At 28.9% G+C, this 141,226-nt stretch overlaps 13 protein-coding genes and 1 pseudogene across 14 annotated transcripts; 7 read left to right on the plus strand and 7 right to left on the minus strand.

Moving 5' to 3' along the window:
* Positions 1-4,749: 4,749 nt before the first annotated feature.
* LOC111026697 (F-actin-capping protein subunit beta) lies at positions 4,750-6,380 on the plus strand. Its single transcript, XM_022304825.1, has 4 exons — positions 4,750-4,925; positions 5,068-5,279; positions 5,354-5,526; positions 5,867-6,380. The coding sequence occupies exons 1-4, from the start codon at positions 4,923-4,925 to the stop codon at positions 6,334-6,336; spliced, it is 858 nt and encodes a 285-aa protein (XP_022160517.1). The 5' UTR covers positions 4,750-4,922; the 3' UTR covers positions 6,337-6,380.
* Positions 6,381-8,448: 2,068 nt separating this feature from the next.
* Positions 8,449-11,553, plus strand: LOC111026682 (probable ATP-dependent RNA helicase DDX23). Its single transcript, XM_022304807.1, is given in 10 exon segments — positions 8,449-8,767; positions 8,846-9,009; positions 9,074-9,630; positions 9,716-9,849; positions 9,908-10,027; positions 10,108-10,266; positions 10,336-10,575; positions 10,641-10,901; positions 10,987-11,161; positions 11,258-11,553. Coding segments are annotated over 10 exon segments (2,160 nt in total). The 5' UTR covers positions 8,449-8,644; the 3' UTR covers positions 11,485-11,553.
* On the minus strand, positions 11,535-13,986 carry LOC111026683 (proteasome subunit beta type-3-like). The gene is made up of 5 exons (XM_022304808.1): positions 13,859-13,986; positions 13,104-13,220; positions 12,854-13,029; positions 11,807-12,079; positions 11,535-11,713 (listed from the first exon to the last, which is right to left on the minus strand). Exons 1-5 carry the CDS (start codon positions 13,859-13,861, stop codon positions 11,665-11,667), a joined length of 618 nt encoding a protein of 205 aa, XP_022160500.1. The 5' UTR covers positions 13,862-13,986; the 3' UTR covers positions 11,535-11,664.
* A 2,445-nt stretch (positions 13,987-16,431) lies between these two features.
* LOC111026681 lies at positions 16,432-17,175 on the minus strand (annotated as a pseudogene).
* A 3,956-nt stretch (positions 17,176-21,131) lies between these two features.
* On the minus strand, positions 21,132-27,176 carry LOC111026702. The gene is made up of 6 exons (XM_022304831.1): positions 26,450-27,176; positions 25,842-25,893; positions 22,837-22,936; positions 21,502-21,621; positions 21,280-21,438; positions 21,132-21,194 (listed from the first exon to the last, which is right to left on the minus strand). The coding sequence occupies exons 1-6, from the start codon at positions 27,174-27,176 to the stop codon at positions 21,132-21,134; spliced, it is 1,221 nt and encodes a 406-aa protein (XP_022160523.1).
* Positions 27,177-30,408: 3,232 nt separating this feature from the next.
* On the plus strand, positions 30,409-39,972 carry LOC111026689 (androgen-dependent TFPI-regulating protein-like). The gene is made up of 6 exons (XM_022304820.1): positions 30,409-30,553; positions 34,053-34,225; positions 34,804-34,947; positions 35,459-35,676; positions 35,757-35,908; positions 39,477-39,972. The coding sequence occupies exons 2-6, from the start codon at positions 34,061-34,063 to the stop codon at positions 39,524-39,526; spliced, it is 729 nt and encodes a 242-aa protein (XP_022160512.1). The 5' UTR covers positions 30,409-30,553; positions 34,053-34,060; the 3' UTR covers positions 39,527-39,972.
* Positions 39,973-48,513: 8,541 nt separating this feature from the next.
* LOC111026686 (androgen-dependent TFPI-regulating protein-like) lies at positions 48,514-60,783 on the plus strand. The gene is made up of 5 exons (XM_022304817.1): positions 48,514-48,746; positions 54,219-54,365; positions 57,405-57,622; positions 59,564-59,724; positions 60,266-60,783. Exons 1-5 carry the CDS (start codon positions 48,546-48,548, stop codon positions 60,328-60,330), a joined length of 792 nt encoding a protein of 263 aa, XP_022160509.1. The 5' UTR covers positions 48,514-48,545; the 3' UTR covers positions 60,331-60,783.
* An 8,034-nt stretch (positions 60,784-68,817) lies between these two features.
* On the plus strand, positions 68,818-84,868 carry LOC111026692 (lactoperoxidase-like). Its single transcript, XM_022304822.1, has 13 exons — positions 68,818-68,881; positions 69,013-69,123; positions 71,634-71,804; positions 72,900-73,129; positions 73,334-73,507; positions 73,618-73,782; positions 79,846-80,070; positions 80,231-80,358; positions 81,349-81,723; positions 83,382-83,754; positions 84,294-84,402; positions 84,486-84,585; positions 84,664-84,868. The coding sequence occupies exons 1-13, from the start codon at positions 68,877-68,879 to the stop codon at positions 84,805-84,807; spliced, it is 2,310 nt and encodes a 769-aa protein (XP_022160514.1). The 5' UTR covers positions 68,818-68,876; the 3' UTR covers positions 84,808-84,868.
* A 6,747-nt stretch (positions 84,869-91,615) lies between these two features.
* Positions 91,616-104,903, minus strand: LOC111026691 (androgen-induced gene 1 protein-like). The gene is made up of 5 exons (XM_022304821.1): positions 104,360-104,903; positions 96,655-96,804; positions 95,050-95,267; positions 92,261-92,421; positions 91,616-92,151 (listed from the first exon to the last, which is right to left on the minus strand). Exons 1-5 carry the CDS (start codon positions 104,639-104,641, stop codon positions 92,117-92,119), a joined length of 846 nt encoding a protein of 281 aa, XP_022160513.1. The 5' UTR covers positions 104,642-104,903; the 3' UTR covers positions 91,616-92,116.
* Positions 104,904-114,957: 10,054 nt separating this feature from the next.
* LOC111026707 (zinc finger protein 300-like) lies at positions 114,958-119,935 on the plus strand. Its single transcript, XM_022304837.1, has 6 exons — positions 114,958-115,545; positions 115,867-116,069; positions 116,172-116,456; positions 117,580-117,755; positions 117,838-118,110; positions 118,602-119,935. The coding sequence occupies exons 2-6, from the start codon at positions 115,926-115,928 to the stop codon at positions 118,747-118,749; spliced, it is 1,026 nt and encodes a 341-aa protein (XP_022160529.1). The 5' UTR covers positions 114,958-115,545; positions 115,867-115,925; the 3' UTR covers positions 118,750-119,935.
* Positions 119,936-120,500: 565 nt separating this feature from the next.
* On the minus strand, positions 120,501-124,412 carry LOC111026706 (translation initiation factor eIF-2B subunit delta). Its single transcript, XM_022304836.1, has 8 exons — positions 124,209-124,412; positions 122,889-122,993; positions 122,683-122,819; positions 122,507-122,621; positions 122,273-122,452; positions 122,071-122,198; positions 121,556-121,914; positions 120,501-121,482 (listed from the first exon to the last, which is right to left on the minus strand). The coding sequence occupies exons 1-8, from the start codon at positions 124,410-124,412 to the stop codon at positions 121,310-121,312; spliced, it is 1,401 nt and encodes a 466-aa protein (XP_022160528.1). The 3' UTR covers positions 120,501-121,309.
* A 1,762-nt stretch (positions 124,413-126,174) lies between these two features.
* On the minus strand, positions 126,175-130,079 carry LOC111026708 (uncharacterized protein C1orf43 homolog). Of its 2 annotated transcripts, none has more exons than XM_022304838.1 (6): positions 129,776-130,079; positions 129,335-129,563; positions 128,970-129,246; positions 127,726-127,912; positions 126,495-126,714; positions 126,175-126,329 (listed from the first exon to the last, which is right to left on the minus strand). In XM_022304838.1, the coding sequence occupies exons 3-6, from the start codon at positions 129,126-129,128 to the stop codon at positions 126,185-126,187; spliced, it is 711 nt and encodes a 236-aa protein (XP_022160530.1). In that variant the 5' UTR covers positions 129,129-129,246; positions 129,335-129,563; positions 129,776-130,079; the 3' UTR covers positions 126,175-126,184. The 2 variants fall into 2 exon arrangements, with proteins under 2 accessions (XP_022160530.1, XP_022160531.1); XM_022304839.1 differs by having other exon boundaries at positions 129,339-129,563; positions 129,776-130,077.
* A 1,089-nt stretch (positions 130,080-131,168) lies between these two features.
* Positions 131,169-133,546, plus strand: LOC111026693 (proteasome subunit beta type-3-like). Its single transcript, XM_022304823.1, has 5 exons — positions 131,169-131,300; positions 131,978-132,094; positions 132,173-132,348; positions 133,082-133,354; positions 133,445-133,546. Exons 1-5 carry the CDS (start codon positions 131,298-131,300, stop codon positions 133,491-133,493), a joined length of 618 nt encoding a protein of 205 aa, XP_022160515.1. The 5' UTR covers positions 131,169-131,297; the 3' UTR covers positions 133,494-133,546.
* A 6,636-nt stretch (positions 133,547-140,182) lies between these two features.
* On the minus strand, positions 140,183-141,190 carry LOC111026703. Its single transcript, XM_022304832.1, has 2 exons — positions 140,654-141,190; positions 140,183-140,582 (listed from the first exon to the last, which is right to left on the minus strand). The coding sequence occupies exons 1-2, from the start codon at positions 140,750-140,752 to the stop codon at positions 140,214-140,216; spliced, it is 468 nt and encodes a 155-aa protein (XP_022160524.1). The 5' UTR covers positions 140,753-141,190; the 3' UTR covers positions 140,183-140,213.
* Between the last annotated feature and the right edge of the window lie 36 nt (positions 141,191-141,226).

Here is a 141,226-nt window from a genome sequence, read left to right on the forward strand (position 1 = left end):
GGGGAGGGGGGGATGGTCGCGTACGATTAGGTTAGGTTTGGATAGTTACATCAAAAACCAAAATCGATTTTGCCGAAAACCGGGTTTCCGTAAAAATTCGCTTTTTTTCCTTAATTTTTTTTGTTTGTTTTTCCTGCCGCTTTTGAAAACTATTGAGAATTTTTTACTTTTGACCCCTCGAAGTACCAATACTATTCACAATTCTAACAAAAAAAATGCTTGTTGAAGAAAATCTAAGCACTTTTACTCTCCCAAATTAACGTGATGACAGAAACAAAAAAAATAAAAAAATAAATTGTAAAATCAATACATTCATCGCTCCGCTCGGAATCTAAAAGAAGTTAAAAAGTTAAAATTTACATAACTTTAATTTTTTAACTCGTATACACCCAGGTTTGAATAACTACAAAATTTTAGAATATTTGAACGCCTGTGTCTATTTGTTTCATTACTATTTATTATATTATATAAAGATACCTATACTAGTATAAAAGTATATTTTTCATAATCACTCGTACAGAGTGATTACTTTTTAGGATAGTGAGTTTACCACTCTGTGAACATTTTTGTTTTTTGGATACAACTATAATATAGTATAATATTAATATATTATAATAGAATAATGAAATATATATAACACTAAATTAATAGTGTCCTGTAACTGCTAACTTTGGATTTAAAAAAAATTAATAGTTATAAATTAAAATTGTGACTTATGAGTAATCACTTATAACGGGTATTTCTAAATTAAACCGTATAATGAATGTCTATTTCAAGTACTTAAAAATAGGTTATAGTTATAAAATTACCCTACGATTAGGGAGCAGAAAAACGACGACGACGAGCGGCGTTTGTATATATTATTTGATCTCTCGTATTTTATGCATTTGCTCTGAGAAATAAAATATGTGTGTAGGTACATAGGGGTAGCATATTTTTCATGAAATTAAATTTTTATTTAAAAAATAAATTTAAGCACCAAAAAAGTATGAAACCAAAATTAATTACTTTACGACGCTTTCGGGCTTCGGCGGAATTCCTGATATTGTGTGTACACTGCGGAATAAATCAGATATACGACTGAACTCAAGTCTGAAAATATTGAGATTTATTATGAAAAAAAAACCGTACGGATCACTTCGTGTTTCTTGTTTATGTCTGCAGCTTTGCTAACTGAAATTTTAGATCGATTGCGTCTTTGCAGCTACTTCACAATCGCCAAGGATTGCATTATAATTTATACTACGTCAATATAATAAAACTATAGATATATAGTATATTACAAAATTGTACATCAAGGATCAAGGAGGTCCGTGTTTGAGATTTGATGATTAAGATAATGAAATGAGGTATAACAATAACCAAAATAGTTTATAATTTTAAAATTTAAATTAAAACAATATATAAAGTACCTATTATTTTAATTTTTAATTTAATAATTAATTAAGGTGGTGTTTAAATATTCGAAGCACAAGCATATTTTTTTATGAGTTATTAAATAAAAATCTTATTGTAAATAAATGTGATTGCTACTTTTTAGATTTAACATAAAGGTATTCAGTGCCCAATGCATCACATTTACCGTATACCGACTATACCAACTATAGTTTGTAAAATTCCAAGTTCTTTTCTCTGAATACTGTCGAGCACGGAATTAATAATTAATATTTTATGTATTCATATTTCATTTTGAGTGCATTGGTTAGGTATATTTTAAGCTATTCGAGAATATTTAAAATGTAAAATTTCCTTGTTTAATTTCCGATAGATATTCAATAATCAGCAGAGCGACTTTCCCAGCTTTATAAAATAATTTGATATTTTGATGTACGACGGCGTCACTTTAATTCGCGGTTCGACCACAAGCAGACGGCATACTGATATTCGTATATTACTCAACATTTATATAAACTAAAAATAAAAATTGTTGAATTTTGCGGGACATAAGAACTCCCGTGTACTGTACTGCTGTAGTATGACTAGTATGTACAACACTCTTTACCTCTATTTAATTGTATAAATATGTTATTATTCTGTGACCTGGATATGCCATCGTCGTTTGTGCTAGAGTATTTTTTTGTGTTGAGAGATCGGGAATAAAAAATATGCCCCTACTTCACCCGAGTAGCAAATTGTCTGTGGCAATAAATTTTAATTTAGAGACTTAAAAGTAAAATATGTAAGCCCCAAAAGAATAGGTAATCAAACCTACGTATACTTCGACTTTTCAGGTAATATATAGCTGCAAGGCCATATTTTGAGTGTAGACGCCATATCGAGGAACTCTTCTTTCTTCAACTAAATCTGAACTGAAAAATCGAGATTTTTATAACAATTACTTGAGTAGAATGAAATATGTGAGTAAATGTTCATTGTTGCCTTACACATTTCTCTTTTGTTCAATGAAATTATTAGAATTGTGAATCGTCTCCGACGAGTGACGACGATCGGCTTTTGCCATAGATGATAGATATTATAATATAATATGTTGTTATCAGTTTTCGAGTTTTTGAATTCTTTGGATGACACGATACTTTTTTTTATTTCAAATTCCGAAACATAATATTATTTGGAGTGTTTAAATCTGTACAATTCAGAACACGGAACTCTGCGTATAAGCCATTTAGATACACTACTGTCGCGAGTCCATTTTTTTGTCCGGCATCTCACAATATTGTTTTTAGTCTTAACGGTTAAACTTTAACTTAATATAAAACTCTAGANTGTCGAGACATGAAAAAAATTCAAAATTAGGCTTTGAAATTTACAGAAGTGATAAAAAAATGGATACTTTAATCGTGAATATAAAATATTCTCTCTAGGCTAGGCATTAAAATGTTATCAAACAATATTATTCTATAATAGTGTGCAGTATTTGCTAAAACATTGTGTGATATACTTAATACTTATACTACTACACTATAGTGTAATAAATAATGTAATGTATACACAGCCGTGTAGGTACCTAACTAAAGCTCTCACATAAAGGTAAGTGATGGGGGAAAGAACCTTATGACCAAGGTTCGGGACTTATATTATGATTAGTATGATTTTGAACTCGAAATTATAAATAAGTTAGATGCTATTTGCAAAATGTTAGCAGCATATTTCAATTCGTAGTTAAACAGGGGATGTAGCATGAAGTTGCCCCCCATCTTATATTTTTCATACCTTGTAGGTAATTTATTTGCAAATTTTGGTAGTATCTTGAAACCGCTAGCTACATATTGGGGGGCTGCGTGAAGTTGCCCCCCCCCCCCCGTCTTATTTTTTTTATTCCCTGTGGGAAATTTATTTGCAAATATTTGCAAAATGATAACATAACTTTCAAAAAAATTGCTCATGGTGGTTCGGCCAACTTCACGCACATGGGAGGCCATACTATAGCATAGGTCTTCCGTGGTTGAGACGACAACAATTATCCGCCGCCCTGATTTGTTCTTACCTAACTTACGTTTTTTGTCTAACGCCTAAACGTACGGGACGTCGGGACACCTACTCAGAAGATTCCTTGTGCATCAATTTGAGCATTTATGCCATTTGTATTCAGCAGTGAATACTGCATTAAACATTGTTTAACCGATGAATTCCGTAGGATCTGGTCGTTATTATTATTGCAATATTGCATATATGAAACAAAATAGATGTAAATATCATGCTATCGAATGCAAATACGTAGCAATTTCTGTTCTTGTAAAAAACTAAAATATTTGTACTGCATAGGTACACTATGGATTATGCATAATAATATTATATGGTCCTGCATCAAATAAATAGTTCATTTATTTAATATATATTTATGTGTAACCATACAATTAAGATATAGGTACTTACATGAACATAATATTAGCAATATACAATTTAACGTTACTCATTCAATTTAGAGTGTATTAATTATGAAAAACAATATCATATCATAACATTGAGCATTACTGGGCAGGTTAAAATATTGTCTTTTATTTACTATTATGTATTTTTGAGTAAATGTATTTAAATCTAACTGCAGATTTGTGTTTAACTTGTTATATGTATATTATAATGGACAGTTGATGTGAAAACAAATAGCAGGGTACATCATTGACATTTTATTTGATCTATTTAATAATCTATTCATATGGCCGTCGATGAACTTTTCTGTAACTATTTCACATTACATAGTTGCAGAATTATTTATACTGCATGAAACCCAGACAAATTATGGTGATTTAAACTAACTTAACCAACCAACCACAGCAAAGGATTTAAGCGTTCTTGTATATTAATATAATCTGTAGTATAACCGGCCCTTGGGTCTTCGACGAAGTGACGCAGTGGAAGTTCTAGATTCGCGCTTGCATCCACTTCCCCTAGGTCCACGCCTTGAGGGACCCGGTGATTAGGCTTTCGTATCCAGTCCATTTTATTTTAGTTCGTGGACGGAAACCGAATGTGGATTATGATCTGTAGCCTTGTGGCCTGAGGGTACAACCATTGATTTTATAATATATATTATAGTATATTATAAAATCAATGGCACAACTCATGGATTTTACTCGGTCTTCACAAACTCCGCAGAATTCGTTTTAGTGGTATCGTACTATCGTACTATCGTAGTATCGATATTGTTCTGTGGTAGTATCACGGCTTTAGATTATGGTTACCATCATGAACCATGGTTGTGATAATTCCTCTGTAAAAACCACAGACATTTATATATATTATTATATTATGTCTATGACTAAAACTCAGTTGTGATAAGCGAAGAATTTGTGTTATTAAAAATGTATACTTTATTGGTACCTATCAATTATTATAAATTATAAATATTCATTATTATTCATAACTTACAACTTTTAAGTATAAACTTCGTTGACTTTCGGCGATCGGTTTTGGTCGTTTGTGTTATCAAATTATCTGTTTGTCGTGTGTATCGCTTCTCAAAAATGGTAAGCATGAATGTCTCATCTATTTACTTTAACGAACACATTTTGGTACACATATAATATAATATTATACGTGTTAAACAATAATTCCCATGCTATTATAACGATTATTTTATGTTGAAACTCGATTATTTTTCCATATTAGTCTGATATCCAAATGGACTGTGCTCTTGATCTTATGCGGCGTTTACCGCCTCAAAAAATTGAAAAGCACTTGAGTGATCTCATCGACCTAGTTCCGAGTTTGTGCGAAGATCTATTGTCTTCTGTCGATCAGCCGTTAAAAATCATACGAGACAAACAAGTTGGCAAAGATTTTTTACTCTGTGATTATAATAGAGATGGGGATTCATACAGGTAAGTCGTTTGATAATGTAAATGATATATTTTTAATGACATAAATAATCAGTCTGTTACAATCACCTTTTTAGATCACCCTGGAGTAATACATATTTTCCACCGCTGGACGATGGTGCTGTCCCAACTGAAAAGTTGCGCAAGCTCGAAATAGACGCTAATATGGCTTTTGATCAATATAGAGAAATGTATTTTGAAGGTGGTGTATCTTCTGTTTACCTATGGGATTTAGACCAAGGTTTTGCTGGTAATAAAAATTTATTATTAACTTGACAATACTATAGATTTTATAGTTTGTATAGTGACTTTTGAGTACCGCCTACATAATACGTTGATAATGATAAAAGAATAACCTCATCATATATTGGGTAATTCTTTTGTAATTATACACTTTAAATTCAAACAATTTTAATGTTTTTGAAAATATTTTTTTACATCTTACAAGCTTTTACAAAATAAATTTTTGTATAAAATTCTATTTTAAAATCTAAAAAAAATTAGCCAGATAGTAAAAATTGTTATTGTTATAAATTTTGTATAAAAATATTAATATTTAAAAATACATTTTTTAAATTATTTTTTATTAGGTGTTATATTGATCAAAAAGGTAGGAGATGGATCGAAGAAGGTTCGTGGTACTTGGGATTCTATACATGTAGTGGAAGTCCAAGAAAAAAATACTGGTCGTAACGCACATTATAAACTCACATCAACAGTTATGCTGTGGCTGCAAACTAATAAAGCTGTGTCGGGTAGTATGAGCCTGGCAGGCAGTTTGACCAGGCAAACAGAAATGGACAGTCCGGTGTCAGATTCATCACCACATATAGCTAATATTGGGCGTATGGTTGAGGATATGGAAAATAAAATGCGTAATACTCTGAACGAAGTATATTTTGGAAAAACTTGTGACATTATGAATGGCTTACGAAGTGTAGTGCCATTGAATGCCGACGATGAAAATAAAGAAGCATTGAGACAAGACTTAACTGCTGCCTTACAGAAACGACATACCAAGTCTGATGCAAAAGATCCCACTAATCCAACTAGTAATTAGTAATAATTGTATTAAAATAGATCTTCCAATATTTTTTATGAACATACTGGACTTACTTTTATTTCACTAAAAAAGTATTGGGTTTAAATTAATTCAAATGTGGCCTAATCATTTAACATTTTGTTACTTTTGATTCACCTATTTAATATGTTATGATGTTATCAAATCGTTTATCAATGATTTAAATTATGGTTCCCTAAAGTAATTTCTTATTATTTTTTTTTCTTTAAATAATAGAATGTTTGGTTTCTACCAATTTTTTTGAAAGTACTCAGCCCTATTAAATTTGAATTGCTTATTATTATGCTTGAGACATAATTTTTGTATAATTATTGAGTTGAACACAATTTTATGTTACTACTAAATGTACTATGTTCAAGTTATTAAAAATAATTATAAAGTTTTACGAATTATACTGTTTCTGAAATATTGTTTAGTGTTTACATATTATCAAGTATCGACTTCTAAAGTTAACATAATCTTATACAAATATTATATTCTGTTGATTGAATTTATGTTGTAGGTCTGCATTCTACATACATCATTCAAAATATATTATTTAAGTCACACTTAATAAATTATAGAACTTAATTATTTCATAGGATTAAAAAAATAATAACATTTGTATGATTTAATATATATTTATCAAAGTTAATTAATAATGAATTCAATATATAGGTAATATTTTTTAAACATTTTTGTGTATAATATTTATTTATTTTTATTTTTTTCATTACATTTTTATTTAAGTATATAATAGTCCTACCGCCTATTAATATATTATATATTTTTAGTTACTCATCATCATTTATTTAATAATTATACTACTATTCAAATTAAATAACATTGTATTTATTGATATGATTAAAAATGTTTAACAAATGTTAATTTATTTAATTTTTATTAAACTCCTTATAATATTACCATGATCATCATGTATCAATATGTGTAGACTCAAGATGGCTACAACATTTATCTCGGCCACTAATGAATATTTCTTATTTTTTTCGTCTGTTTAAGTGTATAACAAACATTTTACCCTAACATTTAGCCTAAAAATATAGACATATCTACAATCTAAATACTGTTTATTGGTCACCGGTTACCAAATTAAATGGTAAATAGAAGATATCTGTCCATTCAATAAATACTGAAGTTTTGTAATAACCATTTTATTTAAGCCATTGTAATCACTAATTACTAAAATAGAACATTTTATACAGCATGGGAAGCTGAGTTTTATCCAAGAGATTCCAAAATAAACTTCTGTAAAAAGTATTAATTCATTTTTTTTACTGATTTCTAATGCATTTAATTATTGTTTGCTTGATTCCTAAAGTGCTCTGCAGTCTGCGATATTACTATTTTCCCAGTGAATAATATATTATCAAGTCTATTAACAAGTATATGTCTTAAAATGATAATGTGACTAAAAAAAAATGTATTTCCATTCGCAAAAAGATAATGTATGAATACAATTGTAATTTTAAAGTTTTAACGACAACAATCTATATGGCTACTTCATACAATTTTTCAAAGCTTGCAGATAGATAATTAAATGGTAGATTTTCCAAAATCTTCTATGTTTATTCTTCAATACGGTAAAATATGTGGTAATTAGTTATTCAATTCCCATTAATTTAAGGCAATGTACAATTGTGAACATTTAATAAATAGATAAAATGTTACTGTAATGTTTCAAAACGAGAATCCAAGTAATTAGATTTCTGCATAATAATTTGTAAGATAATTATATTAATTTCTTTGAATTATTTTACATTTTACCTACATTTTTATTAAAGGTTCACTTGGATTGTTAATTTTTGACTTTTTGCACAGAACAATTAATTGGTTTCTGCTTTAAATAATAGCATATTGTTATGTGGTAATAGATATTATATTAATAAATAATTGTTAATCATAGACTATAATATACTACAACTGATTTTTCCTGTAGTTGCAAAATTGTAATAGTTAACACTACGAAACTCTAATAAAAAATTTTTAAAAAAATTCTTAGTTCTGGATATCACGGTTATGGTTATCTACACGTCGTGCATCTTTTTCGGCGGCGGCCCAAGACTGATAATAGATAAGAAATATAAACATTCAATAATGTTTACTGTGCATATTTTGTATTATGTGTACCGTTTGAACGCCAAACGATAGCGTGTATTACGTTTATTTTCTTAAGTCTCCAGTTTCAACTCACATAAAATTCAATATAAAATAAAAAATAAAATTCCTTGGTGGGCTGTGGTGCAGTTGAAAGTGTTGGTTTTTGCGATTTGTCCGGGTTCTGTAAAAAATGGATAAGAGCAAAAATCCTTCGGCTAGTCCGACGCCGGTGTCAAAGTCGGAGAAAAAGGAACCTCTCTCGCTTGAGGAACTTTTGGCCAAGAAAAAAGCCGAAGAGTTGGCCAGAAGCAAGGTAAGTGCACTTTTGATTTGGTCTTTTGGCTTTGATTGCGGGGTGGCTCATGCAAGTTTTTTTCGACGTCTTTTTCAGCCGGTGTTTTTGACAAAAGAACAACGAGCCGCTGAAGCACTGCGGAAGAGACAAGAGGAAGGCGAACTGGTGAAGAAGAAGCAGGAAGAGGAACGCAAGAAGCGCTTAGAGTTCTTGCACCAAGCAGACGGCGGGCATGGTAGTAACAATCACAGGGACGATCGGTATTAACTGATTTGCTGTCATTTAATAGGACATAGTTGGATTACATACACATTTTTTTTTCAGAGATCGTGACAGAGATCACCATCGAGACCGAGATCGAGATCGTGAACGTGAAAGGGATAAAGAACATGACCGCCGAGAACGAGAACGTAAGAGGGATAAAAAAGAAGAGCCCGAAGACAAGGAACAGTTCAAAGACAAGGAGAAGGAACAGGAAGCTATACGAGAGCGTTATTTAGGTTTGACAAAGAAAAAAAGACGTGTTCGTCGGTTAAACGATAGAAAATTTGTTTTTGACTGGGACGCGTCTGAAGATACGTCAATTGATTATAATGCTCTGTACAAGGAGCGTCATCAAGTACAGTTTTTTGGTCGTGGTAATGTAGCAGGTATTGACATTAAAGCACAAAAAAAAGATCAATCCAAATTTTATGGTGAGCTTATGGAAAAACGTAGGACTGAAGCCGAAAAAGAGCAAGAAAAGGTGAGGCTAAAAAAAGTAAAACGAAAAGAAGATAAACAGAAATGGGATGACCGACACTGGTCAGAGAAAGAATTGGACGAAATGACCGAGAGGGATTGGAGAATATTTAGAGAGGACTAAAATATAACTATTAAAGGTAATTTTGGAAACGAATCCAGATTTCAATTTCATTCTAAAGTAATGAAAGTAATGATTAGTATATATATAAATTTATATTCAAGGTGGTAGAATACCAGAACCTATTCGTAAATGGAAGGAATCTACGATTAAAAGTGAGATCATGGATATTATTGAAAAAGTCGGTTACAAGGAGCCTACACCTATTCAACGACAAGCTATTCCCATTGGTTTCCAAGTAAATAGTTTTATTTTAAAGTTTGTCTTGTGCTTATTACATTCCCTATTATTTATAGAATCGTGACATTATTGGTGTCGCTGAAACTGGTTCAGGTAAAACCTTGGCGTATCTCATACCACTTATTGAATGGATTCAGTCTTTACCTAAAATGGAAAGAATGGAAGATGTTGATCAAGTAATGATTTTTATTACTTTAATTTACTAAAATATATCCCAAGAATATTGAGAAAATTGTATTTTAAATTATTGTTTTAGGGTCCTTATTCAATTATATTAGCACCAACCCGCGAGTTGGCTCAACAGATAGAAGAAGAAACTTTGAAATTTGGACAGCCATTGGGTATTAGAACTGTAGTAGTTGTTGGAGGTTTGTCTAGAGAAGAACAAGGATTTAGATTACGATTAGGATGTGAAGTAATTAACATATTACAATACAATTTAATATTTTACTACTTTTTATCTTATTTATATGTTGATCTGTAGATTGTTATTGCAACACCTGGTCGTTTGATTGATGTTCTGGAAAACAGATATTTAGTTTTGAACCAATGTACATATATAGTGTTGGATGAAGCAGACAGGATGATAGATATGGGTTTTGAACCAGATGTGCAAAAGATTTTGGAGTACATGCCCGTGACGAATTTGAAGCCAGATAACGAGGATGCTGAAGACGAATCCAAATTATTAGCAAATTATTATTCAAAAAAAAAATATAGACAAGTAAAATGAAGTTTAATTGATGAAAAACATTGATGACTTATAATAAATTGTTTTGATTTTGTTAGACTGTGATGTTTACCGCTACTATGCCTCCAGCTGTAGAACGTTTGGCCAGAACATATTTACGTCGTCCTGCTGTCGTTTACATTGGATCCATTGGTAAACCTGTAGAACGTACAGAACAAATAGTCCACATGATGAGTGAAAATGATAAGCGTAAAAGACTTGTTGAAATTCTCAGTCGTAAAGTTGATCCACCAATTATTATATTTGTCAACCAAAAAAAAGGTGCCGATGTGTTGGCTAAGGGTCTGGAGAAACTCGGGGTAAATATAATGTTTAGTTATAAATGTTATGTTTGAGTACTATGGTTCAGAAATGAATTAATATAATATATTAATTATGTTTAAGTATAACGCATGTACACTTCATGGTGGTAAAGGACAAGAACAGAGAGAGTTTGCTCTGGCAAGTCTCAAAGGTGGCCAAAAAGATATTTTGGTTGCAACTGACGTGGTTGGTCGTGGTATTGATATCAAAGATGTGTCTATGGTCATCAATTATGACATGGCTAAATCCATTGAAGGTAATTTAATTGGTCTTCTAATACACTTTTTGAAAAGGCCAATCAAAAATACAACTATTATTCTAATTATTGGATTTTACATTGTTTATCCTCTAGATTATACTCATCGTATTGGACGTACGGGTCGTGCTGGAAAGACTGGAGTAGCAATTTCGTTTTTGACAAAAGATGATTCACCATTGTTTTATGATCTCAAACTAGTCATACAAGCTAGTCCAGTATCAACTTGTCCTCCAGAGTTGGCAAATCATCCAGAAGCACAACATAAGCCCGGCACTGTAATGATGCCCAAAAAGAGACGAGAAGAGAAAATATTTGCTTGATTTTAATATAATTTTAAAAATATTTTAATACTTAAATATAGTAACTCAAATAATAAACAAATTATTTTATTTTATGAAAAATTTATTTTTCATCCCATTTATGACTTTTTGTAAGAATAAAATTTTTTGGATTAGTTACAAACAAGAATGTACACAAATTGAAATTACAATGTCCAACATCTAATCCATTCGAGTTTTGATATCACGCACGATTATTTTGTCTTTTTTACTGAAATCCAGAAAATGATTTATTATATTAACTGTCGAGATATTTAAATGAAGAAAATCATTATACTTTTTTAAGCAAAATAGTTTTACTCACATAATGTAAACCTTTGCGCCCCAACCGGAAATAGCGTCACGATTGCAAGCACTAACCAAAGCTTGAGATATAGTTTCAAATAGTTGATCCTCTTCCATATCAGGCTCCCAAAGAGCTTCACAAAGACCGTACAATTGACTTGAACTAGTACCTCCCACCACAAAGTTATCAGACTTATTTACACAGCCTATTAAATCCATGTCGCACATATATGGTTCCAATGTCACTTCATCCAAAGCAACAATCATTGGTTCGACAAAGAATGGTGAAAATCTGTTACAAAACAAAATGAAAACTAGAAAATGTAAACAGCATTAATTAAGTAAGAGTTACTTTACATTATAAATAAAAATTTAAGAAGATTTAATATTATACAAAAATCAAATAATCACATAAATATTATATGTTGAAAGAGCTGAATAGAAACAATTATAATAGGTTTATCAAGTCTATGAGATTTAAAAAAAAGGTTATTATATATTATTATGCATTTATGTAATAGCAACAAATTGAAAGCTTTTATAAGTCAGTGTATATACAAATAAATAATAAAAAATACTTAAATATAAAGCATAAGACCCTGACTAGATATAATTTCACATTATGATGTGTTGTTGACAGATAAAAGTTGGGCATAATTTTTTGATGGGAATCAATGCAAATACTTTTATAAACATAATTGAAAATAATGATTATCAACCATTTTAAAGTAACACCCAACCACTACAAATAAAATTAAAATTTTTATTCGTTTAAAAATGCATAGGTTTTGTCATGTTTGGATGATCTGCAAGGGGTTCAAGAAGAACCAGTGGCGTGCCCAATGGGGGTGGGGGTTAGGGGTTATATCAGCCTCCATTGACTTTTTTTTGATGACTTCAACTTATTAGATATTAGATATTACTTTTGATGAAGTCATTAATGAGATGAGTAAAAAATCTAGGCGATTAAACTTCTGTTTTGAATAGTTAATTTATTTTTAACAATATTTCTTTTGTATATTTTTCTAAGCTTGCTATTAATTTGTGTAATTTAAAAATAATTTACCTGTTTTCATACAACAAATTGGAGACTAGGGATGCTAATGCTTTAGGAGATATTTTCCGATTCTCTTTTAACTCGTATAACCTTTTCCTGAACATGATTTTCTCGTACACGGTAAATATATCTGTAGCTAAACCAGGAAATCCCATATATGTGTGAGGATTTATTTGAAAGACTTTCTATAATTCAAAACTAAAACAATTAAATATAGGTGATATAAACAATAATAATAAAGAAATAAAATAAAACATACCGTGAAATCAAGAGACACTGTTTGAGCTTGTATGCCAAATCGCTTATCAGTTGCAATGGCAACACAGTCTTTGCCTTTCATACCAATTAACGCACCACCATTATAGTCCATGATACTCTATAAGTATAATATGCAAAACAGTTATACAATTTATAATATGCTTATAAAAACCATATATAATGAATAAAATAGTATAAAAGAGTTGTATTTTCACAAGATCCTGAGCTTCTTTAAAACAAAACAAATGTCATAAAGACTAAACTAACTTTTATTAAAAGAAGAGTAAAATAAATTCAATTAAGATTTAAATACTTAATTAATTATATACTGATCTTTGCACACGCCCACTTACCTCTGTATGATTTTTTTAAGAATTTATAGCCTATGATAAAGGTCATATTATTATATCGATATACTTAATATATATAGGTAGACAAAATATTTTAAATAGTATTAGGTAACATTTTAGAATACAATTTAGGTAATTTATGTTACCTATTTTCAAACATCACTATTTTAATAACTAGGTATCTATTTAAACATACCTAACAACTTAAGAAGTATTTAGGGAGTTATTATTAATGTTTGTAACTTTATCATTGCAACAATGAGAGTAATAAATTATAATGTATTAAAACATTGAATATTAAAATGCTTAACCAATTTAAACAGATTTCCTATTGTATCGAAACACGCAATGTGAATATATCCATTAGTTTATGTTTATCAAAATACATTATCAATCAATACTTTACCATTTTGAAAGAAGTAGCTTATGAAACTCTGCAATTGAAAAGTTTAGAAAACGAGAGTCCAAACAACAGTTAAGACTTTTTTAAAAACACTAAAAAGTGTCAATTCATTATCAATTATTATTTATCACTAGTGTATACATTAGTAGATAAACTCGAACATAACTCATACACAAACCTCCAGGGAATCGTTTATAACATCAACGCCAAACCTCTACAGAACTATGGAACATTTATTATTATATTATAGAAATTAGAAGCAATAGAAGCGAATAAGCGATCAAAAATCAAAATAGTTGAAAATTCAAAACAGGTACCATTGTTCACTGAAAAATATTTCAGTTGACTCCCATTGTGCGTAACCAATTTTTTTATCTTTCTCATGCACTCAAAGAAACCGGTACGTATACCCTGTGAGAGACAAAAATAAAAAAGTTTGTACATTTGGATATACTTTTTAATCTACTAGGTACTAATTTTATTTCTTCTAAATCAAAATTCAATTTTGTCCGTGTAAGACAGTTTTTTGCAACCAATATAGATCCCGATCAGATACTTTCTGTACAAGAAACCCATTTTGTTGAATTAGTTTTAGCAAGCCATTCCAATTTAAATACTAATAGTTACTAATATTAATATCAACAATTGAATAATGATTATATATTCTATAAATTGATACAAATTATGACTTTTTACTTATTAGACATCATTGTACACCATAGATATATCATATATACAATAAACATTATTCTATATTTATATACCTGTGTTGTACGCTGACTATCAAGTTGGCTAGATTTTTTTTTAAATTTGAACATTTTTTAATTAGGCATTGATTATGGATTTAAGAGTGAATATATTAAAAAAATTAGGGGGACTTAAATGTCTTAAATAAAACTAGAGGGGGTTTCGCAGTAACCACGAGTATTTTGCAAGCCCGCACAAACGACCGGCATCCTCCGCCACATTGGATTCGGTCAGGATTTTCGACTCTGCAGTTGGCAATAATTGTGGACGACGGCGCTTGGATTTCCTTTTCATGTATCATCATTCATCACCCACCTAATATTTGGCATGAAAAAGTAGCTTTTCGTCATTCGACTTGTAGCATAATAGCTATTAGCTAACACGTCTCTTGCAAATACGGAAGATTTGATAATAAATGACAATAATTATAATTGGTTTGATATAATATACGTAATACATGATAGGTATAGAGTATAGACAATAAATCGTTCTACAATTTTCTTATAGGTCCCTTTAAATATAGATCAAAAAGAGTCAAAATTGTACTAGAAAATACAATAGAAAATACATTTTAAACATTCGATGAAAAATGCACGTAGGTATACAATATACATACAGTATAAGGTCATTTTTTTTAATTACACCAAAACACAAAATTGATTTTTTCAAAAACTTGTTTTGGGTACAAATCTCAGTTTTTTTACATGCTTTGTTCGTTTTACCTGACGTATCAATCTAGATTCATTTTCCTATCAGAAAAAATGCCGTCGAAGAAAATCGAAGCAATTTTATTATATTCTAAATATACGTCAGTAATTTATAGAAAATACATACCAAATTAGGTACGTACATAATATAATAATATTTATTTTCAAAATTTATTTTTATTTTTAAGCCATATAGTTAGGTTAGGTTAGTTATATTAGTATACTACAGAATAATTATTCTGTATTTCCATAGCATAATATTATTATACAATAATATAGAAACGATTAAGCGTCAAGCGACACCATAATCTGCATTCTAAATTTCTGCAACACAATGCAGGCATACACTGGGCGTATTTAGGGGGAGAGGGGGGAGGGGGGCAATCGCCCCGGGTGCCAAATTATAAGCCCCTTCAAGGGGCGCCGAGCTAGAGGTTACATTATTAAACACATATGGCCATATTATGACTACGTAAATACAAAAAAAAAAAATAATATCTATAAAGCTTATGGTATAATTTATTTTATGTTTATTAATTAGGTACTATATTTTATACTATATCAATAAGAGAAAATATATGTATTTTTGTTTATCGTTTTTAATGACAAGTAAAAAAAAATTAATTAAGGAGAGCTTAAACAATTTTTTAGGGGGGGGGGTAAGGGCGACAATACATTTTTGCACCTAGGGCTCCGAAATCGTAAATACGTCTCTGGGCATACAGATATAGATAATAAAATGGATTTTGGATACTGCTTTCTATTGAATGTTACATTCGTATTAGTGATAAATAATATTATATTAGCGTATGAACAAATAATTTCAGTCTCCCAAATTCAAACGTCTTTTTACTTCTATGATATTATATATAATTACTTACTTACCTATAAATTATTAAAACTCATGATTTATAAACTATCACGTTTTATATAATCATCGCGTGAAGCCGGCTTGAAAACTATAATTAGTTAGGTACTTAGGTTGTAATTGTGACATAGGTTGTAATGCAGTAGTTAGAACTATTGACTATTTATTCTATACTCTATACGATTATACAATTTATACCTAGTCTATAATACTATTATACTATATAGACTAAATTACTATATAGATTCTATAATTTAAATAAGTATACTTATAAGTTGTACTGTATTAAACCCAATGTTTTTGAACGCCCGAATGAGGACTTCCTGTTGAGCCATTATAACCCAACAGAAAGACATTAAAAGTATGTCTGGCATGATCATTACGTACATAGTAAATACTGCTACCGCTACTTCAATCAAATAAAATATGTAATAATATTGATTGAAAGTGTGAGTTGATACAGGATAACGTAAGTTCAAGATGTTTTGGAATCGGGTATTTTCGTCTTCGGGCTTTGTGAATGCGATGACCACGAGAGGAAAAATAATCCATTGCGACATCACTGTCGTCGAGAGTAAGAAAAAGTAATTGGAGATTTTAATCGATTTGTCGCGATTGTCGTAAAGTACGTTTACATTTTTACAACAATGTTTACTGTTCAAAAAATCAATTCGCGAAATGCTGAACAAGTCATGAATGGGGTCTGCATTGTACAAAAAAACGCAAATCCTCCAATAGCAAAAAATTAAACGATCATAACAAATATGACTACAAAGAAATCTGTGTAACTCAGCGTATCGTCCATTTCGACAAAAAAACCCAACGTGCTGTAAACGATAATCATAATTGATCATAATTGATCCGCAAAGAAACAGTAATAATCGGTAAGCGTTAAAGTTGAAAATCGTTGTAACGTTTGGATTAAATATGTGATAGAACCGGGAACGTTTCATTAGTTCTAAGTTAATGGAAAATTCTTCGACTCTCAACTTGTCCATTACACGGGATTTAATTCGTATGCAATCTGTAAACAATAATGATTATAGTGTGAAAAATAATTATGTATACATTGTTGGTACAATATAAACGATTATTGTGAAAGGTTTATGACAATAATTCGGGGACGTCAAATTTAGTTGTAGATTTTGGATATACCTCGTATCATTGATTAGGCCATTGTAGTATATATAGTGTTTTATTTGAATTCAATAATACCTAAATCATTACATATGCGTACAAAAAACGTTTGTGATCGGAAACTTTTTCTTATTCATTATGTCTAAGGATATTTTATCATAAACTGCGTGGTATATACATAGTATGTTGGTTGTAGTTGAACTAATTTTTAAAAAAACATAACATATATACTATATTATATGTCATTTTATTTTTATTAAATTAACGCCTGATATGCTCAATTACAGTATATATATTATATACTTGATAAATTATCATAACGGTATAATATATTATATACACTGATCTATCAAAGTTTTACCTTTACCAAAAAGTCGATTCAGAGAACTGATATGACCATAATTAGAGCTTGGATTTACATTAAGTACAAACGAAATATGTTCATAAAACTTAATGTTTTTTCTTAAGTTACAAAATAGTGCAATATGCAAAAAATTACCTTATAATTGTAAAATAATATGCATTAAAACTGTAAGATGTTGAAATATGCACAAAATAATAAATATAAGTATGCTTTATATAGATATTTAACTGCATGTTTATGAATTATGAAACATAATCTTTAATTCTGTGCATCATAAGCGTACAGTTTAGATTCATAGATGAATATTATTGAAAAGAGATATACTAACATGCATATAATAGATATTATATTATGATTCACCTCTACTTAAATTATTATTTTTTAGTAAAATACTTATATACCTATATGGATTTTTTTTATATAAAAAATATGGTAGGTAATATAAAAAAATAATTTATAATCTGTTCGTGATTATCATTTATCAGTAATATTTTCTGATTAATCGTAAACATATTAATATTTCTCAACTTCCGTATTATTATGCAATAACAAAAAAATGGATACAACATTGATAGGTACGCTTCAGATATATAATATAATATGCATGCTTACTTTTATTTTATAGATAGGTCTTATATAAGTCTCTAATGTAAGACAATTATTACAGACTATTTCTGTGGAATAGTATCTTTGCATAACAATAACTTAAATGACTTTTTGTATAAATGAGCTTGGTTTTTAACATATAAAACTATAAAAGCCATGAAACTATCACTGCTGTGTAGTAGGTTTCGAGCTGTGTATTATATTATTTCAGGAAGTCAACATGTGTTAATCCTGTCACAAAATTTTATGAAATTAGGATTTAATTTTAATTTTAAAAATGCTTATAACTAAATTCAAAATTGAAGTATTAAAAAATGTCTACGTAGTACTAGGTATTAAATTTTTAAGATAATATTATACTCATAACTCACTTTCAAATTTTATAATTTACGAATTCATTAAAAATAAAATAGAACTAAATGGATTTCTTGAACTTAAAGTGAGGTACGCTATGTAATTTAACAAACGGACAACACATGCTAGTACCTAATATTATATCCTTAGGAGAGCTCACCAAGGATGGTTTAATTGTTTTTTTTCGTATTTTATTATACAGTATAGTTTGATCTAAAATAAACACAGGTCGTGTCATCGTTCCTCCTAGAATCTAAAATTAATGGACATATACCACTAACACAAAACACATAAGGACAACTTTATAATATATTAAAATAATAATTGTAAATTGAGAATAAATCTTCTGGAAAACACACAAAACGCATAGAATATAAAATTAGTATTTCATATTTGTAATATGTACCTTATCTACGTTGTAAAGAATGTACGTTGGAAGTTGGAACGCTTAATTATACTTTAAAAATTGAACATAACACTCACCACTAGTCACTACACATGAATTGAAGAATATATCATCGAAATGTATCGATGTGGAGTAAAAACGTCACATATTATATACAATAATATCGTACAAATAGAACTGTTTGTTTAATATTCATGATTATTAGGTTCTTTTCAGTATAATTAAATAACATTACATCCTATATAATTTAGCCGAATACGTAATATTATAGGTATTAAATTCGGTCACATCCTTTTAGCACATTTAAGGTGTTTATACTTCATTTAATTTTCACGTGTCTTAGAATAACCCAGTTATACATTTTATATACAACCCTTGAACCCTATATAGAATATTATTATATGACAAGCTAATAAATTATTATCAATATTATTTATTAGTGACATTTTTAGTTTAATAATTATGAATGTCGTAATGTTGACCGTTTACTTGAGTTGCCAAATATATTTTATTATAATAATGTGAAACTTACAAATAAAACCAAATATATTCAGCATCTCATTTAATATATTAACCAATTTTTAGTTTACAAATACATAGCTTCGGTTAATATTTATAAAAACAATGATGTTATTTCGGTACTACTTTAAATACGAGTAGTTAAAATTTTAAAGGCGAAGCTAAAATGTATAAAAATATGTGTATTTTAATAGTTATCATCGTATTGTAGTATGATTATATTTTATAAATAAGTACATACAATATACATAGTAATATCGGTAAGGTCTAATAATTTAAGCATATTAAAAAGCAAATTGTTATGGATTAAAAATTATTGATACTTAAAATAAAATTTTTAATAATTTTTTTCTATTTCAAAAATAATACCATGTGGGGAAAATCCAAATTTAAATATTTAGTAAAAATTTCAAGTGTCGATCAGTGATTAGGGATGAGTTACACTAAAAATATAAAATTGATTTTTTTTTGTTTTTCACAGCGCTTTCTTAGTTTACTGGAAAATATTAAATTGAATGTAGCAATTAGATTTACTCATCCAACAAGAAAGATGCTTATGTCGAAAATCAGGACATTTTCTACCCCAAACACAATGCAGGCATACAGATATAGATAATAAATTAGATTTCTGATATTGCTTTCTATTGAATGGTATTAGTGATAATAATATTATATTAGAGTATGAACAAATAATTTTAGATGATACTTACCAAGTCTTCCAAATTCAAAGGTCTTTTTACTTCTATGATAATATATATAATTACTGAATTACCTATAAATTATTAAAAATCATGATTTATAAACTATCATGTTTTATATAATTATCGCGTGAACCCGGCTTGAAAACTAATTGTGAGATAGGTTGTACTGCAGTAGTTAGAACTATTGACTATTTTCTATACTCTATACGATTATATACCTAGTCTATTATACGAGTTGCGTATAATACACTTAACTATAATACTATATAGATTCTATAATTTAAATGAGTAAGTTGTACTGTATTAAATTCGTATATTACCGTAATAATTTGTATGTTATATTTAAAATGAAATTACTGCATTTTCTTTTTGAATATGAATAACAGTATTATATTTTTAAGCTAAACACATAATTTTATAAAATTTCTCTTTGAAAAAATGGGACATGTGGTAAATGATGTGACCATCACATAGTAATGAAAGAAATAAGTGACGAGTGTAATGAAAAAGCATCTTACAACTTACGAGTTACGACGTATTAGTGACCAAAAGACATATTTATGCAAAAAAAATTGTTATTGAATTATTACACTATTACAGTACAATCCTTAAATGTTGTAAAAATTTAAATTTTAAATTTTAAATAATAATTTAAACATACAAATATAATGATAATGCTTTGTAATATTATTATTTATGTATAAAAAAAAATAATGATTCTAATTGTTATTTGTTGATAGTAAGTAAAACAAATGTCATTTGAGTATAATTTCTTAAATATAATCTATATACGTCATACGATAAACTATTATGCGCTGAATAGTTAAGATATTATAGATATCGTACATTAAAGTACTTTGACTTTTTTTAACTCGTGGTTTCCACTGCTTTCAGCATGACGGAAACAATATTATAAGACATTGTTATGATCTGAAACAGAATTTAATTTAGTCTTTGTGTTCAAGTTCAAGAAACATATTTTATAATCGGCTATATAAAAAAACTAATTTAGTACGTTGGCGAATAACTGTAAGTCGACGATTTTTGTCGGCGAAGCTTTTATCACTAAATTATTAGCATTATTCATCTGCATCGTTAATAATAATAACTTTTTAAATGATACATCCATTTTTGTCCAATCACAAGAGTATATGCCAGAGTTAATGGATTGCCTCTGCAAACATTTTTTTAATTATTATCAAATCAAGTCTGGACCTAATGAGTATTAATGATTTACTTTAATATTCATACTGTCGAATAAATAACAATATAAAAATAAGAGTAAGCACATGTAGATTGCTGATGATCCGAGCTTGATAATGTTAAGAACAGGATGTGATTCCTTTGACAAGCAAACCTTTTACAAAGTTCAATCATGTTAAAATTAATGATTAAATGTATATACTGTACAACTGTACAAGGAGAGTCTTTTAAATTAGGACCTATACTCGTTATTTATAAATGTACTAACTTAACAATTAAACATTTTTTATTTCCTTATATTATTAACTCTTAGGTATAGCTGATTTGTTGTTGTTGTTGTTGTTTTTTTAAGATTTTAACTTAAAGTTATTATATTTTGACACTTATCATATATTTGTTATTTAACCACTATTAACTTATACATTTTTATGTATGTGATTAATATATTAAAAACTTAAAAATTCGAAGCACAATTTTTTCATGAATATTTCTACTTAGAAATATTTATAAAATAGTGACTTGTAGTAATCATTTGCATTTAGATAGTAACGCAGGAGTGAAAATAACTTCAAGACTTGTCACATTATTTCACATAATTTAAGTTGAATATTTAATCTTTAATAATGCCTAATAAATAATAATAAAACTATAAAACAAACTATTAATTTAATATCCAACTTAATTTATACATCGATATATCAAAAAAATTATTTAGCTGAAGTTTATGAAAATGGAAATTCAGAATTTAGATTAAATGAACATCTATTGTTAATTAAAAATAAAATGTTGATAAATACTAGTTTGACTAATATGGATAAAGATAAATATTAGAATTTGATATCTTACATTTTCGTATCATTATCAGATTAATATTTTTTTAGAAATAACAAGTGATGTCACTTTTACTACTTAAGAGAGTGCAAACAGAATTTAATTTTTGAAATTAAAACTCTCATTTTCTAATGTAAATATTATAAAGCGGATATTTTTTCTTTAACTAATTTATATTAATCTATTAACATCTATAATTTGCAAACATGCTTAAAGTGTATTAAATACTAAATGTAAAATTACATCTGCGCTTCATTTTCTTAAAACCATTTTTAATGATCCTCAATAACTGAGAAACTGGTTGTTTGAGTTTTTAATTAGGTATATCAAAATGCTCAAAAAATTATTCATTAAACATTTACAGTAGAAAATGGAAGAAGGGTTTTCATTTGAAAAACGAAAGTTTGTATATTGTATTGTCACAAGACATTACATTCTTTTAAGTAGTACAAATAAAAATTCTTAATAATTTGTAAATTTAGTCTTAGACTACGGTAACATATTATAGTAAAAGTTAAAGTACAATATATATACCTACCAGAATTAACACATATGTCACCATTATGAAAGTTGTTGATATAATAGCAACGTATGTTAATATAATAGACCGCACAACTGAATAAAATAATTTTATTTTCCTGAAAAAATTATATTTTAAATGTTAATAGGTATTTTCGATTAATTCGATATAATTTTCCGATGTCCAATTACTAGGTATTGTTTTAGTCAACATAAAAATTATATTTCGTGTTTCATAGATTAATCATGTTCGGTTAGGTTAGATGCTATTATTTCAAATTCTTAAAAACTATTTAATATTTATAAGTGTCAACTATGAAATATGTATTATTCGAATCGCGTGTCAATAGAAAACCGAAATCATTTAAGGGGTGATAAATTTATATTGACGTATTATTATTGTGTCTTAACTATATAGAAAAAAAATACATTTATTTAGTTATTATTATAAGCTTTAAAAGCAATTATTACAGCTCAAAAATGTATGTTGTTTTCGTCGATTAATCAGAAAACAATATATAAAACTACAGAAGTATTTAAGATCAACTATGAACTAAGAATAAAGGTGTTTTTTTTTGGCATTATTGACAACTGAATCAGAAATAACAAGTAAGTAAAGCAGATTTTGAAGAAATGTTGAGATCGTTATAAATATATCTAGATCAGCGGTTCTCAAACTAGTCAAACTGTGGTACGCAGAGGACTACATGTTGGTACACGGAAAGCCTTAAGTAACACTGAACCAGATATTTCATCGCTGATATCAAATCTTCAAATCCACGTTTCTCATGGAAAATTTGTTATTTAATTCATACCTTAATTTTTAAGCACTAATAAATTTATATTAATAAATAAATTATAATTATATTGTAGTATTTTACTGAATTTTTATTTAAAACCAATGTATTTAACTATGTAAAGTTTGTATTTTTCTATTTTTAATCATCAGTGGTATGCGACTGATTGATAATATACTAATAATAATACTATTCGTTTTTAGAATTAATAAAGGAAAATACCAACACTAAAACTAAAACTAAAAAAAAAAAAATAAATAAATAAAAATAAAATAAAAATAAAATCTAGAAAAACAATGAGAATACAAATTTTAAGTGAATGAATTAAAAATTAATAAGATGTATAATATAAATACATAATTTCCAAATCAAAAAAAAAAATCAAAACACAATACAACATATGTGAACTTAGAAATAATAAAATAAAATAAACTTAAATTCAAGCATATATAAGTAAAATATATACAAAACCAAATATTAAAATAAAATCAACTAACATTAGTTAGGTTCATGTAAAAAAAAAAACAAATGTCAAAGCTAATAAATTCAAAAAGATGTAAAAAACAACCTAGATGTTAAGTTAGATAAATAAGAAAATAAATGTCAATCAATAAAAAAAAAAAGAATTTAAAATGACTAACATAATTTAAGTTTATACAAGTAAAAAAATAAATGTTAAAGCAAATAAATACAAAAGAAAATGTAAGATAATTAACATAGTATTAAGTCAGTATAAGTAAGAATAAATGTTAAAATAAGCACAAAAGATGTGAAAAAAAAAACCTAAAATAATATTTTCTTATTATACTTCCTATTTTAAAAATAAAAAATTAAATTAAATGAACGACCTTTGGAAAGCATTCATTGCAAAAAACAATACGAACGAATTCTTTTTTTTTTTTTTTTTTTTTTTTTTTTTTTTTTTTTTGAAAATTTACAATCTGTATTAACAAAAACACAATAAGTAAATGAGATAATATGTACAACAAAACAATATATATAATGACAGAATGACATGATAAGGGAGACCATCCAATGATAGAACCCTTACTAATTCTTTTTTTAAGGACTGAACTTGAACGAATTCATTTTTTTAGTGAACGTTCCGAACACTAAAAGAAACTAAGAATAAGTTGACGATATCATGTCATTATGTTTACCTAAATCATTCTAAATATAATTTTATTTTTCTATAATATTTTTACATTTTTTTTCCTCCATAAATTTCATAATTTGGACTTATCTACTTTGTTAGTTATATCACAGAAGATTGTATTAAATATAATATATATATTATATCATATTATATTTAAAGCACAGAATAGATATTTAAACATACCTAATATTATGTTTATGTATAGGGTTTTAAAATGTCATGAAATATTTCATTTCAATGAAAAATAAAAATATTGATTGAAATAATTGAAAATAATGGGGTTTAGATTTTGATATTTATTTTTAGGCCTATTTTTAAATACACCAGGAGAATTTGACAAAATAAGAAACAAGTAACAGCCCGTCCATATAAGAAATTAATGTTGAGAAATGAAAGTCTAAATTTATTTAATAATCATATATTCGTACATTGTACCACCTAAACGAGATACTCTCCCCAGTCCCTAACGGCGATCATATGGTTATAATTTATAATATTATATAAACAGAGAATTTATAATATTTGGTATATTTACATGTTTTTCATAAAATATTGTCAGGAATATTTTTCAGCACTATAAATAAAATATACAAGCATGAAATAATTAATCAATAATATTTATATTTTACTAAGTTTATTCTTTAACTCTTTTGAAAATGTAAACATTTACCTCTTAGATAAGAGAATTTCGGCCATTTTGTGGGCTTCAAAATCATTTCTAAGTCTATCTAGATAGGTTTTTATATATCTGTGTAGTTCGCTTACCATGGTTGATATAAATTATAAGTGATAAATTATTCATTATCAATATTTTCTGTGTATAATCAATATATCATTTTATTTATAATCATCTATAATCGAACACGTTTTAAAGAAGAAAAAATATTTTTCAATATTTTATTGAAATATTTCAAGGAGAGTGAAATTTTCAATTTTGAAATATTTCAAATTCAGAACCCTATTTATATATCTGCAGTCACAAGATGTACAATTTTAATTAAAATATTAAATACCTAATTATTGTCAATAATCGATAACAGCCAATATTTATAACGTTATACTAATACTTACAGATTAAGTTGCAATTGATCACCTAGAATTGATTTAAAATCTTCATAATACACTGCAATAATAATTAATAATTATACGTATTACAAAATATAGTTTTTTTTTATAAGCATCAATTTCTAATTATTATATAGTATAATGCTATAATTTAATAGTTTACAATATTGGTCAGTGTTTATCGTTTATCTAATATAGTAAATATAGTAATATAGAATAGTTGACATAGGTATATATATTTTTTTTACTGAATCAGGTTAATACAAATCAGTAATAAATTCATTATTTTGTTTAGTGATAATCGAGCTGAAGACAAAAAGCCTATCCGCCAATAGCATAAATCAAATATGAAAAAGAAATCAGTGTAATTCAAGGTAATTTTCAAAACAAACTGGCAGCTTTATCATAAAATGATAAATTTTAAAGTAAAAAAAATTTTAAGAAAACAAATTTGTGATATTTTATATTACATAACGATTATGATAATTGGCCCAAAAAAAGCCAAGAGAGGGGCAAGCTTTCCCTACTTGCTCCCATGAGGATGCCCTTGAATATTTCGTTATACTCTTCTTTTCAATAAACATATTACTATGTTCCAAAAAAAAAAATTTTACCTATTTGGGAGTTTTCTTCGTATCCAATGTTTTTGAAAGCCCGAATGAGGACTTCCTGTTGAGCCATTATAACCCAACAGAAAGACATTAAAAGTATGTCTGGCATGATCATTACGTACATAGTAAATACTGCTACCGCTACTTCAATCAAATAAAATATGTAATAATATTGATTGAAAGTGTGAGTTGATACAGGATAACGTAAGTTCAAGATGTTTTGGAATCGGGTATTTTCGTCTTCGGGCTTTGTGAATGCGATGACCACGAGAGGAAAAATAATCCATTGCGACATCACTGTCGTCGAGAGTAAGAAAAAGTAATTGGAGATTTTAATCGATTTGTCGCGATTGTCGTAAAGTACGTTTACATTTTTACAACAATGTTTACTGTTCAAAAAATCAATCCGCGAAATGCTGAACAAGTCATGAATGGCGTCTGCGTTGTACAAAAAAATGCAAATCCTCCAATAGCATAAAAATAAAACGATCATAACAAATATGACTACAAAGAAATCTATATAACTCAGTGTATCGTCCATTTCGACAAAAAAACCCAACGTGCTGTAAACGATAATCATAATCATAATTGATCCGCAAAGAAACAGTAATAATCGGTAAGCGTTAAAGTTGAAAATCGTTGTAACGTTTGGATTAAATATGTGATAGAACCGGAAACGTTTCATTAGTTCTAAGTTAATGGAAAATTCTTCGACTCTCAACTTGTCCATTACACGGGATTTAATTCGTATGCAATCTGTAAACAATAATGATTATAGTGTGAAAAATAATTATGTATACATTGTTGGTACAATATAAACGATTATTGTGAAAGGTTTATGACAATAATTCGGGGACGTCAAATTTAGTTGTAGATTTTGGATATACCTCGTATCATTGATTAGGCCATTGTAGTATATATAGTGTTTTATTTGAATTCAATAATACCTAAATCATTACATATGCGTACAAAAAACGTTTGTGATCGGAAACTTTTTCTTATTCATTATGTCTAAGGATATTTTATCATAAACTGCGTGGTATATACATAGTATGTTGGTTGTAGTTGAACTAATTTTTAAAAAAACATAACATATATACTATATTATATGTCATTTTATTTTTATTAAATTAACGCCTGATATGCTCAAGTACAGTATTTATATTATATACACTGATCTATCAAAGTTTTACCTTTACCAAAAAGTCGATTCAGAGAACCGATATGACCATAATTAGAGTTTGGATTTACATTATGTACAAACGAAATATGATCGTAAAACGCAATGTTTTCACTTAATATACCAAATAGTGCGATATGCAAAAAATCACTTTAAAATTGGAAAATAATATGCATTAAAACTTAAAAATGTTGAAATATGAACAAAATAATAAATATAGGTATTCTTGAAAAAGATATTTAACTGCATGTTTATGAAACATAATCTTTAATTCTGTGCATCATAAGCGTACAGCTTAGATTTATAGATGAATTATTGAAAATGTGTTAGTAATATGACGGAGAGACAACTCATGCTGGTAATATTATATCCTTAGGAGAGCCCTCTAAGGATGGTTTAATTGATTTTTTCGTGTTTTATTATAAAGTATAGTTTGATCTAAAATAAACACAGGTCGTAGCATCGTTCCTCTTAGAATCTAAAATTAATGGACATATACCAATAACACAAAACACATAAGGAAAACTTTATAACATATTAATATAATAACTGTAAATTGAGAATAAATCTTCTGGAAAACACACAAAATGTATAGAATATAAAATTATAATTTCATATTTGTAATATGTACCTTATCTACGTTGTAAACTGTAAAGTATGTACGTTGGAATTTGGAACGCTTAATTATACTTAAAAAATTGAACACACCACTCACCACTAGTCACTACACATGAATTGAAGAATATCATCGAAATGTATCGATGTGGAGTAAAAACGTCCCATATTATATATAATAATATCGTACAAATAGAACTGTTTGTTTAATATTCATGATTATTAGGTTCTTTTCAGTATAATTAAATAACATTACATACTATATAATTTAGTCGAATACGTAATATTATAGGTATTAAATTCGGTCACATCCTTTTAGCACATTTAAGGTGTTTATATTCCATATAATTTTCATGTGTTTTAGAATAACCTAGTTAAACATTTTATATACAACCCTATATTGTATATTATTATATGACAAGCTAATAAATTATTATCAATATTATTAATTAGTGACATTTTTAATTTAAAAATGACGAATATCGTGATGTTCACCATTTACTTGAGTTGCCAAATATATTTTATTATAATAATGAGAAACTTACAAATAAAACCAAATATATTCAGCATCTCATTTAATATATTAACCAATTTTTAGTTTACAAATATATAGCTTCGTTTTCTATTTATATAAACAATGATGTTATTTAGGTACTAATTTAAATACGAATAGGTAAAATTCTAATGGCGAAGCTAAAATGTATTAAAATATGTGTATTTTAATAGATATCATTGTATTGTAGTACGATTATATTTTATAGATAAGTATGTAAATAGTAATATCGGTAAGGCCTAATAATTTTAGCATATTAAAAGGCAAACTGTTATGGATTAAAAATTATTAGTACTTAAAATACAATTTTTTTATAATTTTTTATTTCAAAAATAATGCTATGTGTAGAAAATCCAAATTTAAATATTTGGTAAAAATTTCAAGTGTCGATCAGTGATTAGTTACACCAAAAATATAAAATTGATTTTTTCACTTTTTTTTTGTTTTTCCCTATCGCTTTCTTAGTTGACTGGAAAATATTAATTTTGAATGTACCAATTAGATTGATAGACAATTAGATGTTGATGACAGACAGAAAAAAACACAACATTGTAAATGCAATAGGTACATTCATTCTCTACACTCAGAATCTAAAATCTAAAATATTTATATTTATGGTCAAGTTTTATTCATTTTGATACATTTTTATGAACATAATTAATAATAAATTTGACAAAAACACACACACACATTTTGATATTTTTATAATAAACAATATTAAAATAGTGGGAATAGCATGGATACTTATTGGTTCAATCATTGATTTTAAATTAATACATCCATTACAACGTCATACTCGAAAACTACACTACTTCAGAGTGGTACCCACTTGCTCACATTTTTAAATTACAATTTCTAATTCTTTGAATATATAATGCTATATGGACAGCTAGTCCATGGGCTGGACAACTGGTTGGTGTATGTAATTCAAAAAGCTTAATACTATGGTATGTCAATAGTTTATTGGTTACTTCTGTTTGGGGTCCTAGGATTTCGTAAGTTACTCTGGTAAATGATTTTCTTGTGTTTCGTTTTAATATCGTATTATTGTGTTTGATATTTTCCCGTCATTATAATAAACATTTTATGGTCTGACTACCTAGTACCGACATTTTACTATATTAATTTTCTAACATTAAACTTACCCACAACACATAATATATATAATAAATCATCATAACTATATAAGACTATTACACACTATTATGCATTTATGTAGCATAATATTAAATAAACATATTAAAAATATTTAACTACCCGGATATATTATTATCATGTGCCTACATCCCGATTAGGTTTTTAATTTTTTTAAATATTTTGTTTTTCTTAAAATATTATATTTACACAACCTTCAAATATTGTTTCGTTATAATATCATGTACAAACGAGCAACAAGTAGCCGGCGGTAGGAACATCAAGTGTGCGATTCTACGAGCTAACGCATATGCGTTTAAATCGGAATAAAACATCAACGGACGTGGATTAAAAGAAAAACACAAACACACACACACACACACACACACACACACACACACAACACAACAAACAGGTCTGTCCCCACTGCTCATATTTCTACGGACCGCGAGAAAAGCGGCTGTAAATCGTGATCTGCTTCTGAGTACGTTTGCACTGCGGCGGCAGTGACGTACGATCACTCGCACAACCGCGAACACGGTTCACCGACACCTGCCTACAATAATAATATTGTGTGGTATAAATTTACTCGGCATCGACAACGACGACGACGAGACACTTGCAGGTATTTAATATTTTATTATTATTAATATTGATGTTGTTATTGTTATTTCGTTATTGATAGTGTGTACGAGACGTATTATTACAATATATAAGTAGGTACCTATAACATACGCGCGAAAGTGATAATGATAATAAATAAAAAATATTTCGATGATTAGAATATTAGATATATTATATTATTAAATTGTACACCGAACGAAATATTATGTATGGTAAAAGTATATTATAAAATCTTCAAGGTTTAGATTTCTAATTATTATTCATTCAATAGATATCCGTCAGCGCTGACTGTTGAAGACGATACCTAAAACGAATATAACCGCATTTAAGTTAACCTATTTACTTTTCACCGGTTCATACAAATAAAAATACTTTAAGTTAATATAGTTATACTAGTGGATAATACTTATGGGTCATTTTATTTTCAACTAATAATTCATTAAATAAATACAATGTATGTATGAGTAAATATAACAAATATTGAGCGTACTATGTTAAACCACCAAACTTTACAGCAGCGATTAATTTGTTCGTCATAAATTAATAACCATCATGTAAGTTTTTCTAAGAAAATAAAATACTTAAATTAATTGTGCATACTAACTTCAATATATATTATAATCCAGAGTATTGATTAAGTTCATTGAACCCTCAAATATATTAACTGAACACGTTGCCATCGTTCGAGTACCTAGTCTTGACTCTTGTTTTTGTAGGATAATTGTCCACGGTAAATGTATGGACTGAGCTGCTCTCAGTATATATTTTATTCTATTTTCCATTGCGCGACATAGTTGTGTACATTTGGTAGAAGATTTAAATATTGATAAAATAAAAATTGACCTTTAGTTGGTACTTGGTAGGTAAATAAACCTAAACATACGCATTTGAAATATTGATTACTTTTTAATAAAATGTATTAAGGAACCCGGTGCTAATGCCATTTTGTCCACAAAAATACACTCAACGAGAATAATGATCATGCCCAAACTTTAGTCTCAAACTACATCCCAAACTTAAAAAATAAAACAATTTTAGGCTTTTTTACAAATTATTTTGTAACATTATTTGAAATAAAATAAAAAATTTGTGTTGAATGTGGCTTGTAAAAAGTCTTCTTCTTAAAGATAGCTTTGTGATGAATGTTAACCCAAATCATAGAATTTGAATAAATAACCAAATTGCAGACAATGACTGTTAAGTGTAGACACTTAAATACTTAATATATATATATACGTATAATTATGTAGACTTTATATACAAAATACATTACTACATATTTGTTATATAATCAATGTCATATTGTCATAACATAATAATAATTACCAGTTACTATAATATACTACAATAACGATGTACGCAATATTTAAAATTAAATAATTATTCGCAAAAGATATATTATTGGCACTGATTTTTTATGGTACATTTTATGAATCAAGTATTGAATTGAAATGGTCACTTATATAATTTTAAGTAATAATATTCTCTTGTATGATAGTTAATTTATAATAACACGCCTAATCAAAATTGTTGTTCGTATCATTGCACTACCCGCGTTTGTTACTAAAATTAACACTTTAAATTAACTATTTATCGTTGAAATAAATTAAAATATTTATACACCTATTGGCAATTTTATGTAAATGAATAATAAATTCATTAGGAATACGCGTAGGTTCTTAATTAATATACCCGCAATCTATATAGTGTATTTAAACTGACTTGCCACCTAATATTTACATAAAAACATGTTAGGGTTTAATAGGAAACTCATTTTAGTTTTAAGTTATTCTCGTGTTGACACAATGCTATTAGGTATAGTGTATAGATATATTAAAATACGATTGCTTACATTAATTATTGTAATGTACTATTGATAGTTAAATAAACTCATTCATTCGTTATTGTATTGTATTCCTGTGTTGACTATAGTTATTGACCTGAAGAATTGAATTCCCCCTTCACGTGCCATTAAAATTGAAAGTATATTTATATTAATTCTTCATGAATTTAAACATAATTTAAATGTTACGTGTTATAATAATGCTTTACTGCAATTTTCCGTCTCGTTGGCAGGTTTAACGTGACCTTGTGAGAAAAATGTTTACTAGTATATGAGTCTTCTCAAAATTAATACGTGATGATTTGAACCACAAACTTCTACTAGAAGATTTAAAATTAGGTATAACAGTTACCTAAATAAAGTAATTAAAAATATCAAAATATATGAAATAAATGTTAAATCACGATCACACGTATAAACATTATGAACTATGATATTATCAGTATAATTACAATTATGCGTTTAAATTAATCATGTTCATTGTTTTGAAAACATTTTATATATTAAATACACTATTCTATCATAGTATCATTTCACACATAAATGTGTCAAAATATAAATGAAACATTGAATAATATGCATTATTATTTATTATTGTTTATTAGAATAATTTTAGTATCCAACAAATTGAATAAATACCTGCTACCAATATAAGATAGTTACAAATCCAATTGTCCATATTATATTTATTATCTAGTAATTAAGAAAACTATAGATTCGCAATTAATTATAAAATGAAATAAAAAGGTAGGTAGGTGTCTTACTGCCTTATTATCAAGCGAAGAAATTAAATGAATTCAGTTAATTATTTCAATATCAAAGGTCAAACGAATATCTACTCGATGTACATATAATTATACCCAGTAAACAAGTTTATAGGTACGCATGATGAAACCAAAATATTGTTAGAGATCAATGCCTTTTCCGCATGGCCTCAATTTGTTATAAATTTATAATATTTACATATTTCGTACACAAATCGATATATTGTATGTATGTATACCTCCATATTGTATGGTAAATCGGCACATACATATTATAATATTTTAATTATAATAATGTTATAGAGGGTAATATTCTTTTATCTCTAACAGAATAAATTGCCATTAATTGTCTCAACAAATTTATATGTTTTTAAAAATGTGTTTATCTTTTTTAATTACTTACATAATTTTTCTACACAAACTATTAGAAATGCATTAAGATATAAAATTGGCTATGAAAAATATGTAAACTCATTGGTGTTTTATCTATATAAATGAAAATGTATTATCCGACAGTTATTAAATATAGGTAAATACATTAATTATAGGTGTTTAAGAAATCGTTGAAGTTCATTTAAAATATCTATAGAGAATATAATAGTAACTTTATTTTTAAAAAGTCATAAACAATCGATGTTATATTTTTAATTATTTTTACAACGTTGTACATATTAAGTCAAAATCAAGTGTAGAGATGACGAATCAATATTTTTTAAAACATTTTATACTTTTTAATAATTTATGATGAAGGACGTAAAAAAAATAATAAATAAATAGAAAAAGGTTGTACGTACGTCTAATTTTGTTACAATTTGATTGATTGTTGGAGAAATAATATACATTTGTGTCGCTTAAACTACTACATTACTAATTGTGTTGATATCTATATTTAGGTGTTGAAATGTCCGTTTATCCAATACTGTTGCATGCAGGAGCGTGTTTGTGGTATGTTTTCTTTTGGAACAACTTTTTAGCTAATGGCAGTGGTCAAAAAGAGAGCGACTGGGATCCTAGGTACCGAGACATTCATGAAATGGGATCTAGGTTTCTCACCAATTGGAATCTAGTAAATACATTTATAGTTTTGACTTATGTGTATTAAATATTTGGTATTGTTGTCAAAATTTTTATAATAATTTATAATATAATTTAGTATTACTCATTTATATTGACGCTATAACTATAGTCCATAGTTAGAGTTGGCAACCTTTTCGTAGGAAAGATAACCTTTTCGCATTTTTCTAAAAATTTACAAAACCGTGATGTTCAATGAGTCTCATTGGCTTTTTTTCTAATCGTCATTTTTCTCTATACTTATCATTATTGGTGTTATAACCTATATTATATAAAGGACAATTCAAGTCTTATATTAAAGAAGTATTATTATTATTATTATTTATTTGATGTTTATAATATTCCTAATGTATAATTCGCATTATAAAGAACGTATGTATTCTGATTTCTGAATATAATTTGAAGAAAAGTGATAATTTTGTTATTAAAATTGTATATAAATAAAAAAAATCTCGATGATCCTAAAGAGCTACAGGTTACCAACCCCTAGTCTATATAAGATATACTCTCAGTATAATATAGGTGTATGCGTCTATAAATATGAGTTGTAATAATGTTTAAAACTTTCAGTTTATTCAGACGTTGTTCTTTGGCGGCTGTCTGTTTCATGATGTAATGAAAATATTGAACGGTCCCAACTGGTTGAAATTAGGTTCGAAATTTCAAACTATACTCTCGTTGAGTTTTTCATCGATATTACTGCCAACTGGAATTGTAAGTTTTATTTTTTAGATTTATTTAGTTTATTCAATTTAAAATATCTATGTCTTATAAACATAAACAAAATATAATGTAAAACTAGTACCTACCTATTTGTAGGTAACCCTAATGTAGTAATTAATTATTTGATTGGGTAATTTCAACATGGTGTCATTACGACATTGATGACCGTATTGTGCATCATTTTATGATAAAATCATTATGTTGAATTATGATTATCATATTTTATTAGCCACATTTTACTTTTTACATTCTATTTATAAATTTTAGTACAAACTACAAAACATATAAATGTGTACTTACATCTCTGATCTATATAATATATTCTCAGTCATATAGTTATAATAAATAATTATTTAAATTAATGAAAGAGAGCGTTTGCAGGCGTCCTCTTAATTGTCATACAATGAGAAACATCAAATACAATTATTTAAAAAAATTGAAGTAAATTAGCTTATAGAATATATTGTTATTATAATGTATAATAAATATGTTTATGTTTTAGTTCGTGTGTGTCACATTTTGGGTAATGTATGCTTACGATCGTGAAGTTATCTACCCAAAAATAGTTGATAGTTACATACCGTATTGGCAAAATCATGGAATGCACACAACTATTTTACCACTCTTGTTGGCTGAATTATGTACTACCAGACATAAGTTCCCTTCGGTGACAGCTTCAATGACAATATTTTTGGGATTCGGAATTTGCTACGGACTCGTGTAAGTATATTAAAGCTATCACGGCGGAGGAGTTAAAAAAGTTAAAAAATATAAATTTGTGCATTTAATTTGATTTTTAGTTTTTTGGGAACGTACGTGGAAAAAGGACGTTGGGTATACCCCTTGTTCGGCCTGTTTAGCTTTCCGATTTCATTGGGTATTATGATTGTTTTATTTTTAAAACTAATGTCGTTTTTATTCGTCGGTATATTCATCCAAAACATGTACTGGGGTAAGTACAAATACAAAATGTAAACCTTTAACAAATCTAACCGTTAATTCATTGAATTCGTAATTCGATTTTTACTATAAAAATAACACAAAAATTGTTTCCCTATGTATATAAGAGGTGTGAATCAGTGCATCATTTTTCTGATCGCCAATAATTACAAATTTTAAATGCTTATGCCAGGTTGCATGAAAAATGTTTTAATTTAATGGTTTAATAACAATTAAATGGATCAATAATGAGCCACTAAATCATGTTTAATGTGGTACATTAGCTCACTATCGATTCATTAAATGTTCAGTGATTGTTCATGCGACCCGGCTTAATACATATTTTTTTTTAAAGAAAGCTTTTAACCAAATATTTGTAAACATATTTTTCTTCAGAAATCAGAAATATACCTACATTGTAATTAAAACAAGTAAAATACTTAATATCATCATGATGGATACAATACCTACCTTCTTGAAGTTGTGTAAAAACTTTTTTTTCGAAAACAAAAATTGACCAGGATGATTATATAATAATATCATACAATGTATTATAGTAATCTGTATGTTTTATTAATATTATGTAATTTACCATAACTACTGTCAGTGATTACTCAATGCAATAAGATATATTATAATTTATTATGTATTAATATATGCTGAGTATAAATATTTTGTACTGAACATTCCTGTATAAGATATTTCTTGAAATAATTAATAATTATAATGAACTGAAGTATTTTGCGTGATAACTAGTATGGTAACCTATATATTTATGATAACATTTTAATCTTATCAAAAATTACAATTACACTATACATATTTTAAATAACATATGTGTATGATATTTAATTAATTACCTATCAGTTATTTGATTTTGCAATAACTATGAATAAATTATTTTGTATGTAATAATCATAGTTTTTGCCTCTTGGTAATCAATACCTGATCCAATACAATGAACTAGGACATATTTACACTTTTTTAGACTTCAAAAGTATACCGAATGGTACAGTTGTGTAAAATAATATAAGAACTTTCGGTGGCATACACAGATATTTTTAATGGAGGGGAATATACATTAAAAAATGATAATTAAATATATTATACTAAATCAAAATATTTTTTATTGAATTCATTTTTATAAGTATAGCATAAAAAATACCAATAACACCGAAAACTTCCTTCCCCCTGTGTGTACCTACCCCAGTGAGAATTTGCAATTGCCAAAAATATCACCACCGGTAGCAATAGAGGACGTTTACAATTTATATTAAATCTTTAAATATAATATTTTGCACAAAAATGTTTGAATAAACTCAAATATTTTTAGCCTTAAACCTAGTTTTAGAGATTTTTATTATATTACTTTCTATAATATCCACTCGTCGATTTAATTGACTTGATCATTTATGAAATTTTAAATACCTACCTAAAAAATTGAACAATTTCCGGATATGAAGATTAAATCAATCAATTTAGGTCTTAGAGTAAAATTATATAGTAAAATCAAAATCATGGCCCTCAATATTATTTGATATCGAAAAACAATGTAATTACTGACACCCTCGGATCTACCAATTACGGCCAACAAACCGCTGACTTCGGTATTTTTTTTTTTTTGATCGAAAAGAAATTTTTATAGATAACATTTTCGATTATCTATCTCCTTTAAGCAAAGCTTGAGTTGGAGATAGAGAGTTATTAAATTATGTAATATAATTATTAATAAAGGAAATTATACTAAATTAAAATTTTAAATACATATAAAACTAAAAAAACAAATATCAATATAATATATTTTTTTTTAGAAATTATACATGATAAAAACAAAACTATAAAATAACATTATATTCAAACATACACGAATAAAACAAATATAGATTAAAATTATTTACATAGCTTAAAATATAAAAAGAACTTGATTTAAGGTAAATTGCACCATAACCATTCATTAATTAATTTTTTTTTTTGATTTTTGTTTGTATAGTATTATAATTTCTGTTTTATATCATAATCCAATGAATTGAAAGTAGTAGGCCCAAAGTAGTATATGAATTTTTGACCACACGTTGTTTTTACATAATTTACTAATGCATCTAATGCCCTGCGTTGTCTTTTATTTTTGTATAACTCTGTATTGAACCATGTTTTTCTGTTAGTATCTAACTAAAATATCACAGTTTTTTGTAAACCGATCTAATAGGCAAAACCTTAAACTCTTTATAATTTTGATTCGTTGAGCCTACCATAGTTTTTTGTATCTAAACAGATTCTTATCATTTTGTTTTGTTGAAGTTGTAATGGCTTTAAATAAATTTCAGACAGTCCACCTCACACTAAACATCCATATTGGAACACTGATTGATATAGAGCTAAATATATATTGCGTAATATATTTACAGGCAAGATATTTTTTAGTTTATAAAATTTGTGGAGTGAAGAACGTAGCCTCATTACTATATTATTTATATGTAAATTCCACTTAAAGTTACTGTCAAATGTTATACCTAGATTGGTAGACTGGACCCTTGAAATTTTTTTACACGTATCAGCATTACATTCAGCGACGTTTTTACAACAATGTACTGTTAGTTCCTGAAAAGGAATAACCGAATTGTAAATACTGAAAGACATAAAATAGGTTTTTTTTATATTCAAAGATAATTTCTTTGAGTTAAAAAGATTTACTAATTTTTTGAGCCTTAAGTTGCACGAAGGTCACGAGCTATCTGTGAAGAGTAGACAAGTGTCATCTGCATGTGTTACAACTTTACCATCTAAATTTATATTACATATACAGTTAATATATAAAATGAAAAAAAAGGACCAAGAACACTACTTTGTGGAACTCCGCAAATGATTTTCCTTTTTTGACCTAATGTTTTGTTTATTTTAACTATTTGTTGCCTATCTTTTAGATAATTTCCAAACAAATTTAAACTAGTTGTTTTTATGCCAAAACTAGGTAGAGTCTTTATTAGTTCTTCGTGATTAACCATGTCAAATGCCTTAGGTCTAAGAAAACTGCCAAGGTTTTTTTTACCATGATCAACGGCATTATATACGTGTCTCGTGGCGCTATAAAGTGCATTTGCTGTCCCTAAGCCAGGTCTAAAACCATATTGATTTTTAGACAGTAGTTTATATTTTTCTAAGTAATTAATGAGTCTACTTTTGATTATTTTTCAAACCTATCTATAGGTATATATTTATATTTTATATATATGGATAAGTATGTTAAATAGTACCCAATTAGTAGGTAAGAATTTCGGTTTAGCTTTATAGGTACTTTATATGTTTAGGAAAAATTGAACGAAGTTTAAACTGTTTTAGGCATGTAGATAAATTTTTTTGAGAAACAGAGATTTAAATTAACAATATTGTAAAATCACGATAATTTCCAACCCATGTTTTTTTTTAAATTTAAATAAACAGATAAAAACGTTGTAAATTATGCATTTGTTCCCATGGATTAAAAGCAAGGTTCAAAAATTGTGTAATTTAAATAATAGTTGAATTGTTAAAGTAAACAATTTGTAATATATAATTAATTTTAATTAAAAATTTAACATTTTCAGGAAAAGAAGAAAAGAAACGACACCGAAAACCTGTTAAGAAATCATCCTAATACAAATATATAGTACAAAATATGATGTCTTGAATTTTTTCAAAAAAAAATATTATAATTTAATAAAATGTTTATAACTATGCATATATAGTTTACACATTATGATTCAATGTCATGTTATGATAAATATTAATGGTGTTAATAATTTATTTTTTATTTTGTTAATATACCTACATAATATATTACATACCTACTATTTTAAATGTATATAATGTTATTTTTATACTTATTTGACTTATTTGTTATTCGTGTATCTAAATGTTTTCATTATTTTGTTACAGTTATTCCAGAATTTAAATACAGTATGAAATAATTGTATTTTTAGTTGTGTTTATAGTAACATACTGAATATTAAACTTTTAACAGTATTAGAATAGTTGTACATAATTGAAACACCCTAAATGTTTAGTTTTTATAATAATTATAGAAAAATATTATGTTTTAAATTTTTAAGATATAACTTTATACCTAACGAAATTAACATAATTAGTATTATATACCCATATAGTTAATTGTTTAGCCAATTACAACTACTTGGTCAACTATTAATAATAAATCATTAAAAATATGTATTTGATAATTTAAGTATTAATAAGTTTTTTACTAATTCAGGATTCATACTATTTATTTTTTTTAGATGAAAAGAAAGGCAAGATACTTTAAACCTGATTAATTTTTAATGGTGTTACATACCTACTATTAAACCTAAATATTGCTGTCTAAGTATCCTACCTATAAAGTAAGCTGGAAAGTACTAAAGTACTTAACCGTTCTCCGTAGTATAGAAGAGTCTTGTTGCGCGATTTGTCATTGAGTAGGTATGGATGATAAAATTGAATTAAACGATAAATCGCTTATAGATGGATTTCCGGAGATTTTATTTGAGTGTAGAACTCTAATATGTTTTAAAATTGCAAACATATTTGATACGTTTCTGAGTTGATGAAACATAAATATATTAATTATGTATCAAAAAAATAATCCATACTTACATTTTTACTCAACTATAGTTTTGAATTAATAAATATATTTTGAAGAATAACTACATATAATACAGATATAAAGTATAATTAATACATTAATATGTCACCGCAATGACCTGCAGTGTTGAACCAAGTTTGGTTTTTATTCTAAATATTCGGCGACTTTAAGCCACCCATTAAACATTTTTTTTATCAAATATTTGTTTTCATTTGATGGAAAAGGGTCACTTTGATCCTCCTTTATAAAGATGTTGAAAATATTCCATTATTATCAATCGGTAACCTCCTCCGGGTAAAGTTGAATGGTTTTCTCAAAACTTATATTACTCATAAATTATAATTAATTATTGTCTCTACTGGACGTAATTTACCACATGGAAATGTATACCAGAAATTTGTTGGGGGCAATACATAAAAATGTATATTTTCCTAAAATGTTTTAGGTGCTACAAATTTATGCATGCCCAAACTTTGTAGAAGAACACTCATCGTTTGTAAAGATTAATGGATTAATGCAGTATAAACTATTCAAGTTCATTAAAATATGTTTCAATAAATAATTAAAACATCACACACAATAAACGCGACGAATTGTGTCCGAAATGAATCATAAAATAATAAATAGAAATAATAATTTATCTGGCCAGAATACAGCTTAAACATTCTCAAAATAATAAAAATATATAATATGATAATAATTAACTATGAGTACAAATGTACAATAATACCATATAATAGTATTTTGGCCTGATTGTAAGAAAAGTAATTGTGGAGAAAACATGTTCATTTATTTATTATGATTACATACAAAAAATCGTGCTTTTAAAAGGGTATGAAAAAAAGGCTTATCGAGGTCAAATATTAAGTTTGTAATAGAAAAATAAAAAATAAAATTTTCTAATGAAATTAACTATAATTATTCATAGATAAAACAAGTTGATTATTATTTATTAGTTTATTACCATAGAAACCTTAGAGTTCAAACAGACGACCGGATTTGGGCATTTTGCAGTTCAGCGTCTGCCGTCTGTTTTTTTTATGTATAGAGATATGTTTGGTAAACAGACAGTGACGTTTTTTCTCCAGCCCGTCAGTTCGCCTAGTTCACCCAGTTCTCCGGGAATATTTACTGCGCCTGGAGGAACACGGTAACCGGCTGAAAAAATTCGATTGTCTGAGATTGGACCCTTATTGACGCTTTTTAGTCGCAATGACGAAGCTAATTTAAGGAGTTTCCCTTGTTTGATAGTATTTATTTTATGATTGTATGTAATGAACTTTAAATTAATATTTTCACCAAATGGTGAATGGTAAATGGTTATACGACGTATGAGAGGGTATACGTACGGGGGTGTATACCCTCGAAAACACCACTGTCTCAGTTCAAAATAATAATTAAGAACATGCAATGTCTTGTTTAGTTTGTTTACTTAAAAGTCTAAATATAAATAAAATAACCGATTGCCGCATGTATGAACGATCATCACACAACAAATTGTGTTTCTTTTGCTGTGATAGAAATTACTGTCAGAACAAGATTTGTATGAAAGAACATTTTTGGAAAATTCACCGGAAAAGTTGGAAATTTGGTTGGTAGTTTTTAAATAAAAAAATATGACGTCCAGTTTGACAGTTCTGTTTTCATAACAACAACTAATTCCACTAATATTTCTATTCCGATAATCCCGCAAAACAAGTTACTCACAATTTTCTATTTAAAATATATTAAAAACATTATTTAGGTTACTACGCGTAAACCAATACGAACGGGCAACGATAGTCGGAATTATATAATAGTGTCGTTAGTCATCCATCTATGATTTGTCGTTATCGTTACATATTAATTGTTACTATAATGAGGAATGAGCCTATATAGGCTCTGGATTAAAGTGTCCTAAAAACGATCAAAAAAAAATTCTCTTATAAATGCCTCCTCAACACAATAATAATGCCATCAAAAAATAAAAAAGGACCCATTTTTTTTGTTATGTATGCAAGCGAGACGAAACTGACGGTTTAGTTTTTGGAATTTTGAACACTTTTTATCTTATAACTAAACTCAAGAGACAATACAAAAACAAAGTACCAAACTTTTAGGCACTTGATACAATAATATAGTCATCAGTTGTCCGCATAAATTGATGTTCTTTTCCTTCAGATTTATTGATTACGCTAAAACGACAATAGTGATTGGGCTGAAAATGAATTGTTAAAATCAAGTTTAGTATATTTTTAACTTAAATTTACACCTAATATAAGTCGTCCTACGATAAAATAAATATACATGAAATTCACAGTTTTTAGTAGTGATTTTAATTTCTTCTTTTTTTCAAGAATATTTATTTTACCCATTTAAAGTCTTAAACACAAAATTCATTTTCAAATTGTTTATAATATCTGAGTTTTATCAGAGCTGCTAGGAAAATACTCGAAAGTTGAGAAGAGCTGTTCTCTGCAAGTGGTAAACTGTAATATTTGTGGGAGAAATTTATTTGGGACATTGAGTAAAACTCTAAAGAGCTTTTTATTCCTACATCATTCAAAAACAAAAAAATAAGAAGAAAAAATATTTTTATAGGATACTGAGATATTTTTTGTTTCCCAAAGTTTCCTTGAATAAGGTGAGATGTATATTAGAACTATCGTTTCTTGGAAAACGATACCACTAGTATCGTTACATACGTAAATAATTACTAATTAGCAATTACATAATTATGGAACATTAAAATGGAAAAGTTTAAGACCTGCAGTAATTACGTATATACCTGCTACTGTGTAAACAACAAGTCATATAACACTATCGATAAAAAAATTTAATTTATCTTTGTATATTGTTTACGGATTTCAATTTTTTAATTTATAACTCATGGTCAAATACCTCTATGCGCACTTAAAATTAATTATATGATGTCAATAATTCGCGTTTTAAAAAAAGAACAAACGTACCTACCTAGGAATTTGTTTTGTTTTTTAAAAAAATGTTGAATTCAAATAGGTGATGTAAACAAATGCAAATGTTTTTGTTTATGATGGTAACCTATTACAAACAGACAACAATATAACTGTATAAATATAGGGCGAGTTTGTAATTTGCAACACAACAGTTAGCCAATTACACAGATAGCCTTATAATTTACACCAAAATAAGTTTATAATAAGTACCTTCTCAATTATTCATCGGTATTTTTGTCGACATCGAGACTCGACGGACTCGATTTATAATAACAATTTTATAGGGATTTCTAATCTATGCCGCCTCATCTGGTAATCATTTACAATCGGTCTTCTTTTAACCGAGAAACATAAAAATTACACTTCAACCAATGTAATATAAATTTGTTTTTTTTAATTGTATACGTAAAATTGTTTTTATTTATATTCTTATAACTGACTAACTTTGTTTTTGATAATAAGACTTTATTTATAGCACAAAAATGAATTGGTACTTATATCTATTGATTACAGGTATTATAATATATAGTTACAATAATCTCTGTAAGCTCAGCTTGTGTGAAGAGAGTTAAGTTCAACAGAATCGTGATTTGCGATAAAATCATAAAAATATTGTACATCCAAATCTAAATTAAAAATACAAATAATTTAAAATCATTAAACGTTTCAAAATGATATTTTTGTTTAAAATAATGAAATTATTATGATATTATATAATATGTATTTCATACATTAATATATTATTATTATAAGGTAGATTTTTAAGTCAACATTGACGTACCGTAGATCGATGTTAGTAGTTAAATGAAATAATCGTTCAGAATCTAAAACGGAATATTCTGTGTCTTTAGCTTTTCATATTATACCTATCAATGTATAAAATATGAACTATACTTTATTATCCAAACTAGTAAGTAAGTACTATCGAAAGAATAATCGACTTTAACTATGGTGTAAACACTTACTACCTGAGATGACAAAAATTACGCAATATCTATACTTGAAAATGCATTTCAAAAAAGGTCGGTGAAGGTTATACAATATGTTATATATATTTTGGGTCGATTTTGGGGCAAATTAACTACGCTCAATATAGGCACTATCAGTGTAATTCATATTATCATATTATTATATTCAATTACGATTTAAAGTTAATATTTATATAATAGTATATATTATATTGACGATACTAAATATAATATTATAAATTATAATATTTATATTTGAACTTTGTAGTGGACACACTTTGTATTACCCTACAATATTATAACACCTATTACCTATAGCAGTACAGCCCATATAGGTACCGATAAGTGAAAGAGGAGAGAACATTATGCTTGTGAATGTTCATAATATATTATTGATACACACATAACGCGCGATAAAAAAAAATAAATACAATTTGCACATTTTTTATATAGAAATTAATCTATTGGTAGTTCGTTTAACTGAAGACTGTAATTATTTAACTGCGCAATTAAATAAGTAAATATTGAACTATTATACAGGTATAGTAGGTAGTATCTAGTATATACCTATGTACATTTTTTACGTTCTACTCAATGCCACACGATTTGTTGCAGTCAATAAAATATCATAATAATTAAAAATACGTTTGTTAATTTATTGTTATTATTCACAATTAAATTGAAAACTATTGGGCGGTGTGGCGTGCTGTCTAGTTTTAGTCACAAATTTGTTCTGATTGCCAGCACCGTCTGGCGTCGCTAGTTTCCGGATGGGTGACCACCAAGGTTCTTAGTGGCAAATCTTTGCCACACATGCACATGTTCCAAACCGACAATACTCGCTCCCACAGTTAAAAAAGCTTACTAAAAATTACTCAATGGCTTATGTTGTCGCGGGTTATTTAATCAACAAAATTTAAAACTCACACATATAACAAATAACAAATATTTGTTAATATTAACAAATGCCTTTATTTTATAAACAAATATATTTTACTTTACTAATTTTGATATAATAAACAACATGATATATTTTATGGGGCTATTAGTAGATAATAAACTATGTTCCCGTAATAGATATACTTATAACATTTTACTGATTTGTAATGACTACCTATATAATGTATTAATGTCTAATATACGAAAATATCAAACAGAGACAAATTGCCACAACATAACCAAATAACTTTGAATTTGTATTGAAAAAATTACCATAAAACACACAAGTGGTCGTCGGCTGTAATTGTCACTTTCTGCTATTTATTGTATTACATAATTTTTAGAGCTTTTAGGTAACTACTACAATGTACACACTTCAAAATAAAGTTAACATTTTGTATAAATGTAGATTTAATACAACTAATACCAGTATTCAGTATATTATCAGATACAATATCATGCATGATGCAAGGTATTTGTTTAAAGTCAACCCAATGATAGCAAAATGTATATTATTCGCAAATTCAAATAAGCAGATAGTGTGCGTAAACAGTACCTATACATACATAATGTACAATAATAATAATAATAATATTATAGTGTAGAACGTATACAGTAAAAGGACATGACCTATTCAGATTAAGTGCTTCTTAATTATTATTTTGAACTAAGATAACTATTGCAGACCTCGCCGGTTGTGTGTTATTTAAATTTATTATTGAGGTATACCGAATTCATCGAGTTCAACATATATATATATATATAGATTCACAGGCTTATAATATACACGTGTGTATAAGTAAATCACACCCACACACACACACGCACACAAATATCGGGCCAGATTGTTCGTTAATTTCGACAGCGCATTTATAATAATATGATCTATAGCGGGTGAGCTATGAAGAAATTTGTTAATTACCTCGAAGCACGGCGTGCACGCTTTTTACTTGCAGATTATCGCTGTAGCTAAATAAATGTACAATTAATAATTTTATTTATTAAATAAGCAAACGCGTATGGGCAAATAAATTTCTGAGTCGATTATCGTAGTATAAATAATAAATAATGTATAGTGTAGATAAGTTCTCAATAAAAATATTAAAAAACTACAAGACACGTGTGGGTACAGAAGTCGGCTCGTCAAACTTTGAGGGGGGGGGGGATTTTGAGATATTAAAACTGTCGAGATATCAAAAAACCAATATCAAGTGCAGTTATGGTGTTCGAATGAGAATTTTTTACATTTGTGATAGCTCGTATGTACGAAGTACCTGTAATATTATAATATATTAATATAAATATAGCACAGTCGCATAGACCATATGCAGAGTATAATTCCGCTGTTATTAGGTATCCTAGAGTTATAGTCGGCTTTTGACAAGATAAGCTATGTAATATAAATTATAATTAATATTACCTAAACCTTTTAATCATCACACCGGTGATAATATACATAACACTGCAGGATGGCTTGTTATTGAAACGATTGTATACCCCTCCTTCACACATATCGATTGGTTGAAAACACAGGAGTGTAGAACTGGAGTGATGACTGGAATTGGGGGGGGGGGTGTATTAGTCTTCCCCGTTATTTAAGAATGTGTAAGTAGTTAGTGAATAAGAACCTGCAGATAATTTTAGAAGGACCAATTCGTTCCAACCTATACCGTTAGAGAAATGGCTTTTGAGCTTTGATATAAAAAATAAGACATTATGTAGAATAATATATACTGTAAGGTACATATAGGGAGCTCTGGAAAACTAGAAAATCTGGAATGACTATCAAAGAAGAAAAAATAATTCAGTATAAAAAATGTATTGACTATTTTTGAAGAGTAGAATAATTATAGCTAAGACTGACACTTTCAAGCTCATAAAAACAAAACATACATTTGTTAGTACTGCTTTTTCATAAGCATCATTCCCTTAAATTTAGTATAAGTACCTACCATAGTGCTATATTATGTATCATATAGTATATGAGTATATTTAAATGTCTTTCCATCCTTAGTAACGAATTTTATGGTATTTCGGAGCAAATTTAAATCACTTTAAGCACCTATGCAGAGTGATGATGGAGTGCACCATGCACAACGTCAGGACCCAATAATGACATTCATTAACTTTTTAATTGCAAATAAATTACATGTAGATGAACTGTCGGGCTTCGATTACAGATAGCATCTATATATTGTATACATATGAATAAACACCATAATATTATCTTATGGACATTAATTTCAAGACCTACGATTTTTGACCTTTGAACTGTTCAATGGCATAATATGATGTAGATTCTGTTTTCAATTAATACAATTAGTTTTGATTTTGTAAATCCATTTGTATACACTATTTAGAGTTTTATATTTATTATTATTTAGATTTTATGCATATATTCCCGTTTTCCCGGAACATCCTGTATATTATGCTGCAGTATATATGCACATCATAGACTCACATTGTCGGGAAAATTTAAATTTTAAATTAATTTTAACAATATTGTATTTATTTTATAGGCCGCTTGGGCCTGGGTGGACTTCTTATCTAATTTTAGATTACTTTTTTTCTACACGTTCTAACAATCTACACCTTTAATAATTAAAATGAATAATCTTTTAGTTCGATTGCAATATATAATATTCCCGTGTACGTCATCATACTCAGACGAGTTTACCGAAAAATCCTGTACACAATTTATAATATTCATTACGTATTCAATATCTAAAAGTAGTTTGTTTTTTTGAAAATCGCGTTATACTATTGTGACGAACGCACCGCGTGCTGCAATGGAAAAATTCAAATAACAATTCAAATACAACAAAACACGCACACAAACACACACACACACACACACACACACACACACACACACACACACACACACACACACACACACACACACACAGAGTAAACATAAAATGGCAATAATTTATTTGATAGTGTGATGTGAGTAAGTTCTTAATCGTACAAATAAATAAATAAATAAATAAATAATACAGTGGATTGATGTATCGCGACTTGTACAAACAGCAGGTAGGTAGGCACTAAACACATGTGTTACAATGATATGCCCGTCACGTGATTGGTCGTTTGCTTCGGATCCAAAGACCGCGGCACAACAATATTATTACGATCTGCGCGTCGATCTCGGCGAGCCGATCATTTCGTTCCGACATGTGCACGATGGCGTTGGTCAACAGCGGCGCCCGGCAACCGCCAGCGGCCATCGTCCGGTTCGTGGTGCACGGAACTCTGGCGTGGCTGTACTTCCACGTCATGTGGATGGCCGGTTCCGTGGACTGGGACTCGATCGTGTTCCCGACCATCAGCGAAGTGGGAAAGTTCATGTCGTTCATGCTCACCATGTGGACGCTGGTGAGTACCCACATACCCTGTATAGTCGTGGCCGGCGGCCGCTGTATATACTATACAGGTATAATATTATTAAGAATTATATACAGGGTGATCCGCTTGACCCTTAAATATACTTAACTACCTCCAATAACCTTTCAATAACCTATTGATGATGGTTTTGAAATTATTTCTCACTACGCATAATTTTGGGCCGTTGAAAAATAATTATATTTTATACTATTTTTTATCATTTTTATTTTTTTGATGACATTTTTTTTTTTTGATTCCTTAAACACATAAATATTACAAGTTTTTGCACGGTGGGCTTGTTCCAAATCTGATTATTGTTTGGAGTACTTCAATACATAAAAATCAAATTTCGGACAAATAGTTTATGAGTTATAAATACTATAAGTTTAGATTAGCTAAAGGGTATGCCACAATGTTGGTCCATTACTCCATTCATATATACTTTAAATACTAACAACTAATAATTAATAAACTACTTATTGATTTGATTTTTATAGATAAAAATACTTAGAATGATATTCTAATTTTGATTTCACTTGATTTGATTTTTGTTTTGACTCAGTAGGAAAATTGAAATATTGTTTATTTACTAATTTTTTATGGTAAAATTATTTTTATTTTTGTTATTATTACTGTTATTTAATTGTAATTTATGTATTATTGTATCAACTGACATTTTAGTATTTAGTTACCTAGTTTAGTTTTAGTATTTTGTATTATAAAAGCATTAATTATCTGTACTCTTACCTTTCATCGGGTGTTACATTATATTCTAATTTAATAAACTTAATTAATCAATCAAACTTTCAGTTTTATGAGAATAATTCTTAATGGCACCCATAAAATCCTTATATTGTGACTTTGTAAGTTCAATTTTGGAGTGTGGAGCAGTTGGTGGGATCTAGTAACTACATACTATTCTTGCGGTATACTATTCAAGTATAGACGTCTTTAACGCAAGTTTCTTAACTTTGCAGGGTTGATATTAAAAATTGATCACCAAAGGCCAGGTCAAATCCATGACTATTAATGGTTATGAACCGGCTTGGTTAAGCCTATACTTAAGCTCACAGATGGCTAAAAGCTAATTTAATTTTTCTTGGGCGTCTTGTTAATATTAATTAATATAATAGACTCCCTTATTGAACTATAATACAGGTTGACTACAAAGTCTCATCCCTTCATGTCCACCTCATGTATTTATTTTCCATATACCATTACAATTTACAGTATACACGCAACATTGATCATGCCAAAAATTAGCCAATAAACGGAATGACGAGTATAGCCAATAATCGAAACGGATCCGTCGTCTCCGTCTTACTTACCTAAATAAAAATTCACTTTCAGAAATTCCAATTTTCTATCTTCTGAGTAAATATATAAGAGTGAATATTGACCGATAATCAAATTCAAAGGTAAGGACGTTACTTTGTTCTCTCGTTGGATTTTCACAATATTTTAATTTGTTAACAAGTTATTTGGAATATGAAAGGTATTATTTAAAAATGCTCACTACTCACTTATCACCTAAAAATTTAAAATATCGTTAAAAACGAAGGAAAGAACATAGTTTATGTACTTACCTTTAAGTGTAATCATTATAGAGCTGCTGCAATTCCCTGTAATATAAAAGATAACTACACGAATTCAAAGCTGCTGAACGTATACATTTTGGTACGTTTTGCGTTAATAAGACGGACACAAGTTCTAAAATAATGTTAAAATAATATAACTGAATAATGTGACATTCTATCGAAACTAGCGATTGGGCCGACCATCTCTCCGACTCTCACCGACTCTCTTAAAATATTATCCACTACACGTATATATTTCATTTAATATTGTATTATTGTTTTTCCATTCAAACAATTAATTTCAGAGCTATAGTACAGACGGAATGAGTCCAATGTCCATGTTTATAACAAACAAATAGGGTTTAAGTGAGACGATTGGTCAGAATAGTTTTTATTATAGTTATGCGATATTACTTAATTATAAATATTTGTAGCGATTTTTTAACGTGACAGATTATTTAATGAAGAATGTGATTATATACATGACGTCATGTATACAACAAAGTCCCAAATATTTTTAAAACTGCATCTTGTTTAGAAAATGATAATTTATTAATACTTGATACAAAATATTTTTTGCGTATACATATAAACGTATGAAATATTTTGGATCCAACTTCCTTTAAGAAACCTGAAAATCAAATCATTAACTTCTCTGACAAGCAAAAAATAAGCGATATGTAATAAAGGAAAGAAACACACACATTTTGTAAGACGAATTATACTTTTATCATTTGGTGCTCAGACTTGAGTGGATATAAAACTGACCTCATTAAAAAGTTAACTTCCATCGGTTTTCCTCAAAAACTTTCGATTTTTTTGAAATGATTTGTAGTAAAAAAATCTATTTTTTGTTTAGGAATCACAGTTATCATCCTAAATTTTGATAGATGAATCTATACCTTTAAAACCCTTGCATACCCTGTATACATACCTATTCATTGTGCATACTATTTTAAATTTTGATATTCAATTAAATATAAAACTTCTTTAAAAAGAAATTACAAATAATAGATAAATAGAACACCAATATAATATAACGGAGTTCAATTAATGTTCTTAACCGATAATTGTAGTATTGAACGTAGGCAATATATCATATTGTGCACAATTTCATGGATACGAGAAATTTGTTCATTGTCGGTTCCCTTGATATTTTCTTGGCCATAAAAGCACTAAATTTGACAGCAGTTAAAACTACAAAATAGGTACCTACTTAGCTACTTAGGTAATGTGTAATAAAGATCATTAGCTCAAAAATATATTCATGAATTGTAGAGCCTATTGTTAACAGCCATAATGTTTATAGATTTTATGATAATTTGATAGGGTTTAATCGATAGACACTTTTATTACGCATCATTAAATATTGACAGTAAATTAATAAAAAATAATTTATTGATAAAAATACTATTTATGATTCACTAAGTTTATTATTAAATGAATAAATCTTTTTAAAAATAGTTTCGACATATAATAGGTATTCATACACAGTTTTCAATTGACAACATTTTCGGCGATTAATTATAAATTTATACCTGTTTGCGTAGGCGAAGAATAGATAGCTCTTATTTGCTCTATAGACATAAACCTAGTTAATAATAAATTGTTATATTTTCCAACTATGACCCATCATTAAATATTAGTATTTATAAATTGTGTTTTGCTTTATCGATATAATAAATTATTTGTTTAGAATAGGTATAGATACTCGAAATAATTATTGTGTACTATAAGCCATTAACCGGGTGGGTGTATAATCATAATTTTGGTTCAATTAAGGGATGGCGTTAAAAATATTTAAAATATAGAATATGCTTCAAAGCCTCCACAATTTCACACCACCACTGTTGTGGTATGTTATAATATTATGTTTCTTATCTACATTAAGTGTATCATACATACACAACCTAACTATATAGGTTTCATTACAAAATAATTTATAACTAAATTTTTGATACCGTTTCAAAATTGTTGGTTAATTGATGATCATTAATGTTTTTAATATTTCAATGTTTAATCTCATATTCATATAACAAAAAATATAATAAATCACTTGTATAGGTGCGTCAAACATTAAGGAAAAATAATTTTAACAAATCAAAAGATTACATGCAATGTAAGACATATAACACCATATAAGACCTATGCATTTTCTAATTTAATTTCATAATAAAATATTTATCAAATTATTAATTAACGATATTTAGTTATAATTTCGCAAGGACAAAGTGAGATAAATAATGAATTTGTTTTATCAAAAAAAAAAAAAAAATACCGTATACATGTATTGTAATGTGTATAGGTTTAATATGGTTTTAAATTTCAATATTTTAAAATAACTAATTTATCAAATGTATTTATTTTGTACATAATTAATAAAAGTGCAACAAATAGCAGTATACAATACTATATATATTACATGTATAACAATATCTAATGAATTATAGTGATTTTACAAACATTTTTATATAATTTGAATCGGTAATTTATATGTTATACTCAATTTTGAATTGGAAAGAATAATATGACAAATTTTTGCACTAGAGAAACAATTTTAAGTTAAATGATATATTATAGCTTACGTATGCCATCACTGGTATTATTTAGAGGTCGCAATGGCGGTAAAATGATCTTGTCGTGGGGAGAGATGAGAATGTTTTATAAAACATGAACTTTGATCAATAAAATTTTAATTATTTTGAATCGATGTATTAATTAAAGACAACATAAACTATAATTTTAATTAATAGAAATTAAAATTTAGCCGTTATATCTAAATCAGTTTTTTTTGACATTTCATCGGATATTTCATTTAGAGCCTTAAGATACGAATCTAAACCAAGCCATTGAGACGGCTGTAGATTTACATAACAGTTATATATAATATGTTTAAATATAAAAATAAAAATTATCACTTTGAGCATAATTTTAATTGAACTATAAAATAAACGAGAAAAAACTCTGAAAAGTTATACTTTTTACTTAATCATATATATGTTTTATGTTTGAATTATTCATGAAATAGTTATTTTAATCATACAAACATTTTCTTTTAGCGCACATTTTATAAGTATCATATTTATCTCCACCTGCGCTTATTGTTTTTAAAATCAGAAAAAATTTAATTTGATGTCGAAAACTGTGAGTAGATAATAATCATATTTTATCAGATTATAAAAAATATATACTATTATTATTCACATTATATTTTTTTATAAACATATCAATAATAATATCGTTATGAAAATTGAAAAAAAAGGTAATGTGGTGGTGTTATACTTCTCATCTCTCCCCCTTTAGGTTAGATGTTTATAACTTGGTTTAAAATTAAAATATCAAAACAACCAAAGCATATTGCTCTTGATAATATTCAGATAGCACTACCTATTGAATTTTAAGTGATCGTAATAAATGTATGAATAATGTTTAACATTAAATTTGATTGAATATAGCACAAGGATAAAAAAAAATGACGATTGAACATAAATTTTGGCGTTTTACACTTTAATATCGTGATATTATTTGTCTTAACTTAAAAAATACCAGACGAAATATATTTTTTAGAAGTTGGCTGTTTTTAATATTATTTTGTTCAGATACTTTAATAGTTTTCGTGTATAAAAATTATAAGACTATCTCGGAGGTCGTGTACTTGATCTTTACTTTTTTTTCTACAAAAATATTTTTTTGAATTTAATCACCTACATTTAAGTTTTGTTATGTTATTTGTACGATAAACTGTAACAGTAAGACACAAGGCGTGCATAGGAGTAATTGCGATTAATATTGCATTAGAATCCATAGATATTACATTAAGTATATCAAATATACATGTTGCACTCCAGTGAAAATTACATAACCTAACGCTTATATTATGTTTCAGATCATGCATTTAGGATTTTTCGGGATAGCTACAGTATTGGATTTCTTTGAATTGATACCAAAGTCTATCATTATCGGTAAATTGGTCAACAAAATTCGAGAGTTGAATGACTTCTTCTTCATGACTGTGATGCTGCCAATATCTATGGTAAATACGTACTGTTTTTTTTTTCTAGCGATAAGCAATATTAAAATATAACATAAGTATTATAAATAAATAGGTAATAATTATTAATACGCATTAAATAACAATATTATATCTAATCAAAATAAACGGTGCATACGCATTTAGTCCTTTGAATGGGAAAAAATGATTTACTAATATTGAACCCCGGATATAAACGAAAAATATACTAATGAGTCCTAAGAATATTTTGAATAAAATATAAAATTAAGATATCATTATTCATTATTCGAGGCCATAAACGCGAAGATTTGGTGGGTGGGTTCACTTCATCTGCTCGAGTAGTTAATATCAACCTTAAATAGTTTTTTTATCATAATCAGTAAGTAACTATGGTGGCTACCTATATAAAATAAACTTATATAAACGTATAAAAATGTTTGATTTGTATCATGCATCTCAAATTCCTTGTGTGTACCACAATCACTCTTTAAAATCGTTTCTTAGTACCCCTCTTTATAGTGGTACAAACTTACTGTCGAAATGTTGAGTCTCTAGCTATCATAGTGTAGGCTCAGTCAGTTAGGACACTTTGTGATCATATATATTTATTTAAGCTATATTATAGATATTAAATATAATACACATAATAATCAAATTTTTCAAAATTAACATTTAAATAAAACATTTTTAACCACCTCTAACCCTTGTAGACATTTTTGTTGCAGACAGTCCTAAGTCTATAAAAATGGGGAGGGACATGTTTTTTTTTTTAAGTTTGACAAAACTCAGTTAGTCTTTGAACATGGGCCCAATTAGCATTATATTTAAGATTTCGCGCGGACTCAATAATTAGTGTACAACAACCAGGGATTCAATTAGTCATAAAAGATGTTATTCAGCTTATGTCAGTTCGTATGCAACAAAAATAAAATACTACAATGATTATTCTGTACATATAGTTTTTAAATTTAAATTGTTGTCACAATTATTTAAGAGGACGCCACACCACTCATAAAATAAAATTTGCAAGAAAATTTGTTTTGCGTGGGATAAACTTACGGAGACAGTTTCAGAGTCAGCCTTCCAACAGTTTTAGCATATACTCAGACGAAATTGATGTATGTCATAGCGTTTTATTTTTTCGATAACTTAAAGACAGTCAAAATTTTCTATTTTTTATTTATTTATGTGAAACATCTAATGTGGGGGGAGAGACAGACTGCAGTTGGCACGGCCAAGCGTCTTTAAAATAAAGAATAATCTTTCTTAAAAAGTTCAGAATATTTTGTTTTTGATTGTGCTAAGTTTTTTATTTTTATTAAACCATGCTTTTAATTATAGAAAATAATGTTGATGTTTCACAATTGCCACTGAACGACTCACTTTTTTTAAATTTGTTAAGGCCAAACAGTAGTTTTATCTATATATATAATATCCAAATACCACTTAGTCACTGATCGCTGTAACTCAGAAACTATGCAACGTACGATATTGAAATTTGGAATGTTCTTCTCATATTTTCACCGTGAATTAGGAAAGGATTTTCAAAGATGTTACGTATTAGTGGAGTAATTGGACGGCTGCTCGCGGTCTTTTAGCTACCTGCAACTCATTATTTTTGTCCTTCATGTAGATAAGAATTGTTCCGAGAAGTTATAGGGATATATTGTAAATATGAAAAAAACAAAAATACACACAGGCAAAGCCGGGTAATTCAGCTAGTAAAGAAATAAAATACCATTACTTAATACAATACAGAATCTAGATTTATAAATAATACAATTTATCGATAAAGTATCTTAAGCTCATATGTGTTCGAGATTTTTTTTTGGGGGGTGGGGCTGAAGCCCTTTTCTAATGATATATTGAATAAGCTTAAAAACATTTGGAAAAAGTTTGGGAAGGGCTTAATCCCTATTTGCGCTTATGCTTAAACTATTAATTATGAATAATAAAATAGCAGTCTTAGATAGTATTTCGAGTACAGTATTCGGAATACTTTTAAAATACTTTTCACAAAATTCTAAATAACTATTTAGAATTATAATTGTTTTCCTTGTTATGTTATATTCAAATTATTAAATTATTTATGTTGGTGTTAATTTCAAATTTTTTCGAAGAAAAGTACATATCATTGGTTTAATATTTAAAATGAACAATTAAAAAGTATTTTAAAAATATTTGAATATTTATTCCAAATACTTTATAAAAGTATTTTACCCAAGTCTGGATAAAATTTCCAAGTCAATTTAATTAAAATCTTAAGCAACTTAATTATTCACTCTTACAGTGTTTTCATTTGTTTATTATAAATTGAAACAGTATTGATAACAAAAATATAAAAATCTTGTGAAGTTGTGACACAGATAAATTTCTCTTCTATATAGTATTATAGTGTGAAAAATTACTAAATCTATTGTGTAAGCAATTTAGGTTGTCTGATACTCGTAAGTTTGTCCCGTGAGAAAGAGTTTTCCTATACAATCTCTTTATTACTCAACAACCTTATTATTGGTATTGACATGTGATCAAAATGTTATTAAAATTGACTATATTAAACCCCTTAAATATCTTGTGTGTGTCGACCTCTTAACCAAGTTTACTATTATTAATGGTTCACTACATATATTATTTGTTTATATTATATATAGGTATAAATTATTAGGTACCACATATGGGCATGGGGTCTAAAACCCTCATATAGCGATTTTATGTGGCCCTCGAGTAAAATTCATAATTTAATTTACATAAAAATAGATAATAATAATATTGCATGAAAAATCACACACGAAAGTAGTATGGACTGGAAACAGTGAATTAAAACGTTGTCGGTTCGTAGATAACTCGTTAAATTCATATACACCTAACAATAATTATGAGCTCAAATAAATTAAATTTGAAATTACTAAACATTTTTGTTTGAAATAAAATAGGTGGGTATATTCAAATATTGTGGCCCATAAAAGATGTATATTTATTTTTAGTGCATCAAAAATGTCGCCAACCCCTTTAGTGTTACACTAATCGTTTACACGTTATTTGTAAAATATTATGTTACAGTGCGTGTGTAGCGGATTTTGGTCTGCATGGGTATTATTCAATGACATTATTTATCCATCAGCTGTAAACAATGTCGTACCAGTATTTATCAATCACGTGTCACATACAACTCCTATTTTCGTTGTGTTTATTGAATTGTGTCTCTGTTACCATGCATCGCCAAGAGTGAAACCAGCCATTGCCAGTCTCGTCACCGTTGAAACTATTTACCTTTTCACGTAAGCAAAACCGTCTGTAATTTATTATATTATTACAGTCGAGTCTGGATAGCTCAAATAATAAATAAAAACAAAAATAAATTCTAAAACGTAACTTAGGAATAAAAATCGAGTTATCGAGGTTCGACTGTATATATTGTAAGTTGTAATGCTATGTACGTTTAGGTAATAAATAATAAATAGTAAGTATATATTTAACTATGTGTACATAGACCAATATAATAGAGGATGAAGTGATTTAACTTTTAATTAAATTAGACATTTTTAATAATCTCTGAGTGGTGCCGACAAGCGAAAAATTGTTTGAAAAAATATTTGATGTTCTATAAATCAGAGGTTCTCAAACTTTTACTATCGCACTCATGTGTATTACCATATACAATGTACATGCATAAAATGTACCGCTTATGGCTTATTGACTAAAAATAGAACTATTTGAAATTTCTATACATTTATCACAATATTATAATATGTGAAAAAATATTGACTTAGGTATATTTAACAGTATTTAGTAGTAGGTTTAAGGTTATCTATTTACACAAAATATAAAAAATAATATTAGATCCATTACAATTAAACGTCAGTAAAATAAATATTTATTTATTAATTTTCTGGCGTACTACCTCCGCACGGCCTTCCACGTATATACCACTATGTTGCGCCTTCTATGTACCACCAGTGGTACGCGTACCATAATTTGAGAACCACTGCTATATACCAAAACTACCTGTAACTCGCACCGGATATATCTAGTATTAATTGTTGCAATAAACGTTTTCAATTGCAGGTTGTCAATAAATATGTTGTATTATCTTTTGTCGTGGCTTAACTTCGGTACTATAATTTTGTACTGCAACGAGTTATAAAATATATTACGAAAACGCAGAACCTTACCATACCCCCCTTAAAAATGTAAAAATATTCCTTTCCCAAACCGAAAAAAGTTTTGATTAAAATACTGTCCTAGATGTTGAAATAGGTTTAAAAATATTGTTCATATTTGGAACGGATGCGACTATTTAGTATTTAATGACTAATAAGGGGCTACATTTCACAATATAACATACACGATACACACATTATCTCAAGAACATAAAAACCATTTGACGAATAGATGATACACTTAGGTGATGCCGTTTAATAGAATTCAGTTTCTAAGTAATTAATATGACTCGTTTGAATGATTTTTTTTAAAGTCAAGATGACAAAATTCTAAACGGTGAATTTACCTTGAAAAAATTAAGTCCTATTTCAACTATTTTTTTTATTAAAATTCCCAGTTGATTTCTCACAATTTTCCAAATATTTCAACTTTCTTTACTTTAATACATTACAAATCTCCAAATCTAGAATAGTTCTTTTCCTTTAATAGATTGTACTCTTTCTAATGAATTGATTGATTGATTTAAATTGGATAGTATGACAACTTCAGTTAGTTATAGTTTTAGTATTTTTTTTCCAGAAAATAACTCGGCCTTTGATAAAAATTACGTTTTTTAGAAATGTTTTTATTATATTTTATTCTTGATCAATGTCAATGTCATTGGCAAGGATGATTGACGTCAACAATAGTTATATTGATGTATTTTTTGTGAAGTACGTCATAACTCATAAGCACTCAGGCTCGCGACCTAATGATTATTCGATGTGCGTACTATACGCGTCTGATGTTGGTGTTACACTTGAATCGTGGGGAAACAGTTTCTGTATAAATCTGTTAAAAAAATATAAATATTAAAATTGAAAACTCCAACTAAAACAATAGCGGACACGGACGGATCCAGAGAAAGAACTAGAGTACATAAACCCATGTACAAACTAGTTCATAGATCCATGGGCTGGAGCCACCACCACCATTATTGACATAATAATTTTTTTCCTCTAATTCATCGGGTCCTGATAATACAATAATGATAATACGTATGTTTTTTATGTCATCAGGATGATCACGTTGCGAATTCAACACGGCAGATGGGTATACTTAGTGATCGACATTTACGTAAACACAATTCCAAAATTTATCTTCGTGTTTTCGTTCCTTAGTTACATCATACCTATTATCTTCCTACTCAGTTGTCTCCGAATGAATAACTACATCTGGGGTGAGTTTATTACAATCTACTTTGTTACGTACAACTTTTTTGTGGTATAGTTGCCGAATCTCGATAGCTCGAATCTCATGAAGAATAAAAATAAATTTTACATAGGTATTTTTCGAATTGTTTACCTCAAACACGACTCAAAAACCCTTCAATGGGCGAGAAAAAAGATTTGAGGTATCGAGACTCGACTGTGTGGTATAATACACAGATATAAGTGGTATATAGTGTGTATACAACGGATATAACGATAAAGAAATAGGTACCACATAATATTTCAAACACATGACCACTGTACATTTCATTTAAGTTTTTTACGGCATTTAAATTTTTCAAAAATGAGTGTAATATTATTATGCCCTTTGTGCACGTTTAAAAAACCAAAACGAAATTCGTGGCTATGCGTTCATAACAATATTCTGTGTTACCTTTAACGTTGAACACACATACGCATACATTTAGAGAGAGATAGACACACCAAGCACACACTTACATGAATTAACAATGAGAACATTGCACTCAAACGTTTTGTTTTTCATTTTAGGTTTGAAAACTAACGGACGCGTTTCCAAAGACGTTTCTTTCCAACGTAATAAAAAAATCACGTGAAGAGCTACCTGTGGTCTTGCCAAAATTTTCTCTGTTACCATTTTTATATTGTGTACCTACACAGATATCTATATATCTGATATATCTATATACCTGTTCTATCTATATACATAGATATTTGTGGTTTTGAATAGTAATATAATAATGTACATTATATTATTGTAATTGTTTTATTTTGACATAGGTAATTAGCAAATGGCCGTCTGGACTATATTATAACACTGTTATATTATTATCAGTAATCTTAAACGAGAAATTTAAGTGTACAATACATAACACATTTTATTATGTTACATACGTATTCCTTCCATTTTTTTTTTTTGAAAATGAAACAAGCATGTTTAATTTAGTACCTATTTAGATATACTATATAATTTACATTTGTATAGATAATGTATCTGATGGTCTCAAATGTGATTTTTTTTCTTTAAATATATCTAATACAACTATATATTTATGTATGACTCCGTTGATTGTCCATCGATTTCTACTATTATTGAAAACAAAAACAATGCACATCAGTACATCACGATTGTTAATATAAAGTTGTAAAAGTTATCCACGTGGAATCAATGTTTTTATCGAATAAGAAATGTACCTACCTTTTATTTCTTATTTATTTATTTGTTATTATTTATTAAGGGGATAAAGCCATTAAGTGGTGAAGGTATTCTGTACATTTTGTAAATATACTATACACATACAATAATTAATACAACAAAAATTCGAAATAACATCGGAGTACAATATTATTCATGAATATTGGATAATAATTGACTAATTGATTACATGACTTAGGTACCCGGTATATTATCTGACTGTTATTTACATAATTCTCTTTAAATGGGGCATGAAAAGTAGATTTTTTTCTAGAATTAAAAACAGGGACACTAAAACTAATCTGTTATACAAATCCAGGACAATAATCATAGCGTTTATTAACGTCTTGTACGCGAACACTGCATTAGAATACTTCCGACGGGCGTAGCTTTAATGATATACTAAGCCCACGATTCTCAAACTTTTTAATCCGCTTAGCCCTTATATTAATACAAAAATACTACTGAGCCCTAAAAATTAGGAATACACATAAAATATACATAACTCATGAAAAAAAGACATATATGAATTGCATATTAATTTGTTTCTTTATTATATAATCATAATAAAAGGACATACCTAAGAAACAAAAGCAATAATATAACCATCAACCAGCTCGCATCTAATACAACTTCGATCACAATATAAAATATGCGGGTTATTAACAATAAAATAGACATGATAAATCAAATACTATTTTATTTTGTTTTAAATTCAGATATGTCCCCGGAGCCCCTAGATTACTTTCACGGAGCCCCAGCACAGTTTGAGAACCACTGTACTAGACCAATTGCCGTTTTTAGGCTCAGATTCATCCATAAGCTTTCTATCCTTTGATTATACCCACGCGAATTAAATAACATAAATGTAATCGTGTGGCAGAGCGCATCATGCGACAAGCGCCCTGTAATCGCTAGTAGATCGCATTTTGTGGTAAAGGGCATGCGAAAAGATAGCCATAAAATAAACTCACGATGTTTACTATATGATTAAATAGAAAAAGGTCGCTCCGCTTAGAATCTAAAAAATATCATAAAGAATAATAGACATAGACTGATAGACCACATCCACTCAGAATCGTTTTGAGTACACAATGAATAATGATTGGGTTCAAATTTAACACACCCATTACAGTGAGCCACTCGACACCCACTGTTCAGTAGAGCTGTACCCACTATACCACCTTTTTAAAAATATATAATTATAAGTTATAGCACAACATTATATTATTACGTATACTTACATAAATTTATCTATTTATGTGGTTATTTTAGTGAATTTTATGAACCACTAAAATTCTACATGGCAACTCGTATATAATACAATCTCTAAATACCAAGTGATTGTCGGATAGGCGTTTTCATTTACGACGATAAGGATGAGAGGAGGCTGTTCGTTTATTTCTGGAGGCATAGTACTGATAAATTTCCATACAACATTTTTTTTTTTCGGTCGAAATCGAAATATACAATAACATTTGGCGGAAAACGGACATTATGTTCATGATAATTATTTATGTACACGTATAACAGTTGAGGGTCACTTTTATTGGAACGGAAAACGGGAAAACCCCCACGACACACAGGGCCCCGTCGCGGGAGGGTCACGTGCCTACCTCCACCTTGATATCTGCGGTGCGGCCCTCGGAATGTCTGTACCTATATAATATATACATCATGAACGCGCTCGGCAGTCACAGACGACGCGCCGTCAGTGTTTTTTTAACGGTAAAAAAAACAACGGCGGGACGACTTGCAATACGTCAATACTGCGTACAACCGCCGATTCGGTAGGCACCGAACGTCCGAACATCGATTTCAAACGACGCTGCGCCGTCGCCAAAACTGGCCGTCAGAGTGTCGTTCGTTCCATTGGCGTGATTCCATTGGATTTCAACTGCAAGTGCGCGAAATACCTTTCATCGGCCAGATGATCACGATTGCAGAGCCGAAATAATATCAAGTCGTAATATTAAAGCCGACCGCGACCAGCTTGGGTTGTGCACGCTATATTTTTGTATATTTTGATTACCAGCCACAACTGCGGAGACGTCGAAAACTGAATAATATAATTGTAACACTGTGTTCTTATGCCTGTTCCAGGGGCGGTGTCCCTGAGACGTCGTCTCCCCAATATTAAACGAAACACGCAAAAAAAAAATTGTATATATTTTATGTATTGGTTTTTATAGTAAATAGTACGTACGTCTGAAAAATATATAAATTAAAAATATACATACAATTGTCAAAATTGCTATCAATAATCTCATTTATAATAGTAAAATGTTAGATATCTATTATGATTAAATTTATAATTATTGTATTTTTTCTAACCCTCCCCCCCCCACCCTCTTCCATTTCAGATTTCCAGATCAGTGACTGCAGGATATCGATGAGGTTGCGCGAATGGGCCATACTGAATTTTAAAAAGACGGGTTTAATAGTTTAAAAAAACAGAAATTGTACTAAAAATCTCGAGAATTTGAAAATATGTCCCTAAGTAGTCTCTTGTCAAGCCACTGGCATTCGTTACAGCATTTTACGTCACCTCATTATAATGTAATATATTTATTTCAATTTTTTACGGACCCTTCAGCAGTGGTGCATCGTTTGGAATCGATTTCACAATTTATTATGTCATGAGCTCGCAAGTCATTCCATCTCGCCGGCCGCGCACGGTGGTCGGGTGGTTTGAAATATAACCTCGTATAGTCAGAGTTGAATAATGATAAGAAATCATTATTGTCAACAATTCATTCAATACAATTATACCAACTATGAATTAATGGGAACAATAGTAATTAAAACGATTATCAATGTGACAATAAAGTGCAATAATTATATAATAATTAGATACGTCACACTTACACTTCCTGTCAATTAGATCTTAGCTTTATACAGGGAGATTCATGTTACGTTAGATACTCACTCAATAACGTTTTTAAAAATATTTTTTTTACATAATATTAAAAGTTTAAAAAAAATATTTTTCATATCCCTTTATGTTTCATAACAATATGTATTTTTAATTCCTATAATTCCAAAGCAGAATATTTTAATACATTAATCAAGTTAGCAGGAATATAAATCGGGGTGGGGGGGGGAGGGAAGTAAAAAATCACTCATAATTTACTACATATTATTTTTTTTTTACAAGTGATGAAACAATTAATATTAACTAAAATTGCAGGAGGAGCATTGCCCCTTTATGTGCGCCCTTGAAAAAAAATCAAATTTTTGACAAGCACCTCATAAATATTTATAGTTTAGATGAGCGGAGTGGAGTAGTACTACAGGTGTACACCAAAAAATGATTGTCCAAAATTTGATTCTTATAGATCGAAGTACTCTGAACAATATCTAGCCTTGGAATAGGTATGTGAAATGAATAATGTACTTATGTTGTCATTCAAAAGAGTAAAAAATTCAAAAATTATAACGATAGAAGGGGAAAAAAATATTTTTTTTCCAAAAATGTTTACTTAATAAACTTTCTATCTTTTTTACTCATAAAAAACTGTCTATCTACTTCTAACAGCTTTAAACAATTTATTTAAATTACTGTTATTAATACCAAAGAATAAATAGAATTTGATTCACTACATTTCATTTGTTCAGTGGTAACAATGCACTTCTTTTTTCGTAAAATATCGCTTAACTCTCTCTGTTATGTAAAAAAGTTTGTACACATAAAGTTGTGTCGTGTTCATTACCATGGCCAATTTTCGAGTTCTTTTGTAAATTTTAAGACATATAGAAAGAGGTTTCAGATATCAGATGAAGAGCTCGCGATACTAAAAAACGAACAATATCAAAGAATATAAAGGCAAAATCAGAGAAAAGTATAAACGAAAACGCTCCAAGACTTAAAAGTATCACGACAAAAAATCAAAGAAACAAAAATTAGAGAAAAACAAATAGATGAGTCTAAATATTAAGATATCGGTAAATACGTTATGTGACGGAAAAATGTTATAATTGCTTCGTTTTTTAAAAATGAAAAGAGGGGATTTTCAAACGCTTGCCGTTGCCACAGAAAATGTGATGGCAGACACAAAAAACAAAAAACAAATAATGATTAAAAACAAACAACACACAACCAATGTGCAAAGTATACATTGATAAACACGAAATTAAATATAATAATATATCGTTGTACACTTATACGGATGGCTTAAATTAAAACAAATCACAATCCTCATATTATTATTGGAGGATATATTTATCAACGTTTGTCAATTTATTCGGTTATTTCATTAACTTTTTTTTTTACCATTTTGATACAACAGTCAAATAATGCGATGATTATATACTGTATTTTTTGAATGAAAATATTATATGTATTATTATAATGTAGAGATCCTTATGTACAAACCGATAATTGAAACTGTTTTAATATTATGGGTAAGTGGGTATAGACAATCTCGGAAACAGGTCTACAACTATAAACGATTATAAATTGGAAAGGTTTAGTGAAAAACAATGTGCCTGCAGTTGGCCGAAGTCAGATTACTATTATTAAAATATAAATTCGTAGTTCATGTGTATTAGATTGCCCTTAAAAATTTCACGATCAAATCATCCGAATAGCCTAAAGTGTCAGCGAAAGTAACTATATATACTTTTCATTTTATTTCTCGCTTTTAATTCCCGTGCATTTTTTCTAATAATATATTCTGCAGTCTACAGCTATTAATTTATTAGAAAATAATTTAACTGTATATAATGCACTGCACTGGACACACAAAATTGCCGATCGGTTATTATATTTGTAACGACTAGAAAAAAAAATATAGACGTGTATTATTATAATACTATTATTATATATAGAACATATTATATAGGTACGCGCACAACTTATAATTACAGTGCGATAGGTACGTACTACTTAGGTGGGTATACGGTATACGGTTACTGGTTAGGTTAGGTGCACAAGACTTAACGTTAGAGTCTATTAACGGTTATACATACCATCTTTCAGACGTGATTCGACATTCGTCTCGATAGCCTACGCACTATTAACAAGTACCTATACCTAACAATAAAAACGAAATTAAAATTTACAGATACCCATTTTCGTGAAACTTTGACTTGTGACGTTATACCGTTATTGAATTGCGTATTAAACAGGTGACTGAGTAATAGAAATGTATACGTTGTGCTTGACTAATCATATGGTAACTACAGGTAAGTATTATAACGGTCAATTGAAATACGTCATTGCAGTGTAGGCCGTAGAGAAGGCTTCGCAGCGTCATATGAAAAAAAAAATCTCAATAACATTACCTATCAAATTGTTAAAATGGCGGATACGGGGAATGTCATCCCTCGAGCCGTGGTCCAATACCCACTACTTCTTTTAACAGTTATTTTCCATCCCTTTTAGATTTTTCAAGAATTAGTTTTTTCCCTCGTGTATAGCTCTTATACTACACAAACGATGTTAACTAATTTTTTTTTATACCTTTAAAAAGGTAATTATTTTATTCTAATAAACTAACTTCATAATATCAGCAATAATATTTTAATAGATCATCACTATTCATTAATAACTGAGATAGATAACAGCACATCACATTGCCGATAACAGGACTGCACTGGAACTGATAAAAACGCAAAATGTAGGAATTAACTAAATTAGCGCCACCCCCTCCCCCCACTTATTTTGATCCACATTGGCAATAAAAGGTCTTATATGTAGCACCTCCATTAATCGATCTAAACTAATCCATAATATATAGGTACCTAAACGTAACTTGGTCAAGTGGACAATAAATTAACCTATTCTATAAAATATTATTATTTTTAAGTCTTGAGTCGACACTCTTGGATAATATTTAAGATGACGTGGCGGTAGCACCCACATGTGTTGTCTCCGTCTTACAAGTGCGTAACATAGCAAATTTTACGCTCAGCTGATCACGTTTAGCTGCAATAGTTTAAAATTTAAAGTAAATTAACCTCTTATACAATTTAATTTAAGATATTATTTGAGTCATTTCACAGGCTTCTTATTAAATTTTAATTTTAAAACGCGTTATGAGTACCTATTTTAAAATGTACGTACCAACAATTTATAATTTTAAAATACTCATAACTCGCTTTAAAATTATAATATAATAAAAAGCGTATGAGATTCCTTAAATAATAATCTTACCTTTAAATTTTATAAGAGGTCAATTCACTCTAAATTTTAAGCTAATGCAGCTAAACGTGATCTATTAAGAGTAAAATTTGGTATGTTACGCACTTGTAAGACGGAGACAACACACATGTAGGTGCCACATCCTCTTAATGCGATTTATTATTAAACATATTTATGTGAACTCCGTCGCTCATCATAGTATTTTAAATTTTCCAAAGTTGTATTATTTTTAATATTAAATAATGTTATCGAGGAATAATATTAAATTGCTATTTGCTTTAATGCCAAGAGTATAATTATTGGATATTCGTCGGTGGTTCCGGATAATAGAAAAAATACGTCCTATATCTACACATAAAGAACTTGTTGTCCACATCATTAAGTGAAAATCTATTTTTATTGGATCAAATAATCAGTGTAAACTTTCACAGAATAAAAATAGATCCGTACAATTATTAGAAACTATATACACATAATTATTAAAAACCATTCAATTTATTGAAAATAATACACTTACCTATTGGTAAAATATTACACATTTTGATTCACCAAACAAGCTCACCCTTTTTGTATTCTTCAATATTGCAGATATTTCAAATCTGATTTTTTTTAAACATACTTGAGGACAATATTTTCAAATTTTTGAAATTTTTTGTACTATTTAAGGGGTGTCCTGTAAAGATAGAAATGTAAGTTTTTCAAATTACAAATTCTCTTTTCTAATGTAAATTTGTGTTATTTTTACAAATTATTTTTTGTAAAAATTGAACAACTAGTTTTTTAATTAGGCATATAACTTTGTGCACCAAAGATTATGGGTGCATGATAATGGGTTGGAAAGATATGGAGATTACAATGACTTGAACATCTTAATAACTCATATTAATCTCACAATATTTATGATTTATAAAAATGGTCCAAGTGTAATAAATACTAAATTTATTATATATTTTTTAAAGCCATTTTAGAGGTTATTATAGTTATCATAAACATTTAAATAACCGAAAAACTGAAAAACCATTCTCTCGAATTTTGATTTTAATAAGTCAATAAATAATAAAGCAATAACTATATAAATAAGAAAGTTGTTTTTGGAAATATGTTTTGAATCATTAACAATTAAATATCCTAACAAATCACATAATAATATTATCATGCTCACATTTTTTAATCGACTTCTTTTATTTATTAATTTAAAAACATACTGCTGCATGGTCGTCGTAACTTTAGAATTGTAGATGCACCGATAACAGATTTATCAATTCAATATTAATTAATGATGGTAATATTGACGAGTGATGATGACTATTGACAATATACCTACCATACATAACATCATAATGTTGCATTACAATGCAATACGTCTTGTCAACTATATACATTTCGATAATATATAAAATAATGTTGTTCTATATTATAGTAAACATAAGCTACAAATATGCAATAAATCTTGACAAACCAAAAATGTGACTTAACTTATTACGACCCTAGATAAATAAAAAATCGAAAACGTATATACCAAGAGTAGCAATCAAGAGACTCTATAGGTTTACCTACCCATGTATACACGTCGACTCGTGTGTGCGATTCTCCGGAGCGCCGACGTCATCTATTTCATATTTATACCTACATGCTAATTGGTGTAAGTCTTGTGAATGAATTAAGCGAACAACACGTTGAAAACGAAATCGACTTTCGTTCGGGCCGCCTCTCCGTATGGCGTCCCATGGCAGCGGGGACACCTTTTATAAAAGACTGCCACCAGACACAACGACCATCACACGTGCTGTAGCCCCTGCAAAATGAGGTAAGTTAAGCCGGACAGACCGCGAACGGTGAACACGGTTGTGGTGTTTTCTTTCGGTTTTCATTTTTCCGTATAGGCAGCGAGACAAAACAGATTGATATTATATGATGATGAATGTGATTTTATTTTAGAACTCCTTTATCGCGGCTCGTATATCTGGCGGCCCTGTTGGCTCAGGGATACGGTTGGAGATCGGACTACGAAGAGTGTGCTCTGCCTCTGAAACACTTCAAGTACATATCGTGAGTACATTTTGCAAAGTTATTAACTCTACGAGGAATCAGCACGACGTAGGTACGGCATGTGATTTTAGAATGTGCGCATGGTTACATAATATTTTTGGTCTTGCGAATTATTAAACTTCTTACGATAAAATAATAGAATATGATTAATAAGCTCTTTAAATAAGAAAATATATTAAGTCGAGTTTTTGATGCATTACAATTTTTAATGAACGATTTCATATTTTAACTACCTATGTCGAGCAAAACAAATACATTTATTTAGGTATATGTCTCAATGTACTAAATAATATTTAAGTAATACTATTTGAACTATTATTTCCATGTTCTTACTAATTATTCACCAAGTGGACATTTAAATATTTTACCGTATTAAATAATACTAAATCAAACCATTAATAGGTATTTTTTTAACACAAAACAATTCTGTTAAGCTTAAGACTCATTGTTATAGACATTATTCACATTATTCATTTGAACTGTATCGAATATCAATATAACATTAATCATCAATTAAAGTGAATAAATAATTAAACATTATTCAATATGGTTACCGTACGTACTAATTATAATACTTTTTTGATTTATTGAACATTAACTATATCATGTTGTAAATTTGTAATACATAATAATTTAACTGGTATTTGTTAATTTTTGATTACAACAATTTTAAATTTTTATACGATTAGATATTTACTTATCTTAATTTAAAATAATGATAATATAGTTTCTTCAAATTCAATGTTTGTTTTTTCTTATATTTACCATACAATAAAGTAGGAAATAATAATTCTACTCAATTTAAGGTTTACCTTAAGGGCCGGCAACCATCATGTGGCCTTATAGTGATTTCATGTGGCCTGCTAGTAATATTTATAATTTGTATAAAAACCACTAAGTTAGTAAACCAAACTAGATAGGTTAGGTTAGGTTAGTATAGTGGACTGGAAACTTATAACACTAGAAAACTAGAAACTTAACAACAAACGTTAAATTATCAAACCTACAGTTGTGAACTTAAACTAAATTTTATATGATTACACATGATTATATTGTTTAAAATAAAAAAGGTACACTCAATCGGGAAAAATGTTTATTTATTTTTTTGGCTCTTGTCATTATAATGGTGACCGACTCCTGGTTTAGCTCATCAAGCTTACATTATTTAATAGTAGTTTTTTTACATTTTTTTGAATAAAAACAACAACTCAGGTTTAGTCTTTTTTGTTCTCATAGAACTTACTTGTTGTAAAAAAAACATTTAAAAACCCGTTATTTTTTAAATTATGTTTTAATTACGCTTGTAATTTATAATGCATGTATAAAAACTATTAATTTTAGTACATTCTTAATAGGTACCTAGTAAAGATTTAATAATAAATAACCCTAAAAGCCCAAATTTTCTCGATGGACCTACGTATTAATAAGAAAATATAAATTCAACAAATTAAAGTTATAGTTAAAAATAACAGTTACCTAGTTGGAAATACTTTTTATCATTATATTATGATTATATTTGTTTATTACCATCATTGAACCATAATTTTTTTCATGCACAGGTCATTTTATGTATAGGTGTAATAAACATTCAAAAAGTTCATTGTAAATATTTGTAATGTATTGAAATAAAGCTCAGAAGACCTTTACTCTTCAAGCACTCTGTTTTAAAACATTATTTGTCCTCTTTCTAAATGTTTATTTATTATAATTTTATTATTGTATAATATTTTAATATTTGTATTGGTTATTCAATAAATAAATTACATTTTTCACAATTGGTCTTATAATAGTCATGTGATCAGATGACTTGTGACTTTTTAAATAAACACCTATTTAATTTATGTACATCGATTATACAAAAAAATTATCAAATGGGAGAAAGTTTAAATGCATTTCACTTATTGGGAACCCCTTACGACATTGATCTGTTGTGATTTCGCTAAATGTATTTAAGAAAAAACTGCAAACTCATCCCGTTTAATTTCAAAACAAAATCGATTAAACAACAATTAAATTCGAAAATAATAACAAATTGGTACTGTTTCATGCATAGTGCTAATCGGTAATCTAAAACAATAGAGATTTTTTTGGAGATTTCCGCATGCTTATAATATTGAATGATCGTTCAGAGCGAGAAGAGTTAGAAATTTTCTTTCGAACTTGAGACAGGGAAAGAGAAAGTTCTATAAAATCTTCGAAGCATTTTTTTCTTTTATTATAAATCAAGGATATTGAATATCTGCTTGTTGTGTAGGTACCTTTTGCGGTGTCTCTCTTCGAAACATTGTATTACATTGCCATCTTTTTTATTTTTAAGCGATTTTAATCGTATCTCAGATATTAAATTAAATATAGTTTATTGAGTAGAATTTAGTATGACTTAATATTCATTTTGATTTTATAAATTTATATTTTATATGACTTTTGAAAAATTTCATAATTTTTTTAGACAATCAGCATTTGTTATAATTTAAGTTTTGGTTTTATTACAACACAGTTTTATGTTACAGACCAACTGGTTATGGCGAAAAATGTATTTCATATGCCAATGTTTCCGAAGCTTTCCATGAAGCATGCAGAGGAGTATTGGGCATAGAGCCTGGAACCAACGATCTAACGGATATTCAGTTGGATAATTTTGGAGATGTAATTCAAGAAACAACGAGAATTTTATGCGAATGGTCAGTGTTTATTTATTTATAATTATAGCTTATAATTCATTTTGTTACGATCAGTAGTCTTACTACTCTAAAATACTATTCAATACTATATTAAATAGCCTCTAGATTTAATCGATATTATTAGGTAGGTGCTACTGACTAGTGACTACCGTAATAGTAAAATTTGTAATATCTTGACATTTAGCATTTATGTCGCTACTCCGATTTTACTAATAATGATAGCAGACTTATAATACATTTATTATACACAGTGGTCGCCAAACATGATCATTCCCCATTTTCCATCTAATATAATAAATTAACTCAAAATTTGGTCTTTTGGATTTTTTTTTTAAGTAGATATATCGATCTCTCAAATTCTTTGTTGAGTTATTTATCTTTGTGTACTAAGGATAATAGGTCCATGATTATTTGATGGCTATATTGACTACGATGATTTGTAAGTTATTAATAGTAATCCATTTACATCCATCAACATTTTATAATTTGTAAAAATTGTCCTATAAACTATAGTAATAGAAATAAGTCCAATATATTGTATTTTCAATTTTTGTAAATCAATTTGTATGGTCTATTATGTGTCTACAAAAATAGGGTACACTGTATACCTAGTTAAATTATCCATATAATTACTCAGTACCCTATGTACATTTTTGAATTCTACTTGCGAGACATGAAACTAGACTTTTGGATCATCAATCTCCCTCTGACAGAATTCTAAAATATGTATAGAGTACCAAGTAATATATGTAACTGAGATGTAGAGTGTAACCCAGTTTTCGTTCACACGGTATACGTTTTAATTACGCAGGAACTACTATTTTAAATTTTGATTTATTTCAACATTTTTTTTAAAAAAAAAGTCCCCAGATTAACATTTCACAGTCAAAAGGTCGTTCCTAATTGTATAAAAATATGTTTGTATCGCCATAGAGCCTTCTTGGATGGTATATAAAAATGGTATACCTTATAGTTGTGAAATCAAAATTTGAATAAATTCATGAAAAACGAAAAAGGGGGAACGTCCTTAGTGAATCACCGTGTATAATGCGTTCATTCATTTTGAAACTTTCAAAAATACAAATTTTGGTTTAGGTTTGGACTAACAAAAGATCAAGTGCGAAGTCTATTACCAATTATAAATACAGAAAACACTGATATTGGAGCATACTGTCCGAAAGAGCTAAAATCGTATCCAGGAAATGATTGCGGAGACGGAATCGGGTTCCGTTCGATCGACGGGAGATGTAATAACTTTGTTCATCCACATTGGGGCGCTGCGAAATTACCTTTTAAAAGACTTCTGCCAGCCGATTATGGAGACGGTAAGTTTTTGTTATCGATGAATATTGAATTTTGTTTACTGTTTACGTCTAAAGTCAGTGTTGGTTGATGATCTCGATGTTCGCAACACAATGTCAGATTGCGGTTAAACAAAAACAAAGACATTATTTAATAATTATTGTGCATCAATCATATACGCGTTATATTATATATTTTTTTTTAAACAAAATTGTCTGGATATCCAGGTATCAAGTCGATCAGGACGAGCATAACCGGATTTCCGTTACCTAATCCTAGGTCCGTTTCGGCCCGCGTGCACAAAGACATTGCTAGACCACATCGCACAGATATAACGTTTTTGTTTGCCGCCTTTGGACAACTCATCGATCACGATCTCACACTCACCGCGGAAACGAAAGGTATATTTTGCGATTTAAGCGTACTCTCAACTATCTCAGAAACTTGTAGATTGTGTAATTAAATATATATTTACTACATTCCATTGAAATGTGCGTGTACATTACTGTAGACCCGATCACCAGACAAGAAATCAAGTGCTGTTCGGGAGCCAACAATCCGTATTGCATACCGATCAACGTGCCGGTCGATGATCAGTTTTTTGTGGGCAGTCATCGTCAGAGGTGCATCGACATGATAAGATCGCTGGCCGGTGTCAATACTGATTGTCCTCTAGGTAACCGATTTAATATAATATACAATACCAGTAATAAATAATAATTAAGGATAGGGACTCATATAGGAGTTTGCAGGTTTTTTTATAATATTCATATTCTAAACATAATATAGCTTAGTGAAATCTAAATGTGTTTCTTAATATAACAGGAATCTATACTAAATTTATTTACCATATTTTGCATAATATTTAACTTTTTTTCTCTTGTATATTTTGTAATATTCACATTTTCATTGTTTATTTCACCTTTAATTTTAAATCGATGTTTAATTTTTCTATAAAACAAAAAATTTTAATTTATACCTGAAAGAATAATCGATTTATATATTCATTATTTATAGTTGCAATTATAACCCACCGATATTCTTTTATCTACACACAGACTCCATAGCTAATAGCTATACATCGATTCTCATGAGGATCACGGCATACTTTAGTCGATCGGTGATAATCAATCAATGTTATGTCCTTTAATCTAAATAATCGATGGTAAATGGTCATTGCTTGATTTCAGTGTTATAAGTCATAACTGTACTTTCCAGTTTTCCACAACTTAAGTTAAAATTTAACACTTGACGTTTATAAGAACATAGCTATTCGTACATAGCTATTCGTACATAGCTATTCGTAATAAAAATAATTTGTATTACATAGATACAGTCAAACTTCGGTTTTTAATACATATTACAATGTTTATTAGGGCATAAAAAATAGTGTCTAGCCTTAGCTATGGGCCCATATTATATAAATGTATAACCTGTATCTGCAACTATTATTATGACTTTTTATACCAAGGTAACGTGACGCGAGTCATACTATGGTATACCAATATACCACACGTATTTATACATAATACGCGATTGATGGTGGCTCTACATTCAATTTATATACGTTAGTTTTCTTCACTCAATAATATAAAACTTATTGTTTTATTTCGAACGAACGTTTCTCTACACAAAACTACAAAATAAAAGGACGTCAATTATTATCGCGTGAATCTAACACAAGTAGCTGAAGTCTGTAGCGCATTTATTTCTCTCTTTCGATGTATTAATTAAAACGACTGCGATGATAATATAGATTGACCGACACCATACCTAATAAATATCAATAATTTACGACACACGCTAAAAAGGAGATACTTTTTTATGTGGGGCAATAAAAAAATCGTGCACGCGACGGTTAGGTTAGGTTATTATTAATATTATTATTATAATTATTAATTACTTAACCCACGGGACAAAACCGATAGAAACGGGTGACAAATTTAATTTGTTGGAAACAAAATTAGGACAGGTATTGAAATTTGTTTAACTGCAAAACCACCGTTTAGAGTACCTACGACGGATAACCTTCGGGCGATCGGAGAGGGATGAAGTCGCTGGTCACACACTCACACAATATACACCAATGGCGGTTTTGTTTTTTGGGTATTTTGCATCACCTGTAATTTTCATAAAATAAAATATTATTATTTTAATTTGCCCCATATAAGTTCCACCAAATTCATAATGACAGTGTTACACGATTGTCTTATGGTTTTTGTTACTAGGAAAATTGTTAAGAAATAAGAAATCTTCATAAATAATAACTTTCAATAACTGTATTTATTTTCAACAATGAATTAAATATAGATCGATTCTACTTTCCAGTGAAAATAATAATAGTTGCGCTATACTGATTGTAAATCATTCGGAAAACACTGTTTTTGTCGTCTTGGTGGTCTGAATTTTAACGCTAGTAAATGATAATATTAAGAATATTAATACACTGGCTTTTCGGTTCTATCATTTTAAAATACTCGGTATAATACTATCTCCTGTGATTAGACTTAAATTATAGATATGTATATCTATTTTACTTTATAGGCTCCCAGCTTGTCCTGTTTAATTTGCGTTTTTCTTGCTGGCTGTTGTGACCCTAGGCAACAACCTGCTGATGTGGTTATCGAGTAGTAACTAGAAAATCTATCCCCTGTTGCCCATACATGATTTAAAAAATAGATAAAAATATTATCAAACATAAATCAGTTTTAGTGTACCTACTGGTACCTGGTATATTATATTTAATATACTGTCACCTCGGTAAAAAATCTAATATTATGCTAAAACGAGAGTCTGGACATTTATTAGCGTGTTTATATAAAATCGCGTGATAATTTCAATGACCGATTTGAGCACGTTGTCCGTTAGTTCCGTAATCAAAACAAAATGTTCGTATTAGCTATAATATTTATAGAACCTTTAATTGTCGGTGCGTTTATCATACTATTTTAACTGTACCAACAATATGTACATGCGTAGAAATTTGTGTAGGTAATAATAATAATAATATCGTTTACTATGGAAAATAGAAGGAACAAACTATGGGTACGTTTGATTTAAACATTTCAATTGTCGTTAGATACTGCTTTTTTTTTGTTGATAAGTATTTGTGTTATTAAGAACGAAATGAAAGTGAAAAAGTAATATTTAGTAACGGGAAAAAAATGTCCAGTTGATGATAATTGATGAATACAAGACTTGACGATTAATTAAGACTGTTAAATAAATAATATCTTCTATACCTAACAGTATTATAGTCTTATTGAAAGATAAAAATTAAAAATTCGTTTAAAATATAGGGACACAGAAAAATGAGTGAAGAAATGATTGTCTTGTTAATTTATTCTTAGTAGAACAATAGTAATTTTCGTCTTGCATTCGTATCACAGTCTTAACAAACTGTAAAAACAAATCAAGTTCAGATGACCTGTGGTGATTTTAGGATTGTTAAAATATGGTATTTTATTTCTTATTGTATTATACGGTATTATATTATCAACAATTGAACAAAGGTTATAAAGCTAATAATAACCAATTTCAAAACATCTTAATAATTTCATACAATTTTTAAAAACAACAATAATTCAAGAATAATAAATTTAAATTATTTACTTTAAATTAATATTTAAAGTCATGTAATCAATCCTGATAAACCTATAGTGATTACTGACTATCAATAATTTTAATATAAAATAATGTTGTTTCAATTCACAGCAAACTATACATTCTTAATATTATCAAATTAATTTTCTTATAACATTAATACATTTTTTTTCTTCACAACCCGTATAAAGTAATTTGGCACGATGTGTGTGTATTGTACAATACTCATACAATGCAATGTTATGCAGATGTATATAATAGGTACCCACTCGTATTCCTAGGTGATTATGAGCCGAAAACCTGCTCGAACTGTTAGCTGAAAATGGTGAGCTCAAATTGACCCTCGGTAATTTTAGGGTAAAAACAGTCACCCGCAGCGTTCAAACGGGCGACGCCCGCTAAAACCGATACCCGCACACACCATAGACTGCACCATAACAGGCGAATAACCACCACCGCAACTACGGGCCGGGGGTTGTGTGAACCGCGAGTCGCAACCCTGGCACTGCCGCCGACTGGGATCCTGGTACCGGAGACCTTTTCGCAGGGTTCGACCGTCGGCGGCGGCGGCGCCGAACCACCCCCCGGTGACCGTCCGCGCATGGAGCCCTGTTGCCGACGGGCGGATGCAGTCCCTTTTGGTGAGCGCGCGGCGGCGGCGGACCCTCGTCGGCGGTCGCGGCCGGTTGACGACGCGATGACGTGCAACCGCGGTGAATTCGCCAGACGGCCCGGACCGCCTGCACCGGCTACGACCCTAGTCGACCAAGACGCCCTTTCGGCGGTGTTTTGCGATGGTGCAACATTTAACATTTCGCTCGCGTTTCTTAAGCACGCAAACGCGAGCGGGCGCGCGCGCACGCACAACACAAGACGACAACAACGACGGCGCGCAGACGTTGCCGACCGCGCGCGCGTCTTCCCCGTCGCGCCCCGTTGTCGTCGGGTCTGTTATTAATTTTCCGGACCGATAGATTTTATTTACGCTTTTTTCGCGCCCCTTCGTGACGTCACCGCCGTTTGCTCTGAAGGCGAGGGAAAGAGAGAGAATGAGAGAGAATGAGAGAGAGAGAGTGAAGAGGTGGGGGTGAAGAGAGAACGATCGAGGACGCCCCCTCACCCATCCGCTCGCCGACCGAACCCCTGCGACGAGAACAATTCGGGTTTTTTTTTCCACCACCCGTCTGATGCGAAAAGGGATTGCCAATCGTACGCAGTCCCGTCGAGCAGCGCCTCCGGTCGTTAATCGTTTCGTTCCACAATAATAATACGACGAGTAAAATCGTACCACCTGCGCACTATAGACTGACTCTCGTCGACTGTACGAGGATATTGTATTATTATTATTCGATGCGCCTCGACGATTTTTTAATGCCCATGAAACGATTATTTCGGGAAATGTTTTCTCCGACTGCATCAAAACTAATATAATATTATACAAATCACAGATTTCATTATCGAAAAAATTATGCACTTTATTTGGGTTTAAAAATATTTGGATAACCGGCTTACTGGTGTCTTATTTTTTTGGTATGGAAAACAGAACGACAGTCGACGAAGGCAAGTCGTTATTGCCTGAATTACACGATTACCGTAATTCCAAAAATACATAGTATCATATTGTTGTTATAATATTGGTTGAATATTATGAAATATTGAAGAAAAACAATGCAATTTTGAATTTATAGTCTCAACATTTTAGAGTATTGTCAGTCGTCCGCCGTTTTTATAATTTTAACGTGGTCCTTGAATATAAATTTAGGCCTATCCTCCAAATTTATTATAACTTATAATATTTGATTTGCACTAAGTTTGAAACTAAGTTCTCAATGTCAAAATATTATTTAGCACATTTGCAATACACTTTGAATTACTATTATTGTTACCTATAGCCAATATACGTACGTGTTATTATACAATTAAATAGGACACAAAAAATATTGTTCCGTACCAATATTATATCATATTATTACGAGCGCTTTATTTCAACCGTAGATACAGAAATGAGAATACTATGGTTTGTAGAAGCCTGTCGGTTGCAGGCGCACGAGTATATTGTTGGGTATAATTGATAATCGACAACAATTAATTATCTCGGAACAATTATCGCATGATTTCACAGTGATTTTTCGATTTCATGTTATTAATATAACTCAAAACATATTTAGGTAGGTACCAAGGTGGGTAGAAAAACACGAATACTTATCTATATTACTTAATCTCAAAACGAAATTTCAGGAGTGTTGTGTAGTTGTAATAAAAATTAGAATGTACAACCGGAACCAGGGGTTCGAGCTGATTGTTTTCAAATGAACATTGAAATGTTCGTTTCAAAGACGTAAATCGTTACCAATTTATTACATTAGTCAACCGTTTACAATAAACATAACCTCCTTTGGAAATTGCTGCATAAAATTATAATCTATTTAAAATTAAAATTAATCTATCTTTCGATTGTTTTCCGTTTTGCTTCATTTGAAATATATTATAATACAAACACCATTGCAATAATCCATCTTATGATTTTCCACTTCTTAATTATTCTGGACATCATTTTAATGTTATCGCACAAAAATGGAGACAAGCTCAATAAATGCCTAAAAGCCAACGTAAATTCAATAACATCCGAATTGCAGGTATTTTTTATTAATTTGTAACAGGTTTATTTCATTCGTATTTGTGTTTGCAAATAAAAAAAATATCATAAATCATAAAGGCAATCATTCAATCATTGTAATGAATTGTGATCATGAGTTGATTTTAAGATTTTTAAATTTTTAAAAATATATTTGTAAACATTTTTATTTTCCATATTTCTACTAATTTTAACAGCAATAATATAATCTATAACCAATGGTGACAGTTTAAAATGTTTAAATAAATAAAAATACATTCCATTTTCATGAGACAAAACTAAATTTATGTAGGAGCCACTCAATAGAAACCACCTATATGGGTTAAAACATAAGCTCGAAACACCTTCAGAGTCACGAGAAATCTATTAATATAGTATGAAGTCATAATAAAAGTATATTATTGAAAACAGTCCCGTAGCTTTTGAGTCTATATAGAGGAGAAACAATAAGAGAGACATTAATTTGTACAATAGAGATTAATTAATTATTATTATTGGTAGGTCCCCGTGTCCAGATCAACTCTTTGACATCGCCTATCGACGCTAACTTCATATACGGTTCCAACGAAAACCTGGCGAATAAACTCCGGTCGTTCGAAGGTGGAAAGTTAACCATGGTCCCGGTACTGGCGGGTAACCGGCTCAAGCCAATATTGCCTCCGAAGAAAGACCAACCGGACGATGGATGCATCAGACCTCACCCGGACCTTTATTGTTTCCTAGCCGGTATGTATTATTATGTTTTATTCTTATAATTGTTACATAATATTGTTATTAATCGTCGTAGGTACTACTTAAACCTACAACTATTAATGCACAATGTATTTCGATTACCGCGGTTATATACGGTTTCAACCACTCGCGTTTTACTTGTATGCATATATAGGTGACAATCGAGTAAACGAACAACTGGCTCTGGGCGTGCTGCACACGATTTTCACTCGAGAACACAACCGAATAGCCGACGAACTGTGCACGGTCAATCCACATTGGGACGACGAACGACTCTATCAGGTAACGAATCTGCCGAATCTCGATAACAAAAAATTGTAGTTGAATCTAATTTTCCTTACATAAATTACGCCTGCAAGTTTGTACAGAATAGAATGCGTTTGAAACATATATTATTTACACGCACTAGGTACGCATATTGTACCTTGAAAATTTACCACTTCTAATTGTTTTATAATATTATAAACGACATTATTATTATTTACTACAATCAGTGCTGTCCAGAGGGGGGCTCCTCGTCCATTTTAGAACAATTTCTAGGGACCCCCTAAAAAAATCCAGTTTGACTTGTGTATTAGTCAGATAATAGTATAATAATGATTACTCGGCGTTACCCGTATTAGAGCTTATCATTGCCAAAATCTTTTACTTTATGAAATTTCAATGATACAATTTTATTTCGTTTTTGTAGTTCATTGATCATCAATATGACGATATCAAACAAACATGTTAGGTTATAAGTATAAGTTAGGTTAACACTGACGTCCGATGACCGATATCATGATAAATTAATGACCTTGGTTGGCCAAATTTCCAAACATAATTATCTGGGTGGTTTTCACCAAAAGTAAATACAGGCATAAATTATATACAATTGTATTAACTATTTTATTTTATGTAACCAATAACAACCCTGTACAAACAAAATGTATTTGTTCTCCGTGCGAGCAAACAAACCCCTGAGTGAATCCTTGCTTTAAAATGCAAAATGTAACAAATTGGCTTCGAGGTTCACTTTCTCGGGTAAAGAATTACCTATGAACTTATCATAAGTGCCATAGGCTCAACTGTGGATCGCTTATACACACACAAACATAGCCTTTTATTAATTTAAAAGATATACCTAATATGTATAGTATATATATATATAATAATCCCTGATTAAAATTGTCTTTTGTGGGTGGTTAATGGTTATATAACGTTCAGCATATTCCGCAAAAATGTAGTTTTATTCCTCGAGTATCATCACATTCCCATTATGTTCCCCAACAGGAATCGCGGAAAATCGTCGGCGCGATGGTCCAGCACATTACTTACAACGAGTTCCTGCCGAAACTTTTGGGCAAATTCACAATGAAAAAGTACGGTCTGGAGCTGTCGGCACAAGGGTTTAGCAATAGCTACGACCCGGATGCGGACATCACGGTTCCGGCAGCCTTCGGCGCCGCCGCCTTCAGGTTCGGTCACTCGCTGTTGCCCGACGCCATGGAACGCTGGAGTTCCAGTCACAAGTTCTTGGGTTCCAGGCGGTTCAGCGAAATGTTCCAGCAACCGTACGACTTACACAAGCCTGGCTGGCTGGACCAATATCTACTAGGCATGGTCAACCAAGCGTCCCAAGCCATGGACGACGCCGTGACGTCTCAGGTGAGTGCGACGATGACGAAAAATACTCGATTTTTTTTCTCGTCCCACAAAATTATGAAATTTTCCTTTTGCGATAGGTATAATACAATATATCATAAATACAAAAAGATATTCTTATTAAATGAATATTTTTTCTAATATTTTTTTTTCGCTATTCGATGAATAAAATATTTAGGTAATAATTTTAGGTAAGAATTTTTAAAACAGTTAAATCATTAAATAGTGTAAAATATTATAATTACTATCAGAACTTAAAACTTCAATTTCAAAATTAGATTAGATTTTTTGATCAGTAGTTGCAAAAGACGTGTGACATTGTTCATTAATTAATCATTTGTACCTATACATTCTGTCAAATGATGTATAAAGTACATGATCCAAAAAACTGATATAAAATATTAAAAGTATTGTTTTATCTTAGTAAAAGGATCAGGTCATAAAATAAAATACATATTATACAAATTAATGAATTTCTCATGAGATTATTTATTTTGCCCTTATATTTTGCTCTACACCTCAAAAGATAATGCATTTTTTAAGAGAAAAACTCCGTTAACCAAATCACATAAATTATTAAATTATAAGTACTATTATTATAGGTTCAAAAAAGGTTTTTATTTTTTTCTCCGATTTTTTATAACCACTTTTGTTAAATAGAACATAATACATCCTACGATTCGATAGGGTAATATTGTAATGTATTTTGTTGCAATTAACAAAAGGTAAACTATTTTTTTCAACTATACATTCACTTCAGACACTGATTTATGGTTTGTAATTCGATTTTTTAATTCATGTTATAAACCTTGATTGTGGAATGTATGTAAAAAGTTATTTGGTAATAATCTTCGACTGATAAATCTAGTTAACTTGCAGATTATCTCAATATATATTTTCTAGTCTACCTAATTTTTTTTTTTTAAATTCCGACGTAGTTGGCGGTATAATTATAGTTTATACTGAAAATGTATAATATTTATACGAGTAGAAGGTATTACATTAATTCTTCGTTTACAATCACATTTTCATTTTTAATCGCGGTTGTTGTCGCACTTGAAAATCTCGATTTTCTTTTTTTATACATATAACAAATTATCGAATAAGTTATATGTTTAACTTATAGTTTAAAATTGAAAGTTAAAACATGTATTCAGTTCTGTAATTTGTTAATCAAATCGTTATAACACAAAGATTTAGTGTGCCAACGTGTGTTACATAATGTGTAAATAATTTTGTGTAACTGATAAATTTATGTTAAAGACTGTGCACCAATTACCCTATAATACGTAAAATGTAAGATCAGGATTTTCGAGGGGGACATTTGCTGAAACATAGTGTGATCATATCCTACTCATATGAAATATATACCAAATAATTTATTTGAGATGATTATGAATTCACTTACTCAGTTATTTTTGTTACGATACGATAGATAAACACTATACCAGACACCTATTGTATACCTATATCGCCAAACGCTCGCAGACTAAAATAAATTATCACACGATTAATAATGTAAACGATATATGATAAGACACGGCCACAAACGAGATACGTATAGAGGTACCGTCTCGACGTTAATATAATACTAGCGAACGTGTAACATACCATAACTTTGACCGCGTTGACTAATACCGCGGTTCTGTTGGATGGCGCAGGTCACCAACCACCTGTTCCAGGAGCCGGCCAACGATTACGGCAAAGACTTGGCGTCCATTAACATACAACGGGCCCGAGAACACGGAATACCCAGCTACTCGGCCTGGAGACAATACTGCAAGCTACCGGCGATCAAGTCGTGGAGCTCGATGCTGACGGACATCAGCAACGCCACGGTGAAGGCGTACTACGACCTCTACACGACTCCCGAGGACGTGGACTTGTGGTCGGCGGGCGTGTCAGAACGGTCCATCGACGACAGCATCGTGGGACCGACGTTCGGGTGCATCATAGCCAAGACGTTCAGCGATCTGAAAAAGGGCGACCGGTTTTGGTACGAGAACCCCGGTCTGCCGAACTCGTTCACTCTGGGTAATAGTCCAATATGTATATATATCGTTATTTTATGGAATCTAGGAGTATCGTACTTCCACGGAAAAGAGCCACGGGAAACAAAACTGACCATTGTTTGTCCACACAAATTAATTGTATTACTAGTTCTACTTAGTAATTGAGTCACGTTATATCATAGAGTAGCCCTATATATAATGTAAATAAAAAAAATTATTCGATTTTCGTGAGCCAAACCAAAATTCGTGTGCGAACCACTTTATATGGCCGACTCCTATTATAGTTATTAGCAGAGGTAGCCAGTGATAAAAGTGTCGTGAAAAATAATACAAAGAGCAGGAAGAGGAATAGTACCTATTATTATATTAGTAAATATGATAAAATGAGAGCCGCGATTCGGCCGCCACCGCTGGTACATAACCACCCTATACATGTTGCAATGAACCACTCTCGAGTTTTGAGGAATATGTGTGCGAAATTTGCTGCCAATCGGTTAGGTTAGGTTAAGTTGCCCCATACTCGGCGCTTGACCGTTTCTATACCATTATGTATTTTTTCAGAGCAACTGACGGAAATAAAAAAAATCAAATTATCGAGAGTGTTGTGTGATAACAGCGATAATATTGTAACTATACAACCGTTCGCTTTGGAATTGCCGTCGCAGCAAAAGTATGTTTAATTTTTTTTAAATATCTTATTTAATTTACATTTGTTTTGGACACCTTTAAAAAATTGGTCGAACGGATTTTCAGGAACAACAGGGTTTCTTGTAAAGGACACATATTACCCCAGATAGATTTATGGGCTTGGAAAGAATATCCAGGCTGCTGCAGCAGCAGCATCAAAAAGAAAGTGAGTACTTAAATAAAGAAAATAAGTATTTATAAAAATATACCTTATATCACTGTGTTTTTCCTGATCTCGTTAAAGGTACCAAACTTGAATAACCCAAACCCACAAATACACAAGGTTCAAATAAATGAATGGAACAAAGAGGACGATAATCTTCATAAGTTCATTCAAGCAATAGCTGTAAACATTTCGTCATCAAAACCTATTAACGGCTGGAAATAAAATTAATATTAGCAGTTAGAAGTTTATAACTATTTAATTTATTATTTATTTACTATTTTAGTTTTAAGAATTTTGTTGTATAGTATTGTTAAGTATTTAAAATATAAAACAGTTAAAACCATAAAAAAGCATTCTATTAATATGAAACGAAAACGGCTTTTTAGTTCTGTTAGAGTCGGGACCGAATATATATACCAAAAACCGAAAAACCTTTGAGAATTTGAGATGTATTGCATGCATTTTATATTTATGACCTAAAAGGGAAAGTTTATTATGTATTTACCTACGTAATATTTAGGAAGTATGCAATTAAAAATCAAAAATCTGATGCACGACAGTAAGAATAAAGTGTGTTTGAGCTAACTGCAACTATATAATATTCTCGATCCGTCAAAATTGTTGAGTTAGAAATCTTTAATATAAATTTAAATGAGATAAATCGACAAGAAATTAACTAATGGGGAACTGTTTATCTCATTATATTATAATGGTTGGACATAATTTTAAAAAATGAACCTACTATCATGATATTATAGTACTTAAACAACAATTTTTCTCTTTTAGCAATTTCCACTATTGAAAATTAGTAGATCTATGAGTCAATTTTGAGGAGTATTAGAAATATTTTAGATTTTTAAGTTTGAGTTTAGCTTGGTCATATACTTATGTTGACTATGATTGTAAAGTGCAAACAATCATCAAAAATTCAAAAACATGAGGTATTAAAATAAAATTAGTGTCAAAACTTATATCATCGGTTCAAAAGGTGTAACTGCATAATTATATAATATACATTTGTTTTCATTTGATATACAAGTAAATATTCAGAAAAACAATATATTTATTTTTCATTTGCAGACCTTTGCAGACCAAAGTCTATGATGATACCGGAATTATATCGACTAAAAAGGTGCTAAATATTCATAATAAAAATGACGAAATATTCTGCAACATTATGCAAAAATATTATATCAAAATATGCAGTCGAATGTGCATTATTTAAACAATATGTAACAAATTAATAAACATTGATAACAGCACAGCGAGTCCGCTAAGCACAAAATCCATCACAAGCCATGATGGTAGCTAAATGTAATTTTTTCTTTGATAGCAATGAAATACAAAATAAGTGACAGTTGTGAAGGATAAATTAATATAATATAAACAAAGTGATCACATTTTTTTTAACAATAATAGTTATTAACTGATTAAGCGTAATGTAAACAATAAGTAATAATGCATAGAATAAATGTTGACATTTTTCCTAAATTACATTGCGATGTAAATAATGGCAGCAGAAATAATAATACAGATAGGTTTATAGGTTTAATTTAAAATTTACGAATACATAATACGGTACCGATTAAGCTAGATCAGTTCTTAATTTAGGAACAATTATAATAGTATTGGTATTGCTCTATGCGTATGATTTGGTAGCTTAACATTATATTTATATTTAAACACAATATGTTTACATACTATTACAAACATGTAATAAGTGAAGAGAAGTAAATACTTACTTAATGTTGAATATTTTTAACTCTTAATATAGGTAGTGATATAATTCCGGTCTCTACATTTATATTGTTACACTGGCGTTATTATCACATTATACATAGGATTACTATTTAGTATTAAGTATTTATCTACTATCATAGTATGTTATTATATTTAGTTTATAGTTATGTTAGATTATTGCGTAATGCGTGTGTGATACCGCCAAGCCAATGATGTAGCCACTAAGGTATTTCACTATAGTTAAAAAAAAAACATTTTGGTACAAGTGCAGGAAAAACAAAACAATAATAACGCGGTCAACGGATATCGCACATATTAATGTGTTGAAACGCAAAAACAAAACAATAGTCGTCAAACTAGACAACATTATACATGACCTACAAAAGCGTGGCGAACTTGAAGTTTTTCAGAGGCTAGTCTAATATTTCACCCACTCCGCGGCTAGCATCCGCAATAACTTGATAAAGGCATATCAATTATAATACGAAATAATTACACTTTTAAACATTATTTTTGTTATAACTTTTGAGCATTACATAATAATATTTTTGTGCTTGTCGTTATTATCTTTTCAGCTTGAAGTCAGCACCAACGCTATTGTACATCTGTATTAAATTTGAAAAAAATTGAAATTGGCTACAACGATTTGATATTAAGACACTGTCGTATTAATTGTACCTGGTCGAAGTTACTAAACTACTATTATAGTTTATATTAAATGATCACCTATTGGTCAATATATATGTCCAACTACTACCCCTAAGAAACTAAGAGGCGGTCGCCTCTCAAATATCTTCTTCGTCACGCCACTGGTAGGTACGTATACTATGCATGGATATGGATCATATTGTTATCGGCTGGTGGCATCGATAACTATTAGGAAAACAATTTAAAGGAGGGCCGGAATTTCGGTGTATTTTGCATTGTTTTCCTAGATGTCTTATTAAAGTTTCAAGTATTTTTGAATGTCATTAAGCATTTTTTTAGGGAATTACATTCCCAGTCTTAATAATAAGTTATGCGTATAGTAAGTCATAAAGTCGATATAAAGAATTCCGTTGGGTTATTTTTAATTTGTACACATTTCTGAAGTTATATTTATTGATGTTTTTTTTTATTGTTTAATTTAATTAGTGAATGCGGTATATATATTATGGCTTCTTGATTTACATAATAATTATTAGGCACTAAAGGGCTTTTTTTCAGGGATTTTTCCCCCTAAACATTTTTTTGGAACATTGCAGTTTGGCAGTGATCGACGATCGAACATCTTTGTGATAGGAAAAGTGTCTTTTCTTACTAATTGACGCATATGAAAGGTTTTCAAGTTTTTGAATAACTCGTCCGTCAAATATTTTTTCAACGAATTCGGTTTGGCAGTCACAGGCGTGCGTGAAAATATTATATTTTCTGTAGTTTAAACGATTTAATAATAGGAATTTATTTTCACCGGGATATCAGGTTTCCATTTGTACCTATACATCAATAAATAATAAGATGTTATCGTTTCCAGATAGATAAGTTACTGGTGATTCTATTTGGTTATTTCAAATGCATATGGGGTACAATGCAGTCTATATTGAACTTTTCTGCTACGAGGGGAGAGACGTAACAGTTTACTCAACACACTGTGGTATGTAACCTACTCTGAATTTTATACAGTTCAATATTATGTACCAATATTGTAAAATACCCAACCTACCGGTATATTTATCGATCAAGAGTAATAAATATAGGTAGTTGAAGTTAACTCAAACTCACTCATTGTCGTATATCATACATTTAATTTTTAATCGCATAATTCTTAAACATAACGTAATCATATATATGTTCTCCGACAGGTCATATATATACAGTGGAGTACATTAAAAATTGCTATATTATGTTATTAATTATTTATAGTAAAAATTCTAATCTCTTTTTTTATTGGATAGTTCAACAAGCAATTTATCAAGAGTAACTGAATCGTTTTTGTCGATGGAGAGGATAGCTAGACTATTAAGTATTCCATATTAAAATTAATTACAACATTAAATTAAGTTGATTGTAATCATTAAATTTAAACTTCTTTTAATATTCTATTTAAACTTTTTGTTGTTTGCTGACTACTGATATTTTGATAGGAAAATTGTAATTAATATCAAGAACCCAAAATTTTCTCAAAATGTCTTCTATTGCACTTTGCGTTAACAATGTATTTGTGTAATGTGCAATGTCAAAAATATTATAACTTGAAGATGCACAGTTAATATCTATAGTCGAATATGTAAACTGAGTGGTATTTGTAACAGATGCGGATAAAGATGATGAGAACTAGGGGCACTGATAACTATTGGAGTTGGATTCAATGAATTTGACACTGAATTTATTACTGAGGGTGGTTTTGAAGAAAAAAAATTGAATTTTCGAATGTTTTTTTTCAGCCATGACTACTATTTATTTTACCTTCAAACCCTAAAATATATCGAATGATGATGATAATGATGCGATATTCATAATTAAACAATTGTTAATTAGTAAGTCATTTTATTATAGACATTTATAACTGATATGCCTACCTACCTCAAAGTCTGTGGTTATTCCTTACCAGTCTGCAGTCTATGATTGTAAAATATATACATAATAAGGAAATCATGCGAATATGGTTTTAAAAAATTGATAACTGTTATATCAATGATAAAAAAAGTTATATTATTTGTGAGGCACAATTTTATTAATGAAAAAGTAATGAAAGATGATAAAAATAATTTTAGGTAATGCAAATGTAATTTAAATAGTAATATTTGAATTAACGAGTGGAGTAGTTTCATTACTTTTCAAAAGTAATTTACCCAACACTAAATATGTACGTGTATTAATAATTGCTTTAAATAAATATTATTTTATACAACTATTTTTAAAATTTAAAATTCATCAATAATAGGTATATCACGATTTTTTTTTTGGCCCTGAGGGGGAGGGGTCAACCCCCTCCCCTCGTATATACTCCACTGAATATATACATAAAATATATGGAATACATTTCAAAGATTTTTGGGATTTATCCGGTCTGGACTTAAATAATACTGAAACGCTTCTTATAGACATGGAAACTACTGAACCCCTTGGCAACAAATTTTACGCACATTTTCCTTGAGACTCGAGAAGTGTTCTTTGCAAACCTATAAGACAGTGGCGTAGCCAGGGGGAGGCTGAGGGGGCTGCAGCCCCCCCCCCCCGAAATGTTAATAAAATTTAAAAATTATTTTAATGGTCTATGGTATTCGATCAAAAACTAAACCACCGCTGTGTAAAAAATTGATCAGCCCCCTCCGAAAAAAAATCCTGGCTACGCCACTGCTATAGGATGATCATATACTATAGAGTGGCTTTATAATATATACAAATGTTGGTTATAGGGCGAATCACCCACAAATTTTGATTTGGCTCACGAAAATCAAATAACTTTTTGTTTATATTAGATAGGTAGTGCTATTACACGACTGTACCTAATATATGACTCAATTAATTACTAGATAGAATTATTGATACACACAATGCGTACCAATACTATTAGATACATATATTTTAGTATAGATTATAATATTAGACATTAGTATAGTTTATCGACTATCACAGAGACTGTTACAGTATTAAGATAAATAAATAAAGCATTTTACTTTTATATGATCATTTGGACCTCTGACCTGCAGCACATAACAACAATAAAGAATTAAATCCAACGATGTTAACATGATTGCTCAAAACTAACAAGATGCATATTAAAAATTAGTTTTAAACTCGAAACATTATTCATGAAATTTCAAGAGAACAATATTTTGGATATCAGGGTTTTTATTATTCTAAATAGGCTAGGTATAGCGCATCCTTATAAAAGCCACAAGTGCCTTTAATTTCAGGTTACTTTAAATTTTATTGACAACTCATATTTAAAAAAATACTGCCTTGATTGTTACATAAATACAATTGTTTTCTGACCATTTTTCATTGTTAGAGTTTTTACTCTAAAATCACTTTTTTATGCTGTTTTGTTTATTTTGAGTGGAAAAGTTTTTACTTCTGAAAATAATCTTCCTAATCGTATCCTCTTAGAAAACAATAGTAATCACTAATTAAAATCCGTCGTCCACATAACATATTGTGTAATATATATTGCATCGACTTTAATCCACCTATTATAGACCAGAGTTCAGCAATTTTTGTTTTTGACCACTTAAGGAATTTGTAAAATCAATTGACATAATGTATTAATGTTCATATTTATCTAAACCAATTAAAGGCAAAGTATCAAAAAGTAAATTTAAAATTAGTGAAAACCTTATTTCAATCACTATAGAACGAAAAATAGTTTTAAGAATATATTTCTCGTCAGTTGGCCAGATAAATTACGATCTAGAGGCTGACATTCGGTGACCTCTGCAGATATAAAGATATAGTTGTATTATAACCCCTCTAGTTCATCTTGGCACTCAGCAACAGCTACGATTTAAAAAAAAAACGGTGGTCCGACAACATAGGTACCTAATATATTTTTATACGGACCAAATTTGCTTACAGCTATGTTTTAAACACTTTTAATGATGTTGGTTGTTTTTCTTTAGACATAGAGCAAGTGCTGTTGAGAAAATTACCTCTTCAAAGTACCATTCATACTCGATTTAGGTTCTTCAAACGTACTAGGCTGCTAACTATATATATTAACTACCTACATATTTACGCATAGAACATTTTTAGCACTAGATATAGCTTGTCCCCTCTACCTAAAAAAATTCCACGAAACAACATCATAATATAAAATGTATAAGCTCATTAAAATTTTCCTCACACAACATCTAAAAATGTATAAATAGAACAAATAAACAATAGACAATTATACTACCTATCAACATTTATTTTACCTTTTATACATCTTATTAATAAATTGTATTTTACAACTATGATATAAATACTTAATCATAATTTTAACAAACATTGACATATAAAAATAATTCATATTATACATGTGAGAATTCGATGTACAACCAAAACTTATATTTTGGAAAATAACAACATAATTTACAAATATTAAATTTAATAACAGCAATTTATAATATTAATAAAAGTAGTTAAATGCAATTTTGACACTCATTTTATTTAAGTACTATCTACTAGTATAGTACTACCTAACCTAAACATAGAAGTTTAATTTGTATTTCAATGTTAAAAAAAAAAATTTTTTTTTACAGTAGGTACATATTATTTCATTGTGGTACATCATCATAATTCATAACATTCAAAACTATTTTGTATATTTTCATTTATTATCACATAAGTGTTAATTATAATGTTTTTTTTTTATTAGATAAATAAAACTCAAAATAGATGATTGAGCAATTTTAGTTTGGTAATAACTACTATCACATATTTTAATTTAAGTAACTATTTATTATACCTAATAAAAATAATATTACTTTACATCAACACACCGTTTAAGTTATAAATTAAAAAATATAAAACATTTTTACATCACCAAAACTAGCTTTGTGACGATTAATCGCCTTAAACGTGTTCTGTATGCTAACATATTATTTATAACTTGAAAAAATAAAATTTTAAAAACGCTTTAATATAAATAAACTTGTATGACACTAATCATAGTCCAGAATATAGTATTAACTATTATAGATATCTACTTGTTTTTAATTAATAAAATCAAGAATATTTATTTTGGTAAACATTGTTGCAAAAGTAATACTATATGTTATAAAGGTTTGACTATTATTTATTATATTAATACATTATTGTATTGTTCTTAAGACATTTTATGTTTTCCTTTCATTTGTGGGCCTGAAAATAAATTTTAAATACTGATTATTTTTTATCCTAAAAAACAGCACATTTTTATTTATTTGAAAAAAACTATGAAATATATGTAGTGTTTAATGTTTAAACATACTTGAAAACCATGAACACATTTTGTGACCAATCAGCAAACACAGAAATGGCATAATAAAAGCCGTTACTGCAAAGTAAATGATCACTTCCGTCAAACTTGCTGTCACTTCTCCGATGATAAGATACACCCATCTTCCAGTTGTAAATTTATTATAAAGTAAACTACAAGTATAAACAAACATACCAGCTATAGTCTCAGTTAACAAACAAATAATTATAGTTATACATAAAAATGTGGAAAGTATAGGAAACCGCTCTGCTTACAGTATACTATGGAGTGTACCTATAGCATTGATTAAGTCACAATAAATTGTAATGAATGTCTAAATTTTGAATTTAATGATAAATAATTGCATATGAAAAATGATTCTGAGCGAAAACTATCAGTTAGTTTCTATATAGCTAGGCAAGTAGATGTTATGAAACATTTATATATTGCCTTTATAATAATTTATTTTTGCCAAAAGTATTGTACTTATTAGTGTTATTAACTTTTTACTCAAGGTAAGCCAGGAACATAATATAGTCAATTTAATAGATTCGTGGTAATAATAGGCAAAACCAGAAAATTAATCTAAATGTTTTGAAAATGTCATTGTGACATTTGTGTTTATAAAATATGATAAACTACGTAAAAGTTTCAAATCGCAACAGAATTCACATTCGTTTTTATATATATTGAATTATAAAAAAATAAATAAAATCGTAATTCTTCGTTTGAATATGAAATTTTAATATTTTACCCGAATTTCAACTTAAAATATCTATAACAACAAATTAGGTTTATATATTATATTATATTATTTTATATTATACACGGTGATTCACCACGTATGTTGTTCAACCCCTTTTTCTTCAATAACGCGGTCATTCAATACCTGATCGAGTTTTTATTAGGTAGTACTTAAAGAGTATCCTGTGGTGATACAAACTTCAGATTTTCAAATGAGAATCCGCCTTTAATACAGTGAATTATTAAGTGGATAAGTTTTCTGAAAATGTTGACGTATATCAAAATCAAAATTCGAACCATTAGTTCTTGAGCTATTTAACTTCATTCACGGATAATAGGTCCATGATAATGGGTTTGGATGATATAGGGGCTAAAGTTATTTTAAAATTCAAGTAATTTTTAGTAATGAACCAACATTATGCATTAAATTCAAATTTTGAATGTTTTTACATAAGCACATAATTTGTAAAAATAGTCCAAGTATAATAAATACTAAATCCAATATTACATCCACAATTTATTTTTGTAAAACCATTTTTAAAGACGATTTTTTTTAGGATGTCTTTAAAAGTTATATGGGTTATCAATAAAAGTAGTGGAATTGGGGTCATTTGGTGTAAACAATAGGTTTTAAAGTTCAAATTCAAACCATGTTAAACTATTCCTAACATTTGTTTGTATGATCTATACAATTTGTAAAGTTCTTGACCCAATTATCTTAGTATTAAATCTTAATATTACCTTGACTATTACTGATAACTAAATGTTTAGGTTATTATTCTTTATCGCAAGGTTATTACTTATTAGTAGCAATTACTAATTACAGATTAACCAAACACCCAAGTCAATCTGATTTTAAGGTTTCTAATATTTCATTTAATGTTAATAACAACTAAATAGGTATATTTGATTTTCAAAAATACTGGAAATAAGATAATAGTACCTATTTCTCATTAAATATTTTGAAAATTGCATTATGTATAGTAATTAATAATACACGCAGATTATGCAGTAACAAAAAGTTTCAACGAATAGTATTTTCCGTTTAAATATTCAATTTTGATCGATTTGTGTAACAACTATCTTGAAAAGTACTGAGAATTTTTAATTTCTGAAACCTCCCCCCCTAAGTAATACTTAGATCAAAATACTAAAGTATTTATAAACAATGATAGTACCCACTATTTTTTTCAAACTTTATTAAAATATCATTACGTGGTTTCCCCAACTGTGTTCTAACTTTTATAATGATTTTGTCCAAATGGCAAATATCTACAATACTTTACTGATACTTCATTAAAATTAATCAATATTACAATTTCAGATGGGTTATTTCTATTTCAAAATGACAAAATGTATTATTCAGACAATATATTATATTATTTATAAAAACTAACCTAAATACCAATCTGACACTGCCACCTGCTAATGCTTGTACCTAATAGGCAAGGACTCGAATAAATGTTCATATAGTTACCACTGTTAACAGCCTGTGACAAGAATTCTTTCATATTATTTATATACGACTTATTTCTATACATATACCCATGCATAATCGTAATCATAATACATTACACCATTTGATTTAAGTCAACTAATATGTTTCTCAATCATGGGAAGTACTGCACTATAAAGTAAGTAGTAAGTACCTACATGAGTAATTATATATAATTGTCTGTAGAATTATCGATTGATGAAACGATTGTCATTTCAAAGTATCATTATAGAGTAAAAAATGGAATTTAAAATTAAAATCGTACATTTACTTCTGCGTATTTTATAAAATGCAATATGTATGTACCTCAAGTTCAATTTATATAAGTTGAGTTTACCCTTGAAAATGTGCACGCACATGGTTTGTAATAATTAATCGCATTAATTCATTTATATTTGAACATTATAGTGTTGCAATATCGTGGATTGTTTTTCAGTACTATTTATATATTTTTTTTTGTGACTTGGTACCTATTTAATTATATTATACTAGAATACCTTAACAATTAACAAACATTGAAATAAATATGACTGAGTAATCGATATTATGAATGGGGTCTTACCATGTGACGTATGAGCCAGACAGCGCGAACAGCCCGGCCGTGGATTCGATTAGTTTTGGAAGATGATGCTTGGTGGTGGCCATATCGAATAACGTTAACACGATCGGATTAGTGTGCACGGCGTGGTTGTACCAGTCCGGTATCCAATTGTTCATTTCGTTTGGAAATAACAGAGGCTTGTTCACTGCACATATTACCCAAAACATAACACAGACATCCTACATAACATATAATATTGTACAAATTATAGATTGCTAATGAAATTATGAAACGCATATTAAATGTTATTAAATAATTAATAGTGTTATTTACCAAATTTTATGAATATATGATGAATTGAGTTATTAACCTACACATTAATTACAATTCTGATTTTTAATTCGTTTGTGTTCGTATCACCGCGGGACAGTCCTTCAATTAACGAAAATACTCATTATTTGAGAATATTATAATATTTTTAAGTAAGTATACTTAAAAATTCGAAATTCTGAATAAATGTATTACCCATCTATAAACATCATTCATAGAAATGGGGCGAAAAACTGAAAAAATTATCCTACATCTTTACACATACATACATACATACATACCTATTTAGTACATAAACATAATATTTATATAAATAATAAATATTACACGTATTCAACACCATTATTATATATTATATTACATATCACGTAAATGTGCATAAATATTTAATTAGATTCAATTATTATCAATTTTTTAAACAGTTTTATGTTCAGTTTAAAATTTAGATTTTTATCTTTTAGTGAGTGTCGTTAATGGATGACTTCTCACAACCCGTGTATTCCTGTAAATATATGTTTAGGTTAGTATTTTGTACTAATGTTAATTGTATATGTTGTATCCTCTCATTGCATGTACTCATTGTGCCTCATAGGTACAGATTGCTTATTCCAAATACAGAAAAAAAAAGATTTTTATCTTATTAAGGGTACCTATTATTAACATTCTAATAGGAGATGTTGCTAATATTTGATATAGTGTAAAGTATTATTTGTCATTATTTAAATATTTACTTGACAAAAACGGAAATCATAAATGTAGAATATTGAATAAAATATTGAAGGTTAATTTGTGTTATGGAACGTTTAAAGAAGATGTGCGTGTAGAATACTTTTAAAAAGAATGCAATTTTAATTAGTACAACTAACAATCATCAATCGCACTAACCTTGAATTATGTTAAAGAAAGAGTGTAATACAATATAATGTATATATAACATTAATTCAATATTGATAATCGTAAATCATAACACTCATTAAAAATTACCTACTCATCATTCGACAACATTCATAAGACTTTAAATTTTAACTTTTATTCATCAATACTATTTAAAATATATTAGATACATAAGTAATCTAAAAAAGATATAGTAGTTGTAATTATTACGATTAAAATATTATTAACTATACATATTATAATAATGTATCAATACAAACTATTTCTAATATTTTTTAGGTATGCATAATGCATATGAACCATAAATTAAATACATAAATATACATTTTTAGTTGAAAAAATTCTTCAATAAATTCCATAAGTACTAAGTTGTAATTGTTTATTCAAATAAATAATGCTTACAATTGTTACTGGAAATACAAGACTAACAAATATGAAATCCCTTATTTTCTTGTTCTGTTGTAATCTAGGTTTCATCCACGACTTTCCAGGGCCTGAATCGGCATAGTCTATGAAAACTGTGCAATAAATAAAGTAAGCAACTTGCAATATCTGTAAAAAAATTAAATTAAACTGCATTACATATAAATACAATTAGTAATAATGAAAACAAAATTATTTTATTACATATAAATTATAAAAACTAAGATTTTTTTAGTTAACAGATGTACAACAAAAATATATACGAGTATATTCCTGAAAACTATCTCGGAAGGCACAGGTTACAATGGCCTTGAGACCTAATTTAATTTAAACACCATAAGCTCATAAATTCATGTCTAAGTGCCGTCATTACAGGATGGTACTTCCCCCAACGCCATCAAGCCTTCTTAATGTATTAAATAAATAAATGTCATCTCTCATCACTCATCACCTATATGCTTATTGTACCAAATTTGTACAGATTGTAGAATTATTGAAATTAAAAAAAAATGTAATGTAATATTCATTGTTAAAAAAGTCAAAAAATGAATTTTAAATAATAATGCGATTACCGATTGGTTTTTTCCCTCATATTTCATAGTTGTAAGTTATAATACATAATGCAACGTGAGACCTATAGCCTATTGGTACCTACATCATTATATACATAATATAATATAATATACAGCCATAATAATATAACTTAAATTAATATAACGCATGTACATTGTACATATATGATATCAAAATACTGTATGGTATGCTATTTTTCAAGACTGTGATAGTATTTATTTCGTAATATTATTTACAATAAAAGTACCAAGTTAGTAATAATTCAAAATGTGTACTTGTATATTTAACAACATCACACATAATATATGATATTTAATATTTATAATACCATAACCGATAATATACATAATATATATTATGTATATAAATATGTTCTATTGTAATATTATTTATTTATTCCTCGGAAAATATATTACTGGCAACAATGATAATTTATAAAATAATTGCATTTCCTAGGAAACGTTTAAAATGACTTGAATTTTTTGACAGTGACTTCTTAAACTAATCGTTTATAGCACAATTTCCTAAATTTAACTAGTTTAAGAATAATTGTTAAAATTATAAATATTGACTAAAAGTTTTGTACATTTTCGACACTATATTGCAATGTTGTACCTACTACCTATATTAAGTTTTATGAACGTTAATTTTGTACTATTATAATCGTGATTCGTGGTATCTACCTATAGAGTTTGGGATCAACTTGGTTACCAAATGATACGTCAATATTTACACGTATTATATTATTTTTACAAAATAAAAATAATTGTATACATTATTATTTTAGAGGTATCCATAGGGCCATTTAGAGATGTCAGTTAAGAGAGATTACGCTGCACCTAATCTCTATTTTATGTAATAATTTTACAATATATGATTAGTTATCTTATCGGGCACATCGTATTGAAACATATATAGATACACAAAAATAGGATTTCATCCATGCAAACAAAAAACGTTTGGGTCTTTAATTTATTAATTCTTTTGATATATATATTCGGGAAACAGTGAGTTTAGGTAGAATCATTGGACAATCACAGGTTTTAGAATGTAATTATACATCAAAAATTTGAAACGTTAGACTAATAGAGGGACCTGTTGTGATGGTAATAAAATAAATAACTTAAAATACCTTATGTTAGTTTTAATTTATTTTGAAAATTAGTTTGAATGATAATTAATTTAGTTGTATACGTTTAGTTTGTATACAAATATTTTTCGTCTATCTGAAAACCATCTACCGTTGATTATATAACTATGCCTTAATCAGTACCTACTCAGATATTTGGAAATTCTTAGTTTAATTTTCTATATTTATTAAACGTTATCAAAAATTACAAGGAAATAATATCAATTTATACGCTTAAAACAGTAAAATTTCATTACTGTCTATTGATTTTTGACACTTGGCAGTGGTCAGTGACTAATAGGCGTGGATCTACAAATCTGTAATGGTGGCTACAATTTTTTTTCAGAAAGATAACAAGTAATTGTTAAAATATTATACATAATATATTACACATTTAAAAGGAGGAGGCTAAACCACTAAACTGCTAAAGCTCCTTAACCACATCCTTGGATTGTTGCCTATAGTTATAATGAAAGATAAAATACGTAGTAAACTCTGTCATTTTAGAAAAAATATGAATACCAAATACAAATTTTTTAAAAATAATTATATTTTTTTAAATGTATTATTGTTATAATTTGAACAATTTTAAAACATAGCATCTATAATAATTTCGTATTCAAGTAAAATTGTTTACTAAACGAGCCGCTGAATTTATCATAAGATTTATAACTTATAACTTAAGAGCGTTTATAGTTTAGACGAATAAGTGAAAATAGAAAAGCATAAAGATACACAGAAAAACATTAGTTTACTACTGTGCTCATCTTAACTTGAAATACTAATTGCAATAACAGTGTAAATAATTCACAACTTGTATAAAATTTTTATATGGCATTGAAAATCTCATAAAATTATTCTGCTTTGGAATATGAAATTAAAAATGAATTTTGCCTTTTAAAAAAGAAAACATTTTTTAAAATGATAACGATAAAAGTAAAAACTAAAAACTGTAAGTAATGAATTCAAATAATGGAAAAAAAAATTCAAAAAACGTTATTACTAGGTATTTAAGAAAATATGTATTTAACTTTACTACAGAATCATATACCTTGTATAATCCCTATGACCCTACACAATGTTTGTACATAAAAAAAATTAAAAATTCTTTGGATGTTGAACATAGTTTATAATAAACTTTTATTGGATGAGTAGCGAAAAATTGTTCCCATCAAAAACATATTATAATGTAATTAAATTTGATCAACTTAAAAAATGTACTTTGCTGAAAAACTATTATCATGGTCCATGACAATAAAATAAATTATAATTGAGTCATTATACCAAATTTTTGGATGGTATTGTCATTAAACGTAAAAAGAAATGTATATTCATAATGTGTACTTTGTACACAAATTATAAGTTTTAAAATAGATATAGGGATTTTACACATGACTTAGAATTGTAGAGTTACGGACAAATTCTGAGTCAAATTTAATACCCTATGTGTGAATACGGCCGTATTGGGCGCATGTTTTAGAACCCCTTGTTTTAAATTAACAAGTTTTAGAAAAACTATATTTTAGAATATGAACATTTAAGAAAAAATGAGTTATACCATATTTATAAGTTTATGGGGCTATTAATAATAAGTAATAATTTAAGGCATTGAAAATAATCATATTTTTTTTTTGTATATAAACAGACGAAAACTATTATCATAGTTCTTTTTATATTACTAGCTGTACCACCCGTCATTGCCCAAGAAAAAGATTTGTTTTTTTTAATAAATATATTTGTAAAAAATGTACCATTTTTCTACTAATAATTAGTATTATTTTTTTTTTTAAATTAAACTAAAGCCCGGAAATTATGGCTATTAGCTGTTTGTAGGAGGGAACGGTTGGTTTTAGAACACGTATTGTATGTGTGGCAAGAGTTTTGTTGCTAAAAATCTCGATCACCCATTCGGGAGCTAGCAACGCCGGTCGGTACGTACTCAGAGCGTTTCCGTAGATTGAGGTTACGACCGCGCCTCACCAAAATCAATTAGTATTATTATAGTAATATAATATGTTATCAATGGCAAATATATAAATAAACAAAAAAAATTTTCTTTTTTCGAGAACTGAAAAAAATTCGTGTGTGAGTTACTATTTAGACACTTAGGGATTGAAGTGATTGAACAAATAAACTTTAAACACCCTGCAAGTCTCGAGGAAACTATTAATACTTATAACTTTTATTGAAAACGGTCCAAATGTTTTTGAGTCAATAACTTCGGATAAACCAAAAGAGGTTAAAAATATAGTGACCAAATATAAAAACTTTTATATACGATCAATTATATTAAAATATGTAACTGCTGTGGCAACCATGTATAATACAAGAAAATATTCGATTACCGTTTATCGAGTCAAAGTAAATACAATTAAAGAATAAATACTAATTTCCCACTATTACTATATTATTATAATATATTAATATGTAACCAATGGCAACCATTTATATCTATACCTATACAAAAATTTCACGGAAAAAGACCTTTCAGTTTTTCCCAAATTTTTTAATTTTCTGGACTACTTTTCCCATTTTTCTTTCTACAAAAAACCTCATTTGGAATATTACAAACATTTATAAAAATAAATGAGACGAATCGATTCAGCTGTTCTCGGTTGATGCTAATACCAACGAACAGCTTTTCATTTTAAATACATTAGATTAATATTTTTTTTTATTTGTAAATGAACGATGAAAACTATAATTACGATTTTTATATTATTATTATTACATTTTTTTTACTTGTAAATTAATAAATTATAATATTGTACAAAATTATATTTGAGTAATATTGCAGAGTATGCAACATGCAGTAATAGCAATAAATAAAATACATTTTTCTACAAGAATTATATTCTAACTTCTAAGACATAGCTTTTCTAAAACTTAGCATTCCAAAACTTGTAATTCTAAAACTTGCCTGGTTGTCTCAATACCATGTTTAAGTACCCAAAAAAACAGAAATTCGGGATATTGCATTATTGGTGATCGACACTGCATGCATTTTATTCTTTTCAATGTTATTACTTATTACTTTATTGCATATTAATAACAAAAAAAAAACTCTGTGAATTTTCTATTTGAATATTTTTGGGTATATATAGATATTATATTATATATATTTATCCATTAAAGTTAATCTATAATATTTTTATTTTTATCGTGATGAAATTAGATGAAATGTATGATGATTAGTCTTGCAAAATTCAGGGACAAACACTTATATTGTGTAAAATTGATAATTGTGAGTAATTAAAAATATTAAATAAGTATTACCTTTTTTATACATGCAGATTAAGTATTGGGTACCTCAGATATCTGCTATAGATAAATATAAATTATAATATAGGCTAATGTCTACCAAATGTTGCATTTGATTTGATTACAGTAGAATCAAGCAAAATCATAATATATCTGTTTGACCGTTTATTTAGTATACAATTTTAAACTCCGTTCTTTTATGTGTACCTATAGAACAAACATCGCTGATTTTGCTTTATTATTTTTTTTTTCGTTCCGTTTGGTCACCTACTTAAGCGGGTTACAAACTACAAAGCCGGACGTGCAGTCAGCGAATAACCGTACAATGAATGTACCTACGGATAGCTTGCATTTTTTAAGTTTTTTACGTTTGACTCTGAATTTACTAATATTATATATATATATATACCAACACCATATACGTTGAATATTCATTTTTGACATTGTTTCGGTGTCAATTATAATACATTAATAATAGAAACGAATAAACCATTAATGCTGCATATCATATATTATTTTAAAATGGGACGTATGTAGTATCTGTAATAACTAATAACTAATAAGCAGGTCCTGAATAAATAATATACGAATTAAATATAGTTTTCACTCGGTGCATTTGTGTATTCTTATAGGTATTTTGTAAGACTCAAAATTGTATGTGAAAAATAATAAACTATTATTAATTTATTGATATGGCGTAAGTTAAATATAGTTCTTCAGAGACGGCTAGAATTGTTATTTAAAAATTGTTTTTTTATTTACTAGAAAAAAATAATCAGTGCCTGCCGCCTGGTTAATAGTACTTTTATTGGTCAAAAAAAGCACAATATACATAGCTACATAGATAATATTCTTCTGTTATCTATGCATAACTATGTGACGTAAATATGACGTGATATAAGGCTACTCATATAGTGATATTTACAAGAATTAAAGTGTACCTATATGCAGACATCATCAATTAACGACGATTTGCTTTGAGTTTATTTAATTTTCTAATTACCGGTCATTTCATAAATTGCTCCTATTATACTATAACGGAGATAATTAAAGATTAAAATATTTATATGGTTATGGATAAAAAATATTTTTTTAATTAATAATAATAACCTATTTTAATACACTAATGCCGGGTTGCATGAACAATCACTAAACATTTAACAAATCAATAGTGAGCTAATGGTCCTTTAAACATGATTTAGTGGCCCATGATAGGTCCATTAAATTTCATTGGACAGTTAAATTAATAAATTTTTCATGCAACCTAGCATAAATGTATAAACTATAAAGTGGAAATTTTTTAAATTGTTATTGTGTTATAGATATAAAAAAGGTTAGATGTACGAGTCAAATAAGTACATAATAAAATAGCAATTTTAATTATTTGGAACTTGTCTAGTAAAAAAATCATGAATGTATTGTTAAAATCCGATACAATACCCATAGAAAATTAAGAAAATTATATAATTTAATGTTATAAGACAACATATCTTTCAAGTATAAATTGTTCTGTCATTATTATTATTATTATTACATATAAACCACTTGATACTATACATAATTCTGAAAATTCTAATTCAATCCATTTTTTTAAGTGATGAATTAAAGACAAATTGGTAAGTTTATTTAATAATGTAGCTACAATGCTACATATTTGTCATTTGTTATAAATAATATTATTATTAAGTACCTACTAATAACTTAGATATACCAACTACCTACTAAATAACGTTAAGTCTTTCATACTAATATACCTAACAATTAAAAACTATTTTTCATGAATAAAATAAATTGAATGAATATTAATTGAATATAATATGTATTATAATATCTTCTATTATACTATTCCCATTGACACATAAATGATAACTGCAGATATGAAATAATATAAAAATGACATAAGGCATCAACTACCTACTGTAAAAAAGTGTATTAAACAGGAATTTTATGTTTAAATTTATAATTATTACAATACACTTGTTTAAACTTGTTTAGTTATATCACTGTTCGTAAAAACACTTAAATTGAGAATTTAATTTATAATGTAATATTATTATATATATTATTATGATTAAATGGTACCTATTAGAATTGTATTCTTGAAATACAAATTTATTCAGTATTTTGTTAGGTTAAATAATACTATTTTTATTTTTTTATCTATAAAATATAAAAAATACTATGCTGTAAAAAATATTTAAATTTAATATAAACATTAACGTAAATATCATACTTTACTGATAATAATATTATTTAAAGAGGAATTTTAAAAATTAATATTCGTTTACATTGTCTTCGTTGTTTTATAATAATATTTAAAACAAATCCTATATTTATTACATTGTGTTCCATATTTATTTATAAATGCATTAACATATTTTTTTTAGAGATCGTGTCTTACGCTAAATTATATTTAATTGTCTCATAATGTAATGATCAAAAACACGAAATAGCTAAGTGCATATTTCGACATCTTTTTAGAGTTTTTAGAGCCTAATTTATGATGTTAACGTATTATTACATACGTACCTACATTTTAGTTTCTCCACAATTAGATGGTTCGTAACAAATATGTATGTTCTAAATGTGGTTGTAAAAATTATAACTATTTTAGTTAGGGCAATATTATTATGTTAAAGTAGCAGCTCGCGTATTGATATAATAAATAATATATTGAATTAAACAGTAAACACCACTGTCGCAGCAGCAGCATTATCTTACCAGATTCCACACGGAGATGCATTTCCACCACCAGTTGGAACCTAAGTTGCCCCACGTGGGAAGATCGACCCCGTTCAGGTCCAACACAAACAGCCCGTAGTATGACACGTACACGTAATAGGACGTGATGAACAACCGGGACACCCTGAACAGATGCTGGCGCTCCGCTTCTGTGTACGACCAGCAGCGCAACGCGGAAGTCACGACAGCAGCTGCGGGCCGCTTCGTTGACGACAACGACGACGACGCTTCCATCGACGTGTATCGTGATGGTAACTCCATATATATTATATATGTATAATATAATAATATAGTGTACTAATATTATTATTATTATACGTAACGGTAACCGCGGTATATGGTAACGGCGAAGATATTGTTCAGGGCCTGCGTCGGTCGGCCACAGCGAGTGCTATGATAGGTATAATATTATTAGGTACCTACTGCTACTGCTGCAAATCCTGCTACACCGCTGCCGGACACTTGTGGCGGAACGCCACTGACAGTTCTACGAGAGAACCACGCGTTGTGGACCTATTATATATAATATTAAATACGTTTGTATAATAGTAATAATAATAATTGTATTATATGTATATTGTATTTTATTATATACCTATTATTATTGTGAGGTGGTAGGCGCAAGACTCACGCAAAACGTTACATTACGCGCGCATGTAACGCGCATCGTGCAAGGCCCGCGAATATTACTCCCACCACCCTATGCATATATGCAATAACAACGCTGTATACACACGAGCGCTCGGACAAAGCGATTTTTCGTCTATTATATTGTGTATTATTAATTATTATATCATTATACAGGGTGATTCACTGAGCAATAAACTTGCTCACCCTCCTCCCATTCCATCCTTTAATAATTAAATTATCCAAATTCTGATTTTTTGAATTTTTAAATGTGCGTAAATACTATAATATTATTTTAAGATCCTTGAGATTTATTTGTACTACTTAAAAAGTATCTTGTGATAACAAAAGCTTCTGTTTTTCAAATGAGAACCCCGCTTTATCACACAAAATTATTTAGTTCCTATAATGGTATACCTAATTCAAAATCTAATAGAGTAATTTTTTAGTTACTAAGATGTGTTTACTATAAAAGTATTCAAAAATGATTTTATAAAAATATAAAATAGATATAACATTGGATATAGTATTTACTATTTATTATACCTACTTAGTACTTGGTTAATTTTTTATAACTTATAAAATATGTTGATAGATTAATATTAGTAACTAAACCAAAGCCCGCGTATCTTCCTAACTTGTATTATCTATAACCATGATTATAATGCACCTACTATCCTAAGTACACAATGGCACAAAATTTATTTAACTCATTAAAATAACTCGCTTGTTCCAATTTTGATTTTAAAAGTTGACGTTTTCAGAAAAATTATTCTCTAAATAATTTACAATTTAAAACTTTAAAAGGTTCCCAATTGAAAAAAAAACATAAGTTTGCATCTTCGCAGGACATTTCTTAAGTAGTACAAACAAATCTCAAAAATGTGTAAATTAAGGTATTATAATAATTATAAGAACCTATAAATTCAAAAAAATTCAAAAATTAGATTTTGACTAACTGCATTTTTTGAAGAAAAATATGGGTGAGCATATACTTGGTGAATCATGCAGTATATATACAAACATGTGTCTTATTCTATTTGTACACACGAAGTATAAAATGCGCACACATTTTCTTTTGTTTTGTTTCTATAACGAGAATACACAATATTCAATGTATGTATATATTTATATATAACTATCATAGTGAATGTTATAACCACTACATTACATGTGAAGGTAGTTATATTTGATTCCGATAGTGACAATCGCTCAATTAAAACCTGTGAGTAATAAATATATATTATATAGTAATATTATACTATAATAATATAGTTAATGTGCGTACGTAGGTATGTCTAGCTATTGAAATGATATCTCATAGCCATAAGAAAAAAAGATTTTTTTTATCTTTATCGATTCTTCAATGTAACATATCATTATATTGACATATGCGATGATTAAAATATGTATTTCATACAATTTTGTGGCAAAATGATATCTGCAGTATAATATGCAAGCCGAGAGATTTAGCCAAGTTTTAGTGCAGTATGTATAAATCACGTGAAAGGTAACATTATATTGTAGGTATTTTATTAGTCACGGCGTATTCGAGATCTACAAAAAAACAGAGAGCCGGAAGATGAGAATAAACGGTTTAGCGATGACGAATGCACTTGTTGATTTATGTGTAAACTTTAACGACGTGTAAAAATTCAAACTTAAGTAAAATGAACCAATGCTTATAAATATTTAGTTTCTTAAACAGGATTTCAATTGTGCAGAGGTATATCTATACAATAAACAAATGGCAATAACGATCAACCTACATACTGCTTAAGAAGGCCTTATTTTGTAGATATTGCTATCGGTGAGATGTGAGGCCACTAATTAGTTTAATTAACTAGTTATATACAGGAGTAACCCTAGACCCCAGGATCTCTAAGTTATAACATTTAGGATAACTCTTTTAACACTGCAAAATGCAAATAATAAAACTATTTTCAAAAGTATTAAATTTTTCCAAAATATTGTTTTTGAAAAATGTATAAAAATTTACATACTTGTACTTGCAATTCTTATACTTCTATGTATTGCCATTTTATTTTTGCCATCCTTCATTGTTATCCATTTAACAACTCTTGCGTTTTAATTTCAATCTATATTTTTAATTTCATATGGTCTGAAACAGAATTTCTTTTTAAAATCTTGATAATATACAAAATAATATAGGGATAGTAATAGGATATTAAACTAATAGTTTTTATTAATTTATTTTTTAAATTTAGAAGAGCCTGTGCCATGTAGCCTGTAGGTACTCTGCTTGATATCTATAGGCTATAATATGAGCTTATATGGTTAACTATAGTGATCAACTCAAAAATTGTCCACAAAGGTGAGTAGGTATTTTATTGTTATCACAAACGGTGACTGTTTTTCTGAGACTGATTATTTATAGGAAAATATTGTGGTTAATACCCTCTGGACGTGATCATAATATAAATTATATACATAGCATAATAATATAATACGTATCGCACTGTCGTTGACAGAGTCATTATACCACAGCCACGGCTTAGTTATAAATCCGAGGCTCTTCGAAGATGACCTGTACAGTAAGTAAGCTCAGGCGTCGCATTCATGTTATTGTACATGGTAACCTCATTAATTTTCGTTGGTCATTAAGAAAATATTTATCGAAGGTGGCCATTTTATATACGCTGTTTAATGATTCCCAATAAAACCGTTTTCGCACCTTCCTAGATTGCATATGTAGATTTAATTATTTAGTTTTGTGCGTTGCAACAATATTTTGAGTTTATATATTTTAGTATTTTACGTTTATTTGTGAACTTCTTCGCTTCCTGGTGTCCAATGGTGCCAATCCAAGGTAAGACACACATAACTCGTATATTATAACCTATATAATAAATTTATTAGGTATTATATGTATAATGTATATGTTTAGTTTAACAAACCCGTGTAAAACATCGGTAAAATAATCATCAGCTGAATATCATATGATACTTATTTATGTACCTATTTATTTATATAAATACGTTGTACAAGTATACTTATACATATTTAGCAATACCTAACAGTATTACAGAACCTTTTCCCTATTATATATAGAATAAATAACATTGTAGACTTGTAGGCGACAACATTATTAGGTTTAGTGCAAATTCAGCGGAACAAAACACAACATAATAATAATATTATCTTGCGTAGTTACTAGTTGACGCCAAAATGTCATATTTAATATTATAATATATAGGATAACGTGGTCAGTTGGAATGTAGAGAACTCCTGAAATTATTCATTCAACCTAGTTATTATTTATTGGATAGGATTTATATAAATAGGCAACATACGGAGAGAGGATGTATTGCAATATTGGTAATACTAATATACAATGAATAATGTATTGTGATGTAGATATTAATAATATGTTTTATTGAAATATTTTTTTCTTGTCTGTCATCAGTCATCACGTTTTGGAAATTGGGAATAAATAATTGAACATTGAAGTTATAGTTCTGGTAGTATATTAAATCAAGTTCATACTTTTTTGGAACACAATGTTTATTTCTTCGTCAAAAATATTGAAAATTAAGGTGTTACAAGAAATGAAACTGTTATCGAAATTGTCGGTTAAAAAATTGTAATACTGGTCACCGGTTTTAAACTTTTAAACCGGTTCTGTCGTTAGCGGTGACCAATAACCGGTATTATATTCAAGATTACAGGTTAAAAATTAAGCGATAATCACTTCAAAAAAAATTACGGTTATCAATTGAATATTTCTAAAAAATTGTGTAACCCTTATCAAGTATGATTTAAGAATAGTTTTAAGAAGTTATTAATTATTAAAACTATTAGGTCTATATCGTAGCTACGATCTTATCATTATTTATGTAGCTAAAATAAATTAAACGTATTCTATATAGACATATAGTTCATAAATAACGGTAGTTGGTACTCAGAGTTTATAAATATCAGTGATCAGTTTTTAACCGGTTAAAACATATTATATCATATCGAACGGATTTATGATTTTGGTCTGCAATGCGCATGGCTAAAAGGAAAAATATGTAAGTCATAAGCCTATAACTTATATAAGCATCTTACCCTATACTTATCATATACAGTTATGTGGCAAAAATGATGTCAAACTGCCGATTTAAGCAAATTCTTATAATAGTAATATAAATAAAAATGTATCATATGAAGCTCAATAGACGCTGAACCATTTATGGTTATCTCCTTAGCTCAGAATCGTTTTTTTCCGTGTACAGTGATTAACTATTTAATTATACTATGTTATATCAAATCCATTTTAGTAGTGACCTGCTCGAAACCTACAATACAGCAGAAGTTATTTGCCTACTTATTCTGTCGTTAAAAATTTAGAGTTTTCCAAGAATTCGTTAATGATATAAGAAGACTGTAAATTATCTGAAACCATGCCTATAGATACCAATATCAGTTAAATAAATTAAATTTGATCTTGATGATGTGAATGATCAAATAATTTTGAATATTTATAAATGGATTGAATATTTACTGTTTTTATTCAAATAAATCAGTATCATCGACCAACGTCCAACCTCATAATGGAACATCAAAACATGAATTCCATAAATTAATATTTAAATTTTCGAGTATTGCCACTATTCACTTGTAAACTCTTCACTAATATATCACAAGGTATACAATATCCTTAACATAATTCACTGTACGGACAATGATATAGGCAATTGTATTATACAATCAAAGTGAATCAACTATTATTCTCTGATTAATTAGAATGGATTCACGAATGAGATTCATATATAAGTTGGGAACGGATTTTATTGTAAATACATAATTTTATCGGAATAAGATATTTTAAATCTGATCAAAATATGTATGATTTAGATCATTCTAATTGAAATAAATCCAAATTTATTTTACATATTTTGGTACAAATACATATTGAAACATATTTAGTAAATAAGTACATAATTTAGTAATTTTTGATTTTTTCATTGATTTTTGACGACTAAACACTATCTGTATCAGTAGTATTTTGACTGCATTTTTTTTCAAAATGGTTCATTTGACATGTTTAGTGCATGGGTTTCATTGTGTTTCAAAAACAATGAGATGTAATTATTCCGAAGTTGATAAATTAATAGCGACCATTAAATAAATATTCTTAAAAGCGCCAAGTCGTGTTTCAAAATTTAAAGAAATGTATCCAGACCTTAATTTACCACCTGAACCTATTATAATAATATGGGGTACGTGGCTTGAAGTCGTCCAATACTATTGCGATCATTTTGACAAAATACAAATGTTATTTCAAATTTTGATACTGAATGAGCCAGCAGCCATTGAAAAAGTAAATTCACTGATGCAAAGTATCAATTTAAGTAACAACTTGACATACAATTCTACAAATTTTTGTTTTTTTATTCAGACAATCAAACAATTGGAAACTAAAAACATGTGTTTGGTAGAAAGTATTTGCAGAAAAATCTGTAGATAAATTCAAGGGCTCATGGGAGAAATAGTTAAAAAAAAATTTGCCAGTATAATTGAAAAAATTCTGAATTTCAAACAATTAAAATCATCAGAGATATTTTAATTAGTAAAAATCAACGAGGAACTCTGGACATTGAATTCACCCCTTCTGATATGGTAAACATGAATTATGCCCCTATCACATATGTTGACGAAGAATGATCTTTTAGTCAATAAAGAGTATTCTCCGACCAAACCATCGTAATTTTTCACTTGCAAACCTTCAACATTATGTTGTTTTTCACCTCTATGTTCCGAAATAACACTCATAATTTTATAAAACTACATCATTTGTATTACTTTTATTTATAAAATATTTTTTTTTGTAATTTTCAATGCTAGTACTTTTTTTCGATATTTACATATTTTGATATTTTTTATTACAATAAAGTCCGTTCTCTATTCGGAACTAAAAACATTGATTATAAAAACCATGTACCTTTAAAATTACTAATAGTATGCCGCTGAAAAATCTACTAATGCCAGTGGACCAACCTATATTCATTTATTTTTTGAAGTTTTTAACCGAGCGAGAAATGCTTTCTCAATACGGCAGCGGCGCCTAAAAATATTTATAATCAATGGTAGTAACAATAATTAATAAGTAGGTACCAAAGTAAAATGGTAAATCTGTATAAATTATTTTTGGTATATTTAAAAATGTATTATTTATTAATAATTTTTTGACTCCTGTAATTATTGTTATAGCATCTCTACAAGTGGCTAATTTATTCTAGTATATCTAGTCAACCACAATATATCTATCAATATCTTTAATTTCCACAGAGTAAATATCCTAGAGTAAATTGTTATTGTTAAACATTTATACACGATTCACAATAGAAAAAAATGCTTTGATTTTCAATTTCAATATCTCTTCTATTAGGAAAATAAATTTAGTTAATACCTTTTGGAAGTCAACATCAAAATTCTAAGTAATTTTGAAACTAAAAATAGTGGGGGTCTATTTTTAGACTTTTATTTTGTTGTATTTCAAAAACTATAGTAACAATAAATACTTGAATTTCTCACCTAATGTTTTTATTGAAATTTTCCATACATAGTGCGTCCCATAAGTTTTGGGACTAAGGTTACTGATGTTACAAAAAAATAGAAAAAAATGTTTTAAGCAATTTTTTATTTAAAATAGTCACCATTACATTCTATACACCTTCTTGCACAATCGCCCAATTTTCCCATGGCCCATGAAAAGTCAGCATTAGGAATGTTCTTGAACTTTTGGGTCACCGATTCTTGAATCGTTTCAATGGTGGCAAAATGGTGCCCCTTGAGCTCCATCTTCAACTTTGGGAACAGGAAATAGTCCGGAGGACTCAAATCTGGTGAATACGGGGGGTGGTCGAGTACTGGAATCATTTTTTTGCAAAAATTGAGTGACAATCGCCGCGGTATGTGCTGGAGCGTTATCGTGCAGCAAGAAAAAATAAGACCGATCTTTCAACAAAACTGGCCTAACGCGTGCGATTCTTTTACAGAGGCGATCCCAGACGAGTATAAGTGTTATCGTAATAACTTCCCACAATTTTATAATTATTTTGATACTAGAATTAATTTTAAAACGGTTGTCTCAAACTTATGGGACGCACTGTATACATGGTATCATTTTCAAAATATTTTGACTATGTTTAAGTTATTTATCGATATTTGGAATTTTTTTATATATTTTATTAATAAAAAAATTAGCACAATTTTTAATTATTACCATTTTGAAGCTCAAATTTTGAAAAAATTAGTCAAAATTACGAAAATTTGCATATTATTTTATAGCTGAACAAATGTATTAATTATTGTTAAATTTGTATAGGTAATAGCTACTTAAGTCTTGAAAACTAAATACTAAGTTCCTCAGAAATAGTTAATACTAGAACCAAGAAATCTAAAAAAAATATTTCAACTTTAATTTTTTTTATCGAAATTGTAAATTGAAATTTGAAAGGAAGAATAATGATTTGTTATTTAATTATTTTGTCGAGGATTTTAAACTTTTCCATTTATCATTATATTTTATATACACATTTTAAACAGTGGAGTAGACAGGAATTTTCATAAGAGGAAATATATCTTCATTATTTTTAAGATAAAAGGGGTATGCCATCCCCCCCCCCGTAATAATAAAAGTCTAATATTATATAGGTACAAAAAAGTGAACCCAAAAAGGTGTCTAAAAGGGACGCTGTAACGGATGTGTTAAATTTAAAATCAACGTATGCAAAAAACGATTCTGAGCAAAGACCTATAATATTAGGTACTAAGTATATTTTATGATGTTATAATGATTAAATGTAATTTATTTTACTATTAGGAATAAGTATTACAGCACATTAAGTATTCATTTTTGCCAAAAAATTGCATTTGAATATGTCATTGTGAGCATAAAATATAATAATATACTTTACAAGCTTAAGTACTCGTCCATGATTTGAGAGTTATAATTTTAAACTACAATAAATAAATACAATTATTTAATTCTTCGAAAATCTGATTTCGATCAAATTTTAACTTAAAAAGTATTCATTGGATTATTGGAAAAAACTTTGTTTGCATTAGATTTTTTAGATTTTTTGGTTACAATATGAAATATTTATGAGAAACTGATTTAAATTTTAAATTTTTAGCTTAAAAATTTAACATTTTATGGATTTTTCAATACGAAATAATTTGCAAAATTTTCAATTAGATATATGTTGTCAAAATTTGAACTTTATATACTCATAAAAAATTTAATTTAAATGCTTTTTCAATTTCCACTAACAACTTATGAGAAACCTTGTATTAAATTTTCATGTTTTTTGACAGAACATAAAATTTTTTTCAAAAAACTAATAAAAATCGACATTTTCTTATGCCTAAACAACTCAAATAATCAAAATATTTTACACTGTAAAAATCACGGGATTTGAGATCATAGCATAGGTACCCACCATTGAACAATAGCGTATAATATAGACTTAAGTGCAACCTATAAAACCTTTTACAGAGGCGGTATTTTTCTTACACTTTTGTATTTAAAGTCGGGGAGTGGCCGAAATAGGTACACTTCCTCCAAAAAACGCAATCGTCTCAACAACACACCTTCATATAATATTGATACTCCATTAATGATCTAAAGACTATTATACTTTAAGTATAGTATAGTAGGCACCTTTTGTGTTAAATTTGAAAGCTTTATAATATAGGCATATTATACAGCGCATTTATGACAATTTAACAATCTAGATAGTGTACGCAGAACGTACATACTTGTAAGTTGTAACTTGAATAATACTTCCTCTTAGAATCTTGATCGATCGTCGTTGGTATCAATTGAGTGCTATTTTACCTGTGCATGTGTTATCGGATCCGATAGAATGTTGGGTATGTGGTATGTTAATTTATAATATTAAAAACAAATCGTTGTCCATCTAGGAAATGAATTTAGAAGAGGGTAGACGGATGTAACACAATTCGTTTTCAAATGGAAAATTTAAATATCGCTCCATTATCGTCGGCATAACCTTAAAAACAATAAACTCGTTCCATGGTAATTGTTTCTTCCATGGCGATTGACAACGGGAACGGGCATTGAGCGTCTCCGTGCGAGCTCACAAATGTTTTTAATTTCCACTATGATTTTTTTTGTATTGTTTGAACACAAAAATAAGTGTAACACGTAGTGAAAATACAATTGTTACAAAACGACGCCAAACTCGGTACCAACGTCGTCTGGTCGTGAACATTTTGATGATCGCGACACGGACAGTCTAGTCCCGGGGCCATGATGGCGTTTGAATTATGGGAAAATCGTACATAAATATTTCATGTCTCTTGTACAATTTGACGATACAAACGTAGACAATAGAAAACAGTCGCGTATTTTCCGAATTATTTCCGTGGTAGTACACGAACCGGCCCCCCGGATCGACAAAAATATATTATTAAGACAATAATTGACCGGTGCCGACCGCGTTAAAATGTTTAATATTTATTATGATTATTTATAGTTTATTATTGCAATAGTTTTATTGCGAGAATAACGACGACGACGTTATTATAAATATTATTGTTGTACAATATTATTATTTATAAATAATATTATTGTTATTGCGGCCCGCCGCCGCCGGCCGCCAGTTCAACATCGTCGGAAAGACGGCGGCGGCGGCGGCGGCGGCGGCTGTCGGTCGTCGGTGAAACGTCTCGTAAATACAACGGCGTCCCCCCCCCGCCCCGCCATTCAACGGACTGTGTTTGGAGACGCTATCGGCGAGGACCCGGGCCCGCACCTCCGGCAGCGCCGCCGATTGGCTTCTTTTTTTCTCTCTCCTCTCTTTCTCTTTCTACATTTATACACTATACACTTTTTTTTCCTTCTCGTTTTCCCCGTTCGGAAACCATCGGGAACTACATAGGTACCATACCGCCGCCTGCACCGCCACCGCTGCCGCCGCCGCCGCCGCCGCCGCCGCATTCCTTTCTTCTTCAGTTACCTATACGTACACACCGTACACATCGTACACATATATTCACGTTTATAACATATATTATTACGATAATGTTTATACCTGTACACCCCGTATCACGTTAACGTTCCGAGTGCGATATATATACACATATGCGTGCGTATATATACATATTATATTATATTATTATTACATATGTATGATATGTATATGCGTGTATATCACGGTATAAATATTTTTTTATGACGGCAGACCGCGATTAAGTCTGTTACGCGTGTTATTTTGATTTAATATTATTATTATTATTATTATTACTATTACTATTATTATTACTCTTATTATTATTATTATTATTATTATTATTATTATTGTTGTTGGTCGTTACAAATAATTATACTATAATATACGATATTACAATTAAATACTATTTAACATTAATATTATTAAAACAATAATAACAATCGTTTAGAGAATGCGCGTCGTCGATTAATTCCTACAATCTAACTAACGGGCTTCCACCGAAACGACTCTGTGCCGTTAATGTACACAAACAGTATACGACAACCATAGCAGGTGAGTGCCGCACGTTTTCGTATTGTTTTTATCGCTTGTCGTTGCCGTCGCCGTCGTCGTCGATGATGTCGATGGCGGTGTATCGACGGCCGTCGACTTTCGAACGCCGCGACCGTATTGCTGATACGGCGTTTTTACATAGATCCCGAGTTGTGAGTTCGATCTATTCTCATTGGCGTCCGCTTTTATTAAATTATATAATGTCGATGAACATTGATGATTACAATATTACTGTTGAAAATAAAAATACCTGAGGACCTACAATATACAAACGATTTGTGCGATTATCGGTTTTCGTTTTTTTTTGTGCCCCCATTTTAGGACGTTCATCAACCATGTCAATGAGCTAGTCAGACGACGCGCACACCACACACGATATTATGCAGCAAACGCAACAGCACTTTTCGGCCACCGAATACGAACTTCAGCAGCAGCAGCCACAGTACCTGGGTAAACACGATGCCGCTGTCAAGTACATGCAACAGCTCGGACTGCACAAGCAGAACATCAAAGTCGATTCCGAGGTGGGTGCAAGTTCCGCAGAGCGATCGTAGAACCTACATACTCGCGTGTAGACTGTCGTTACGGAACGGTCTTAACGGTCGTGCTTCTTTACCTGATTTCAGATAAGGCCTTGCCTAGTTGCTGACAATGTGATCAGCGACCAAAACAGCAGTTGCGGCAGTCCACCCCTGTCCATTGTAGTCAATGGTGATGAGCAACACAGTTCCAGTACTCCTGTACCAACGTCCACATCGGTGTCTCGATCTAAACCTCAAGCTTGTCGCATATGTGGACGTGTTCTAGCATCAACTTCATCATATTATGTACATCTAAAATCACATTCGAACAACAAACCTTACCGTTGTACACAATGTGAAGCCTGTTTTTGCCGTAAACCGTATTTAGAAGTAAGTGCATTTTAATCAGTTAATTTAACTCTTCATTTTCTTCTTCATTTTCTCCCAACTTAATGGGGTTGGCCACCCTTGTATTACATCTCTGTCAGACTTTCCCATTCTCTTCTTTATTTATACCAGCTAAAGTGCCATTCTGCACTTCTGTTCATCCAATTCTTTCTTGTACTTCCTCTCCCTCTCTCTCCCTCTATATTAATTTTCATAGCTACTCAAACTATCTCCGTGTTACCTCTTCTCATAACATACTGAACCTTAATTCCCCATTTTGTCTTAATTTTGCCATTTTTACACTATCCCTAATGAATTAATTTCTTATTCAATCATTGCTAGTCACTCTGCACATCCACCTAAACATTCTCATATCTACTACACTCACCCTCTGTTCTGTCTTAATGGCCTCAGCTCAACATTCAAATCTATTCAAGATAGCTGGCCATGCAACTGCTTTATAGAACTAACCTTTTAAAGTTTTAACCTCAATTAGTTAATATATTTAAACAATTTTTTTGGATTGTCCTGCTGTAATAATATCTTTAAAAAGTATTAAAATAAAAATAATTTCTAGCAGTAAAAATTTAAAAAGTTAATTTAATTATTCAATTTTGATATTACAAATATGAGATGTTGCAATATGTGGTGCGTATAATGTATAAGTTTTAAGTTTAAACTATTATAATATTTTAAGCCATTTAGGTATTTTGATTAGAAAGTGGTTGGTTGGTTAAGATGGTCTTTTTACCTATTTTATTTTACCAGCAACTTTTTAATTTCAGTAATATAGAGAAAAAATAATAGTGAATTGCATGGCTCCGGCACTGTCAAAGATCGCAAACTTAAATGCTATTATACTAATGTTACCTACCAATGTGTCGTAAAATTATATTGTTAAGTAATTTTAGAATTTTACTTAAAATGTATTAAATCCATGTATCACTAATATATTTGATGAACAATTTTAGAGCATACTAAAATAAAATGTTAGTGTTTTTAAGTGCATATTACCATGATAATTTAAGGATTTTTTTTGTGATTTGTTTGTTAATAATAAATGTATGAAAGTATTTTCTTATCTTAACTCCATGTAATTATATTACTGACTATTATTCTTTTTTAGGTTCACATGAGAACTCATACCGGTGAGCGGCCTTATCAATGTAATTTGTGCCTAAAGAAGTTTTCTCAAAAGAGTAGCCTAAACATTCACAAAAGAGTGCACACTGGCGAGCGTCCTTATTCGTGTGACATCTGCAAAAAAACATTTGCAGTTAAAAGCTATGTCATTTCTCACAAGTATGATTATCTATTATTAATTTTAGTTGCTTAGTTTATTCTTAATATAAAAAAATGTTTAATATTTATGCTATCTAACTAGATGGAGTCATATGACAGAAAAACCGTTTGTATGTGAACAATGTCAGCTATCATTTAACTCTAAGATCCAATTTGTAACGCACCTTAGATCTCATGACTTGGGACCAGCACATTGTTGTCAATTTTGTGGTAAAGCCTTTGTGAAAGGATGCTTTTTAGTCAGACACATCAATAAAGTCCACCGATTCAATGTTGCTGCAGCAGCAGCAGCTACTGACCACGAGCCAGTACACAGTTCCTACATGCAATCAGACACCAACTATTCTAGCATAAGGTATAAGTCTATGATTTATAACTATATAACTATAAAAGTTATTATCACATAAAATAAGAAAATCTACTTATTCATTTTATAGGTTTACGTAAATAAAGAAATAAATTTGGTAAAAGTTTTTTAAAATTATAATAAATTAAATATAATATAATAATCTTCATAAAATTGTACTGTAATGTAATTGTTGAGTCTTAAAATATTTTTGTTATAACTTAATATAAAATTTAAAAATTTGACCAAGTCAATGTAAAGTCTATAAATAAACACATTTTTTTGAATATTATGTTAAAACTTAAATTTTTTTTTTATCATTGAAGTGCAGTTATAAAAACTAAGTTTTATGTCTGTTAATTCATATTACAAAAAAATTAAATTTACATTGGATATACCTGTTTTAGTTTTGATTGAATAGTTTCAATAAAATTAGGAGATAAACTTATATTCTTATGTTCATTAATAAATATTGTATAATAATTAAAAATATTTTTTAGATTTGATCCTCGTGAAATCAGCATATTGCCAACCACCAAGAACGGCCCTCGCTTCTTGGGGCCTCCACCGCATAATGCCGATGGTCCACCACCATTAACCCACCTAACACCCATGATGTTGGGTCCACCACAAAACACACGAGCCTAAACCTATTCTATGTTTAATAAGTAGGTACTTCTAAAGAGTTAAAAAGTGTTAATAGTCTTGTTTCATTAAGTTATATAAATTAGGTTTACTATAAAACATCTTTATCAAACATAGATAGATATTAGTGACATCATTATTTCTTGATATTTGGTCCAACAAATTTATTTAATGAAATTTTAAGTTAAATTTTGTATCATTAAAATATTTGTAGGTAATATTATGTTGTATAGCATTTGCATATTTTATTATGGTTTGACGATTATTATGTAGACATGGCATATTTACTTGCTAAAATATCTTATAGTTATTCAGTTTATATAAGATTCCAAATAAATTAACTATAAATGTATTTAATTTAAAATGTAATATTATATGCAATATAAACAACACTGATCCCAAAATGATGATGTCATTCTTATAAAATGTTTGTGCCTAGTCTTAAAATAATGTAGGCATTGATGTATGAAAAAGATGAATACTGTCAATTTATGTATAAATTTAATTATTATTTCATTTTTTCTGTAATCCCTGTTTTTTTAGTGGTGAAATTTCATTTAACTCTATAATACCGGGTCAGTTTATTACAAAAACACTATATTCCTATCTGTTCTTGCCGTTGCCTCTTAAAAGGCTTTTTATGTACAAAATTATGCCATAACTATACATAATAATAAGAAAACATTTTAAAGTTTGTCTACCAAACTAATTTATACTTAATTGTAATCATTTATAGCTAAGTTTTCTTTTTTAAATATATTTTTATATTACTGAGAAAGTATACTCATGTCGCACAGGATTAGATGCCTAGATCAATAATTATTAACTATAATTACTATTTACTATGAACAAACTCAACACAGATTAGGTATATTTTTATATATTGAAAGTTAAATTTTCCTAGTAACTTCATGTAATAATTAGTAAGGGAGGACACAAAAAGCTTAAAAAAAAAAGAATAATTTATATTATTATTTTAAGTATAAATATTTACTAGGTTCCTGATAAAATTAATACTTTTAAAGATAATTATTTTTTAAATTTTAGTAACATTCAAATAAAGTTATTGGTAATAATTGTACGTCAAGAATGTAGGAATTGTGTATAATAATAATAATGTAAACATTGTGTAGTTATTATTAAAAAAAAAAAAAAAAAATGTGAGTGTGTTTAAGCATGCACAAAGCGGTTAAAACCGTTTCATATAAAGGGCTTTGTACATTTTATGCAATATTTACTATTATTTTACTGTCTAAATGAATGACATAGGCTTGTGTGCGATTTTTTTTATATAAGTGTATAAACCATTATATTTATACTAATATATTATAAGTATTTAATATATAATATAGACCTAGAGTTACAGACTAGAACTGTTGTTTTACTCTTTCATAAATTATTATATTGTTTGTGAATCAATAGCCAGAGTATTGGGCTCAGAAGAATTTGCCGATATTTGTACATTTACAGCAAGTTGTTGTTAAAGATTTAACTAACTCTAAAATAATATATTCGTATAAGGTTTTTTTTTCTCTAATCTTGATGTATGATATCTTAGGGTGACAACGTAATTTATTAACCAGAAACTGTTGAAATGTATTTATATTATTTCATTAAGTTAATGTTAAACTACTGTATAAATCATGTCTGGTGTATGTGTATAAAGTTATAAAAAAAAACTTAACCTAAAATTATTATAAATATATTTTCGTTGTTTTTCATATCATAATTTTTAATTAGTACTGTTTGTCTGGTTTTTTTTTTTCATTAACATCGTAATTAAGAATGTGAATTTTGTTCTGTATAATAAATATTTTTCGTACGAAAGGTTTAAAAAGTACATAGTACCGGGTTATCTTAGTTCCTCAGAGTTGATTTGTTGATTATGATTTCAAAGGCCGTGTGTATAAATCAGTTTTTAACAAAGTCGAGTGTTTTTAAAGTCTGTGTACACGTATTAAAATCAATAAAAATATAAATAAGTCTAGTGCATATTTCTGGCACCTTGGTGGCGTGTTAAGATTATAATTTTTTTTTTTTTAAATACCGCTACCAATGCGTCTGCGTGTAGTGAATAAGACAACAAATTAAATATGCCTACATTATGAACAAATATTTAAATTATGTTTTAATAACTTGTATTATACAATATTTTTAGTTTAAGAATTGAATCTAATATTTCTTACTTTTGTAAAAATTACCCTTTTTTTTTAAATTATTATATACTATTATGTGACTCATATACATTGAATTATTATTATTAGATTGTTCCATCACAAACATTGTTACCCAACGTTTGTTTACTGTTAATTAACAACATAATTTAGCTTTTTACATATTTTACATTAAATAGTGTATGGGCAAGCGGCAGTAAACTTTTGACAGACACCTAATGTCAAAAAAAAAAAAAAAACGTTTACATTTGGAACATTGTACAACAGAAAACAAATTATATTATCTTATTAAAAATCAATATAAAATTGTAAATTAAATACATTTTTATTTATTTTTGCTGCTGTTCATGATGAACATCAGGCATATGTTAATTGTTACACATCCTGTATTAGTTTGGTCGCACCCTCAAAACGACTGGAACACTGGTACATGGTAATATAGCAATTTCTGTCACAACAGCTGTTATCAAATCAGAAGTGGTCACATCGTACCTAAGACCTAACGGAGTCAAATAACGATTGTTCAACCATTGTTCTTTGGGCATGACGTCTTTTTCATTACCTAAAATATTAATTTTACTATGGTTAGAATCAATTATTGAGTTTGATATAATATTATAGTCTAAAGAACAAACCTAGTTCGTTGAAAACTATTGAGTCGGTTTGCACACGTTCTGTAAATTTGTATGTTTCACAACACACCAATACAGGTACATTGAAATGTTTGGCTACCAAAGCTATCTGAGAACTGCCCGCTCGACCCATAACGTAACCGTTGGCCAACAATGCATGTGCACCTAGCAGCACTTTAGTTGCTCTAGTCATGATAAAACTGGTCGCCGAGAGGAGTACATAAGTGCACTGGATGTTGTTACGCACAAGACGATGGAGAAGTTGACGGCCTTCATACCATGGTGCAGAGTCAACCACGATCACACTGAATTGTTTGTTATTAGAGTGAGCGTCCGTTAGGATCCGTTCAATTAAAGAAGAACTAAAAAATAATGATATCATTTCCTTTTTATTGAACTTTTGGAGCAAGTAATTTCAAATATATTTTACACGTGTAGCCTTGACAGTTTAATAGTTAAATTTGATCCACGTTATTATATAGGTATTAGTAATTGTATACTTAAATATAAGTACTTACTATCCATAAGTAAGTATAACATCTCCTTTTCCAATCTTATTTTGAGCCGCAATACAAATTGCCTTACCAGCCATATGTATTTGGACGTAAATATATGTATTTATAACAGTTTCTAATGCTTCTTTGGCCTGCCAAAAGACAATGAATAAAATTGATTAATAGTTGCAATAAACTACCGTAGTTAAAGAATTAGATGACGCACATGACCATCAGAAATATTGTGAGGTAATCTCTTTACATGAGACATGATAGATTTGTGTGCGTTATTCATGGATACTGAAAACGGTCTACATGCCATTAAGTGATCAATAGCTGGTCCAAGGTGTTCTTCAAAAGAACGAGAAAAATGTTTGTGTTCTGGAGTTACAAAATCTGAAATTGTCTACAAAAAAATTTTAGAAGTGAAAAATATTCTAATTTTATACATCTTACATACTTGTTTGAGTGCATATAAGAAGGCGAGACATCTAGCATTCGATCCTGCTACAACAGAAGTTTGCATTTGAACTCCGAGTTTTATAAAAGATGGATGAACTTTACCAGAATTTATTCTAGTTAAATATAATAATTAGGCCAACTGTTAAATTAAATAAATGTTCAATCTAGATTTACTTTAATTTGTTTTCTGTCACCAAAGAGTCATTATAAAGATGATTGAATAGTTTAACTTTGTGTGTAACGGGTCCTGCGGATTTCTTCACTAAATTTACTAAATTCACTGTTTTTGCTGTAGGTTTTACTTCTTCTACCTAAAGGATAATAAATCAAAAGTTATTTTAACTATAAATCGGTCACAGGCACAACATTTATTAACTTACCTTTTTAACAATGATATTTTCTTTGTTTTTGTTACTTTTAATCACTTTTTTGGTTGCATCAATTTTTTGAGTTGTTTGTTTCTTGGGTGCTGCCTTGGGTACATCCTGAAATAGATACAGGCGTGAACATTTTGAATATCAGAGTTTGATATGAAATACCAAATATATCAATAAATTTTATATAATATCAAAAACATAATAATTTCAATTACTGTAAAAAAAAGGTACAGGAGATGAAAAATCATTTTAAAGAATAGCATTTCATGATTTTGCAAAACCTAATCAAATAGATTAAAAAAAAAATACCATAATGACAGTATTATTATTATACATAATTTTTAAAAGTTAAAATTCTTATTTATTTCAATTCTACATAATGATGTAGCCAATTTTTAAATTTAAAAATCAAATACATTTTATCGTTATTTGTTTTGAAAAGTAAAGTATTAGGAGGTACCTAATGCATTTATTAAATCTCAGTATAAAATTTAAAAAATCTTAAAACAAGATAATATAATATTTCTGTATAAAAAAATTAATTAAGAAACTTATTGTTGGAAATTTCAAGTGCACATAAATCATTAGTAAATTGTCAAAATTAATGTGTGCATAAATATAAAAATGTGCGGTACTAACTTTTTATTAATTTATATTTTTCAACACCCCCCCCCCTTGGGCTAAAGACAAATGGAAATATTAATTAAGTTAGCAACTAAAATATAAAATACAATTTTTAAATTTTATAGAATTCCAGAATATTTGAAAAACTATCAGTGGGCCCCCTTAAGTAAAAATGTAGAACAAAAAAGTTAGATAATTGTTGGTAAGTATATATATATTGAATTTTTTTTATTGGTTTAATGTATTATGAATCTCTTTAGATCACATTCTGTTTGTTCCACATTTATTTTAATCTGTAAGTTTTAAAACTTGGAGAAAAATATTAATTAATATTAATAATATAAATATATACTATAGACTTGTTAAATAATTCTTTCCACGATTTGAACTCATTATTTATTTAATTAAAACAAATGTTCAGGTTTTAATGCTATGAGCTTTCTTAACAATATCTTAAATAATACTAATTATGTATAACCTACATTTTTTCCATATGAACTGCATGGCCACAGGGATTTTAATTTTGCATTTCTTCCACCCGGCCCCACATTGTTTATTTTATAATTATTAATCTTCCTATACTAATCTGTAAGTAGATCATTTTCTAATGAAATACAGCCTTTCATTGTTTGCATTGAGAACAACTTAGGACATTAGTCATCAAGTAAGCTAAACATATTTTTGGTGATTTTTACTCACTGTTTTTGGCTTAGGTACTTTCGCGGGATCAACTGCATTAGGTGATTCTGTGGACGGATCTTTAGACTTTTTTTGGATTTCTAGTCCCTCTGGTTTCTGTTTTTCCAAAGCCGCTTTTTTCCGTTCCTGTTTCGCTGCTCGCTTGGCTTTTCGCTCGGCCTCCACCTCTTCCCTAGTCTTCTCTTCGGTCGGCGGTTTGTCCATCACAATAAATTTAAATATTTTTTGTACATGAACAACAGGACGTTAGTCGAAACTTTCGACTCGAAAGTCGAGCTGTTTAAAAAAAATTAAAAAGTCAATAGATATTATTATCTTAAATGATAACGTCCGTGGCGTGTTTCAGAGAGGATGTGTTTATATTCTAAGCTCCTTGGAGTGATTCATGTTTAGACTTCCTCGGTCCAGAACTCCTCTCAAAGATCCGGCATTAATTTTCTCGCCTTCTGGTAGATTTTTCTAGATAATTCAAAAAAAATTGAAGAACAATAAACTATGGATCTATGAAATGAACATAATAGTAAATACTAAATAGTAATACTATTAATAATTTATTATAGGTAACGAGAGTCTACTAATTAGTACTAGTGGTGGCGAAGTGTTTAAAATAATTATATTTTACAATAACATCCTACATCAAGCCCCCCCCCCCCATTTTATAATTCAACCATCAGATGCGAATCATAGCCCCTGCATAATAATATAGGTAATGCAAATTGCAATGTTAACAATGTTTGAATATTTATTTTTACAGTACCCTGCAGTACCTTACAATCAGTTTTAAAAAGTATTTGAATGAATTATGTATTTAAATACTTTTTTTTTATTCAAATCAAATTCTGAATAATTTTTTTCATATTTTTTGTTCATCAAAGACTGCTTACAATGCCCCCCCCCCCCCAATCTAAAAATCTTTCTATGACATGTCACTTCTTAAATGACATTAAATGATTTTTTATTAATTCATGGATTAATACTTTGTAGGAGCATAGGATTAATCTATGCAACAGACAGTATATTATTTTGTAATTTATTTATTGTTGCTCAGAATGAATCGCAGACAAATGTCAATATTTTTGTAAAAGAATTTAGTTTATATTAAGCGGAAAACTAGGTATCTGATGCCTGTACATTACCTAGATGTTGAGTATACCATGTCATTGAGTCCCTTGTCAAAAAACCTACCATATAATATTTGTATACAAATATGGAATGATCAATTTAACCTTTAAAGTAAGGGTGAAAGTGTAAGACACACTATTATTTTAGAAAACGCTGGCATTTTTGAAAATGTTTCTTTTGTATAATTTTAAGTTGTTCAAAGGATCAGTTTGAAAGAAAATTATTTTTCTAATTCTCCTGAAATGTTAAAACAGTTTTTGGTAAAATGAGTGTCCTATATTAAGTGGATGACTCAATATAAAGATGGATTAATCATTTAGATTTTAGACAATAAATAAATTATCCTATTCAAAATTGTATTGATATCTCTGATAGTAATAAATTATGTAAATAATGTATTGAAAAACTTAAAATAGTCACTTTAGGAATGGTTTTGATAAATAGAAAAAATATCAAGAATAGTCAGGTTGAGATCTTATGAAGATATTTGATGGAACAAAATATAAAAATAATTAATTAATATTAATAATGTATACAACATTTTATTTCTTCCAGAACAATAATTATCTTTACAATTTAAGGTTTTTAAGGACTCTTATTTTACATATAAGTATAGTTAGTAGTTACATTTACAATTACTTATGTTTCCATAAACAAAAACTAAATAATAAACTTAAAAAAAATATTTATACATAAATATATAGGTATCACATATCTTTACACAAACACAAAACTCAATCAACATTCATTAAAATGTATAGAAATTATCAGGTTTTAATTAACATTAGTTAAATACAATAAAATTGATTTTACTCCAATTAATTTTTAGAAAAAAAATACTTACTTCTCAATTCTTATACAACCTTTAAGCGATTTGAATCTCTGTCTTTTGTTCTAAGACTTTCATTAGTACCAGTTCGCATATTGTTGTTACGAGTTGGAGTTTTATTGGGACTATTTTTTCGACTTTCACCAGCATACGATTTTAATAATTTGGTACTGTAATAAATGAAAAAAATATTGTTTTAAATTTAATTGAAAATTAAAATTAATATATATTATACCTTCACTATTTAATAACCAAGTATATTTATACTTGAATTTAAAAATGTAGAATATTAACTTTAAAATGTATTAATAAAAGTCGATAATTTCTTAACTCACATATCAATTAGTTTTTTCATTAATCTTATGAATGATTGGTATTCTTCATCCGTGAATTCATTTGGATCATAACGAGCATGTTCATAGAGATCACAAAATTGATGAACTATGTGCTGTCCACTACCATCCAAAAGTACTGCTAATGTATTTAGTAAAAATGAACGAATATTTTCATTTGGATGGCGAGTCAATGTCTTATCTTGTTTGGTAATTTCCCGTTCTGAAAGGACAATTTATTTTAATTGTATAAAATATTTATGAATATAATATTAAGCAGACTATGAATTGATCCCAAATAACTGAATTGGTTCCTAAATTCATGAATTGTATATATTTAAGTTGATTTTAACCGTCAACAATTTCCTTCTTATTTTAATAGACTTAGGACTGTCTACGAATGTAGGTGTGATTAAAAATACTGCTGTTTTATAAGTTCATAATAAATAAATACATTGAATTTTTCAATTAATAAATAAAAACTTAATAAAGATTATATAATTTTATCAAAATACAGTAGAAACCGATTATAATGACATACAAGGGACTAGTATTAGTCATAATAATCGATTAGCATTGTAATCAGAATGATGATGTAAAATTAAATAACTTGATTATATATTTATATGAACATAGTATTGTGTTACAATCAGTTTCGTATTTGTATCCCTAAATCATGACTTCAATACATACAGAAAAAATTTTAATAAAAAAGTTGCTAATTAATTTAACATTAAATTTACACTATATTAAAAAAAATCTGTTAAGATTTTCTATTAAAATAGTTTGCAATTTGAACAGAAATCATGCGGTATTTATTTCAATTCTTTAACATTTGTTTTTAGTATTTAGTATTATTGGTTTTAATATGACCTTCAAAAAAAGATTAATACGGTCATATAGGTTTCCAATATAGCAAAAAAAAATTGTTATAATATCATTCTAATCTTTGTACAAAAGTCATAATAATCGATACAAATTAGTACATCCAATTTAGGAGATTTGATGGGGGCTGTCAACTAAGGTCATTACGCCCAATATGTTACTACAACTAGTGTCATTATAAACCGTTTCTATTGAAGGAAATTAAAATAACTATTAAAAATGTCAAACTGATGTTTACACAGGAGCCAATTCGACTATTTCTAATGCTTATTTTATTTTTGGGACCAATTTGTACAAAGTATAGCTACAATATTTATCAACTATGTAACCAACTTTGTTCTTATATTACCTAACTTTTTGACATCATCAACTGCTTTCATACGATAATGATGTGACAGCAATGGTTTTTCGTTAGATTCAGCTGGTGGTAATATATATTTTGAATGGTCATCGTCTTGATCAACTGTCATTAATTTTGGTTCAAAAACAATTTTTGGAACCACTTCTATTCGTCGTTCAATTTCTCTTTTCAGAGTCTAACACAATATCAACATTTTATTATTATTATTATTAAAACAATTTTAGATGATTTATGGTTTGGAGGGGTTTTACGTTAAACACTTTATTGTCAATGAAACCAAATAATTATAATATAATTATAACTATGCATTACTATATAACTCTGTAATTTAATATCAAAAGTTGTAACTACACTACATCTATGTATACTACATACTATGCACATCATTATAGTTCTTTATACTAAGATTATGCCATTGACTCAAACATCTGAGTGCATTAGTGCAATTATTAAAAAAAAACAACAGGAATAAATATAAGTAAATAGTACCTCAAACAAGTTAGGTAAATTATTAGTGATTCATTCTTTTGATAGAATACAATATGACAATTTCTAGTAAACCCTTTAAAAACCACAATGAGAATGTTTGAGGAATTTTTTATTTTTTTTTTAAATTTAAACTTTGTGCTGCAATTAGTTTCAACAATTAAGTGACATGAAGTACAAGATATAAATAAGAATGAAAAGAAAATATCTGATTAGATTAAAAAGCCTGTAAGGTTGAAAAAGGATAAAATGTACAATATAATATTTTATTGTTGGGTTGAAAAGATATTTTTGGTATCGAAAGGAATGTTGGAAGAATTTAAAAGGGAAAAAAGTTGATCCTGTTGAGTTGATAGACTGGGGCAGTAGAAGATTAGATGGCTAATATCACAAACCATAGCGTCCATGTGGAGTGTGCAGAGAGAAGGATCATTCAACGATAGTTTATAAGAATGGGAAGGGAGTAGTGTGTGGCCAAAACGAAGACGAGAGAACGAAGATATACTTTTCCTGGAGAGATTAAAGTTGTGAGACCAGGGTAGTGGTAGGATGGATGGGGATATATTTTTATACCATGTAGCGAAGTGAGGTGGAAGTGATCCCCAGTATTTAAGCCATAGGTTGGATGTACTGGACCTAAGTATAGGGGTAAAATCTGACCATGGAATTTGTGCGCCTGGGGGACATCTGAGAGATGACGAGGACTTGGCTAATTTGTCAGTGATTTGAGGAATTCATATTCTTACTTTTTTCCCATCATGCCCGATCGGCACATGCGGGCCTCTCCTAGATCGCAGAGCAAATCTCATGATCTGCCTCTTGGCGAATATGAATAGCAATATAAATGTTAATATACCGCCAGCTATAAATATCACCACCGTGACACCAGACAGTTGTTGAGCCATTGCCTATTTATTATTGAGAACAACAAAATCATGCATAGAACATAAATATTAACCGAAGTACGTTTTGAACTCGTGTAGTTGTGTTGATCTGCATTTATCCATAACCATAACTAAAATACTAAATATATATTTTACATTAGCAAATAGGTAAGTACTTAAATACTGGAAGTCCAGTGTTTTACTATTAGATATCTCGTAGCATATACCTACTATTCCCATGATTGCCCATCTCGTCCGAGTAAAGCCCAATAAAGGTAAACAGTTTGACGCACATCAATCGACGACTTATTTAATATTTCAGATTCGATGTGAGCATAATATTATATTATTATTATTATGTGAGGTGAGCTGGTCGCTGATTGATTTATATTTTTATATCAATTCAAATAGATAAATATGCGACATTTCTCTTCGCGCATGCTCAGTCTATTCGTTCTATTAACAGAAACTCATCGCTAATATTATCAAAGAACAAATTATGTTTATATTATCACAGAATAAATGAAATTTATAAATAAAAATATATAAATATATTATTTAATATTATTTATAAATTTATAAATAATTAAAAATTTAATTTATTCTGTGATATTATGTGCTTCAAATTATCGGGGCATTCATCCTGAAGTATATATATTTATTTTTACCATTTCAATTATTGTATAAGTTCAATCAGATTTTAGACATCAGTCCCCAAACACCAGCGATTATCTCTTGAGTCTTGATAAATGATCATTGTTTATACAGTTTATATAGTATGATGAAAGTGCTGTATTTCTATTTTCTAACATAGTTGTTCAGGAATGCCCGCTTGCGACTCGAATTAAGGTAGTCGTATTTTGTCCCAAATATAAGTATCCAAATTGCGTCCAAGTTCCAAACACACATTATTGGTTTACAAAATAACGTATAATTCATACAATAGGTAAAATAAAGTTCTATATACCTTTATATTTATAAAAATGAATCATAATAGTATATACACGTAGATAGTCGAATTCATAAAACGCAAACATTTTTACAATAAAAAAAGTTAGTCAGTAATATAAAAAAATGACAGTAAATACATGAAATTTTCACTGAATATTTGTGTTAGCATTTTCTATACAATAGACCATAACATTTTCAAAATATTTTGATTTGTGTTGAACTATTTATAGGCGTATGCAATTTTCGATTATTATTTGTTTTTTTAAACTCAAGTCGATAAAAAAATTTCGCTCTATCAAAAAACTTTAAAATGTAATACAAGGTTCCTTGTAAGTGTTTGTCAATGGAAATTAAAAAAAAAAGTTGAGCGTAAATCCTCAATAATATTTTTTGAGCGTTTAAACACTTAGCATTTTGACAAAATTCGTAAAAATCAAGAAAATTAGAAAATTGTATTCAGTAAGAAATTCATAAAAAAATTTCTATTTATATCTGAGATTAAAACATGTAATACAAGATTCCTTACAAGTTTGTCTACCTTTATGAAACAAAAAAAATTCTACTGGAAAGTCAAATAAAATTGTTATGATCGTTTGAAGTTGAAATTTTTGCAACATTGGATATTCACTCGATTTCTCTTGTAGCGATTTTCAAAAACGAATTACTGTACACTTGAAATTTACACCAAACGTTATTATATTTTACCTATTACGTAGAAGCTGCAATCGGGATAAAAAAAAGGAAAAAAAGTTACTTTGGGTCGAAATCAGGCGACGTCCTGCTAGTTCACTTATATGAATTCTTATCTTTAAATCGAGTCTGTTAAAAAATCACTGTTTTATATTAAAAATGCGATAGGAAAACCAACTATTGTAAATAAATTAAAATACAATTATACTGCATGGCCTGCTACAAAAAATGTGTAGTACAATCTTTAATATTTAAATATTGCGCTGATAATATGGACCAATCAAAATTATATTCGCGTTCACAACTAACAGCACAACCACGGTTCAATATCTATAATCGTGAGCACACTGGAAATCACTGATAAAAAATTAAGTTGACAAATTGCGCATGCGTGATGATTATACATAAACATAATATTATAACCTGATAAATGATAGTGAATTAGCACTTTTTAGTTCATAGGTTTTTTCAAAAAGTTGTAACTGTTCGAAGGATTCTCGTTTTTACGACCTTTTCAAGTGCATAATTTCATAAACTACATCTTTCAAAATGGTAATGTATTAATTGATCATGTCTATAACGAATTACATTGTTATTGATAATTATAAACTAATGGATTGATAGTATTATAATATTACCTATGTTTCAATACAAAAGGATATTATAGATATAAATTAGTAAAGTATTTTGATGCTAATAAATAATGTTATAATTTATATGTTATAATGCCCATTTTTGTAATGGTAAAGATATAAGCATTCATAATAACTACCTTGTTACCTCTTAAATTGTTAAGGTTGTTATGTATATTTATCTGATAGGTAGTTATTAAATATTGATGTTAAAAAGTAATATAGATTATATTTGATTCTAAAATGTAGTAAATACTATTAAATACATTTTGCCTAGTGAAAGCTTTCACATCTCAATTGATATATCATGGATTATCACAAATTATTAATCCTTAAAAAAACTTACAAATTCCACTTGTAAACAGGTTAAATAACTTAAAGGATGTGGGAAAAAAGTCATTATTAATTATGGAATGAATTAAGTTATTTAATTGTTTTTAAAAAAATGAGTTATCTTAGTGTAAACAACAACTGTATGTTATTTATTATGTTTTAATGAATCTCATGTAAAAATACAATTTTTATATACTATTATCTATTATACATTATTTGTTGTTTTTTTGAGCATCATGTCTACTGTATAATTTTTTATTACAGAGTATCATGGATTATAATGGTGGCGCCTTAATTGGCATGAAAGGTAAGGATTGTGTTGCCATCGCCACTGATAAACGATTTGGTATTCAAGCCCAAACAGTGTCTCTTGATTTCACAGTATGTTGTTTTACTTTATTTCTTTATTTTTATTGCGTATTATTACTTATATCCAACCGTTTTCATTTTGAATTATAGAAAGTCTTTCAAATAAATCCTCACACATATATGGGATTTCCTGGTTTAGCTACAGATATATTTACTGTGTACGAGAAAATTATGTTCAGAAAAAGGTTATACGAGTTAAAAGAGAATCGGAAAATATCTCCTAAAGCATTAGCGTCTCTGGTCTCCAATTTGTTGTATGAAAACAGGTAAGTTATTTTTAAATAAGACAAATTAATTGCAATCTTAGATTATATTAAAAATAATGATTCTCCTTGACCACTTGACCAATCGGATATTACCAACATGTCAGAAAACCTGTGTAGTATGCATGTTTAAATGACAAATTTTTATTTTCATTTTGTGGCTAGTCACTTTAAAACGTTGATAGTTATTCATTTTTGTTTTCAACAAGTTATAAAAATGTTTAAAATAAAATGATGCCAATTTTTTGTCCATCATATTCATAGTACCTTCTTGAGGTTATCCAAAGATTTTTGAATGGAAATATCCATTAAGTCTCTACTATGCTTTCGTGCTTCCAATCCTTTAATATGTTGCTATTATTTTTTGAAAGGTTACAGCGTAGGTTCTTGTAATTCTCCAATTATTTAATGAGTATTCCGTGTAGACCACATGACTATACCTTTGTTGTTAGTGTATTTAATTTGTCATCCCTGGCTGAACACAGTAAAATCCTTAAAATTGCCATAACATAAATACATAATCATATTACATTATAATATTTTTTTTTCAACATTTCGTTCAGACTATTGATTGATATTTGAATTGTTTCTATTTAGCTTTTCCAACATTTATACATGTGTGATTATTTGATTTTTTGTATAAAATTAAATCTTCAATTTTTAAATATAATGTAAAATAACTCTTACTTAATTTACACTGTTTACATTTTATAATAATCATTTTGTTTTGTTACAGATTCTCACCATTCTTTGTTGAACCAATGATTGTTGCTTTAGATGAAGAGACATTGGAACCATACATGTGCGACATGGATTTAATTGGTTGTGTAAATAAGTCCGATAACTTTGTGGTGGGAGGTACTAGTTCAAGTCAATTATATGGTCTTTGTGAAGCTCTTTGGGAGCCTGATATGGAAGAGGATCAACTATTTGAAACTATATCACAAGCTTTGGTTAGTGCTTGCAATCGTGACGCTATTTCCGGTTGGGGTGCAAAGGTTTATATTATGTGAGTGAAATTTTTCTATTTAATAAAGTATGATTTTCTTTATTCAAATATGTTGACCATTAATATGACAAATCATTTCATGTATTTCAGTAAAAAAGACAAGATAATTGTGCGTGATATCAAGACGCGAATGGATTAAAAATTTTGAAAAACAGCAATTTCAATTTGTGTATATTTTTTTCATAACTAATACAAAAATTGTTATCCTTACGTATAATTATTAATGGGATAGAAAATAAATTTATAATAAAATAATTTGTGTGTAATTTGAGTACCTACTACCTATATTTAAATATTAGAATATTGAAAAAAAAAAATTAAAATCAAGCCGAGTTTATGCTATGCTTCTGTATGTGATTCGCCAACTCTGGAGGAGTTTTTTTCTCGCTATGTGGCCTCTATTTTAACAAAGTACAACTTTAGTTGAATAAATGTATACAATAATAATACATTTGAAGCTGTAAACTGGCCTCTCAAATTTTTATAATTCCTTAACGGTGATTATGGTGTATTATTGCTTCTTTTAGAAAAAATATAGTTATAAACTTATAAATAAAACAAAACAAACACTATTGCCACAATTATTATGTATAACGGATTATTTTAATTTTTACCTTTATATCTTTTGAATTTTATTTAAAAAAAATTTCATTTGATTTCTACGGGCTGACCACATATTGTTGCATACCTGCATCTATTATTATCACATCTTTATGATTATGGCTTTATCAATATATTATATTATTAAAGAAACATTATTGCAGGAACGGTTTAAGCGTATTTAAACTTCTTAAGAGTTACATTTTATTATTTTAATGAAAAATCCATTAATTATAGAGTTAATAAATTTACATTTTAAGTGAAGTGATGAATGAATAATGGGATTTTACAATGATGTGTTTTTTTATTTTGTGTGTGTGTGTGTGTAATGTGTATACATAAAAATTAGTTGTAAAAATACTTAGATTTTCAACTTTAGCGGTGATTTCTGATAGAAAAAATGATTCTATAGTTGGTATTGAGAACTTTTAAGAGGTCACAATTTAAAATTTCCTGTATTTTTCAAAATAATTAAGCAAAACTGGAATTTTTACGCAGTACCAGTTATTGGAAAATCGATATTGTATTTTTAGTGTGACTATAAAACGATAACCGTGCATACTTGAAATTTTCACCGTATATTTAATATTTATATTACGGTATACCCAATGTAAATGATCATTTTACGGGTATACGCTCCTAAAATAACTCGAAAACCAAATAAAACTTATTCATAGGTAACTTATTCAACTTGTTCATAGGAAAAATTGTTGATGTTTTAAATTTTAATGAATTATTATCTGTTGACTATTAAAGATAAGTGTAAATATGTGTAATGCATTTTAAGTTTGCATTTTGGTAACCAATGACGCCATTATGTGTTAATCAGGCATGGGCCATTTGAATGACTTATTTATAGTTTCATTTATCAATTATTGTCATTGCAATAATGGGTATTTTCCCTATGGAATTTTGCCGTACGACTTTACGGCTTATCGTAATATCGTTTGACAATAAGGACCGACTGCTCACTGTTGATGGTTCTGTAAATGTAAGTTTTATATTTTCTAAAATTTAAGTAATAAACTTTTAACAGACTACAAGTGTGTAAAATGTATAACTCATAGCTCGTAGGTACTATGTATCTTGTGTTCGTTTTAATTTTGAAATTCTTTATTACTTATTACTCACTCCCAAGTCCTAATTTACTTACATTTTGAAAACTGGGTGGTCATTATTTTGTGGTAACATCATTGGCAATAGCTTGCATATAAGACAACCATAGGATTTGCAGACCAGGACGCCCAGCCTGCATGGGGTGTCCTCGTTGGGCGGCGACGACGACGGCGCAGTGCACTGTAATGTGCGGCCGACTTCGGTTCTGCCGACTGTACCCTCTCGACGGCCCAAGAGGATATGGTGCTCGACGGCCTCGAATATGGTTAGGTTAGGCATGCAGCAGCAGCCACCACTACAGGAGCAGGATCAGAATCAGCTATAGAGGAAAATCAGCTCTTGCCGAAGGACCATAATCGCCGGAATTGCTGCCCTCGTCCACGTGTTCGTTCTATTGGTATAGGCAATCCGCGGCCCCGCGATTTGGACCGGAAAGCTTGGTTGCAGACCGAGAGGTGTGCCCCGTGCGCCGGACACGGAGATGGTGACTGCCGGAGGAATTTTGGACTTGACGGTGGAAGTGGTAAAAGGGTATTAGATAATGAGCTTGGCAGTGGACGTTTTAAGAAAAGAGACATGAATTCCATAATTCTGGTTAGGTTTGGATTATTTGGTTGTGAAAACTTCGAATGCTGAAATTTATGAAACAAAATTAACAATTTTGATTTTTTTCACGATTCTTCGACATTTTTACATCTATTATGATTTATAATAAGTTGTGACATTCTTAGTTCATAATAATGTAAGCTTATAACTTACTTATTTTGATATTCAATATATTTTGTTTATATTATATATTGAAATTTGACAACATTTCTTGTCGCGCTTCTTTATGAACGGCCACGTACCTCATGAAACTATTAAATTTATCTCTCTTTTTTATGTTTGCTCAACACATTTTTTTATCGTTAGGTGTATATTTGTACGGTTTTTTGATAAAATATGCAAAAATATGCAAAACATACACTAACGTCAGAATATGCAAAAATATGCACTATAAAATGTTGACATTTAATCAATCAAGTAATGATTTATGGAGACTTATTGACTGCATGTCTATGATGTTGAAAATAGCAACATGCATTTTATGCAAAATCCGGTCTTTGGTTATAACCAATAACATGCAGATATCAACATTAATACAATTTATAGATATTATAGGTCTGACTAAGCAAAGATCGTTTATTGTCAAACATTTGAACCGAAAGTCAGAATGTTATGGAATGTCTCGTGGTTTGATCTTGTAAAATGTAAATTACGTTTCACGAGATGATATAACTTGGTATACTTAATCAATTACTTTTAATTAACTTAATCAATATTATTATTGCTTATTTCTTATTCACAGCATTTGTACTGTTTGTTAATTGATTGTTTGTAAATATCTACTCACATAATATATTATGTAGAACTTAGTATTATTATCGATTTAATAATGTTCTGAGAATTCTCATTTCCGCACAGCTAGTGACTGGAAATTGACCAACTTCTGTTATTTTAATTAGGTATATCAATACATCATATCATATCATATTATATTATATTATATTATATCTATTGTAAAACTATTTGTGCAAAAATAAATAAATATTATTATTATACATATATATATAATATATATTTAGTTTATTGAAACTCAGTGAGCTTTTATGTACTTGAGAAGCCTAAGTGAATCCAAGCAGTGGCTTTAGCAAAAAATGTTGATCTACTCTTATATAGGAAGTCTCTATATCGGCTCCCGAAAATCGCAAAATTTTAAACTTCCATAACAGCAGCTGTAATTCGGAGGGTGGTCAATTTACAATAACTGTTGAACTGTTACTTAGTGTGCAGTTACCTGTATGCACCATGTTACCTGTATGCTTTGGCGAACTGGGTGTCAAGGGGCCGGGGAGGTTAATCAACAATTAGGGCCCGGGATTTAGCCTATACCTATATGGCTATACATATATTATATTTATTATATTTCTGATACTAATGTTTTGGTCAATAGTTATATAAAAATTCAACTTTTATGCACTCAAATGTTTTTAAAAATTATACAAATAAGAAACAAAATTAAAAATACAATTACAGTTAGAATTTAAAATAAAAACTTAAATTACCTATGTATGAAATAGTCAGGCACGCGTATACAGGGGGGTTTTGGGGGTTCAACCCCCACCCCACCGAAAATAAATAGTTGTGTAATTTATTTATATCAATCATCGATAACTACAATAACTGGTCAGTGGTCGGTGACAATTTGATTATGAACCCCCCTCCCCTCCACCTGAAATTGTTTTTTGTGTATGTGCCTAGATATAGTATGAGTTGTGCCATGACAAAATAGATTTATCGGCCTATTACTCCGTTCGGCTGGAGAACGCGTCGATTCTACGCATCGAAACCGATTCCCCTTGACAGGGTGTCGCGTTGGGCTAAGCAGAGAAACTGATTTTGGTTGGGACTTTTTAAAAGTTAAAAATTTTAAAAAAGTTTAATTTTTATAGTCAAGGATTTAAAATTTAAGACAAGGTTTCTCATAATTGATTCTGTAATCAAAATCGGTACAGTGGAACTTCCGGTATGTTGAAGTCTCAGAACTCAACAAAAATTCATCATACCGAAACTTCGAAATACCGAGGTTCCATTGTATTTTACAAAATGTATTAACACTGTTTTTGTATAGACTTTTAAATTTAAAATTTGGACGATATTAGGTACATTTCAATAAAAAATAACAATTTAAGTTATTTTGTTGTAATTTAAAAATGTATTTGTGAACACTTGAAACTTTTAAAATATGTTTTTATATGCTATATCTGCACAATAACATCTTACTGCAGCATTACCAATTACTAAAATAGTAAAATAAATTGCTTTAGGTATAGTAGCAACTAGCAATAATATCATAAAATATCCTTATGCAAATAATATTATGCTGATAGATAGCCTGATCGACTTTCTTTGCTCAGGATCGTTTTTCGTATCCAATGATAAAATTATTGAATTCAAATTTAACACATCCATGATCCAACCTACCCGATGCACTTAAAGTACATCATAGCTAGGCACGAATCCAAACCTACCTACCATAATCTAAGCCTAACCTATGGGGGGGGGGGCACCAAAGTAAAATTACAATATTGGGATCACTATCCACCATGAACTAAGATACTTCCATAGAATTGATACTACTATATTAATTGGTGCGCCCCAGAATGATACATATAGGTATAATAATTTGAGTATAATAATATATTATATTATCATTTATCAGACACACATGTAATTTGAAATACAGTAATATCCGGATCTACAGAATTATTATAAAAAATTGGAAATAATATGTCTGGTGGGGTAGCCTGCCCCCTCTTGGATCCGTCTCTGATCAGAGCAGGACCCACTTGCCCTCCATTATTTCATTTGTGATTGATTTCATTTGGGAAAACTGACCTTTTCTAGAAGCTTAATGTATATGGTTTTAAACTTATAAGCTATATGGAACTTCTGTAAGTGTTAATGAAATAAAAATTTAAGTATATTTATATTGTTATGGAAAATGATTAGGTATTATGATATTATGTTGGGTGGGCTTGTCACTCTGTTACACTGTAATTTCCCGGCAATTTCAATTTTTTTAAAATCTTGATTATTTGATTTACAATTAGGTATTTGAGTAGATGTATACAACTAAACTTAGTACTTTCAAATTTCAATCTATTTCGCTGTAATTATTATTTATATTATATGATTAAGCACATTTTTACTAAAAAATATATATATAGTTATGTGTTTTAAAAAGAAGAAAAATAGTTTGTGCATGTAACAATATTTTTTTAACTGTTACAATAATATTATATAATTTTAAATTCTGAGCAGAGCCATTAAAGTGTATTGATTTTACAATAATTTTTTTTCTTTGTTTCTGTCATTAACTTTTGGAAAAGAAAAAATGCTTAAATTTTCTTCTGCGGCATTTATTTATTTCTGGTAGAAAAGTGAATTTAGTTTGACGAAGTTTTCGGCCCATGAAAATCAAACAGGTATAATTAAAAAATGAATTCGCTACAGGTTAAATATGACATAACAATTATTATTATTTTAATTTACTGCTGTAAGGAGTTCTACAACAACTTTTGAAAGTCGAGACCTCTTGGCAACGGCAGAACAAAAATTTTATGTAATCAAAGTTAAAAATAAAAAATAAATAAAAATTGAAAAAGCAAAAAATGCCAACGGCACGTAGTGTTCCCAAGCGGTCACCCATCCAAGTACTAACTACGCCCGACGTTGCTTAACTTCAGTGATCGGACGAGAACTGGTGTATTCAACGTGGTATGGTCGTTGGCGAATGATCTGTATAAAATTTCAATATATAAGTTAACTAATAAAAAAAATGTGTTGCAGTAATGAATTATGAACAATGCAACTAAGTAAGTAACTTACTAAGGGTGGGCGGGAATAACGTGCTATGTAGCAATTCGTAAATGTCCAGGAACAACTAAAAACGAAAACTGTATCATACATTTTTTTAAATGTATTTGGAACGCACATGGCACGTTCTTGCATATTCGACTATAACACTCTACAATATTTTATTATTTATTTTTTTGTGTAGGTACTGTTACTGTATTCATTTCACTCAAACAAAATTATATTATAAATACTAATATTAATAAAACATAGTATTTTATTACTAAAAACCACATAATTATTTTTACATATTTTAAAATTAATACAATATATTATCCAGGTAATGATGCATAGAAGTCACTGAATAGTTGAGGCATATACTTGCACATGTCTAAAAGATCTTTTTTCTTTTTTTTTTGTTAAGGCCACTGGGGATTCGTAGGCTGATGGTGAATCTTTAATAGATAAAGTATAAACTTTAAAGTTGTTTTGACGTAGGTATTTGATGTAATGTCCAAGGTCTCAGCTTATTGTGACTTTCACCATAGGCGGAAATCCATTAGAATTTCTGGGGGGGCTAAACTAAAATAAAAACTATATTCAAATAATTTGATAGATATCGAAAAACAAAGAAACACATTGTGTCGCATATTTTGTTGAATTGAATCTGAAAGCATTTTAACAGCCTATAAGTACACATAAATACAACAAAAAAAGACCATTAAAAGAATAAAGTTTATTAAAATTATTGTAACACAATTGTTCTATTTTTTCTTGCAAATTTGTTGATTATGGAGTCATTGTCAATATGCTTTACAATATCCTTTTCAATATTAAGTATTGAAATTGTGTTGAAACGATTTTGAAGCATAGATGTTCTTAACCATGTTTTTAAGCGTCTCATTGCCGAAAAAGAACGCTCACATGTTGATGAACTAATTGGAAGAGTGATCGCCACTTGCAACAATTTGTACACATTTGGGTAGACTTGCTTTGAGACATATTTTTTTATATCTTCAAGTTTAAAATCATTTTTATCGCATGAACTTTTAATACAATTTTTGGCAACTGTCATTTCTGATCTTAAATCTTGTTTAGATATGTCCAACAAGTCCTGAAAATATTTTTTGGAGTAAATCAATTTATTTAAATGTATATCATGCATATTATTCAAATAGTATATACCTGATAATGGTCTTTTAAAACATTTGGTGATTCGTGTGTTAGATTATTTTGTTTTTTATTTACATTAAAAATATCATAATATGTAGTACTTTTAGACATTTTATTATTTATTATTATTTTATTATTAAGGCTCACCAACGGTTAAAGAACATTTTAAAAATACGAGATATAAAAATATAAAATAATTACGGAGTAGCCACTATTAAAACAGATTAACACACTAGGTATAGCGGCGACGGCGGCGGCGGCGGACTTGTTTACAATGCGACGCGTGTTACTTCGTGCGGGACTATGCTGCGGACTGGTAACTGACGGTTTAGTTTTTCTGATATATATAGATGCGAGATAATGCTCTCGATTGTTCTCGAATAATCTTAAAGATATTATGACGTTATCGATTATATAATGTTTCTCGAAGGTTCTCGATAAGCACTAACGTACGAGAACATTCGCGAATAAGTACTGTACAATTAGTAAATATATATATCATATATTTTCACATAAAGACGACAAAATTTTGGGGGGGCTATTACAATATTTGGGGGGACTAAGTCCCCCCAAGCCCCCCCCCCC

This window comes from Myzus persicae, unplaced genomic scaffold, assembly GCF_001856785.1.
Source record: "Myzus persicae strain clone G006 unplaced genomic scaffold, MPER_G0061.0, whole genome shotgun sequence".
Taxonomy (NCBI): domain Eukaryota; kingdom Metazoa; phylum Arthropoda; class Insecta; order Hemiptera; family Aphididae; genus Myzus; species Myzus persicae.

Bases quoted from the DNA above. Each gene is read 5' to 3' on its own strand.
- LOC111026697 (XM_022304825.1), top strand. The intron at 5,280-5,353 runs GTAAGTCGTTTG...TCACCTTTTTAG, and splicing joins AGAGATGGGGATTCATACAG to ATCACCCTGGAGTAATACAT. The intron at 5,527-5,866 runs GTAATAAAAATT...ATTTTTTATTAG, and splicing joins TTTAGACCAAGGTTTTGCTG to GTGTTATATTGATCAAAAAG.
- LOC111026683 (XM_022304808.1), bottom strand. The intron at 13,030-13,103 runs GTATGTTTTATT...TTTGAATTATAG, and splicing joins CAGTGTCTCTTGATTTCACG to AAAGTCTTTCAAATAAATCC. The intron at 12,080-12,853 runs GTAAATTATTTT...GTTTTGTAACAG, and splicing joins AATTTGTTGTATGAAAACAG to ATTTTCACCATTCTTTGTCG.
- LOC111026702 (XM_022304831.1), bottom strand. From the start codon at position 27,176: ATGGACAAGTTGAGAGTCGAAGAATTTTCCATTAACTTAGAACTAATG. The intron at 22,937-25,841 runs GTAAGTATTAGT...TAATTTTTTCAG, and splicing joins GATCAATTGCAACTTAATCT to GAAAATAAAATTATTTTATT. The intron at 21,439-21,501 runs GTAAATCATTAA...AAATGTTTGCAG, and splicing joins TCGACAGTATGAATATTAAA to AGGCAATCCATTAACTCTGG.
- LOC111026689 (XM_022304820.1), top strand. From the start codon at position 34,061: ATGTCCGTTTATCCAATACTGTTGCATGCAGGAGCGTGTTTGTGGTAT. The intron at 35,677-35,756 runs GTAAGTATATTA...TTTGATTTTTAG, and splicing joins GGAATTTGCTACGGACTCGT to TTTTTTGGGAACGTACGTGG. The intron at 35,909-39,476 runs GTAAGTACAAAT...TAACATTTTCAG, and splicing joins CATCCAAAACATGTACTGGG to GAAAAGAAGAAAAGAAACGA.
- LOC111026686 (XM_022304817.1), top strand. From the start codon at position 48,546: ATGTGCACGATGGCGTTGGTCAACAGCGGCGCCCGGCAACCGCCAGCG. The intron at 48,747-54,218 runs GTGAGTACCCAC...ATTATGTTTCAG, and splicing joins TGCTCACCATGTGGACGCTG to ATCATGCATTTAGGATTTTT. The intron at 54,366-57,404 runs GTAAATACGTAC...ATTATGTTACAG, and splicing joins TGATGCTGCCAATATCTATG to TGCGTGTGTAGCGGATTTTG.
- LOC111026692 (XM_022304822.1), top strand. The intron at 81,724-83,381 runs GTGAGTGCGACG...TGGATGGCGCAG, and splicing joins ACGACGCCGTGACGTCTCAG to GTCACCAACCACCTGTTCCA. The intron at 83,755-84,293 runs GTAATAGTCCAA...GTATTTTTTCAG, and splicing joins GCCGAACTCGTTCACTCTGG to AGCAACTGACGGAAATAAAA.
- LOC111026691 (XM_022304821.1), bottom strand. From the start codon at position 104,641: ATGGAGTTACCATCACGATACACGTCGATGGAAGCGTCGTCGTCGTTG. The intron at 92,422-95,049 runs GTAAGACCCCAT...TTATACTTGTAG, and splicing joins TCTGGCTCATACGTCACATG to TTTACTTTATAATAAATTTA. The intron at 92,152-92,260 runs GTATGTTTAAAC...ATTTATTTTCAG, and splicing joins AATGTGTTCATGGTTTTCAA to GCCCACAAATGAAAGGAAAA.
- LOC111026707 (XM_022304837.1), top strand. From the start codon at position 115,926: ATGCAGCAAACGCAACAGCACTTTTCGGCCACCGAATACGAACTTCAG. The intron at 116,457-117,579 runs GTAAGTGCATTT...ATTCTTTTTTAG, and splicing joins GCCGTAAACCGTATTTAGAA to GTTCACATGAGAACTCATAC. The intron at 117,756-117,837 runs GTATGATTATCT...CTATCTAACTAG, and splicing joins AGCTATGTCATTTCTCACAA to ATGGAGTCATATGACAGAAA.
- LOC111026706 (XM_022304836.1), bottom strand. From the start codon at position 124,412: ATGGACAAACCGCCGACCGAAGAGAAGACTAGGGAAGAGGTGGAGGCC. The intron at 122,622-122,682 runs GTAAATCTAGAT...ATATTTAACTAG, and splicing joins GTGACAGAAAACAAATTAAA to AATAAATTCTGGTAAAGTTC. The intron at 121,483-121,555 runs GTTTGTTCTTTA...TTAATATTTTAG, and splicing joins AATAGTTTTCAACGAACTAG to GTAATGAAAAAGACGTCATG.
- LOC111026708 (XM_022304838.1), bottom strand. From the start codon at position 129,128: ATGGCTCAACAACTGTCTGGTGTCACGGTGGTGATATTTATAGCTGGC. The intron at 126,715-127,725 runs GTAATATAAGAA...TTGTCCTTTCAG, and splicing joins TGATGATGTCAAAAAGTTAG to AACGGGAAATTACCAAACAA. The intron at 126,330-126,494 runs GTGAGTTAAGAA...CATTTATTACAG, and splicing joins ATGAAAAAACTAATTGATAT to TACCAAATTATTAAAATCGT.
- LOC111026693 (XM_022304823.1), top strand. The intron at 132,349-133,081 runs GTAAGTTATTTT...GTTTTGTTACAG, and splicing joins AATTTGTTGTATGAAAACAG to ATTCTCACCATTCTTTGTTG. The intron at 133,355-133,444 runs GTGAGTGAAATT...CATGTATTTCAG, and splicing joins GGTGCAAAGGTTTATATTAT to TAAAAAAGACAAGATAATTG.
- LOC111026703 (XM_022304832.1), bottom strand. From the start codon at position 140,752: ATGTCTAAAAGTACTACATATTATGATATTTTTAATGTAAATAAAAAA. The intron at 140,583-140,653 runs GTATATACTATT...AAATATTTTCAG, and splicing joins TTTTAAAAGACCATTATCAG to GACTTGTTGGACATATCTAA.